General features: G+C 58.0%; 38 protein-coding genes and 1 non-coding gene across 39 annotated transcripts; 15 read left to right on the top strand and 24 right to left on the bottom strand.

Moving 5' to 3' along the window:
* Positions 1 to 4,791: 4,791 nt before the first annotated feature.
* TRAVEDRAFT_19764 (uncharacterized protein) lies at positions 4,792 to 5,501 on the bottom strand (the record flags this gene model as incomplete). The annotated part of the gene is made up of 3 exons (XM_008038965.1): positions 4,792 to 4,833; positions 4,904 to 5,167; positions 5,229 to 5,501. 3 exons carry the CDS (start codon positions 5,499 to 5,501, stop codon positions 4,792 to 4,794), a joined length of 579 nt encoding a protein of 192 aa, XP_008037156.1.
* A 735-nt stretch (positions 5,502 to 6,236) lies between these two features.
* TRAVEDRAFT_58197 (uncharacterized protein) lies at positions 6,237 to 8,335 on the top strand. Its single transcript, XM_008039357.1, has 4 exons — positions 6,237 to 6,573; positions 6,651 to 7,198; positions 7,260 to 7,976; positions 8,032 to 8,335. The coding sequence occupies exons 2-3, from the start codon at positions 6,745 to 6,747 to the stop codon at positions 7,937 to 7,939; spliced, it is 1,134 nt and encodes a 377-aa protein (XP_008037548.1). The 5' UTR covers positions 6,237 to 6,573; positions 6,651 to 6,744; the 3' UTR covers positions 7,940 to 7,976; positions 8,032 to 8,335.
* A 962-nt stretch (positions 8,336 to 9,297) lies between these two features.
* TRAVEDRAFT_58196 (uncharacterized protein) lies at positions 9,298 to 12,133 on the top strand (the record flags this gene model as incomplete). The annotated part of the gene is made up of 5 exons (XM_008039356.1): positions 9,298 to 9,427; positions 9,905 to 10,422; positions 10,491 to 10,607; positions 10,648 to 11,200; positions 11,261 to 12,133. 5 exons carry the CDS (start codon positions 9,298 to 9,300, stop codon positions 11,767 to 11,769), a joined length of 1,827 nt encoding a protein of 608 aa, XP_008037547.1. The 3' UTR covers positions 11,770 to 12,133.
* Positions 12,134 to 16,936: 4,803 nt separating this feature from the next.
* TRAVEDRAFT_58195 (uncharacterized protein) lies at positions 16,937 to 19,988 on the bottom strand. The gene is made up of 3 exons (XM_008039355.1): positions 19,631 to 19,988; positions 18,897 to 19,563; positions 16,937 to 18,842 (listed from the first exon to the last, which is right to left on the bottom strand). The coding sequence occupies exons 1-3, from the start codon at positions 19,886 to 19,888 to the stop codon at positions 17,182 to 17,184; spliced, it is 2,586 nt and encodes an 861-aa protein (XP_008037546.1). The 5' UTR covers positions 19,889 to 19,988; the 3' UTR covers positions 16,937 to 17,181.
* Positions 19,989 to 22,058: 2,070 nt separating this feature from the next.
* Positions 22,059 to 24,380, bottom strand: TRAVEDRAFT_166615 (phosphatidylserine synthase 2; the record flags this gene model as incomplete). The annotated part of the gene is made up of 15 exons (XM_008039519.1): positions 22,059 to 22,274; positions 22,340 to 22,511; positions 22,604 to 22,716; positions 22,778 to 22,969; positions 23,018 to 23,049; positions 23,104 to 23,149; positions 23,201 to 23,215; positions 23,268 to 23,333; positions 23,389 to 23,472; positions 23,526 to 23,704; positions 23,765 to 23,847; positions 23,910 to 24,020; positions 24,071 to 24,135; positions 24,185 to 24,192; positions 24,243 to 24,380. Coding segments are annotated over 15 exons (1,373 nt in total), but the record flags the coding sequence as incomplete, so codon positions are not given.
* A 4,435-nt stretch (positions 24,381 to 28,815) lies between these two features.
* On the top strand, positions 28,816 to 30,274 carry TRAVEDRAFT_36738 (uncharacterized protein; the record flags this gene model as incomplete). Its single annotated transcript, XM_008039089.1, has 7 exons — positions 28,816 to 28,859; positions 28,918 to 28,972; positions 29,030 to 29,074; positions 29,139 to 29,179; positions 29,230 to 29,309; positions 29,368 to 29,971; positions 30,034 to 30,274. 7 exons carry the CDS (start codon positions 28,816 to 28,818, stop codon positions 30,272 to 30,274), a joined length of 1,110 nt encoding a protein of 369 aa, XP_008037280.1.
* Positions 30,275 to 30,545: 271 nt separating this feature from the next.
* TRAVEDRAFT_122139 (DUF833-domain-containing protein) lies at positions 30,546 to 31,668 on the bottom strand (the record flags this gene model as incomplete). The annotated part of the gene is made up of 4 exons (XM_008039518.1): positions 30,546 to 30,825; positions 30,886 to 31,326; positions 31,383 to 31,559; positions 31,625 to 31,668. The coding sequence occupies 4 exons, from the start codon at positions 31,666 to 31,668 to the stop codon at positions 30,546 to 30,548; spliced, it is 942 nt and encodes a 313-aa protein (XP_008037709.1).
* Positions 31,669 to 32,970: 1,302 nt separating this feature from the next.
* Positions 32,971 to 34,915, top strand: TRAVEDRAFT_36736 (actin-like protein Arp6; the record flags this gene model as incomplete). The annotated part of the gene is made up of 10 exons (XM_008039088.1): positions 32,971 to 33,056; positions 33,110 to 33,224; positions 33,284 to 33,349; positions 33,406 to 33,529; positions 33,597 to 33,741; positions 33,796 to 33,951; positions 34,007 to 34,182; positions 34,257 to 34,392; positions 34,485 to 34,547; positions 34,618 to 34,915. The coding sequence occupies 10 exons, from the start codon at positions 32,971 to 32,973 to the stop codon at positions 34,913 to 34,915; spliced, it is 1,365 nt and encodes a 454-aa protein (XP_008037279.1).
* A 203-nt stretch (positions 34,916 to 35,118) lies between these two features.
* TRAVEDRAFT_46596 (uncharacterized protein) lies at positions 35,119 to 36,330 on the bottom strand (the record flags this gene model as incomplete). The annotated part of the gene is made up of 2 exons (XM_008039176.1): positions 35,119 to 35,308; positions 35,393 to 36,330. 2 exons carry the CDS (start codon positions 36,328 to 36,330, stop codon positions 35,119 to 35,121), a joined length of 1,128 nt encoding a protein of 375 aa, XP_008037367.1.
* Positions 36,331 to 36,489: 159 nt separating this feature from the next.
* Positions 36,490 to 37,680, bottom strand: TRAVEDRAFT_166609 (uncharacterized protein). Its single transcript, XM_008039517.1, has 3 exons — positions 37,590 to 37,680; positions 37,092 to 37,531; positions 36,490 to 37,033 (listed from the first exon to the last, which is right to left on the bottom strand). The coding sequence occupies exons 1-3, from the start codon at positions 37,603 to 37,605 to the stop codon at positions 36,581 to 36,583; spliced, it is 909 nt and encodes a 302-aa protein (XP_008037708.1). The 5' UTR covers positions 37,606 to 37,680; the 3' UTR covers positions 36,490 to 36,580.
* Positions 37,681 to 37,940: 260 nt separating this feature from the next.
* Positions 37,941 to 40,386, top strand: TRAVEDRAFT_64413 (uncharacterized protein). The gene is made up of 3 exons (XM_008039516.1): positions 37,941 to 38,109; positions 38,163 to 38,270; positions 38,320 to 40,386. Exons 1-3 carry the CDS (start codon positions 37,957 to 37,959, stop codon positions 40,228 to 40,230), a joined length of 2,172 nt encoding a protein of 723 aa, XP_008037707.1. The 5' UTR covers positions 37,941 to 37,956; the 3' UTR covers positions 40,231 to 40,386.
* Positions 40,387 to 40,658: 272 nt separating this feature from the next.
* TRAVEDRAFT_58189 (uncharacterized protein) lies at positions 40,659 to 41,817 on the top strand (the record flags this gene model as incomplete). The annotated part of the gene is made up of 5 exons (XM_008039354.1): positions 40,659 to 40,853; positions 40,904 to 41,149; positions 41,205 to 41,349; positions 41,414 to 41,633; positions 41,690 to 41,817. The coding sequence occupies 5 exons, from the start codon at positions 40,659 to 40,661 to the stop codon at positions 41,772 to 41,774; spliced, it is 891 nt and encodes a 296-aa protein (XP_008037545.1). The 3' UTR covers positions 41,775 to 41,817.
* Positions 41,818 to 42,409: 592 nt separating this feature from the next.
* TRAVEDRAFT_147211 (ARM repeat-containing protein) lies at positions 42,410 to 46,691 on the top strand (the record flags this gene model as incomplete). Its single annotated transcript, XM_008039515.1, has 17 exons — positions 42,410 to 42,499; positions 42,555 to 42,619; positions 42,675 to 43,001; positions 43,065 to 43,601; positions 43,667 to 43,812; positions 43,872 to 43,995; positions 44,050 to 44,209; positions 44,266 to 44,322; positions 44,378 to 44,489; positions 44,541 to 44,582; positions 44,642 to 44,760; positions 44,826 to 45,195; positions 45,253 to 45,446; positions 45,502 to 45,862; positions 45,916 to 46,008; positions 46,065 to 46,265; positions 46,320 to 46,691. 17 exons carry the CDS (start codon positions 42,410 to 42,412, stop codon positions 46,445 to 46,447), a joined length of 3,126 nt encoding a protein of 1,041 aa, XP_008037706.1. The 3' UTR covers positions 46,448 to 46,691.
* Positions 46,692 to 46,714: 23 nt separating this feature from the next.
* On the bottom strand, positions 46,715 to 48,960 carry TRAVEDRAFT_122207 (sulfite oxidase mitochondrial precursor; the record flags this gene model as incomplete). Its single annotated transcript, XM_008039514.1, has 13 exons — positions 46,715 to 46,922; positions 46,980 to 47,107; positions 47,158 to 47,203; positions 47,263 to 47,385; positions 47,443 to 47,501; positions 47,561 to 47,807; positions 47,871 to 47,984; positions 48,041 to 48,060; positions 48,114 to 48,210; positions 48,271 to 48,393; positions 48,454 to 48,676; positions 48,749 to 48,831; positions 48,896 to 48,960. 13 exons carry the CDS (start codon positions 48,958 to 48,960, stop codon positions 46,715 to 46,717), a joined length of 1,536 nt encoding a protein of 511 aa, XP_008037705.1.
* Positions 48,961 to 49,493: 533 nt separating this feature from the next.
* On the bottom strand, positions 49,494 to 51,251 carry TRAVEDRAFT_71405 (transcription initiation factor TFIID complex subunit; the record flags this gene model as incomplete). Its single annotated transcript, XM_008039513.1, has 5 exons — positions 51,080 to 51,251; positions 50,936 to 51,031; positions 50,137 to 50,886; positions 49,740 to 50,081; positions 49,494 to 49,694 (listed from the first exon to the last, which is right to left on the bottom strand). The coding sequence occupies exons 1-5, from the start codon at positions 51,152 to 51,154 to the stop codon at positions 49,494 to 49,496; spliced, it is 1,464 nt and encodes a 487-aa protein (XP_008037704.1). The 5' UTR covers positions 51,155 to 51,251.
* A 298-nt stretch (positions 51,252 to 51,549) lies between these two features.
* Positions 51,550 to 53,042, top strand: TRAVEDRAFT_121446 (uncharacterized protein; the record flags this gene model as incomplete). The annotated part of the gene is made up of 5 exons (XM_008039512.1): positions 51,550 to 52,393; positions 52,447 to 52,463; positions 52,527 to 52,745; positions 52,806 to 52,837; positions 52,904 to 53,042. The coding sequence occupies 5 exons, from the start codon at positions 51,550 to 51,552 to the stop codon at positions 53,040 to 53,042; spliced, it is 1,251 nt and encodes a 416-aa protein (XP_008037703.1).
* Positions 53,043 to 53,854: 812 nt separating this feature from the next.
* TRAVEDRAFT_46589 (uncharacterized protein) lies at positions 53,855 to 54,846 on the bottom strand (the record flags this gene model as incomplete). Its single annotated transcript, XM_008039175.1, has 2 exons — positions 53,855 to 54,638; positions 54,689 to 54,846. The coding sequence occupies 2 exons, from the start codon at positions 54,844 to 54,846 to the stop codon at positions 53,855 to 53,857; spliced, it is 942 nt and encodes a 313-aa protein (XP_008037366.1).
* A 528-nt stretch (positions 54,847 to 55,374) lies between these two features.
* On the bottom strand, positions 55,375 to 60,458 carry TRAVEDRAFT_71403 (uncharacterized protein; the record flags this gene model as incomplete). The annotated part of the gene is made up of 6 exons (XM_008039511.1): positions 55,375 to 55,523; positions 55,588 to 57,404; positions 57,469 to 58,557; positions 58,629 to 59,549; positions 59,607 to 59,663; positions 59,717 to 60,458. 6 exons carry the CDS (start codon positions 60,456 to 60,458, stop codon positions 55,500 to 55,502), a joined length of 4,650 nt encoding a protein of 1,549 aa, XP_008037702.1. The 3' UTR covers positions 55,375 to 55,499.
* Positions 60,459 to 60,827: 369 nt separating this feature from the next.
* Positions 60,828 to 61,449, bottom strand: TRAVEDRAFT_46587 (uncharacterized protein; the record flags this gene model as incomplete). Its single annotated transcript, XM_008039174.1, has 6 exons — positions 60,828 to 60,877; positions 60,930 to 60,961; positions 61,016 to 61,045; positions 61,113 to 61,149; positions 61,214 to 61,366; positions 61,431 to 61,449. 6 exons carry the CDS (start codon positions 61,447 to 61,449, stop codon positions 60,828 to 60,830), a joined length of 321 nt encoding a protein of 106 aa, XP_008037365.1.
* An 806-nt stretch (positions 61,450 to 62,255) lies between these two features.
* Positions 62,256 to 63,950, top strand: TRAVEDRAFT_166585 (eukaryotic rRNA processing). Its single transcript, XM_008039510.1, has 4 exons — positions 62,256 to 62,797; positions 62,848 to 62,978; positions 63,031 to 63,320; positions 63,376 to 63,950. The coding sequence occupies exons 1-4, from the start codon at positions 62,504 to 62,506 to the stop codon at positions 63,777 to 63,779; spliced, it is 1,119 nt and encodes a 372-aa protein (XP_008037701.1). The 5' UTR covers positions 62,256 to 62,503; the 3' UTR covers positions 63,780 to 63,950.
* A 14-nt stretch (positions 63,951 to 63,964) lies between these two features.
* Positions 63,965 to 66,149, bottom strand: TRAVEDRAFT_46585 (uncharacterized protein; the record flags this gene model as incomplete). The annotated part of the gene is made up of 21 exons (XM_008039173.1): positions 63,965 to 64,009; positions 64,072 to 64,137; positions 64,194 to 64,308; positions 64,365 to 64,389; positions 64,454 to 64,511; positions 64,563 to 64,590; positions 64,651 to 64,710; positions 64,770 to 64,873; positions 64,941 to 64,986; positions 65,048 to 65,063; positions 65,123 to 65,134; positions 65,192 to 65,216; positions 65,287 to 65,321; positions 65,373 to 65,398; positions 65,448 to 65,473; positions 65,537 to 65,554; positions 65,608 to 65,617; positions 65,677 to 65,775; positions 65,833 to 65,846; positions 65,904 to 65,982; positions 66,052 to 66,149. 21 exons carry the CDS (start codon positions 66,147 to 66,149, stop codon positions 63,965 to 63,967), a joined length of 1,005 nt encoding a protein of 334 aa, XP_008037364.1.
* A 500-nt stretch (positions 66,150 to 66,649) lies between these two features.
* Positions 66,650 to 68,915, bottom strand: TRAVEDRAFT_46584 (uncharacterized protein; the record flags this gene model as incomplete). The annotated part of the gene is made up of 21 exons (XM_008039172.1): positions 66,650 to 66,694; positions 66,760 to 66,912; positions 66,981 to 67,110; positions 67,168 to 67,192; positions 67,265 to 67,325; positions 67,380 to 67,407; positions 67,460 to 67,519; positions 67,583 to 67,686; positions 67,739 to 67,784; positions 67,843 to 67,858; positions 67,921 to 67,932; positions 67,993 to 68,017; positions 68,067 to 68,101; positions 68,157 to 68,182; positions 68,236 to 68,261; positions 68,323 to 68,340; positions 68,391 to 68,400; positions 68,456 to 68,554; positions 68,608 to 68,621; positions 68,676 to 68,754; positions 68,818 to 68,915. The coding sequence occupies 21 exons, from the start codon at positions 68,913 to 68,915 to the stop codon at positions 66,650 to 66,652; spliced, it is 1,110 nt and encodes a 369-aa protein (XP_008037363.1).
* A 1,089-nt stretch (positions 68,916 to 70,004) lies between these two features.
* Positions 70,005 to 70,792, top strand: TRAVEDRAFT_58184 (uncharacterized protein; the record flags this gene model as incomplete). The annotated part of the gene is made up of 6 exons (XM_008039353.1): positions 70,005 to 70,169; positions 70,228 to 70,268; positions 70,326 to 70,350; positions 70,412 to 70,505; positions 70,561 to 70,669; positions 70,744 to 70,792. 5 exons carry the CDS (start codon positions 70,005 to 70,007, stop codon positions 70,641 to 70,643), a joined length of 408 nt encoding a protein of 135 aa, XP_008037544.1. The 3' UTR covers positions 70,644 to 70,669; positions 70,744 to 70,792.
* Positions 70,793 to 70,885: 93 nt separating this feature from the next.
* Positions 70,886 to 74,291, bottom strand: TRAVEDRAFT_36726 (uncharacterized protein; the record flags this gene model as incomplete). The annotated part of the gene is made up of 7 exons (XM_008039087.1): positions 70,886 to 71,031; positions 71,197 to 72,898; positions 72,956 to 73,234; positions 73,300 to 73,428; positions 73,485 to 73,719; positions 73,771 to 73,871; positions 73,932 to 74,291. 7 exons carry the CDS (start codon positions 74,289 to 74,291, stop codon positions 70,886 to 70,888), a joined length of 2,952 nt encoding a protein of 983 aa, XP_008037278.1.
* Positions 74,292 to 75,343: 1,052 nt separating this feature from the next.
* On the bottom strand, positions 75,344 to 75,742 carry TRAVEDRAFT_122552 (uncharacterized protein; the record flags this gene model as incomplete). Its single annotated transcript, XM_008039509.1, has 2 exons — positions 75,344 to 75,507; positions 75,565 to 75,742. 2 exons carry the CDS (start codon positions 75,740 to 75,742, stop codon positions 75,344 to 75,346), a joined length of 342 nt encoding a protein of 113 aa, XP_008037700.1.
* A 1,114-nt stretch (positions 75,743 to 76,856) lies between these two features.
* TRAVEDRAFT_46580 (uncharacterized protein) lies at positions 76,857 to 77,829 on the bottom strand (the record flags this gene model as incomplete). The annotated part of the gene is made up of 3 exons (XM_008039171.1): positions 76,857 to 77,326; positions 77,385 to 77,481; positions 77,557 to 77,829. The coding sequence occupies 3 exons, from the start codon at positions 77,827 to 77,829 to the stop codon at positions 76,857 to 76,859; spliced, it is 840 nt and encodes a 279-aa protein (XP_008037362.1).
* Positions 77,830 to 88,883: 11,054 nt separating this feature from the next.
* TRAVEDRAFT_46578 (uncharacterized protein) lies at positions 88,884 to 89,812 on the bottom strand (the record flags this gene model as incomplete). Its single annotated transcript, XM_008039170.1, has 2 exons — positions 88,884 to 89,568; positions 89,625 to 89,812. The coding sequence occupies 2 exons, from the start codon at positions 89,810 to 89,812 to the stop codon at positions 88,884 to 88,886; spliced, it is 873 nt and encodes a 290-aa protein (XP_008037361.1).
* Positions 89,813 to 92,202: 2,390 nt separating this feature from the next.
* TRAVEDRAFT_46577 (uncharacterized protein) lies at positions 92,203 to 97,990 on the top strand (the record flags this gene model as incomplete). Its single annotated transcript, XM_008039169.1, has 9 exons — positions 92,203 to 92,260; positions 92,311 to 92,882; positions 92,936 to 94,373; positions 94,428 to 96,665; positions 96,721 to 97,172; positions 97,225 to 97,350; positions 97,400 to 97,610; positions 97,667 to 97,794; positions 97,847 to 97,990. 9 exons carry the CDS (start codon positions 92,203 to 92,205, stop codon positions 97,988 to 97,990), a joined length of 5,367 nt encoding a protein of 1,788 aa, XP_008037360.1.
* Positions 97,991 to 98,133: 143 nt separating this feature from the next.
* Positions 98,134 to 100,474, bottom strand: TRAVEDRAFT_36725 (MFS general substrate transporter; the record flags this gene model as incomplete). The annotated part of the gene is made up of 11 exons (XM_008039086.1): positions 98,134 to 98,265; positions 98,338 to 98,537; positions 98,606 to 98,708; positions 98,772 to 98,853; positions 98,915 to 98,939; positions 98,997 to 99,465; positions 99,521 to 99,600; positions 99,666 to 99,814; positions 99,874 to 100,010; positions 100,247 to 100,352; positions 100,410 to 100,474. The coding sequence occupies 11 exons, from the start codon at positions 100,472 to 100,474 to the stop codon at positions 98,134 to 98,136; spliced, it is 1,548 nt and encodes a 515-aa protein (XP_008037277.1).
* Positions 100,475 to 101,213: 739 nt separating this feature from the next.
* Positions 101,214 to 103,341, bottom strand: TRAVEDRAFT_19741 (uncharacterized protein; the record flags this gene model as incomplete). Its single annotated transcript, XM_008038964.1, has 2 exons — positions 101,214 to 102,995; positions 103,051 to 103,341. The coding sequence occupies 2 exons, from the start codon at positions 103,339 to 103,341 to the stop codon at positions 101,214 to 101,216; spliced, it is 2,073 nt and encodes a 690-aa protein (XP_008037155.1).
* Positions 103,342 to 103,596: 255 nt separating this feature from the next.
* Positions 103,597 to 105,547, top strand: TRAVEDRAFT_46575 (uncharacterized protein; the record flags this gene model as incomplete). The annotated part of the gene is made up of 2 exons (XM_008039168.1): positions 103,597 to 103,893; positions 103,958 to 105,547. 2 exons carry the CDS (start codon positions 103,597 to 103,599, stop codon positions 105,545 to 105,547), a joined length of 1,887 nt encoding a protein of 628 aa, XP_008037359.1.
* Positions 105,548 to 105,886: 339 nt separating this feature from the next.
* On the bottom strand, positions 105,887 to 107,308 carry TRAVEDRAFT_46574 (uncharacterized protein; the record flags this gene model as incomplete). Its single annotated transcript, XM_008039167.1, has 1 exon — positions 105,887 to 107,308. The coding sequence occupies one exon, from the start codon at positions 107,306 to 107,308 to the stop codon at positions 105,887 to 105,889; it is 1,422 nt and encodes a 473-aa protein (XP_008037358.1).
* Positions 107,309 to 108,292: 984 nt separating this feature from the next.
* TRAVEDRAFT_86288 (transposase) lies at positions 108,293 to 109,222 on the bottom strand (the record flags this gene model as incomplete). Its single annotated transcript, XM_008039508.2, has 1 exon — positions 108,293 to 109,222. A coding segment is annotated over one exon (930 nt), but the record flags the coding sequence as incomplete, so codon positions are not given.
* An 893-nt stretch (positions 109,223 to 110,115) lies between these two features.
* On the bottom strand, positions 110,116 to 112,313 carry TRAVEDRAFT_46572 (uncharacterized protein; the record flags this gene model as incomplete). The annotated part of the gene is made up of 3 exons (XM_008039166.1): positions 110,116 to 111,069; positions 111,120 to 111,980; positions 112,047 to 112,313. 3 exons carry the CDS (start codon positions 112,311 to 112,313, stop codon positions 110,116 to 110,118), a joined length of 2,082 nt encoding a protein of 693 aa, XP_008037357.1.
* A 475-nt stretch (positions 112,314 to 112,788) lies between these two features.
* On the bottom strand, positions 112,789 to 115,503 carry TRAVEDRAFT_46571 (MFS general substrate transporter; the record flags this gene model as incomplete). The annotated part of the gene is made up of 13 exons (XM_008039165.1): positions 112,789 to 112,951; positions 113,014 to 113,056; positions 113,116 to 113,167; positions 113,223 to 113,375; positions 113,433 to 113,575; positions 113,636 to 114,395; positions 114,457 to 114,681; positions 114,732 to 114,868; positions 114,922 to 114,999; positions 115,050 to 115,104; positions 115,153 to 115,169; positions 115,219 to 115,275; positions 115,320 to 115,503. The coding sequence occupies 13 exons, from the start codon at positions 115,501 to 115,503 to the stop codon at positions 112,789 to 112,791; spliced, it is 2,067 nt and encodes a 688-aa protein (XP_008037356.1).
* A 580-nt stretch (positions 115,504 to 116,083) lies between these two features.
* Positions 116,084 to 117,949, top strand: TRAVEDRAFT_71397 (uncharacterized protein; the record flags this gene model as incomplete). Its single annotated transcript, XM_008039507.1, has 2 exons — positions 116,084 to 116,362; positions 116,413 to 117,949. The coding sequence occupies 2 exons, from the start codon at positions 116,084 to 116,086 to the stop codon at positions 117,904 to 117,906; spliced, it is 1,773 nt and encodes a 590-aa protein (XP_008037698.1). The 3' UTR covers positions 117,907 to 117,949.
* Positions 117,950 to 118,153: 204 nt separating this feature from the next.
* Positions 118,154 to 119,959, top strand: TRAVEDRAFT_46569 (uncharacterized protein; the record flags this gene model as incomplete). The annotated part of the gene is made up of 2 exons (XM_008039164.1): positions 118,154 to 118,390; positions 118,442 to 119,959. The coding sequence occupies 2 exons, from the start codon at positions 118,154 to 118,156 to the stop codon at positions 119,957 to 119,959; spliced, it is 1,755 nt and encodes a 584-aa protein (XP_008037355.1).
* Positions 119,960 to 120,405: 446 nt separating this feature from the next.
* On the bottom strand, positions 120,406 to 120,495 carry TRAVEDRAFT_t66. Its single transcript has one exon. It is a non-coding gene; the product is annotated as a tRNA-Leu (tRNA).
* A 213-nt stretch (positions 120,496 to 120,708) lies between these two features.
* Positions 120,709 to 121,476, top strand: TRAVEDRAFT_166569 (uncharacterized protein; the record flags this gene model as incomplete). Its single annotated transcript, XM_008039506.1, has 6 exons — positions 120,709 to 120,803; positions 120,862 to 120,962; positions 121,018 to 121,057; positions 121,114 to 121,124; positions 121,178 to 121,208; positions 121,266 to 121,476. Coding segments are annotated over 6 exons (348 nt in total), but the record flags the coding sequence as incomplete, so codon positions are not given.
* Between the last annotated feature and the right edge of the window lie 2,108 nt (positions 121,477 to 123,584).

Raw genomic sequence — 123,584 nt, 5'->3', positions numbered from 1 at the left:
CCTCGCTTATTCGCACACCCCGCCTCGCGTACCCGCCTTCTCGCGTACCCGCCTTCTCGCGTCCCGCCCTTTCGCGTACCCGCCCACTGCCCGGCCGCCCGCTCTCGTGCTCCCCCTCGCCCTCGCTCGCTCTTCGCGCCCTCGCCTGCCCGCTCTTCGCGCCCTCGCCTGCCCGCGCCCGCGCGCCCTTCGCGCCCTTCGCGCCCTTCGCGCCCTTCGCTCCCTCGCCCGCCCGCCACTCTCGTCACCCTCGCCCGTTCGCTGCTCTCCATGCCCGCCCGCTCTCCGCGCCCCCGCCCCCGCCCACTCCCTTCGCCCTCGCCTGCCCGCCCACTCCCCTCGCTCGCTCTGCTCTCGCTGCCTGATGTGGAACTTATGCGCACGCATCTTCCCGTCTGCGTCGCCGCCCCTCAGCCCGTTGCCTCTATGCACGTAGTTCTTGTCAGTGAAGCGGCTCTCTGCAGCGGCCGCCCCTTCGTGAGCTGCCGCCTATCTGCCGCCCTTGGTATGTGCACCAACATGCCGCTTTTCACCCGTACTCATCCCCGCCATATGTAGCCTTTCTAGGATGTGTTTTTCTCCTTCCCACCTCAACATGCAGCCTGTTGCGATTCATCCCAAGGTGCGTCAACCACGAACTAGCTATTACGATGTCCTTATGGCTAATCAGGGACTTTTACAGGATATTTCATCGTCTATGATACCTATCATATCCGTCGCTGTGATCAGCTCTCCCAGGGTACTTTGCCCTTGACGGTAAGTAAGTGTTGATATACTATGGCTCGGATGGCTAACACTTGTGCACGTCACTGTCAGGTCTAGGAGGAGGCCGCAAAGGTGATGCCGGCATGTTATGTTAAAGGTAATGAATGCGGTACAAGTAGATACTATGTGTAGCATTCGGCGGGCGGTTGGTATGCAGCACACCAGCGCTCTCAGTACGTTTATATAGTTAGTCCCGGTGCATGTATGTACGTTAGACATGTCCCGACATTCTACTCAATATATCTCTACAAATGCTCATCTGACTTCCGGCACCACACACGAAGTTATGCTCGGAGCTCAGCTTGAGACGATGCGAGCCGTCTAGTATATACTGCCCGTCTAGATTATATTATTATAAGTTGTGTTCCCGCTCGTTGTATACTAGCCTGTGCAACACGCCACTCACTGGCATGGCAGCAGTGTCTCGTAGCAATAGTATACTCAATGCTGTTCGTTCAAAGTTGCGCTCGGCCGAACGCACTCGTTAGGCCACGCTCGCAGGTGCTCCAGTGAGTCTGTATCAAACACTTCGCCGCTGATATTAAGTATTACTAGTATATGCATTCTCGTCCGGTGCAGGACGCTCGTTCCGAATCGCTACTACAGCTACCCGCTTGCACTAGGCCGGCATATATTTGATGTACGCTGAATAAGTGGGTATGGTCGGTCGCTGAAGCAGCAACTTATACACGCCGGAATAAACGCAGCCACAGCATGTATATATGAGCGCGACTTAATCTCAGTGAGACTCGGATGTGGGTTACGTGGGACTGCCAGTGAGGTGGGCGGGCGCGCGATAAGTACTAGGGCGACGAACAAATGAATAACGAATCGAGTAAGTACGATGCGAGCGGACACGGGTGGGGAACGTGGTATGGAATGATAACGTAGGGAGACCATTTGCCAGTAACCTACTACTTATACCAGGTCCGCAACGCGAGGGGGGCGAGAGGCGGACACGTGCTCGCACCAGGTATTACCGCGCTGAGGGCGCAGCGGGCAGGTTGAACGCTCACAGTAGTACAGACAGTCGCATACTACTCACTTCATCTGCGTACGTATGGGAACAGGTACCACTGGTGCGGATGATGTCTGACTGCTAGTACGGAGTCAGTAGTGACTAAGGCTGGCTTATGATCTCACTACCGCGTAAGCATTGCTCATAAAATATATCAATACCTTGCGCAGTGTGTGCAGGGTACTCGTAGACCCGAGCGATGAGCGCGTTATCTACTGTTATCTAGGCCTCACACGAGGGCCGGGGTGCATGCGTGCCCGCCTTGAGCCCAACTCGCATCATCCTCAGATGCGTGATAGTACCAGTGGGACCGTCCGACAATTGCAACCTCCTGACCTGTAGGTTAGGCTTCCGTGGCTCAACGGCCTCAATCTGCGTTCGTTACATCGTACTTGAAGCTTGAGGCTTGTCCCGTTTAACACTGCGGCGGTTTGTTTTAAGTCGTGTCTCCCCGTACTATAGTACACAAACCTCCGCATCCACTCGCCAACCTCAGTCCTGTGAACTAGTAGTACGTATTGAACTAAAATGTATGCCCATATCATCGGTGGCGAGCGCGGAGTCAGATATCGCACATTTGTGTTATTTTAGGATGTGCAGGTGTTCTGACTCCGTATTGTTATACTTATTGGACGTCACAACCACACCTATCAGTTATTTACTAAATTTCAAAGCATACATAAGTGATCATCGAGCCGATGCTCGTGTCGTAATATATTGACGCACTTGTAATGTCTATACAGAACTACACTACCTCTGAATACAGACCGTGATTGAATGTTGAATGTACAACATTCAATATGGTCAGTCAAATCACATGAGACGAGCGGCACTGGATGAGGTCCGCTTTCTGCACCTTTTGCATCGTACTACGTGCCTTATGAACACATATAACAGCCGATCATTGACTCACCTTATTTGGACGCCAACAGCCCTGGTGGCGAGCTTTGAGCCACTTCTTGGTCATTAGTACTCTGATCTAGGGTAGAAATGCAATAACTCACCAATCGCACTTCCCGTATTCCATCGCATAGGCAGCAGCTATGCATGGCGGTGGCGCACAACCTGGCGGATAATTGTACAATGAGCATACAAACACTAGGAAAGCGGCTGAGACCTACATTTGTACAGGAGTATGGGAGATGCACTTGAGAGAGATCTCTGAAAAGTTATAACAAATGATCAGCATGGTGATTATTTATGGCGACGGATTGCTCACCGCGGTAAGCACACAGGGCAGAGCCGGAGCGTAGTGGGGACGGGCGAAGAGGTAGGTAGCTCACACAGGACCATGCGCGCGCGAGGACGTGTTAAGCAGACACAGGGTAGGGTGTAGACGTACAGGGTTAGGGAGGCGGCGCGGGTTGGACGCGGCGCGGGTTGGACGCGGGGCCGCGGACAGAAAGACGAGATGGTGGTGGTCGCAGCGCAAAGTCTCTGTGGTGTCCAGAGTCTGCCGCTGCGGCGCGCCCGCCCAGGGCGCAGGCAACGACCGGGGGATAACCGTTCTTGGAATCCTTTGGGTTAAACTGCCCCAGAACGGATTGGATTTCGCCGCCTAATACTCTGTGAGGCGATTCAACCCAACGTTCCAAATCGGGCAAACTTGAAGCGCCTAAAGACATCCCAATCGGGCAAACCCCGGCGCCTGCCCTCTGATATATACTCCCACCTCCTCTCCCTTTCCCCCTCGTCGACGCCCCCCTCCCCGGGCGTTGCGCTGCTCAGCGGTATCCCCGCTGAGCACGCGTTCGGCATCTTTGGTGCAGGGGCGGCCTCCTCCCGCCCATTCCCGCCTTCTCGCTTATTCGCACACCCCGCCCCCTCGCTTATTCGCACACCCCGCCTCGCGTACCCGCCTTCTCGCGTACCCGCCTTCTCGCGTCCCGCCCTTTCGCGTACCCGCCCACTGCCCGGCCGCCCGCTCTCGTGCTCCCCCTCGCCCTCGCTCGCTCTTCGCGCCCTCGCCTGCCCGCTCTTCGCGCCCTCGCCTGCCCGCGCCCGCGCGCCCTTCGCGCCCTTCGCTCCCTCGCCCGCCCGCCACTCTCGTCACCCTCACCCCATCTACTCGCCTGCAGTAGCTTCGTGCTCGCCAGGCCCACCAGCTAGCTGCGATATTGCACGCGCCACCGTCTTCGCCGCATCCACCGTCGCAACTTTCCGTCACTAGTCTCCACCTCTCTGGCTAAACACATAGGGGCTTTTTGCGTTCTGCGGTTGCATCTATCTTCTGCGTCGGTCCATCTTCGTCACAAGCGCGATGGTTGCGACTGTCTCCACACGCGAACCACCTGTTCCTGCCAACCCTGTTCATAGATATATTTGAACTCAACCATATCTCTTGGAGCTCGAACCTAAGCTGCGCCGTGCCCGGCTATCGCGTATGTGCATTACACATAACCCTGGGGCTGCTGCCGGACACTGTATTGTGCCATGGGTCAGCAGCACCCCCGCAACTCCGAGAAGGTGCGTGCAGCGTCCGATCGATCCCACTGTCCTTCTGGCTCTATCTGCCCGGCATCCCGGAGGGCAAGGTTTTGAAATGTCGGTGCATGCCGCACGCATGGCCAGGCATGACCACCCCCAATCCCCCAGGTGCGTACCGATGCCAGCTCTGTTGCGCATGATGAAGAGAATCAAGCACATCTCCGGTCTTTCAACCAATCGCATCCTCCCTTATCCTCTCGTCGCTGAGGATCGCCCGCTCACGCTGCTATCGTTGACGCTCTCCGTCCCCACGGGCTCCGCTGCTCTCTTCCCGTGCTGCCCTCTGGCTCTGCTGCTGAGCCCAGCCCTCCGTTCCCGACTTGCCTCTTGCGAGATGGGGCCTCCGGCCAACGCGTATCGTGCAATCGTGCTGTATTCCTCCATCAGAACCCACGTTTCCGCCCCACTGCTCATGTGCTCGACGGTGGCTGCTGCTTCCCCTACACGCCCCCCGTGCGAACGCCTAGCTGACCCGGCCTGCGGCTCGACATCGTGCGCAACTCGCCGCCTTCTCCCGTCGATCAACCGTCCAGTCGCACTGCAGCGAGCGAATCCGCGAGTGCCTGGCGTGGGCAGACACACAAGGCACGAATCAGTCCAGGCAGACGCGCTGGGTGTGTGCTGCGTACGCACCGTGGTCTGGTCCGCGCAGGGCCCCGTGCGCTGTATTAGGTTCGCGACCGCGGTGGCGTTTTCCTGGAAGACCACCGCCTTGCCCGCGGGAAGCGTCGTCCAGTCCGGGGCGTCCCAGTCTGCAGGGTCGCCTGTGTACTGTCCGAGCACGACGCGTCTCTCGGACTCGAGTGCACCTTCTTGGAAGCTGCGCGGCGCGCTCCTGACCGTCAGGTGCAGGACGAACGTGTCGGGATCAACGAAGTATTCGTCCGGCTCCGGGTTCTGCTCCGCGACAGTGTTCGTAAGCGTACGGCAGACGTGCTCGCTTCCGCACAAAACATACCGGGATGCGGCAGACGTGCACCGAACACTGCACCTCATCGGGGGTCACAGGGGACTCGATGTCGTCAGCGATGCCCTGTGCGAGCTTTGTGGCGAGCCAGAGGTCGACGGGGCCCGATATGCCTTTTTTCTCCCGATACTGCCTCCGAGCCTCCGCCCGAGCGTATTCGTGCTCCTGTTTCTTGTGCCGTGGGCGTCGGGCCTGGAGCTTGGCTCGGGTGCGTCTCTGGAGAGCCTGTTCGCGTGCTGGCGTCCACGCCAGACTCTTGTACATGGCGGTGCAATGGGGATGTTGGCCCCCATCCAGCGTGGGCCAGCGCATCCTATGTAGTAAGTGGGCAATGCTAGTTCGACTTCTATCGCTGTTCATCGCTCACAGCCCATCGTTATCAGCTTGATCCTAGGACACCATTGCGCTCTAGAAATGAAATGTGGGTGCTCAGGAAGCGGGGCAGGGCGGAAAGAAGGATTCCTCACCCAATTAGGAACGTAATGCGCTGCTTCTTCCCCGTGCCCATGCCTTCTCCGAGCCGCCCGCTCCTGCCTATCTCGGAATGATGAGCTTTGCACCCTAGGACTGTGGGCCTCTAGACTACGGAACTGCCTCCGCACTAGCCTGGGACGTGTCCGAGCCGCAGCACGCAAGGCACGGGGTGCCCAGAAGGCAGCGGAACGGGCCTCGTACGTATTCTCTCCGTTCGGTAGAACGCACGCTGACACGCGACTGCGCGGCTCCCCTCCAGGTCCGCACCCCGGAACGGAAGACGGACGCTCGGACGTGGCTTCGCATGCGCTCTGCCCCGAGCTGCGCGTGCCACTGGGATGCACTCAGGCTTTGATCGCGCCCCAACTGTGCGGCGGCGAAGTCGCCACAAGGTCCCACGGTGCGCCCGGGCGGTAGCACGCAGTCCCGTCTATGCGCGGGCGCAAATGCGCGTGGAGGGTGGGCGATAAGTCTATCTGCATGCGCAGCGCCCCGCGCAGGTCGTATGTTGCGTGGCTGGGCGCAGGATCGTCGAGCAATGTGGCGTGGACCTACACCGATCAACAGAGATCAACAGGCGGGAGGATCAGGTGATTTGTGGCGAGGCGCCGGGCGAGCACGCGGGCCGGTTATGGAAGGGGCGTGGAGAGCAGGATGCCTCGTGGCGGAGGCGAGGCGAGACTATATTGCGCCCCCGCAGATGAGCTCGCCGTTCCCTTCTCCTCGTTCGCCTCCTCCCTGGCAAGCGCTTCTCTGCGAGGGGCCCCTCCGGTCCATAAGTGCTCGGAGCGAGGTGCGTCGGGGTCCTCGTCCTCTTCCGTTCCCGCCACGGACGCCCAGTGTCTGGCCACAACCTTGTACAGTGCGTATCGCCCCGCACTCCCCTTTCCCATATCTACCCCACGCCTCGCCCATCGGACTTACACGATCCCCCCGCAGCGATCTCTTTACGACCCTCCACGACTGGTCTCCCCTCTACCTCGGCTCGACCAGTGACCCTCTAGCTGCCTCTGCCACGTCTAGTACTGTCACTATGGGTCTGCTTAAGAAGATGATGGCCTCATTGAGCCCTCCCAGCGCACCGAAGCACCTGCCCGTGCCGCTCCCCGAGCTCTCGGTGGACTCCCCGCCGGGTCAGAGTTGGTCCTCATCGGGAAGCTCAAGCTGCAGCTCCCCATCTCCGACCACGCCCTCGCCACGCTCGAGCCCTATCGCATACCGCGCGCCATCGAAGCTCTCTGGGAAGAGGTCGGGGACGCCACAGGACGCCTACGCCGACATCTCGCGCTACTCGTCACCGGACCCCGCGTTAGAGAAGAAGTCCCGCTCGCGTCGGACGTCCTCGCCTTCGGTGGACATCGTGAAGCCCACCCCGCGCCGTGCGTACGTCCCCATAACACCGTCGACGACGGTCATGAACGCTGTCCTGCCCCCGACGCCGGACATGCTCAAGCCCCCGATCAAGGGCATCCTGAAGCCTCCACGTCGTACGTCTCCGTCCCCTTCGTGCGCGCGTACGCTGGCGCTCATTATGTCACGTGGATATAGCCGCCACCGCCGCCCCATCCGAGGCCTCCAGCTGGACGCCACCACCGATTCACTCGCCTCGATCAGCATCGTCCGCGTCTAATCGTCCTACCCAGGACGTGCCGCTCTCCCTACATTGGCAGCTGCTGCCACCAGTTGAGCGGCCATGGAACCCAGCTAATCGATACCCCCGCCAACGGCTTTACTTCGACATCACGAAGCCGCCATCCACTATCAAGATTCGCGACTACTCGGAGATGCCGCCCAAAGTTACGAGGGGGAGCAAGATCAAGGACGCGCTGGCTAAGCCAGCCAGCAACGGCAACCTGTCGAGTATGACCATCAAGTACGACAAGATACCAGGCGCGGTGATCCATATCGCCGCGAAAGACGGGTCGACCGTGCGATGTGGCGAGGTCTTCGACGCGATCTATGAGTTCTTCGACAGGGTCTTGACGCCGGACGAGCGGTCGGACTTGATCCCCACGGTAGCGCAGCTGAAACGCGTCGAGACGGCATTCGTGCGCAGATGCCAGGACAGCCATCGCGCGGTGCCATTGGCGGAGCAGTATGAGGGGATCCGCTTCGTCGATCTGCTCGAGGGGAACACTGTGTTCCACGGGTTGATGCGGCCACTCAACGAGAGGCGCAGCCCCGAGAAGTACTGGGTCATCGAGTTCGGCCCTTGCGAGACGCACTGAAATTATGATTGTACTCTCTGTATTATACCATCATATGGTGAGTAGTCTTGCTGCCTGGCATTCGCCACCGAACTGACCTTGCTCGTCATCAGGCCAAGCTAATCGTATTGCTCGACATTGCTCGACCGCCACAACACCTCCACCACTCGTTCATGGTTGCAGCCCTCTCCCGGTCTCCCTTAACGTATGATAACCCCCGCTCAGGCTCGGGTGTCATGCCCATGTGACACACGCCTTCCCCACACATCATTCACTCATGGATCTCCCTCATCGCCCTCCCTTCATTCAATCGCTTCGCTCGGATATCCCACATGCATCCCACCCCACGTCTTCCGCATTCGCAAACCATCATCATTCCTGCATAGCCCGCTTTCCCGCATCTCGCGCACATCCCCCAGTCGAGCCGTCGCGTCGTTGTCGTTGTCACTTATGCTTCTCGAGGACGCTGTCTTTGTACCCCTTACGTACCCAGCATTCGCATGCCTGCTCGCCCGGCCTGGCGCCCGCGCGGGCGTCGTGTAGCCGGATCACTTCACACATGCAATGGATGGCAGCGCCTCCTGTTCTACACGTCACTGGTGACCGTTTGCGAGCCTGCATGTGTCGCGTGTGCGGTCATCCCAACCACATCGCACCCACGCTGTGCGGGAGCCTCCGATGGTGTTCGGAGAATTTGTACTCACTGAGTCCCTGCTGCGCTATCCCGATCTGCAATTGGACCTACGCCATTTGAATGCACAGGACAAGGGATGCTGTAAGTGTTACCTTCGGCGAAACTCGCCTTCAGCCCGTTCCCCGCGACCCTTGACTTGTGTGGTTTGACCTCTGTTGAACGCGCGTCGCACACTGCCCTCCTGTGAATAGGAGGAGACGCGCGCACCGTATCCGGCTGTCATGTGAGGCGAGCGAGGGCACGCGCCCGGCGCAATCAAGGCGTGGCGACCTTCGTGCGCATTCTTGGGCATTCCAGGAGATACCGACGGGCAGCCATGGCCAGCCAGCGAGGTCGACGATCGCGCGGGGCCCATCAGACCGCGAATATCCCGTGCTACTACGTACAAGGCCAGACCGTCCCCAGAGCTGCAGTGCAGTGCGTCCGCGAGAGGAAGGGCACGAGGCGGCGCCTTTGAATGGGCTCAGGTCCGGGAGGTGCGGCGGAAGCGTCTTCGAGGTGTCGAGGCCCGGGAGAGCTGGCCCGATAGAGCACAGCAGGATCTTCGACATTCGACGTTGTGTTCCTTGGAGACTTTCCGATCGGCGTCGTGGGCAGCGGGACTGGATATGAACGGTTAACTGGCGGGCCCCACCCACCTCGCGTTCGGGCAGCTCTGCGTGCATATCAGGAGTGCGTGAGACGCATGGCGATCAGCACACTCGTTCAAGGCGGAAGTGGTGGCTCGTGGGCGGTTCAACTTGTATGCACCAAGTCCCATGGGCGGTCTTCCCAAGTTCGCCAGGACGTGGATCGCAACTTCCCCTGGGGTCTAGGTGTTACAGTGTGATATTTAAGGGCACAGAAGGTTCGTGACGTACCCGAGTCTCCAGCTCAACCAACTCTCTTTCCAATTCGGAGGCGGCGATCCGGTTGCCTGCAGATGCACGCGTGCAGACGCGGCGCTCGGTGCTGCACACGTATAACACGCCCCAAAGAAGTTGCGCACACTATTGCAAACTGTGCTTCTGCTGTCCAGACCATGGCCTGTGGATGACGCGTGTTTAGTGGGAGAAGAGGACGGCGGAGGTCGTCGTGGGCGGAAGACAAGCGCGTCCGCAGGTTCGTCGGTGTCACGCTCACGTCTCCTCACATGGGTCACCAGTGTCACATCGGCCGAGCGGCTTCAGGCTCACTCTGACCGCGACCGCGACCACATCAGGCCCTTGCGCTGCTTCGGACAAAAGTAAATACCGGTAGCACTGCGTTTGCTCTTCTTGTATCCAGCTGATACCGCTCTTTTTCCTCTGTAGTGTCGCTTTCACTCGCTGTCGAAACCGACCTTGACCCAACTTTCCTCGCAGCCTGCATCATGATCGACGCCTCCGACGCAGCCTTACCTGATGTTTCATCTTCGTCTCCCGACGACACGGTCGCCTCCTTCGTCAGCGAGGAGGAACATATGGCTCACCTACTCGCTACGTACCCGGCTGCTATCACTGACTTCTACGGATCTGGCACGCCCTGCGTATACAAAACCGGGCCTGCGTGGCCCGTTGCCCAAGGTCCTCAGTCTCAAAAGATCAGGCGCGCCGCCCGTCCCATCTACGAACACGGCATTGCGCCGGTCTGGCTCGACACTGCGTGGCGCATCGTCGCCGAGCTCGAGACGCTCCACGTGGACTGGAATGCGGTTGATCCTCTCGCCTACGCGAATGCAGGTCAGGCGGACTTGATCTGCGATTTTGTTATCACTATCAGCGTGAAGCCACTCTCCCTTGCCTATGAAGCTGCTGTGGCTGCTGCTCAAGTCGTCGAGGGGATCCTTGAGGTAAGTAAACAATAACGAATAATCGGTGACTTCCTTCCTTGTCTTTTATTTTTTCTTTCGTATTCTAGACAGTCGGCTTCCCCGAGATCCAAGTCGCATTCGTAGAATCCGTCTACCGCCGCCAGGGGCAGCTCATGGGGTTCGATCCGACGTACGAATTGCAGGGTATTCCCGGCCTTCGAGCCGTTCACCCCTACCCTCGGTCTTGCTATCGCTCCTTCCAAGTCACCTTACTTCGAGGGTACCGGTGGCTTGTTCCTCCGCCTCAGCGCCGACCAGTCTGACAAGCGCACCGTACTCCTGACCTGCGCGCACGTCGCCCACCCGCCCCCACTCTTTCACAACAAGGAGTATACGCGCAAGTCTGACAGCCAGTCGCGCGAGGACATCATCCTTCTCGGCAGCGGATCATTCGATGACTCTGTCGAGGCCTTCATGAAGTTTATCGGCAACCAGGCGAAGGCTATCGCCAGCTGGGAGACGTCCCTCGGTAGGATCCCAAAGCCGGCAGAGAACGAGGCTATTGGTGTCACGGCGAAGCGAAAGGAGCTGACTGACTTGATCGCCGCGGCGAAGGACAAGATCAGAGCAGCGAACGAACTCCACTCCCATGTCACCAAGTTCTACACCACGATGGTGTCTCGCATTTGCGGATTCGTTCTCCACTGTGCTAAGATCGAGGTCGGCAGCGACGGGTTTATGTACGACTGGGCCTTGGTCCAGATTGACGACGAACAGGTGGAGATAAAGGACTTTAAAGGCAACCAGATCTTTGTTGGTTCGTCGGTTCTCTCTTCTTTTGACACTTTTTACCGACGGTTATACCACCCCTCTGCAGGCGGCAACAAGACTGCTGTTGATTGGGAAAACTACATGTTCGCTCAAGACCACGACCGGCGTGACTTCCATGTTCCCGATGAATTGCTTCTTCGAGTGGAGGACTACGTGCGTGAGTCCGAATTCCGCGACCCGCAGAACTACGACCTCTACAACGTCAAGACGCTGCTGGCGGTCAAGAATGGGTGTAGCACCGGCACCACCTTCGGCCGCGTGAACGGGCTCGAGTCAATTACCCGCCATTATCCCGAGCGCGGCATCGAGGCGAAGGCGGTCGAGATAATCGTCTGCGCATATGACACCAAGACGGGCGAGAACGACGAGTTCTCCCGCGAAGGGGACTCTGGCTCGATGGTGGTCGGCAGGGACGGTCGTATCATTGGTCTGCTGACGGGCGGAGGAGGGCCAGCTACCAAGACAGTGAAGACCTACATCACTCCCTTCTACGCTCTCAAGGGGGAGATCGAGAAGAAGTACCCCGAGTTCTCCATCCTCCCCGCTGATGCCTGAGTTATCGTCGGCAACCTCGACCTGCGCTTGAGCCGATGCACGCCCCTCCGCTTGCTCGAGAGCCATGGCTATTTGCCGGAGCCCATCCCATTACCTCCGCCCCTAGTCCAGGTGTACCCGTGCCCTACGCAACCCGAGGCGACTCTCGACGCCGCGGCGCTCACGCGAGGAGGTGCGTTCCCAGCACTAGCAGAGCGTACACAGCAAGGCAGGACAGGTGCAAGTGGGTCTGCGCGTGCAGCAGAGCGCGACGCGTCTCAGGCCGTGCGTGTGGAGGTCGCGCCAGAACGCGCGTGTCCTATGGCGGGGGAAGTGGTGCGGCGCGGAGGGTATGGCGAGCGCGTGCGTGCACGAGAGGCGCGAGAAAGCGCGAACGTAATCGCAAGGCGAGCGAATTTCGCCCGCGTGCAAGATGCAAGACGAGGAGCGCAAGGGAGGTCGGGAGTGCGTGCCGCGGCCGACGCACACACGCGCGGCGGAGGACGAGGACTATGGCATGTCCGACACGAACGAACTGTACGTACTACATAGAGGATTACCAGCGAGTTAGGAGATGTTCAGACGTTGGGCCGATTTTGCAAAAGAGCCGGTACGACGGACGCGTCTTCGAGGTGTCGAGGCCCGGAGGAGCTGGCCCGATAGAGCACGGCAGGATCTTCTACATTCGAGGTTGTATTCCCTGGAGACTTTCCGCTCGGCGTCATGGGCAGTGGGACTGGATACACATAGCGATCAGCACACCGTCCAAGGCGGGACTTTGGTGACTCGTGAGCGGTTCAAGCTATATACACCAAGTCCCATGGGCTGACTTCCCAAGTTCGCCAGGACGTGGACCTAAGCTTCCCCTGAGGTCTAGACGTTACAGTGTGGTATTTAAAGGCACAGAAGGTTCGTGACGTACCCGAGTCTCCAGCTCAACCAACTCTCTTTCCAATTCGGAGGCGGCGATCCGGTGTTGCCTGCAGACGCACGCGTGCAAACGCGGCGCTCGGTGCTGCACACGTATAACACGCCCCAAAGAAGTCGCGTACGCTATTCAAAACTGTCCTTCTTCTATCCAGACCCATGGCCTGCGGATATCGTGTGTTTAGTGGGAGGTCGTCTTGGGCGAACTCAGACAAGCGCGTCCCGCAGGTTCGTCGGATGTTACACCGGACGCTGTCGGACCGTGAGCCGGCCCGTGCTGCTCCGAGTGGATGAGCTCAGAGTCGGAACGCGGTCGGGACCACTCTGACCGCGACCACGACCTGGCTCCGTAACAAGACCAATTGTTTCTCTCAAATGTGCCTATAATACTCACAAGTCAGATAAGCTGTCCTCTTGCCCGACCATTTGGCACGCATGCTTCACTCTGACTCGTCATCAATGGGTGGAAATGAACACCACTAGCACGGGTAACCTGAAAAAGAATTGGTTTTGCTACGAGAGGCTTCGCCAGTCCCACACTTGCGGGATCCTGGGATACGGTGCTACGAAACGCACGGATGCTTTCTGTGAGTTTCTGCCATGTGCAACGGGTGTGGCGGCTAATGCATATGGCAGAGATGATGCTATGTTACCCGCTACTTTCATAGCATTCCGCAGGCTGGACCCCACACTGTCAGACAGTGCTTACAGGGTCCAGTATTGGATACTTCTACGGTGATAACTCCTTCATCTTGGTCCAAACTCACCCACAATTCGCTTATGAGCGATCCAGCTTTAGTAACGCAAAAGCCGGCGGTCAGAACCACGGACTCAGGGTCGATGAACGAAGGGTGCCGTCATTCATCCGCCTCGTGTTATCCGAAGCCCTGCCACCGTGGATGATATGCGGTCCCGGTTTACATTGTAAAGGCACCATAGGTCAGAGACAGCATGCAAGTGGAGTGATCATGACATGCTACGGTATTGACCCGACAGTGCAGACGAGCGCAACCGAGCAGTGGCCTGAGGGTCCACATCTCCAGACAGAGGACACAATGCTACCTAGCGCAATGTGTGACGGTAGAAAGTTCGCGCCTTCGCACCACTTCCTGTCGGCGGCCGGAAGAACTATTCGGACGGTCGCCGTGTCACTTCCGACGCGCGCAGATGTCCATCTATCGACCGTAATGGGGTCGGTCTTGCATCTATGGCGTGAGTCTCTTCGTCGCTCTCTTGGACGGATGCGAGACCAGCTAACTTCAGCTAAGACCGTCCAGAAATCTATCATCATGGCATGCTGCGCTTCCATGTCGAAATCTTGACGACACCCGTTCGCCGATGTTCCCGGCAGATATCCGGGTGACTGATTCTATCCTAGGTGTCCAATACCCCGCTGCAATATTAAAGAAGCTGAATATCTCGTAATGCGTAAACATGGTTTCGAAACTAAGATGAGTCAGATCCTGAACGCTTTCAATGGAAGGCCGTAATTAATTAGTTCATCTGTCGTACCTCCAGGGCTACGCAATGTGTGAACACGCGAGGCAGCACGTACGGCGATGTGCCTCGTCGGGTGTGCGCCCTCTTTTCTTCGAATTCTCTTCGGGCGTTGACAGAGTTTGGATGGCCAGCGTTCATGACTTCAGAACGTACGTACACAGCGCCAAACAGCTCGAAGCCGTGCCTCTGCCGCACGCCCGAAAGTCCTGGCATGTCACGTCAGGCTTCAACTCCGAGCGATTTACAACCCAATCCTAAGCGACGTACCCGGGTGTGACAGGTGAGCTGTGAAAGAACGTTCACAGCGGGCGACAATACGCAACCATCAATACTTCCGTTGCGACTTCGTGCGGCAGTCGCAGCCGTTCGATAGACAGGGTACCGAGACCAGGCACGACCAAGGTGCCGGCACTGAACCATCCATGTATGTCGAAATTCGTCCTGCGTATTGGTTTAACATGGACCTCGTTCATCCGCGCGCGTGCCGTTGTCTGTCAGACCTTCCTGGACCCTGCAGCCCCCATATCAAGCCGCCGGCCCACCCGACCTGGCCTATCAGCGCGCAAGCGGGGAAGAGAGCGTGTCACTCAGACGCCACATACATTGATGCAGAAGTCGTTAAGCTCACAGCCGTGCGTCTATTCCTTGCTCCTTTCGCCCCGACCGGTGGTACACGGAGTGCCGGATAGGTTTGTTCTGTTGGCGGGCTCACCCCCGCAAGCTGTCGATGGCAGCCTCCCGCCTTGCCAGGCCATGGTGTTCCCTGATGGTGGGTGACATCGGCGCGTCAACGCTGCGGGCCCAGCCGTGCGCACTGAATAATGCGCTACCTCAGACAGGCATCATTCGCGTCCGTGTCGTCCACAAGGGGATGCGTATACAAGGTTTGTGGACGGATGCTGAGCAGAAGACCTTCCCACTGACGCTGTCGTCGTCTCCACAGGATCATAACCAGGGTGAGTGATTGTGGAGGCAGTCGATGATGGATAATGCGTCGAACCTACCGACTTTGCGGTCTCCTAGTTTCCGTATTGTGTACGCCGAGCTCTACCAAGGGCACCGAACAGGAGCGCAAACGCTTCCACAGACACCCAGAAACCCCCGTCCTGGGGATGAAGATAGCTCCCGGGCGCACCGCCTGCAGCAGAGATACACAGTGCTGCCAAGCTAGAAGACCTTCGTCGGCCCCTGAACAGGCACGTCGACAGTCGGCGGCGGTGGCAAAGCACTCGCCGTCGGGCCCTCGGTGGTTCTGTTCAACTGGCCAGGGTGCAGTTCATGTCTGTATGTCGGGCGGGAGACGGGAATGACCTAGTTCGGGGAACCCGCGTCAAGTGCCCACCCACGCTCCTGCTTCTGCTGCGCCGAGCCCATTTCCGGAGCGAAGCCACCTCCCCTTCTTCCTCTCCTGGCGCCGGCGTCAGCGATTGGGCACGCCGCGCTCAAGAGGGGCGGGGACGGACGTTCGGTTCGGAAGGTTATCGCGCGGATGCTATCTTGCCCGTAAGTTGTCATCTCTACAGGAGAACGCACAGAACGCGAAGACCCCGCAGACGCGGCCTGACGATTCGCGCAGCAAGTCCTGTTGCGGCGGCGGCGACGCCGCCCGAAGTCTCACCCTCGCCGCAATTATCGCAATCATCGCAATTACGTTCGAACGCGGGCAAGCCGCCCCGGGGGACGGCGTCGCACCTTGCAGCCTGGACCCTTTACCGGCAGCCAGGCGCTGCAGCGTCTCCCGCGCCCCACCCCGCGTCCCGAACTGCCAGTGCACCACCGACATCCTTGGACTCCGAGGGAGCCCTACGAGGAAGTTCGTCGGCGCGTGCGCACGGGCCTGCGAACCCAATAGGCCCCGGCCTCCACCCCACATCTGCATCTGCATCATCATACATATAGCCTAAAGCGCGAGCCCCGTCCATTCAATACCACTCGTATTGCAGCCCACAATCAGAAAGTGGCGCAGAAATGAGCACCCTGCGGAACGGCACCTACCCCGTCGTTCGAACGCGTGCGTGAGTCTCGATGCAAGAGGGCGAGCCGGAGGGGGTTGCGCCATTTCCGGGGAGGGGAAGAGAGCCTGCAGAGGACGGCCGTGACAGCGCTGCGCGCATCACCGCGCGGAATGCCCGTCTTCCAGGCCGGCCGGCTGCGGTCGAGCAATCCACCCCCGTTGCAGCAACTCTGGCCAGCCGCAGCGGAGAGCCCGTCGCTCGCTGAGTTCGCTCGCTGTTCTGTGTTCAGCCAGAGCGTTCACGCAGAATCCGTGGGCCTCGGAGGGGCGCCACGGGCTCGCCAGAAATGTCAGGAGCGGCGCGTGCGCGCGGGCAGGGTGTCGGCACAGAAACGTCTGTGGAAGGCCACGGGGCTCTCGCCCGCAATAGCCTGGGGGAGGGCTGCCCAGCGTGTTCGCCGGGCGCGCATGGGTACGGCGCAGCCGGGTGACCGCCGGACGCTCGTGAAGGTGCAGGACGAGCTATCGATAGAGCCCGCTGCTCGTTGCGGCTTTTCCGCGTCCGGCGCGGATGCGACATGCGAAGGCGGCCTGGCCGTGTGCATCGCTGCTTCGCGGATTCTGAGTTTTGCGCCGGACAGGTCTGAACTCTTCCAAGGACAAGGTACTGCTCGATATAGGTGGCAGTACCCAGGGTCGCCGCGGGGGGAGTGCTGAGGCTGAGAACATGGTGTCGCTGGGCCCCAAAGCTGGCCGACCGTCGACGCGGTCCAGCCCCTGGAGTCGCTGGTCAGGCGCGAAGGGGTACGATGATTCAACGATGATTTAAGTGGTGACTACATTGTTACACATTCTATCACTATTGCAGCCAATTTACCGTAAGTGGTGTCTGTTATACATGCGGGTGCGAGAGCCAACGTACATACAAAGCGACGATCGGGGCACGGAAGCAGGGCGGGCGCCTAGTCAATCAACGGCGCAGACGTGGGTACCCCAAGCCTCATCCTGGACGAGGCGAGGTAATCGGACTGGTGGGGATCGGCAGCGGAGGCTCACGCCAACGCGCACGCACCCTCATCCCAGTCGGTGCGGGAGATGACGCCCACGGCTCGGCAGACCGGGCACGACACTTCGACGTCTTCGCCCTCGTCGTTCTCCCGCTCCTCCTTCTTGTCTTCGCCGCCCCAGCCTGCGACGCGCTCCGCGCTCACCAAACAGGACGGGTGGAATGAGTGCTCGCACACGGCCTGCTTGCCCGACCCGTCGTCCTTGAGCGGACGGATGGAGACCCGACGGAGAGCCGCGGTGTCGAACGTCGTGATCGGGTCTTCATCGGAGGGGCCGAGTCCACAGCTGACGTCCGAGCAGCGAAGGCCCATCGCGCGTTCGTTGCGCTCCACGAGTTGGCGAAGAGTGGGGCCCGGGGCAGACGGAAGCGTCCACTTGCGCTTCGGCGCGGGGCGCTGGGCACCAGCGACATCCTCGTAGGCCGGCGGCGGCATAGGCGGGAAGCCAGGGAGCGGACCAGCGAAAGTGAACCAGTCGAGTGGAGGATCGCGAGGCGGTGCATCCGCGTTGTTTGCAGGGGCTGCGCCGCCGGCAGGAGCCTGTTGCGGTTGCGGTTGTGGTTCAGCTGGTGGAGGCCGCCCGAAGACGCGCTCGAACGTATTTCGCACAGCGGCCGCCAACACCGGATCGTCGAGTCTGAATCCGTTGCGATCTGTGCGTGGGCGTGGCCGAGGCGTAGCACCCTGGGGATTGGCCTCAGCGGCGTTGTTGGTGGCTTGCCCGTCAGGCGCGGGTGCGGCGGCGGCACCAGCAGGACGTCCAGGGAAGATAGGGATGATCATACTGATGTCAAAGGTGATGAAAGGCGGCAATGGGGCGTGTTGCTGCCCTGGCTGCCCTTCAGGGCCGCCGCCCTGTGTTTGAACGCCGGCATCGGCACCGGGGGCGACATTGGGGATGTGCGGCGCGCCCTGTGCCTCAGCGTGGGGAACAGGGGCGGGATGAGGTCCAAGTTGAACCGGAACAAACTGAGGGGGAGGGGCAAAGGCCGGTGGCTCCTGCGGTGCCGCATCGGCGCCCGCTGGAGGCGCTGGAGGAGCGTGACGAGCCCGAAGCGGTCGTGGCTTGTAAGTCAATGAGTCGGGGTCAATGTCGAACCTGCACGACGGACACGTCGTGCGGCCCGGCTTGGAGAACCACGGAAGAAGGCAGGACGCATGGAAGACGTGCGAGCAGGGAAGAACCACAATCTTCGGATACTTCTCCTCACCGGGGGCTGTCGACGGGGTTGTGGACGCGGAAGCCTCAGACGTTGACGACGAGGACGCCCCTTGGGAAGCGGACGTCGGGGTGTCCAAATTTATCGATGTCTCGCGCTCCCCCTGCTGAGAAGCGGCGTCCTCACGCGCAGCCTGGTCCGCCTCAGCCCTGGCAAGCTCGGCGTTACCTTCGAAGCCTCCGCCTTCTGGGTCCAGGAGACTTTCCCAGCAGACTGCACAGGTGGGCGCCTCGCCTTGGGCACTTCCAGGACCGCCTACGCGCTCCATACGCTTCACGAGGCCGATGGGGACTTCCTCGACACCATCGACCAGCCGCTGCGCGCGTTCTGGGTCGTCGCGCTCCTCCAGCATGTCCACCCCAATTGGGCCGAATGGGAACGGGAATGGCGGGAACACGAACCCATTTCCGGGAACGTTCCCTCCATCTACGAAAATGGGATAAAGGTACGGACGGAAGACGTAACGTGGAGGGGCATTACCAGTAGGGTTTGCCGCGGCAGGATCCGTTGGTGCGCCGTCAGCGGGACGAGGTTGACCCGCAGTAAGATTGAAGACGAAGTTCAGTGCTTCACGAGCGTTGGTGAATTGAGGGAGGTCGACGCCATGGTGCGCGCCCTCTGCGGTTTGCTCGTGTGCGTGATTGGCGTGATCGTGGTGAGCACCGGGAGCGGGAGCATGCAAGAAGTCAAACCTCCAGATCGTCCTCTGCAATGGGCTGATGTTATCGGCAGGTGGATTGTGACGCGCATCTGCTCCAGGTTGTGGTGCAGGGTTGGCGGCTGGAGCGGCTTGCGGGACTGCGTGCGCCTCTGGGATTGGCATGAAGTGGTGTGTCGCGTCATCATGAGATGTTGGCGCGTGCATTCGCTGGCGGTTGGATTCTCGCGCGTCATCTTCGTCTTCCTCCTCGTCTACCCTCGCGCGACGGCTGTTACCGGAGGAGAGCTGGGGTCTCGAGGTAGATGCTTCGCCAGACGAGCCCGCAGGGTGATCCTCCACGGGCGAGGACATCTCGACATCATGGATATCGCCAACGCTAGCTCCCAAGGGTGGCGCTTCTTGCGGTGCATGGTACGGAGTGCTTGGAGCGGCTGCTGCGGCAACGTAGTCAGCCATGGATTGTGAGGTGCTCGAGGACTGGGGCATCTACGCGATTCAGTCGCCGTGCAATTCAGTAACTTTTCGATAGACACAACATGTATTGCGTGCTTACATGTGCCTCAGAGCCTCCTGGCCCGGAAACCAACTCCGTCTCTACGGCCTGCTGCTGAATAGGAGCTGCTGATTCGAGATGCGGCATATCGGTGGCCTCTATCGTTTGTGTCGATGAAGACGATGCGGCCTCTCCAGCTTCCGCGTTGTGACCGTGTTGTGGTAGGAATGAGCGAACGAGCCCGTGAATGACCTGACCGAGATGAGGATCCAGAATGTGGCTAAAGACACCGTTATTTGACTGGTTGTTGCCGTCCATTGGAGGCTGTGTCGACTGAGCGACGAGCTGCGAGTCTAACAAGCAAGTTGTGGTGGTGGTAGCAGAACAAGAGGAGTGTGCGGGTGAATGCGGGTGGAGGGTATATGAGAGTGCGGTTGCGCTGAGCAATGACGCTGTTGCCGATCGACGCCTGCGCAGGCGCCCGTAACTGCTAGAATGTTCCCGTACCATTCCTGTTATGGCAATCATATCGTGCTCTGAACAACACCATCGCTCAGCACAGCTCCTTCGTTCTTTCATCCCTACGGCACGAGCTGCGATCCATTTCTGCGCCGTATTGTACGGTGGGTTTCATCATGGAGAGACTCGGAGCATCTAATAATACATGTCATCATTCCAGCAGCCTGCTTACGCTACAATAGCTCATGAGAGCCCCAATCCGAGCCTGAGGATAATGACTCTGAGTCACATACCACCATGACTCCGACCGTTCTGAATAGTCAAGAGGAAGTTCATTGAGAGCATATCCCACAGTCTATTCATTGGAGACATCTCCCAGCCCCTGTCTCCTGTTTCACGTCGTGCTTCCATGGCTACTACAATCCACTACTAGGCACGAACTCGCTTGACTGGACAGCTATTCACCACCGGGACCAAGCCTAGGCAACAGCTCTGCATACTCGGCTCTTTCCTAGTACCACGCCGCTTCCCCGCATGGGTCCTGTTGCCAAGCCGCGAACGGTTGCACAGGCTTGTACGCCTTCTCCTCTGCCCCATGCACGACGGACGCCATCCTGGTCATAGTCGCCGCTGGCGCACCATCGCGAGATGTATCTGGCCGACCCTGAGTCCCGACCTGCGAGGTTCGCAGGCAGCGAAGCAGCGCGCGCCAGTGCACCCATCGCGGAGCAAGTCACGATGCCGCGAGGTCCCTGCGGCGCGACGCGACGCCCGCCCCGCGGCTCGCTTCCGGTTGCAGTGGGTGTCCCTCCCCCTTTGCGCATTCACTCGCTGTCCGCCGCACCGACCAGGAGGCCCGTCAGTGATCGCGGGATCACTCCCGTCCGTACGACTGCTTCCGGCGGCTTCGGTGCCCGCCAGCAGACACGATATGACGCCGCCGCAAGACGACGTGAGAGCGGGCCTATTTGGAGGCGTTCGCCTGCAGCTCCGGCGTCGGACGTGCTCGCCGTCTATCAATGGTATCCCTTGTCCGCGCCAGGACAGGCAGTCCTGTCCGCCCGGCACGGTGGGGTTCGCGTCTTCTAGCTGCATGCGCCTTCCTCCGCCGCGTTCTCCAAAGGTTATGCGCATGCTCCTTCGGCGAGGCCCCCGCGCTTCGACGGGTGCTTCACCCGTGCGCGCGCCTGGCCAGGGTCCTTCGCGGTGTGCGTCTATCGCTCCGTTTAAGCTGTTCGGCACCATCGCCATCGAGCAGTCCGCCTGCACCCCCCGCGCGCGATAACCAATTCCCGGCGCTGCACCCCGGCGGCCGCTGTCAGCAGTGTTCGCGAGCTGCGTGTCTGGCGCGGCTTCTGCTGGCTGCGCCGCTGCACTTATCACCATTCAACGGGCCGGCGCGGGCCTCCTTGCCAGGGCCATCCGCCGCGACTGACGCATTGCATCGCGCTCCCGCCGCGCTGTGTGGCAGTTGTAGATGGTGCGCACATAAGACGGTGCGGGATCGCCATGACATCACGCCGCGGGCGTGCGCGGATGTCGACGCGCACGTTGCGAGCTTCCCGGGAGGCGCGGCGGGTAGCGCGCGAAGGGAGATGCTAATACTGCTGATTGATCACCGCGGTGTCGACGAGGGGGGACGGTCTATCTCCCACCTATCTCCCGCCGCCTCCGCGCCCGCGTCTGGGGGCGGCAGGGGGGCTGGCCGGGCGGGCGATCCGCCGTGCCGCGGGGTGAGCAGGAGGGGCGCCCGAAGGCAAATGGCGAGCTTCTTTGCGCGATCGTGTTGGGAGGCGGAGAACCTGGGCGCGCGCCTGGATCATATCGATCGCGCACAGAGCTGTGCCTTTCTCTTCCAGATACACAATCGAGATTGCTCCTCCGATGCGGCACGCGGGCTCGCGTCCCATGCGGTCCGCCTGCTTCGGCCTGCTTCCCAACGCGTTTGTCGCCGATGCGCACCCGCCCGGCGGGCTACTGGTCCCGCGCGCGGCCAGCTTATACGGTGAACTTAGCTCCTGGGAACCCCGCCTCGTGCCTGGCATTAGAATAGACGGTAAGTTAATACAACCGAACCTCTTGGTACACCAGCGCACAAGCCCTTCTCCTGCGCATTACAATTGCCTCCACGCCCGGGCAGCTGCTGCAGCGCAGCCCATCATCACCCTCGGTGGCGTCACGCTGCTTTCGCTTTCGCATTACGTTGGTGGTGGCGTAGATATCGCCTCGCCGCCGGGACACCGAACTGTAGCGTCCGCGCGACGCGCGAGTCAGTTGACCCTCCAGTTAGAAGCCTCGCAAGCCACGCACCCGAACAGTGGGATACAGAACCAGCAGGAAAGCGCCAATCGACCAGGCCCAGCGCACGCGTGTAGGCAGCGGCTCAGGGAACTGTCCTTGGCTCCACTTCGCAATCACCAGCAGCTCCGTGCCAATCGTGGCCAGCAGCAGCCAGACGTGCTGTCCCATTCGCACGGCCCTCCTGTTTGAGCAGCCGCACGGGATACCGTGAATGAATGGGAGCGATCGTCTGTCAGCCGTCTTCGTACACAGTGGGGAAGAGAAGCTGCGCACCTCGGGTCGTTCACGTACTGGAACAGCTCTCGCACGGCAGGGAGGGCGCAGAGGAAGACTCCCACTAAACGCGCAATTACAAACGGATGGTCGGGTTCCATCCATAGCAGCGCCTGCGGTGACAATGCATCATCGCATCACGGAGACATAACAGCACCAGCGAAGCGCACTAACCTTGAGGTAGAAAGGGTTCAATTCAGCCGCTAGGAACACCGCCAAAAGCAGTACGACCGTGAAGTAATGGCCGAACGACGCAGTTCCCTCCCACTTGAACGTCGTCCAATCGTGCGGTGAGAATTGACTGATGACGCGCTTGGTCTTCGAGCGGATGCCTCGCGTCTGGCGGAACCCCCGCCAGATGTAGTGCTATTCGGGGTTAACGTGTGTTGCACCGCGGAGGAAGCGTTCACAAACCTTGACTTCGAAGTACTGGCACGTTTTCATCCCTGACCGCGATATGTTTAGCGGGAGTGAGACGCTGAAACTTTACAGTAGCGTACCGAGATACGTCCCGAGCCAGTTGCAGACCAGGACGTCGAGTATCCACTGCGTGTGCAGTCAGCAGGGCGACATTCCGCCGATATGAGTTCCACGCACATGATCCCACCAGCACTGTAACGGTGATCTTTAGAGCGGTGCCTAGAGATGACAGAGCATGACGTACCTCCGCAAAATTGGCCAGCTGGTGTTGAAGGCTGTACTCCGCGAATTCGAAAGCAATACTAAGAATCTGACATACGGGGATATCAGAGCGCAGCATATTGACCCGAGTGCGCAGAACATACCCAGCAGAACCAGTAGTCACGGAGGATCAAGGCCTTGCCAAACCACCCGAGCGCATGCGCCAAGCAGAAAATATCTATCGCATTCTACTGCCTCATGTCAGCGGCTCCGCGGACGCCGGGAAACGCGACGTACTCACCCATACATTCTGGACGGTGAGGTCACAGTTCTCGGCGTAGCTCTTCTCCGGCAGGGGCTTGCCCAGCGACGGATCGAGGAATTTCATCATGGACCGCGCGGAGTCGACATCTTGGAAGAGCAGGAAGACCATCGCGCCCTCGTACAAGAGGTTGATGCCCAGCACAACTCTCCAGAACGCTGGGATGGCCGCCGGTTGGAGGGCGCTCTGGCGGACATACGGAAGCGGCAGGCACTCACCTGGGTGGGGTCTAACGAACGGACCGTCGCGGAACTGTATCATCGAGAAGAGGATGAATGACGCGATTGACGCGTAGATACCGCTGGCGTGCGTTAGCTACGGAGCTCGGCGCCGCGCGTGGGCATAGAGACAGAAATGACATACATCCGTTTCTTCTCCTCGCCCTCCTTCAGTACATCCTGCGTCATCGCGACATATGCCAGGACGGCCAGGGCTATTCCGAGCGCGGTCAAAGTGATTGGCTTGTAGAAAAACCTGCGAGGGGTATTGGTCACGGCATTGAGGGGATTACGCTGGGTACGCACTCGACGCTGGTGTCATTCTGCTCCTGGAAGGGGGTGATGTGGGTATATGGCTCCTTGCGGTCCGCCTGCGACTCAATCAGCCCCCGAGCCCTCGTCTGACGCGTACACACTCACATCAAACCCTACGCATGCGGATAAGAGAGATGCACGGACGCAGACAGGGACGACTCACATCGCACAGGCGTCCCATCCAGCCCCGGGAGCGGTTCTTCAGCATCGAGGGGGTGCGACAGCGGGTTGTCGGACTCGTCGACGGGTGATGTCAAGGGGGACGATGACGAGAGCGCGGGGTCCTCCGCCTGCGACATCGCGAAGACGGTGATGGTCGTGGTAGCAAGCAGCTGGGCGGCCGGAACGCCGTGCAGGCGAGGCAGGGCGTCCGGCGGCGACGTATGACGCGCTCCGCGCCACCACGGCCGCGCTTAGCGAACTAGCGCAGGCACGTTTGTCACGCGTCGCGGGACTCGAGCCTGCGCCGCGTCGACGTCGTCCATCACGCTCTGTCCGCCGTTGACGACGTCGCGACGAGCAGCCCGCGATGCGCGCCTCGGTCGGCGCTGCGTGCGTTGGCGGGGCTCGCACAAATAGCTCACCGCTCGCTCGGCAACTGAATAGGTTCCCCGCTTCGAGACGGATTTATTATTAAGTGTGTGTCACATTATCTGCGCTCCTCGATCGAGACGGTGGGGGCGCTCGCTTGGGCACTTCGGGTGAGAGGAAAGGCGGGACGCCCCGCTCGTTGGCTGTCTACTACTCGATTCTGGTATATTGCATGCGCGAGCCCTGATACATGACGCCGGGGCCGTAAGATCTGCATCAGCCCTGCACACATCCCGGAGCAACGCCGATGCGCCAGGCTGCGCCGAGTGCGGGTGACATCGAACCTGGACCTGGACGTCAAGCTGGAGCAGCCAGTGAGCTCACAGCGGCGAACAAGGGTCGTGCTTATGGCAGAAGGGTGGGGGACCCGTTCGCTAGTACATCCGAGCACGATGGGTGTGCACGTCGCCGGGTGCGGCGGGTTTTTAGGTTCCGAAACGGTAATGAAAAGATGCCATGGGAGGACATGTGGTGGAAGGCGGGGGAGCCACGGCAAAAGAGGATGGCGAACTCGAGATACGCATGGCCCAGCGTCACGTATGTAACAAGACCGCACCAAGAGGGTGCCCGTAGGTCACCCGACGCTGTGGTTGTGATCCTCACAGCACCTGTCAATGTGATGCCGTTGTGTTAGCATCGCGTAAAAGACAACATGGCCACGATTGTTTGGCCTTACGGAAGAGGGAGATCTTCTTTGTCTTGGGACCGGGGTCTCTCGGGCCCTGGGCCCAGTGGGTCAGCCGAGAGCACCCCCGAACGTAGGGATGGGAACGCAGGAAGACGCGTGCAAGCCGTGAAGGAGTGGGGAGAGCCTTCTGGCGAGGTTCGCGAATCCGAGGGGTCCATGGCGGGGCACTAGCGTGTGGAAAAACTCTATCAATACCGACAGGGACACACACGAGCGCCGTATCCACTAACCTCAAGGACGCCGTTGGCGATCGTCCACACAACGATACATAGAATTCCACCGATGTCGGGGGTGTCAGACAGACTCACGCAGGTGGACATGCGAATAATAAGCCGACGACAATTGGACATACGGCAGGCGAGGTGTTGTAAGTTGAAGGCTGTTCATCGCCGTGAGCCACTTCGGGACGGCCACGAGCTCGACCGTCGAAGACCGTCTCTGGGGCCGCGGCGACCGTGCTCCTCGAGTGGAGGTCCAGCCTCCGGCCCGCGAAGGCGTGTATGGTCAGAACCCGCGAGAAGATTGACTCGAGCACTTGGCCGCCCAGGAGAATATTCGGCCACGCAGTTTTCGGTATATTTACGGTGTGCGAGCCTGGCAGAAAGAGGTAAGCAGTATCAAATTCCATATGTCCATATACGAAGCGATGATACACCAGACCTCCGCGAATCTCGCACAAGGTGGACTCGGGAAGCAGATTGCGGTATCATGTCGACGTGAACCTTCCACAAAGAAACCCCGGGTTGCGTGCGGGTTGTGAGGAGCGCACGGCTCGTGGAGTGGCCTTGCCGCCGCTAACGGCGTTCCACTGGCAAGACATCTGTCTGAGCAGCCTGGCGTGCTGGTGTGGGAATTGCGCGTGAAGCTGTGGGCATCGTCTGTGAATCGCAAGTCTGATGCAATGCGACAGGACTCACATGAGCGCACGCCTGCAGATGTGTGAGGCGGGCGGGCATCCCGAGCGCGACATTGCACTTCGCAACTTCGCTAACAGTCAGTGGCGTTGGCTCTTGGCGGCTGTATTGATCGCGGACGCCACACACCAAATAGACGCAAGCACACAGCCGGAGTGGCTCTTCGCCCGTTTTGGCGGACCAGGAACGAAGACGCGTACGCCTCCCCGCAGCTCACGCTCAACTGCTACAGTATCTCTGCCCAATCCAGTCGTTCATCTCGGGATGCTTGACTCCTGCTTCGTCGCATTTGGTCTCTTATCTCGTCGGGCGCGTCTCTCGCGTCGGAGTCTTTGTCGCTGCGGGGAACTCTCGACCACTTGTGCGCGGGATTCCATGCTAAATATTATCGCCAACGACAGCCCAGGCTTCGTCGGCTCATGAATGTCTTTGCATTTACCTGCTATCGTCTTCAGTGCTACTCCGACATCGAATGAACTGGACTCCGCGACCAGTGACAACGCTTCGCCTACGTCCTGGAACCCCTCCGCGCGAGAGTTCCGCTCAGGAACGTCATGCCGGATGACTGAGAAATGACAGCGCCACTGAACTCTGCACCGGGGTTTGGAGAATGTATTGACTTTGGATGGGCTGTCGTCAGGCGGACCGGAAGATCATCAGCTGGCATCGGGGACCGGTGAGTATTCCCATCCAAATTCTAAACTGAATCTTACTCTCCGTCGGCCGACCCCCCGCAGAGTGCCGCTGTGACAGGGCGCGGAACCAAACTCATCTAGTCCCTTCAGAACCGGGCGATGGCGTGTGCGTTCCCGCACGACATGCAGAAGCCAGCGCCCCTTGTCCAGACAGGTCCGCGGGGTGTGATGAGCCTCCTGCGTGATCGGACAGATTCGCTCATTCGCGGGACCGCGTCTGGGGGCCAGATATCTCCGTCTCGATCACTGAGCCTCCTGCATCTGGGACATGCTGCTGGGACGGCCCGAGCGGCGAGCGGCGTGTGCAAGGGCTGGGAAACTTGCCCACAACCTGGCGCCCCCGTGTCACAGGCCCGGAATCGACTGCGAGATAGCCTAAAGAGATGCGTGCCAGCAGCCTGGCTTCCCGTCCGCGTTCGCCAACTGACCCGGGCTGGACGGAGCAGAGACGGCTGAGCAGCGTCGTGCGTTCCCACGGAGGGGCCCTCCGAGCCGTCGAGCAGGGTCGGGCGCAAGCTATGCTCCGGCGGGGGCGTTGCAGGATCTGGCGCGAGCGGGACTGGAGGACAGTTTCCCTCGCGCATTCACGTAAGTTATAGAACCTCATTGCGCCGGACAGCCAAACTCAAACGCCACATTTCTGATGTATGTTCTGCACGTCATTTGTCACTGTCTGTGCTTGCCACGCGTGCGCTGGAGATCTGCGGACCCCGCGCCTCTGCCTGCGCGTACTTCGTCCGGTGTTCTCGCCAGCCCCCCGCAGGCGCCCAGCGCCGACCCGGACCATCAGAAGCTCGCCTTCCCCCGACCACGCCGTCGGCATACGACACGTTGGGGGGAGCAGATGCACGATCATTCAGCGGCCCGTTCCGCTCCTCCCGAGACCGTCTCGGTCGTTTTGCACGCCCCGTCCTCGCTCATTCGTCCTGCTTTGTCGCCAGCTGACTCGCCCCCGGCATCTCAGCCCCGACGCTCCAGAATGTAATTATGACCAGCTCGTTGCCGCCGCCGAGGTACGTGCTTGATTGTGCCGGAACTACCCACTAGGCCCCTCCGATGCTACTTATGTGATGGCCTATGTACATATGCATCCAGCCCCCTTCCCCGCTCCAGTGATGCGTGGCCTGCGGGGCTCGGGGTTGCCCGCATGTCTGATTGGTCGGCAGGGCCCTGTTCCTGGATATATCATGAGTACGGAACATGTCAAGCCCATCTCTTAGCCCGTCGCTTGGTAGCCGCATGCTTTCAGAGAACGCGAACCACCGCGTCCGCGGCCGGGCACAGTGAAGTCCGCCGCACACGCTTCATTTCGCCCCGGCGGAGCCCAGCATCGAAGGTCTGGTTCGTGCCGGACGCCTTGAAGAGTCATCTCCCCGTTTTGCAGGGTCTGATTCCAACTTTGATATCTAAAGAACTCAGATATGATCATTCCCTGCATAACGGCATCCGACGTCTCCCATTCAGCAGATAAGATTCTGCTTCCGTCACCTGTATCCACCCTGGGTATTTCCTGAAGTCGCACGGTGTGTCACGCCCTATGTGAAACGGCGTGCGTCCTGGGCAGCCCAGAAGCGCGGCCAGGGGCGTGGATTCCGTTGGCTAGCCGGTCCAATTCGGTGCTGTTTGTCCTTCGATGGTGTTACGGTGAATCGGTATCCGTGTCTAGATCTGCTGAATCTGGTCTGCAGCGTTTCCTACCATGGCGCTTGCACTGGGGACGTACAAAAGGGTCCCCGTCCCGTCAACCTTCGGGATCCCCATCACCCTACCCTAGCCATGACCATGTCGCCAGGTGCCATTATCCCCTCGGATTCTCTCCCGCAGCCCCTCCAGTTCAAGGGCGAAATCATGGATTTCGAACTGGCTGGCATGGAGGTCGACCACCGCAAACGGTGAGCTCCCCCTCATCGTCATCTCCCCCTTCGCGCACCACTCAACTCTTTACCGCAGGCGACGCAACCGGACTACGCAGTCATGCTTGAACTGCCACACGTCGAAGAGGAAGGTGCGCGCTCGATGACGCGCTCGCGTCCGCCACCGTCGGTGCTGACCTCCACGCTAGTGCGACAGGAAGCGGCCCTGCCAGCGCTGCATACAACTCGGCCTGGTGAGTGTACCTTATTTTGGCGTCATCGCTTCTGTGTATTAATCAACGCGCGATGTCCGTCTAGACCGGACTGTGTGTCTACGAGGTCGACGACCCTGCACTCAGGTATGTCGCCGCCACCGTCAGGGCTGGGCGTCACGCTCATAGCCGCGCAGGGACGACCCGAACGTAGACGAAAACACGCGTCTGCGGAACAGGATCGCCGAGCTCGAGAGCCTCGTCCGCGAACTTCGAGGTGTGTGCCCTCCCTACCCTCCTCGCCCCCCTCGCCCTCATAGCCTGCGCGCGCCCAGGCAAGCCCCATCCGAAGTGGGCGGAGCCGAACTTCTGCGACGGGGACGTCACGGAGAAGTGGCATTCGCGCTCGTCGCGCCGACTACAGTATCAGAAGCTGCCGCGCGACCGCCACGACGACGGCGCGGGCCTCCAGGGGAGCAATGGGCGAATGCCACCGGCCATCAAGACGGAGACGGACCCCCCTCAGCACCAACTCTACCGCTTCACACCCTCCCCTCCCACCTCCGCCGTCGACAACGCCACGGGCCAACCATATAACCTCTATCGAGGTCAAGACGCCCAACAGCACGGACACACTGTCTATTCTCCCACCGACGACTCGTCGTGCTACTCGTCCCCATCATCGGCATCTGTCATGACCTACAGCGAGGCGCGGCACGGGGTGTCATCCATGGGCCACGGCGGGGACCAGTATTACCAGGAGCAATACGTCCAGCACGCGTGCTCCTGCGTCACCAATCCCGCGGCGGGGAACGCTCTGATCGGGCTCACTAACCAGCTGCAAAACACGCTCGCGTTGCTTAGACAGCTGCCGGAGCACAATTCCCGACATACCTGCGTCATCCTGAGACGAGTCGCGGAGCTGAATGATATCATGCAGTCAGTCGTGTCCGCCTCTTTCTTCCACGAGGTCGCGCGGGCTGATGTATTTCCTCCGACAGTGGGAGCAACGCGACGAATATGCCCGCGGCGCCGTCGTACGACGGGCTCTCGACGACGCCTGAGACGGAGCTCAGCATGTCGCCGATCTCGACGTCCAGCCAGTCGAGCGTGAGCGCGGCGTCGCTCCACGAGCAGTGGTCCAACACGATGCCGCAGTCCGCCGGGTACGACACCTACTTCCCCGTCGCCACCACACAAGAGCATGCTGTGTTCCATAAAACGTATCACATCGGCAATTAGCGCGCTTCCCTCGATATTTTCTCGGGACATCATGGACCTCGCCTCGGCTTGTGATCGATAAACACCTCTTTTTCATATATACCACCCGCGCGCCCTGTCGCTGTATTGATCCGGCTATGCGTGTAGGACGGGGCCCGCTTCTGGTCGTCATGTACATTATACGGCGTCGGTGTAGCATAGTAGCGTATTACAGGCAGTATAATGCATTCCGTACATCTTGGGTACTCCTCCCGCGTTCTCACTCCACCCGCCTCCGCTGCAGCGTGTGTTCTCAGGCGTCGAGCCCGTCCCGTTCGATCTGGAAGCGGAAGACGCGGTCGCGTCCCGGATCTCCTCGCGCTACGCGGCCGTCGTCGCTGCGAGTCCAGACGTCCCGCTCGATGAATAACGCGGTTCCGTCCCGCCGGATCAGGATTACCGTGGACAATCGCGTGCCGTAATAATTAGGAGGCGGCGTGTCTGGTGACTCGCGTGCGCCGATGGGCAGGGGATCTACCATAATCGTGTTCCGCAGCTCGGAGCGGTCGACGGGGGCGTGCTCGCTTTTCCAGCTAACGGTGCCAAGCGCGTCAGCGTGGGGGGAACAGCCTGGGTGGGAGCGCGGGACGCACGTCAAAAGCGCGAACAATCGCTCCACGATCTCGGCCTCTGTAGCGTCTTGTGGCAATGAATTGAGAACCGCCGCCAACGTCTGGATGCCGTGCTTGACCTTGGGCCACTCGCTCGCGCCGTGATGGTCGACGCCGTTCGACATCCCGCCGCACTCGCGTTCCTCCTTTGAGAGCATGCGGGCTGTGATCGGGCCACCACCGCCCGAGTTCGTTGCTAGTGCGCCGTCGAGCGCGAGCGCACTTGGGCCGGAATCGCCGCGCGCAGGCGCGGGGCTCAGGAGGAGCAGATTGAACCCCGCATAGGCGCGATCGCGGTTCTCGAGCAGAAATTCGTCGATCTCGGCCTCGAGCGTCGCCTTCGGGTCCTTTGGAAGCAAGAACGAGGAAGTGAGGTCTCCGCGGGTTGAGGCATACTTCCGTGGTGCTTCCGTAATGTTCGTGCTGAAGAGAGGTGAGCATCGCTACAACGTACGGACCGGGGATCGTGGGCTACACACAGCAGAGCAAGTCGGCCACTGCGATTGAGCCCTGCCCATGTCCCACCGGCGAGGAGGTCTCGACCTGAGAGGACGGGCCCTTCGGTGTTATCGACGGCGCTGATTGGCCCGAACGCGTGCCAATGGGCAGGCGAGGTGGGCCGAGACAGGAATTCATCCCGATTACTGCATAGGATGCTGTACGGACGCTCAGTGCCAAGCTGCGTAGGGCGCAAATCGCGATGCATGAATCAACAACGCACAGTGCGTACTCGGGATGCTCGAGGGACCAGAAGCCGACGCACATTGGGTGTCCCGATCGACTGTAAACTAAGGTACAATGAGCATCGAAGTGGACGGGTGCAGACATATTCCAAACTCAGCAGAGAGCAAGAGGACTGAGCGGACAAAAGATGCCAGAAACGCTTACCTGAAGGGGAGCAGGAGGACACCGCCAGTAGTCGGATCTGTTAGCAGATGACCGATGAACGTCGGACAGGTGGTCGGCGTGGGTGAAGGGCGGATGCTGGACGTGTTTGTTACTACTTGAACGTTAGATGAAGAAGGTTGGGATCGAAAGGCACGGTGATACGGTTATAGTGGCTTGAGATGTGTTCCCGACGGTGTCTCGAGGGGACTCGGACAAGGCGAATGGTCTCTGGACCGCCGGTGTTAGCGCAGACAGTTGGACCGCACCTAGAACGCGTAAGGCCGGTGAATGCGATCGACAAGGGTCAGCGTCGGCCGTACCTGGCTAAGCGGAATTGAACGCGATTGGCAGAGAGACTCGCTTGGAGAACGTCCTCTGTTCTGTTCGAGTCTCGAACGCGCGCGCAGCAAGAAAGGAGAAGGAGCGCGGTGGGACGCCCGAGAGCCTCGCAGCGAATAGGATCACGCGTCACACGCGCCTTGTACCGCGTCCGCCGCTGCCCGACACGGCCGTGACTGCCTGTTCGTGCCAGCGCCGCGGGCCGAGCATCTTCTGTACGTTTGGCGGAGTTGGAGGAGGACGCAGCCTGGGCTTATGAGCTTCTAGTCATTGCAGAGCGCATCCTGGTTGGCCGTAGCCTTGTTCTTTCCCATCTCTCGACCACCTCCGTCACCTGGAATCGTCTTTCTCCGCTTTCGCAAATAACTCGTGAAACCGCGTAAACACGCCAAAGCCCGCTACCGTAGATGTAAAACACTTCTGAGGCTGTACTAGTGTTCCAGGAATATGATATCGGCTCTGTCGGTGTTCAGCAGTAAATTACCACGAGGTGGTGCTGGGAAAAGGAGTTACTTCAAATTCTGTGGAACGTTAGATATCTCTTGACCGGCAGAGCTCTAGAAAATACCAATAGGAGCGAGAGAGCGCGTTTGACCGAGTGCAGATGCGTGCGTACAACGTTGGAGGTCGCGCAGGCAGTCCTAGGCAGTTGGTAGTGAAGCACAACAAGCCGTATACGAGAGTAATGCTAGCTAGCAGATATTAGCGACTAACGGAGAATTACTTACATTTGATCAGCTTCGCGACTTGCGGAGTTTGTAACTATGCAAGCGCTTATCCAGTCGACCGAATTGTTCTTCCTTTCCTCGCCCCACTGTGACTGTCAAGAAGGTAGCGGCGATGAACTCCTCCAATACCGTCTTGCTCGATAACGGGGCCTCGACCATCAAGGCGGGCATACTCGGCGTTCACAATGACCAACCACTGTGCGGCCGGACATGTGTAGGGTAGACACGCAGCCTAACCGCCGTGTGTCTAGGATCATTCCGAACGCGGTCGTGCGATCCAAGGGAGACAATTCGACGTACATCGGCCACGAGCTTGTGAAATGTCGAGATTTCACCTCACTTAGGTTCCGACTGCCGTTCGAAAAGGTAGGTTCTCACCATGATCATCTGTCCGGTGCGGAAGATGAAGACGTCGCAGCTGTCAGGGTTTCCTGGTCGACTGGGATGCGCAGAAAGCCGTCTGGGACGGGCTCTTCAGCGACGTCCTACGGGTTAGTGCCTTGACATAGCCCAGGGATGTTCCAACTGAAACAGTTGCCATATGAAGATTAACACGTCGGAGGCGTCGTTGTTGATCACGGAGCCGTATTTCAACCTTCCCAACATACAAGACGTATATGACCAATTTATCTTCGAAGAGTACGAATTCAAGGCGTACCACAAATGTACCCGTGAGTTGCATCTCTTCCGATGAGGTAGCGCGATCGTAGTAATCTCCTCGGGGTTTTCCATTTTTAGCAGCGTCACTCGTTCCGCACGGTCGCCTACTGGCCCAGCCAAGTCTACCATCCCCGGAGTGTTTACTCGTGATAGACTCGGGATTCAGTTTTACCCATGTTATACCGGTACTCAAAGGTGCCGTGGTATGGGACGCGGTGAAAAGGTCTCACTGTGTTTACGTGTGGTGACTGTTTGTGCTGACCCAAATGGTGCACAGAATCGACGTCGGTGGGAAGCTACTAACCAATCATCTCAAAGAGATCGTGTCCTTCCGCCAGTGGAACATGATGGACGAAACTCACATAATAAACGAGGTCAAAGAGGCGTGCTGCTTCGTCTCCGAGGACTTTAAGCGCGACCTCGAGGCCTGTCGGTATGTGGAACCCCCTGACGCCACAGTGCGTGACCGAAGCTTACCACGTCGCCAGGGTCCAATTCACTAAGAACCGCATCACGCAAGAGTATATATTCCCGGACTACGCCGCGAACAGGCCGGGGCGCATACGCCGACCAGGCGAGCCGCTCGACGAGGCCGAGCAGACCCTGACCATGAATAACGAGCGCTTTGCGGTTCCCGAGATACTGTTCCATCCGACGGACATCGGCGAGTATCAATCTCTGCGTATTCGCCGCTCTCGGATTCACGCTGACAGCCTGACACGCCGCGCACCGCTCTAGGGCTCGACCAGGCCGGGATCAGTGCGACGGTGGCGGCGAGCATATCGCTCCTCCCGCAGGATCTGCAGGGCCTCTTTTGGGCCAACATCGCTCTGATTGGTGGCACAACCGCACTGCCAGGCCTGCGCGCGCGACTGTAAGCACCCAAGCACGCGCACGTACCCCCGCCGCAGCGCTGCATCTCCGCCCCATGTCGTAATACTCGCTGACGCCGTGCGCCGCTGACAGCACGTCCGAGCTGCGGTCTCTCGCGCCCATCGATTGTGAGGTGGCGGTCTACGCGTCCGAACGGTGCGTCGGCTCCCTGCGTGCATATGCGGAAGTGGAAGCTGAGAGAGTGCGTGGGTGCGTGCGCTACTAGACCCGAGTTGGAGGCGTACCGTGCCGCCGCCGCGTTTGCCGCGCGCCCGGAGTTTTCCCAGTGCGTGGTGACGCGGGAGGAATATCAGGAAATGGGAAGCAGCGCGTGCAGGCGCAAGTTCCGTGACTGGAAGCCCTCCGAGAAGGAGCCCGCGGCGCGGGGCCGCGAAACGGCGAAGGGCAGGGGCCAAAAGGGCAGGGTGCAGCAGGAGGACGAGGAGGATGCAAGCCCACCGCCGACGAAGAAGCCCACGCGTGGGAGGGGAAGAGGAAGGGGTTCTGCGCGGCGGCAAGCTTGAGTCTGCTTGAGCGTCCTTCCGGACGTGCGTTGTGTGTACGATTTGTATTGCGTGCCCGTTCTCGTCATCAATGCCGTCGCGACCGTCTGCGCGAGCCGCACCGCGCTCTACGGGGCGGCGGGAGGCACGGAAAAGAAGCCGCGCCGGGCGTCCGAGATGAACATTGTATTATGGAATACACTGCGGCGTACATGTAAACGAAGCTAGCCATACACGAGGGAGGCCCAGTCAGCGGACGGTTCGCCATTATTATCACACCCGATAGAATACACGGAACCCGAACCCGAATGGTTCTTGGCGACGTCTGGCGCGGGCTGCACGGTCAGTTGCTCATCATCCATCATGGTCTCTTCCTGCTCGACCACTGGCTGCTCGGGGGACTGGTGTATCACACTGTGGAACAAAGGACGAAGCGCAGTCAGGAACGGGGACATGTGGAAGCGAAGAGAAGCGGTGGCTTCTGGGACGTGCACTCACTCGACCAAATCGTAGAGCTCTTTGACGAACTCGCGGGGGTCTTTGCTGTAATCAACGCCCTTCGTCGGCCTGATGTCGCACCATACCGTCGCAAGCAACGGCTGGTCCGTCGCCTCGAGCATCTCAATCTCTGCCCGCACGAACGGGTCGCATTCGTTCTTGAGCTGGTCCCTGATGCCCCCGTCGAAACTGAAGCGTCGCAAGAACCGTTCCAATTCATCCTCGTCAAGGCCGAACTCAAATTGCGACGTATGAAGCTCCTGGATCTGGAGACGGGCCCCAAAGACCGTACACTGCGAAAGGCCAGCCCAAGGAAAGATAGTCTTCGTCTGGATCGCACGGCCACAGCCCGCCGCGGCTCCAGCCTTGAGCGGCGCGATGGGCATGTACCACGACTCCGTGCCGGGCAGTTCCGGTAGTTCTTCGAGGTCCACGACGTACAGAACGTGCAGTTCCTCCAACCAACGCGACTTATCGTCGGACTTCTGCATTTGTGATCCCACTACGAGCCCGATATAGCGCTTGACGGGAAAGTTGAGGATTTCGTTCCACTCTTTGGAGCCTTCTGCGAATACCGTGTTCTCCGCGACGGCCGCCGTGTCGAGTTGGAAGGCAACATATCTGCCATGCTGGATGCGCCACGCATCTGCAGGGATAATATCCGGAGCGTTGCTGATAGAGAAAGACGGGCGACGCGATTCGGAGGTCCGGGGTCGACCGGGCAGGGAAGCCCAAGCCGTCGGTGACGCCATGTCGACGTCTCGGGCGGAGATGCAACCCCCGGGACTGATAGACCGAGTGGCGGGGATGTCCAACATCATGGCGGGGGGGATTTCTCGGACTCCCATTGTGTCTAGAGAGGCGATGTGGAAGCGGGTTACGAGGTGATGGAAGGAGTAGAGAAGGTAGCGGGGAAGGTTGCGACGGTCCGCAAACATTGCGATCTTTATACGTCCTATCGCCTGCATTGGACTATTGTCCCGGGTCATCAAAGCGACGTTGGCCATAGCCAGAACGTAGCCACGTATTGACAATAGCGCTCGTCATGGCTCAGCGCCACAGGAGTCGCGCTTTGACTACTGAATCTGCTAGAATGGGCCAGCGATAGGAATACATTGTCATAATGAGAGAAGAATAGAGATACACGTATCGTAGAGAGCCATCCGTGTCCAAAAAAGCAAGCCCGCCCTATGCAGCTACGTCGCGTTCCATACGCCGTCGTTTCCTCTCCTGGTCCTCCGACATGAGGCGCTCAGCTGCGGTCATGGGCGCTTCCCTCTTCTTGCCGTTGCTCTTCTCTGGCTGTGTCGAGTGTGGCGAGGAAGAGGGCGCTGCGGCAGCCTGCTTGAATACATTAGGGCGTTTGAGCGGGTTCGCTTTGAGAGGGTTCGCTGCAGGCTTCAGAGCGTTGAGCTTGATGCCCGAAGAGGCCGCGGCCGAAGTCTTTGGTGTGAGAGATAAGACGACCTTCTCGGTGGTCTCGTCGCGCTTCAACCCGAGCTCCTCTGCTGGGGGAGACTCTTCAGGCTTGGATCCGGATGCTCCAGCCTCAGCAGCGGCGCGTTCGATCTGCTCCTCAATGAGGGTCCGCTCCCGCTGCTCATCGGAGACATTCATTCGCTCTTTCTTCATGGATGCCTCCTACGGAACAAGGCACGTTAGCGGATCATGGCACGCAACGTCCGGAAACGACGCCTACCTGTTTAGCGAGTGCCTTGGGGCTGTTATCAATCCAAGCGATGAACCAGCCCTTCTCCGTCTCATCCACCCGTGCCACTCCCGTCCGGCCGAGATGTTTGACGAATTCGGTCAATGTGACCCATCGGGTGGAGTTCATGTGAAGATGGGAGCGGTCCTGGATGACCTCCTGGTAAACCGTGTTCGCTTTGACACGCTTCGTTCCGAACCGGCGCGAGAGGAGTTGGACGAAGTCGTGCTGGAACTGAGAGGAGTAGTCTGCGATGTGCTTCCCTGCACTCTCCCCGACGACGAGCATTTGGCGGAGATGGGACTCAGACTGGGCGTGACATTTGAAACCGTTCTCGTCCCTGCATTGCTTCTCGCAGACTTGGCAGTACCACCGCAGACGCTGCAGGCCCTTGGCCTTCATCTTGTTGGCGAGGTACTTCGGGGTTCCGACTGGATATGCCGAGTTAGCACTATCCGCGCGATTCGTACAAAGTAACAAAGCTCTTACCTTCTGCGCGCGGCATGATGGGCTGGATACTGTGTGATTAAATCCTAGAGAGGTAGAGTTGGGCCTAGCAGCGGCGGAGAGACGGTGGTCGAGATCGAAGGTGGTGGACTGCTGCTACCACGATTCCGAAGAGCTGCGCTGACAAAGCTTCACAAGTTTCGATCTCCGAATGATGGCTCTTACCTTTGACTTTGTAAATTTGGTACAGACTTCCGGCTATCAGGTGATTTTGATACCATAGTTCATACTCCGATAGCCCTGGTATTTGGCCAGATCTAATCTGCATGTCGCGAACGCGATCTTGGCGAACGCGTCGCGTCTCACTCTCCTCCCTCACCGCGTTCCGCTATACGCACTCAGCGCGGACATGGCTCCGGAACTCAAGCCTATTGACCCCAAGCCACCACGATGGGAGCCTACGTCGGATCCCAACCACATTACTGTCCCTGGTCTCGATACCACCGCGCCGGTTTACGACCAGATTGAGCAGATTGAGCAGCTCATTACGATCAAGTTGCAGGTCCTTTTGCCCACACATATATCGCATATGGAGGTACTGACGCGTGTATCCAGAATATAGACGCGAATTTCTCCAAGATACAACATGTCATGGCGGGCAGGATATTACCTGCGGTGAAACGGTACGGGGTTGGTTCTCAGCCTGTAAGGGAGGCTGCGCAGGTATGTCGTGCGCATAGACAGACTTTTCATCATTTGACGCGGTATGTAGTTTTGGACGACATTCTACGAACAAGCTGCACAGATTCGGATTCCTACCTACGACGACTACAACGCCACCCCGGACCAGGAAGAGGAGTCCGAACAGACGGAAGCCGAGACGGCTTCTGCTGAGCCCTCAACTCACTCAGATACCGAGTCAGAAGCATCCACACCCCAAGCCAATCGTACGTTCAATCCCGACGGCACGTCCTCGGAGGTGTCGTTCGCGCCACAAGCCGCGATTTCGTCCACTCCGGCGACATCCCGTACTCGTTCGCGATCGCGGAATGCCCATGACAGTTACACAAGCCAGGGGTCTGATCCTACCCCATCCTGGACGGCCTCTCTCGAGTCGCCTCTCATGCAACTCAACCGCGACATCCGGAGCCTCTCTGAGGATGCTTCCTTTGGGGTGCCATCTACGAACCACCGCTCTAATGCTTATGATGAATCCGAAGATGTTACGCAGTGCCCGATCCTCCCGGAGGCCGAGTCCCATGAACCGCAGACCGCACGGCCTCGGGAGAAAGGCAAAGGCCGTGAACCTCAACAGCTGTTACAGAACGTGCTACGCAGGAACGCAAACACATCAACAGCCTCGGGATCCAGCGCTGGTAGCCGCCTGACCTCTCCGCTGAAGTTCAAACCTAAGACTCCAGTGCTCAAGACGCTGAATCCGTACCTCCCCCCAGATACAGACCCTTCTGACTGGAAGGGTGTTATCAATCTCTCGGACCCTGCCTCAGCGACGCCTAGACGAACCACAGGCCTGCCCGCCTCTTCTGTCAAGCTGTCGGGGTTCAAACCTTCCGCGACAACCCATACCATCGGACTTGCGCGGGGCAGGACAAAGACGCCGCCCCCATCGGGGGAGGACTCGTTCGACGAGAACTTCGGGATGTCACCGCCCGTGATGACGGACTATGCCAGACTTCCGCAGCTGGGACGCACGCCCAGGAAAGAGGCCGCCGAGAGGATCATGAAGGACCTTCTAGACGTCGAACGACGAGGGGTATTCGCGCCGCCTGGGACAGGTGCCAGACGTAATGTCGGTCCAGGGCAGGCGAGAGGTGGCACGGAAAGTAGTATGAGCACCATTCCGACGCCGCCATCAATGACTCGGTACTCGCGCTCCCCGTACGTACCAGCAGGCTCATCCGAGACTAGCAGCAGCGTGGTGGACCCGAGCCTGGACAGCCTCATGCGCCGCGTGGGCCTCAACGTCCCGGGTTATGGCAACACACTTCCGCCAACCACCTACAGGGCTCCCGCGCCTGAACCCTCACGCGCCCCCGTGTTCAGTAGCCTTTCTTCTGCGTCGTCCCTGCCCTCATTCCACGGCGCCGCCTCCTCCATACGTGCGCCACAGTCCGCCGCGCCCCCACTGGATCCTGTGCAGACGCCGGAACAGCCCCGATACGACGACTTTTACGACGATGAGGTTATCGGACAGGCTGGCGAGATGGACCCGGATTCCTCGAACGATTCCCTCGACTACGACGAGGAAGCGCACAACACCGCGAACCCATCGGCGGCGTTCCTGCTTGCGGCGCAGCGCCCGTCCTTTGAGGACGACGAAGATGACTCGTTCGACTCTTCCATGGGGGACGATGACCCGGGTGACGAGGAAAGCGGTATGGCGCCCATTCATCCGTTCCTGGCAGGCGCCCAGCCATCCGAGGAGGACTCGTTCGACGATGACTCGTTTGACGACGTCGGATACGGACCGGGTGGAGAGGAGGAGACGGTGTTCGGCGTCGCCCCCGCGCAGAGGCTGCAGCAGCAAGCACAACAGGCAGCGCAGTTCAGGATGCTTGGGGAGGACCTCCTGCAGGACACGATCGGGATAGGGTCGCAGATGGCGATGGCGGGGCGAGTGGATGAGAGTCCGACGCCGTGGATCCCCGGCGGCCGCGACTGAGCTGTACTCGCTGGGAACTGTCGACGTCGTGCAGGTTAGCTGACATGTTGTATATACCCCTTGCTTCGCTCTTCGATGTATTCTCTCACTCTGACGGTCTCCGCCCCGCTGGTGCGTTCCCATGGAGGCGTAATCTCATGCGAATATATACGAGTCGATTCGTCATCTCAGGCCTTTTTCCACCCGGCCTTGGGAGCTGGACCAGTACTACTACTCGAGCTCGGAGTCGTCGGGGACCGGGGTCATCTAACGCGTATTGTGTTTGTCACGTGCGTATATTGCTTGGCGCCGCCGGCGCGAATATTCCGATTCGGGGCAGGATGCGCGCCTTGCCGCGTAACGTTGTTCCTCCTGCCTCTACCTTCTCCTCCAACTATCCAACTACATTCTGTGTACTCACGACGTATAACACTGCGGCAGCCATTACTATGTCCACAACTTTAAGCGAGAAAGCCAAGGGCAAACAGCGCGCTGCACCACCACTTGTGCCGGAACAGCTTGTTACAGAACAGCCGCCTGACAGCCCGCCTTCCAAAGACTTGACGATCCGTTTCACGGAGGGTATACCCGACTTGATAGTACAGGTCGCCGAGAAAGACACAGTGAAGGATGTGAAGGACAAGGTATGTCGTGTCGCAATGCTGCACAGTCATGAGCTCACCACTTCGTACAGATTCGCCTTGTCAGGCCAGAGCTCACGGATAGACGCCTCAGGTTTATCCATGCAGGACAGCTACTAGCAGAGAGCACTCCTATCTATGCCCGAATAGCTTCTCTCGAACAACGAAGGCGCGTTTCGGAGAAACGGGGTGATGAGGACGACGATTCGGCGGAGCCGGCGTCAAGCGTGGGCACGACATGGATACATTGCTCTGTCGGACCTCAGTTATCAGAGGGAGAGGACGAAAGCAATTTGCAGGTACGCAACCACTGGGAATATTTTGAGGGAGACCGAAGCTAACGTTTATACCCAGACTGCGCAATTGAAGCCGCTGCGGGGGTTCGACAGGCTGGCGGCTGCGGGGTTCTCGGAAGAGGACATTGCGAACATACGATTGCAATTTCATACCCACTCCGCAAGGGACTATCTGGACCAGGACTTCGACGATCAGGAAGACTGTACGCCGTACCTTGCAATGTCAGGGCCCGGCGATCAGGTACTAACTCTGACATGTCACTATAGACGACGAGCACGCGCGAGTGCTGGAAGAACAGTGGATAGACTCACTCGACGGTGGCAGTAGCAATTCGCAGTCGCAAACGGCAGTGTCATCGCTCCACAACGGAATCGTGCTTGGGTTCTTCTTCCCACTGATACCCTTCTTTTTCTTCCGGAGCAATAAGCCTGCGGTGTTCTGGGACGACGACAGTGAACACCAGACTTTGAGTGCACCAGTGTTCTCGTGAGTTGGTTCCTGCTGAATACCCAAAGTATTTGGTCGCTGACTTAGCTGTGCAGGCGGAAGATGCAGATGGGCATCGTAGTTGGGCTCCTACTGAACGTGTTGTTCGGCCTATGGACGTACCTTCTAGCCTCGTCGTAGTCGAATAAAGCGGCCTGTCTCCACGCGAAAGGTCGGGTATTTGTATGGATCCCGAGCACATCAAGCGCGAGTGCTGGGCCGAAGGTGTGTGCGAAGCTGTACAGTATGACCTGTACACGGCCCCGCTACGCGCGTCTTCAGGCACAACGTCGCGCCGTGTCTCTGGTGAGAGTGCTGCCGTGATGGCGTGGTATTTGTGGGCCCCAACGCGTGCATGGCGGCGCTGTTAGTACGGGGCAGATCGCGGTCCCGCCGTACGGCAGAGCGGGGTGGGCATGCGAATATTACTGTGCTGGTGTTGTCTGATTACCTACTGGGCTTAAGCGGTGACGTCTGTATTATTCATTGTCCCTCGCGCGTGCATAAACGTGCATAGACGACGTCCATGTCGTGGATGAGATTGATGGGCGAAAGCGGAAAGGGCTGATTGTATTTGGGCGCCTAATATGCGATAAAGAGACGCGATCGTATTTGGGCCAACACGCGTTTTGCCACACGCGTCCACCTCCCAAAAATTTTGGAACACGCTTCCTCTCACACTCTCTGTACATATACCCCGCCCTCATACCCTCTCTAAGGTATGCATGTCTCTGGTGTTGTGTGTCGGCTGCGCTGACCCCAAGATTGCTGTGTAGATGGACCCCCAGACTTTAACGAACCTCTTCTCATGCACGTTTAGCCCGGATCCAAATGTCCAGAAGAGGGCTGAACTCGAGATCCGCAAGGTGCGTAGTCGCGTCTTTTCATGCTTGTACTGGTGCTGAAATACATGCGGTATAGCTCGGCGGGGAGGAGGGAATGGTCACGACCGTTCTCCAAATCATCGGGAACGATAACGTCGATCTGTACGTGCCCGACGCGTTCTATGTTTCAGGCATATTGGACTGAACAGAATCATAGCCCCACCCGCCAGGCCGCTGCGGTCTACCTCAAAAATCGCGTGTACTCGTCCTACTTTGTCGATACGGTCGCGCGTCCCGACCAAGCCCCCATCTCCCCCACCGACCGCAACAACCTCAAGATGTCGATCCTACCCCTCATTGCCGCGTCGGCGTCGCGTGCGATTACCGTGCAGCTTGCGGGTGCGCTGAAGAATGTAGTGGCGCGCGATTTCCCGGAGCAGTGGCCGAACCTAGTAGACGATGTCAAGAAGCTCCTCGCGAGTGGCAACGTGAACGAGGTTCACGCGGGATGCGTGACTATCCTCGAGATGGTGAGGGCCTTCAGGTACGTTTTGCACGCGATGTTTCTGCGGTAAGGTGCGCATAAATAACACTTTCATACGTCCAGGTTCCGCCAAAACAACGATGTCTTGCCCAAGCTGGTCGAGGAGTTCTTCCCCACTCTCGTCGACATCGCCTCCCGCGCACTTTCTAACGCTCCCGTCAGCACTAGCCAGGAGGCCCCCACTATTATTCACCTCATCCTGAAGACTTACTCCACGAGCATCATCCTCCACCTAAGTGCCCACCAACAGAGCTCAGACAGCCTTGTGCCCTGGGGTCGTTTCCTCTTCCAGGTTGTGAACTTGCCGATCCCGAAGGAGGCCGTACCCGAAGATGAGGAGGAGCGGGAGCGCAGTGAGTGGTGGAAGGCGAAGAAGTGGGCGTACAAGATCCTCGGCCGCCTCTTCCACCGCTTCGGAAACCCGTCGCAGCTGCCGAGCAGCCTGCAGAAGGACTACGGCCCTTTCGCGCAGCACTTTGTGACCAACTACGCCCCGGAGATCTTCAAGATTTACCTGCAGCAGATCGAGCTGTTCGTGTCCGGCTCCGCGTGGCTGTCGAAGAAGTGCCAGTACAGGATCTTCGCGTACTTCACGGAATGGTATGGGGCTCCGATCACGATCACATGATGGCGTCTGCACTGCTAATGTACCCGTGGATCTACAGCGTAAAGCCGAAGTCTACTTGGGGCCTACTCAAGCCGCATTTCGAGAACTTGGTTTCCTCGTACGTGTTCCCTCAGCTCTCCTTCAACGCCACCAAGCAGGAGCAGTGGACCACGGATCCTATCGAGTTCGTCCGCACGACCGTCGGTGAGCTTAGGACGATCCATATCGAGCCTTTTCAACAGTGCGCTTATGACATGTTCCAGACGAGTTTGAGGCGTTCGACAGCCCTGTTTCCGCCGCTACCTCGTTCCTGTTCTCCCTCGCCAGCAACAGGACGAAGACCACCTTCCTCCCCATCCTCGGTTTCATTAACCGTGTCCTCCAGTCGTGCGTACCCTGTCGTTTTTTCAGGCCTTGTACCATATTCTCAACTACATACAGCAAGCCCGCTGCTCCCCAGCGGTACGGTGCTCTCAACATGACGGCCGCCCTCGGACCGTTCATCATGCGCCACCCCGAAGTTAAGGGTAACATGGAGCAGTTCATGATCCAGAACGTCCTCCCGGAATTCACCGCCACCGAGCCGTACATGCGCGCTGTGGTATGCACACAGCACCATGCGTTCGTTTGTGAGCAAGGCTGATATGCTTCTCACAGGCGAGCGAGGTCTTGGGTACCGTCATCAAGGCTGGCTTCAAGTTCTCGAACGAGCAGGTGCAGACGCTTCATTAATGCATCACAGGATAGGTGCTGATTAAATCCCCTGTAGCACTTGCATCAGCACTTCACCGCTGTCGCTGCTGCGATCGACAACCCGGAGCTGCCCGTCCGCGTACACGCCTGCTTGGCTCTCACTGAGATGGTCACTGACTCGCCGACTGGTAAGTTTACGTCGATGGCATGCTGATGGGAGTTTACTAACTCTACATCAGTCAAGACCGCTGTCGCTCCTCAGGTCGGCAAGGTCATTCAGAGTGAGTTGCAATATTTGTCTATCCACGGATGAACTGCTAACCTTTCATCATGAATCCAGCCCTTCTCAAGCTGTCGGAAGAGACCGACCTCGACATTCTCAACCACTGCATGGAGAGCATGGTCGACACCTACCAGACCGAGCTACTCCCCGTCGCCGCTGAGCTCACTGCCCGTCTGGTGAGTGCTTGCGTTCCTTCACTCCAGTGCTTTATATCTGACCTAGTTTTTTTTTTTTTTTACAGTGCGAGACCTACGCACGCCTTGCGAAGGAGAGTCAGACCGCCGACGAGACTGAGGGCATCGACCTTGACTCCATCATGGAGGGCGACGCGAACGAGGACAAGACGTTCGCCGCCATGGGTGTTGCGAAGACGATCAGCACGGTCGTGAACGCCGTTGACTCCTCCCCCGAGATCCTTGCGCAGATCCAGGAGATCATCATCCCCATCGTCGTGCTGACGCTCGAGAACAAGCTGCTCGACCTGCTCGACAACATGTACGACCTCGTGGACGCGCTCACGTACAAGCTCCGCAGCATCTCGCCCAACATGTGGCCGGTGTTCGAGCTCACGTACAAGCTCTTCAAGGCTGACGCTGTCGATTTCCTCGATGGTGAGTGGTTGCGCGTGTATTCCTGTAAGACGTGTAATCAATGCGTGATTCCTGCAGAGATGCTGCCCTCGCTCGACAACTTCGTGTCGTTCGGCACGGAGATGTTCAAGGCTCGCGCCGACTACAGGCAGATGGTGCTCGACATCTACCAGACCTCCATCACTAGCGACCACCTCGGCGAGAACGACGCCGTCAACGGCTGCAAGCTCGCCGAATCGATCCTGCTCAACCTCCGTGGCTGCGCTGACGACGTAAGTTGCCCTCACGCCAATCCAAGCGCTCCCACTAACGTACCCGGAACTTCAGGCTCTTCAACCGATTGTGGCCACCGCCTACTCCATCGTGAACAAGACGAACACGAAGGCGCTCCAGGTCGCGAACAACAACGTCCTCGTCAACGCGATCCTGTACAACCCCGCCGCGACGCTGCAGTTCCTCGAGCAGGTCGGGCCCGGCTCCGCGCGCACGTTCTTCGATGAGTGGTTCGCGGCTATTGCTGCGCCGTCGCGCCTTCCGCGCGTGCACGACAAGAAGCTGAGCATCATGGCTCTCTGCGCGCTCATGGAGATGGACCCCGCGGGCGTGCCCGCGTCGATCCAGGACGGGTTCCACAACATTGTTGCGGGCGCGTTGCAGCTCTTCCAGGAATACCCCAAGGCCGTGCAAGGTTAGTCCATTTAGCTTCGAGGGCTGCGCAAGGCACTGACGGCTGCTTTGCAGCACGCAAGGAGCTCGAGGAGGCGTTCCAGAACGACTCCGATGATGAAGGCGAGGAGGACGACTCCAAGTACCTCAACATGAACGAGGAGGATGGTGAGTCCCGCTGTCCAGCCACAACCCGTTTCCGTATACTGATCGGTTTCGCTCAGATGACGTCTGGGATGAGGACTCCGCGTACGTCGAGATGCTCGCGAACGAGGGCCAGCGCCTCCGCGAGAAGTCAGCCAAGGCTGAGACTGGAGAGGACTTCTCTGACGACGAGGAAGAGGACGATATCGACGAGGAGCTCGGCTACATCAGCCCTCTCGATAACGCTGACCCCTACGTCTCCTTCAAGCAGGCGTTGACCAGTACGTGTCCGCGCCGAAATTTGCTAGGACAGCCGTTAACCTCGATCGTTGTAGGCTTCCAGATGAAGAACTCCCAGGGCTACCAGCTGGCGACGACCTCGCTCTCTCCCGACCTGCAGACGTTCCTCATGGAGGTGATGCGCCTCGCTGAGGAGCACGCCGCGCAACCCGCCGCGTCGTAGACGTAGACGTGCCCCATCTCTCCCTCCTCTGCTCGCATTGACGCTGATCTCATCGCTCTCGCTCTCGATATCATACATCTTACCAGAGTGTTTCTAATCTCTCGCACGCATGGGGCCGCACGGAATGACAGAACGAACCACATGAATATCGCATTGCTATACTTCAGAGTAGTAGCAGTAGTTGTACAGGCGAGTGCTACAGAATGACGATGATGACCGCTACGACGTGTACCATACAAAGGCCGGCCACGTGCTCCACCGGGCAGTCTAGTTGAGGGGCTCGCGAGGGTGCTTCCGCATATTCTTGAGGTAGTCTTCCTCGCTCTCGAGGCTCCACTCGAGCGGCATGGTGAGTGGGTTGAAGCTGACGCCCTTGGCCTCGATCTCGGCCAGACGGGCGGCGGTGGCGGGTTTCGACTTGTTGACACTGTAGATCTTGATGCGGTGGCAAGATGAGGTGACGTGCAAATCCCAGCTGTAGACGGCAGTCAGAAAAGCTTCGCGGGAGCATGGAAAGTGAGTGGGTCCATACTTCCACGCCGAGCGGACAAACGTAGGCTCAGTGTTGTTGGAGGAATCCCACGACCGGACGCAAAACTCGAGCCAACCCTCGGCGTCGACCGGCAGCTCGATCTTCCAGAGTCGCCAGGCGTGGTAGTGCTGCAACGAGACGTCAGAGCATGTTACGGGCAGGAGACCTTATCGTTTACCTTCTCCGTCATGTTGTCCTGGTCGACAGCGTACCAGACATGGCCGCTACGACGGAGAGCTTATTGAGCCACCCACCGCCGGCGAGGCGCAATGGTCAAACCTACCCATCGTTGGAAACTTCCACCCTCTCGACCCAGTTGCCGCCGCCGCTATAGGACCAGCCTTGAAGCGCGATCTTGCCCTCATGGATCACGACTTGCTTGTCTGTGGGGAATATGATGGCGCTCCTGCAAAGCCGCAAGTTTGAGCACCCGCGAGCGAGTAGAGTAGGGGGAGTCACATACGAGACAGGCATGTTCTGGATAGAGAACCCATTGGAGTACTTGGCGTTCTGCTTGCCGATCTAGCCACAGCAGCTCTTTCAATTGCATCCTGAACGCTGAACCTCTCGAACGGACGTACCTGCTGGGTGAAGTACAAGTACTCCTGGGCCTGGACTGGGGCCATGCTCGGTTCGGCAATTGCGTTGATCTTGTACAGCCATTTCGTGCTCCTGGCGCCGATGTAGCCAGTGACCACGGCGCGCAGTGGGAAACCATGGATCTTGGGAAGTGGCTTGCCGTTCATCTCCCAGGCGAGGAGCACCTCCTCGTTTGCCCGGACCTTGCGGTACGGGACAGAGACGGCATAGTTGAACACATGGCCCTTCCTATACACAGCGAGGCGGCAATCTAGGCCAATCGTGGAAAGAAGAGTGATAGAAAGCACGCACTTGAAGTACGTGTCTGCGCCGACGAACTCGAGGTGCTTGCATTCGGGGAGAACGCCGCCACACGCGCGCTTGAGCACTTTCTTGAGGGGCACGCCTCGGTAGACAGCCGTGCCACTAGTGATATCTACGTCAGCTCTACTCGTATGCCGAGAATGGCGGTTACACCGTACATTGCACCTTCTCCCCAAGGCTGGATGTATCATGTTAACATGACTCTACGTGCTGACATACGGAGCCACTCACAGCGTTGATCAGCTCGTCTCCTTCACCGGGGTATTCCTGGATCTGCTCGATACGGCGCGTGCCGCTGCACTGGATAGTCACAGTGACCTCTTCTTGCCTGAGGATCGCGGCATGCGGTTAAATGTCAATACGGGTAGGCAATGTGTTCGACACCTACGGGAACTTCGATGGGTCCTTCAGGTCCTTCATGCTGATTTTGACCGGCGTGTTGACGAGACCGCCGATCTCGAGCTCAAACGCATCTTCTTCGATATCCGGGACGCCGCCGTGATTGCGTACACTGGGTTTGTACGATGAGCAGTGAGCCCCCAAAGCATCTCGCGCCTCACCCGATACTCACAAATGCCACTTGTTGTCGGTGATCTTGCCGCTGACGAGTTCTGGGCGGGGTGTTTCGCCATTGTAAGGAAAGTCGAGCAGGTGGATCATGCCCGGCTTCTCCTTCTGCACAGTCTCCCAGCTAAAGTCGACGATACTCTTCAGCCCGAGCGCCTCATGGTACTCCTTCCAGCGATGCCCGACCAGGATTGGGTTCGTCTTCGGGAGGGGCACAAATTGGAACTCTGTCGACGGCGCGGGGGCCAAGTCAGCGTCATGACTCGGACTTCGGGATGCACACGATGTGCGCCGCATACCTGGGATCGGGGTGAACTTCTTCGTCTTCAGAATCTCGGATGCGATTTGCTTGCGCTCCGGCTTGTCCTCCCACTCGACATATCTGTAGCAAAGGCACCGGTGTTGAGCACTGTGTACGACCTCGTGATGCCTCTATGCGACCATACCCGCGCCATCCTAGTTTCTCCTGAGGGAAAAGCTCGCTGAGGGGGACCCCGTTGTAAGTCTCCATAGTAAACTCGGTCATCGCGGCGGACGTGTTGTGTTTAGCAAGTGTAGTAGAGAGAGGAGGTTATGTGGGATGGCCGCAAGCAATGCTTATATCTATCGCATCGATGACCGCATGTGCATGCGAAACGGACGACGTGAGGGCAAGACGATTGCTGGGGCCTCACCGTAAAAAGGTTCGCATTCTACCCGCAAATGACCGTCGACATCGAAGCCCTCCCCGTGGCGTCTTCGGAGGACAGCGACCAATCGCGTACTGATCGTGACCAGCGATAGGAAGTCGCGCAGGTCACCCGGACCCGTTCACGATGAACCTACCAGGCAAATGTACCCAGGCTGTCGCATCGCAAAGGTTGCCTGCCAGAGCTTCCACCCAATCAGTTCGCAAGAGAGTATACAGATACGCACCTTCAATCAGGCCGCATAACCTACACGCTGGTTTTTCCGATGACCAAGAGCAGATAGAAGTACACAATATTGTCCCCGGAGCGTGACGCAAAAATACAAATAAAACAAACCGTACTCTGCCGAGCGCGCTCACGCCGAAGGAGCATCGTCGGAGAGGATCCCTCGCGCCCACGCCGCGTCGCCGATAACGCGCTCTGCGAAAAAGGCACCGAGATGGCTGCGCAGGTCCTCTATCACCGACGCGTCCGCGCCCGAGTCCGCGTTCAGCGGCACGGGCTGCCTCGACGGTGAGTGTATCAACCTAAAGCCCTCCTGTTTGACCCGGTCCGTCTACAGTAAGTGCTTGTTCCGAATGGGTGTATGCGGGGCACGTACCATCACGAGCTCGACGAGCGAACTGGACTCCCCAGGCATGCAGTCGTCCCCTATTATCTTCGCGCCGTGGTGCTTGACCAGGCCCTGCCTGACGGCTTCTTTGCCAATTCCCATGAGACCGCGAATGGCACCCTCACGTGTCGACCTGCTCTTCCCCTCACCGATGAGACCGACAATCAGGGTTTTGACTATACGTGATGACAGCCCTGGGTATGTCGTCGAGTAGTGGGTGAGAAGGTGGGAGAGGATTTGCGCGGCCGTGTTACGCAGGTGGGCGGCATGTGACGGAGGAAGAGCGGAGTGCAAGAGGATGGAAAATATAGACGGCAGGAGTTGATGGAGCTGCAATGTCGCGTCAATACCGTGGTCGCTGTCCATTTAGACTGGTCCCGCTCACATATGGCTCAACACCGAGGGTCTGGTTGTCTAACAGAGCGCCTATGACGTCCAGCAATACGTCGAGAACTTTGCCGTCGGTCTCGTTCTGTGATCCGCTTCGAAGCGCATCTACGACGCCTTGTCCTACCCATCGGACCAGATACGGCAGAAGGGGGGAAAGACCTGCATCATGTCGCAAACTCGCTAGTGCAGCCGCGCGTTTTGCAAAGTCGGAAGAGGGTGGTAACAACGATGACGTGAGGCGCGTGTAATATAGCTGGAGCTCGCGCGAGAGCACCTGCTTGACTGCGATGTGTTGCTGTGGTTGCTGTTTCGAGGCCTGTATTGGCGACGGGCGGTCTGAAGAGGGTGGCGTTGGAGGGAATATGGAGCCAGATGCGCTTGTGGACAGCCCTTGCTTCGCGGCTGCGCTCTCGGGGTCGATATCTCTTGGGACTGCTGGCGGATTCTCTGGTATGAGCGGCTGCACGCCTTCCACGGCTAGCCAGTGCGCGGTCCATGTTACGCCCTTCGGCAGGGTGACCTTTTCCTCCCGAAGAGCACGGTCGAACTCAATCTCCTCGTCCTCAATGAAGTAGACAGGACCTGCTGACGGCATTTGTGGAAAGGGGAGGGCACGACGGAAAGTTGGAGGGTTATACGGGAAGTGGCCGTATAGCGGTTCGATGTTAAGCACCCGTAGTGCTTGGTCGACGTCTGCGGTGGTCAGTGTTGTGCGTTTCGCGTGTCGCATAAAACGAGCAGCTTCCTGTACGCCGGCTGAGAGAGGGCCGCGCAGAGAGGTGGTTCACGCGTACCTCGACCACCTGGGATATCCGGTACTCCACATCACTGGCCAAAGCAGAGGCTACCACGTCCGGCAAGTTGGTAATGTTCAGAGATTCCGCCACATCCTGAATTCTGTCAGGTAACGCGTCGAGGAGTTAAATGCTGCCTCTTACCCGCACGGAGTCCGTCTTGTAGATCCCGGGTACCTTTGTAGGCGCGGACCTGCTTTTGGGTGCTTGCTTGCTCATTTCTGCGCTGAATCTCCGTAAAGTGGTGTGCAACTTATCCAGCAAGGAGATGATGGAAGGCAACTGGGGATGTGGAGAAGAGGGCGGCGGTATGTACGGAGGAGGCTGAGGGAGGAAACAAGCCACGCTCCGAGTCCGAGTACACGAACCAAGACAAGCGCCCATTTCGATCGGGCGTTCATTCCGGCCCGGGCAGACCGCAAGACCGTCGGACTGCGCGAATCCCGCGGGCAACTCTTCCCGAACGCTCTACCACCAAGCACCCTTTCCCGGATTCGGAGGTCTCTGGTACATCCATTCTGCGTTGGTGGAGGTGAGTGTGCCATATAATCGCACAATAGCACCTTTCACACAAGTCAGAAACATTCAGAAGTCTATTCAAGCCCGCACTCGGAATGGCGAAGCTCGGAGACCTTCCCATCGAAGTTCTCGAGCAAATCCTCCTCGTCCTTGATCCCATAGACGTCGCACAGTTCGTACAAACATGCTCAGCGTACCGCTTCTTGCTCTACGGTGGCCCCGATAACCAGCACTTGTGGCGCGAGCTATATCTGAGGCAACCCTTCGACGACTTAAGGCAATGCTACACGCCGCTGGGAAGACCTCTACAGGAGATAGACTGGAGGTCACAGCTGCAGCGTGTTATGCGGGCACGAGCCGTCCTTACGAAGGATTCCACATGTCGCCCCGAGGAGCGCTGCGACGTTCTCCAGACTCTGATCGACATGGTCACCCACATCCCCCCAGTGACGCATCCAGAGGGGATCGAGCCCTCCATGAACCATGTCTGGGCGACCGCTATGCTCCGTGGCAGCACGCTCATCGAACACGAGGAGCGGGAGCTCTCCCCGGAGGAACAGCAGCTCCGCGCACGCCTACACACGTACTTCGGGCTCAACGCGCATGATTTTGAACCGAAGAAGCATACGGCGTCCCGCGCGTTCGTGTATGCGATGCGGAACTACAGGTACGACAACGACTTTGGGCCGTTTATGATGGACGGCAGCGGGCGCGTTAACTGGGTGCACCTCCGCGCGGTCCACCATGTGATGTCGATGCACATCGTCCCCGATATGGAGGAAGCGGCGACGGCGGTGTTCAACATATACCCCATGAGCATGCCGTGCACGCAGAGCATCATTCCGAACGGCATCAATCTGGACGAGGAACAGGATTGGGCAGGAGTGGAGGGCAAATGGCAATGTTCGTTCTGTTTCGTGGATCATAGGGAATTGCTGAGTACGTGCTATCTCCTGTTCCCCCAAGTTCACATGGCTGACCGGCCGATTCAGTTTACAACAACTTCAACGTGCGTGCGGTTCGGTTAATTGGGGCATACTTTCGTATGCTGAGTGCGCCACCTATGCTATAGGCATCTGAATCCGAGCCCCTACAGACGGATATTTTCGAGGACCCAGACTTCGTCGAAGTTTTCCGCTCAATCTATGTCGAGCTGCGCATCCTGGGAACGGAACCAGACCCAGACCACCCTGGTCGACCTCGTATCAACTTTGGCGGCTCGCTGGACGGACACGCGATATTCGTCGGCAGTGTCAAGGTCACGCCCGATGACCAGATTCGTTGGCGTTTCGTAAGTATAATTACATTCCCGCAGCGAACGGGACCGTTACTAACAGGCGCTACTATGCAGACCTCCGGAGAGCAGGGTAACGCTATCTGGAGGTCAGTTGCACCAACTTCGTATCTGTTTGGCGGCATGATTTGCTGAACTACCCGCTGTGCCGCCAGCTCCGAGGGTGTACAGGTCGGCAATGTGAGGTCAAAGTTTGGTATTCTGGGTTCCTGGACGACCGTTTTACACGATAGACACGATCCAGTTGGTACGTCGTGGCTCAGCCGACATACTTGTCCGTGCATTGCGAGCTGATCGAATGCGTCCGCAGGGCCGTTTTGGTTGTGGAAGGTCGGGGAAATCACTAACGACACTCCTGTATAAACACGAGGAAGGGTCGAAGTTTGTTTTGTTCAACGTCATCAAATTCACGAATGCGTGCTTAATATAACATCTCTCAGGCTTAGCGTGCAGCTGTGATATCTAGTGCCATATCTATTCTATATATCGGCACGAACGATATACCCATTATCCGGCATCTGGTAAGTAGCGTACAGTCGCTACGCCGATTTTCGCGACGCTTCACCGCTCTTCACCTCGTAACTCATGCCCCAGCACGAAGCCGAACCAAGGCGTATTCTTTTGTTGCGTCTCATTCAAGGTCTTCTGCTGTTCGGAAGGACGCCCTGCTTTCTTGTCGCTCGTATCGCCCATCTCGTGCATCGTTCTGCTCCTTACTGGTTTCGACACCCGCCTCGTATGCTCGGCCGATGACGGTTAAACTATGGAGAGCCGCGTTCTGTGAGGTGCCGCCCGCGCGTATGACTGCTAGCTACCGCCCGCGAGGTCGCTACCATTTCTTTTACTTTGTTCAGCAGGGTATATCCGCGCGGTCCAAGCCAAGCGATGCAAAGAGCTGATAACACAGTGGATAGATACTAGCGATACAAAACAAGGTGCGTACACTAGTGCAACTACGAGCGAGAAATTCAAACTTATGCCATAAACCAGAGCGAAGGAAAGCCCGGGGAGGGAGTATCCTATCAGTACACACAACAGTAAGGTCCGAGAACGAAGCTAGAAAGCTGTCCATATGTGGTCCCGACGAACAAGGGGCTCGAGCATCCTCAAGCTCGCTGCTTCGAACGCTTCGAGGATACCCGAGGCTTCGAGGTCTTCCGGAGCTTCGTGGACGGCGAGGCCTTGTTCGACATCTTGTGGCCATGACCGACGCATACGTGGCTATTCTGGAGATGGCGCAACAGCGCGTCGCGGCGAGCAAAGATCTTCCCGCATCCTCCGACCATCCGCACGCCGCCTACATCCATGCCCGGGGCGTCCGGCGCGACGCCATAGTCGAAGGCCTGGGCGAACGTAACGCCGACGCACCGCCTGCGTACGGAGTCGCCCGTCGCCGCCCGACAGTGGGTCTCGAGATGCCGGTCCCAATCTGTTGGGAGAGTCGGGCGCGGCGTGTTGCACCAGGGACATTGCTGGCGCCACCCGAATGTCGGCTGCTCTGCCCGCCATTCTTCCACCGACACTTGCGCATTGCGCGGTTTGTGGGAAGAAGCACAAGAAGTCGCGCTCGACGCGTCGGACGTGAGCGAGGAGGCGCGGGGAGGATCGAAGGTTGCCCGGGGAGTCACTTCGCGCGTAGCGGGCGTCTGAAGTGGTGGTAGCGCAAGCGCAGCGGGCGCAATGCACGAGACTTGCGAGTGATGGCTAGGGAGATGTCCTGTGGAGGTGTCCAGGGGCGAAGACATGGCACCTTCATCTAGCGCAGCGGCCGTGTGCGCCCCGAAGGTATAGGTCCTGAGAAAGCGTTCAGGGCCTGGCCCAGCGCTGGGGAGTTCGGGGGTGTGAGGGCCCGTCAGGCCCAAGTCGAAGTAGGAAGGCGATCCCGAGCCACTATGATGCAGGTGTCAGATATGGGGTCGTGCTCGGCAATGTAAACATACCTTGGACCGTCGTACGTGCCCAACTGAATGAATTGGTCATACCAATGGTACTCATAGTCAAGAAAAAGACCCTTCGACTTGGTGGGGGTGTTTCTCTTAGCTAGACAAGGCGAGTATGGGGGGAGCGAAAGAGGCTCGAAGCTGCAATCGGTAGACATCTCGGAGGGCGCTGAATGACAACGATGAGGTCTGCCTAGCCCGCGCCTGTGCTCCTCTTATACGGGAGAGGCGGGGACCACGTCCTTTGTCACTGCCAGGACAGCGGAGGCGGCGGAGGGTCCTGTGTCGACCGACATCCTCAGCGGTGAGCACAACGGAAGAGTCGCTTAGGAATTCGGGAGAATCCTGGTCACTCATAGCGGTTCGACTGGTGAGACTTGAGACAGTTTGGACAATGGAAGCTGCGTGGAAGGCTCATCTGTAATCCAGACATCAAACTTGACAAACGATCTAGTTTGCAGGGAGAAAGCGAGAGAGACCGTGAGCCTCCATATGCCCACGTTGCACCCACGCGCCGCCGGTTTGATCACGCCACCCGGTACGGAGGGGCCTGCAGCGAACTCCCGGACAGCAATCGTATCATCGACTGCGAGAGGTCCCAGGCATCATTAGCAATCAGAAGGGCGCACTGCACCAACCTCTTCCGAAGCATGAATCTGGTATCCTCTGCAAGAAGAGGAGATTGGATGGAACAGATCATGAAATTGCTTTAACCTATGGTACACTGGGCCGTCAATTCGAATGGAGTAGTTTAGATGGGAACGATACTGCTGGGCTAGTCCTCCGTGATTCCTTTGTGTTCGCTGTCCGTTCAAGCCTCCAAAACTCTGAATATCTAGACACGAGGCTCCTGTCAGTGCACTGCCCGGGGGCAGAAATGACATCAGCGATTTGCTCACCTTAACCGATCCGCTCTTCAAGTCCTCCAGCCGATAGCTCGCAGACTCGACGCTCTGCTGCCCAACGTGCTGATTCGCCTGGAACACCCTGACCTTCGATTTCTTCGTCTCAAAGTCCCCAATGACCGCGACCAGGGGCTGTCCGACGCCCACATTCTGGTGATAGCTCTGCAGACCTTTATGTCCTTTGAACTTCGCCTCGTGTGCCACCAGAATATCTCCGGGCATGATGTCGCTCACACGCCGTTGCACTGCGGCGGCCGTCTGGTGGTACACAAGGTAACCAAAGGACTCGAACGGCGGGGTCGGCTGAGCCGCGTTGGGAACCTGACCGAGGGCCGCAGTGACGAACCCGATGTAAGAGCCGTCGCCTACGACTCCTTTCTTTGACCTCTCGAACAAAGCAGCGGCGATCTCGTGGATCTGGACGCCCACGCGACCCCAGTGACCCATTAGGTCCTCCGGCGACAGGTGCTGCTCGGCGGGCGGCTGAGTCGCGGGTGCGCTGCTCGTCTGTTGTTGAAGAGGCGCAGGTGGAGCCGCCGCCGAGGGCCTGCCGGGTGGCACAGGGGGGTAGTTTGTCGAGTCCTCGGACCACTGGGCAGACAAAGAAAGATCGGTCTCGCCGCCGAAGTCCACGTCGGGGATGACAGGCTCCTCCCACTGAGCGTCGGACGTTTGCGGCGCGGGAGGTGGAGGGGGGACTGGCGCACCGCGAGGGGGAGGCCTGGCGGCCCGAGACGGGTGTGGCGGCGCGGACTCTTCTGCACTCTGGCCTTGATCGACGATGACGAAGTCGCCATGGGACTCGCGAGTGGTAGGCGTAGGTCTTGAAGGTGGAGGGGGAGGATAGGTGAACGCAGGGGGAGGCGGGGGGCGCGACCTGGGCACAGGTGGTGGTGAAGCAAGAGAAGGAGGAGAAAGCGGGCGCGCTTGCGGGACGGGAGGGGGACCAGTAGATACGCGACGTGCCCCGCGGTCGGGTACGGCAGGCGGGGGCGCCTCCTCCTCCGCGTCGGTATATGTTACCTCTTCGAGCTCGCTTTCTTCGTGGGCGACGCGCTCACTGTCCGACACGTGCTGGTAGTCCGACTCCTCCTCGTGCTCATCGTTGCGCGCTGGGGGTGGTGGGGGCGGGGGGACGGGCGCAAAACGCTTCGGAGGCGGGGACTTCACCTGCGAGGCTTCGTCTTCTGACTCCCTGCGCACAGGCGCGCGAGCAGGAGGGCCCATGCCAGGTATCATCCCAAACCTCTGACCGCCCATGCCAGCGATCCGAGCGGCAATGCGCTGCTTGCGAGCGAACTCGTCCTCTTCTTCAACCGGGGCAACCTCTCCCTCTTCCTCCTCAGCGGGCTTATCGGATTCCTCTCGTTCGTCGCCTTCACCCCCTTCCTCATGTTCGGACTCCGGGGGATGCGGGGGACGGCGAGCAGCCGGCACAGGGGGCGGGGCACCAAACCTAATACCGCCCAGCTTCGCCATCCTCTCCGCAATGGTGCGACGGCGAGCGAGCTCAGGGTTCTCACCATCTTCTTGGTCTGCAGCCTCCGAGTGTTCTGGCTGTGATGCGGGGCTTGTAACTTCGGGAGGGGATACGACCCTAGCTGGGGGAGGAGGCGGTGAGACCACCCATTGAAATGGTGGGGGTGGCGGGGGAGACAGAACCCGCTGAGGCGGCGGGGAGACCACTCGAGCGGGTGGCGGAGGAGGCGGGGAGACCACGCGAGCAGAAGGTGACTGTAAGGTGGAGGGGAACCCTGCCCTAGGATCTAACCCCGGAGACTTGGGGCTGTAGAACTCGGGATCGATGGGGTCTTATATACGCACCGTCATCAGCCACTCATTTTCTACAAATGAACGAACAATGCATGCACTCACCAACGTCGGAATCGTTCAGGACCTCACCCTCTTCATCAGCTTCAGGCGAGGGTGCCCTGATTGGGGGTGGGACAGGTCTGTTCAACGCTGCGGCGGAGACAGGGGGAGAGGTAGGTATCGCATGACGAGGGGGAGGGGGAGGAGGTGCAGGCTCCTCATCCTCCTGTTCCGGCTCTTCATATTCCGACACGTCTTCCTCTTTATCCTCGCCATGTGGCAGCGCGTGGGTTGGTGGGGGAGGTACCTGGATCGACGCGCGACGAGGGGGAGGCGGCGGAGGCGGAGCCTCGAAGTCGTCCTCGTCTTCCTCCTGCTCATCATTGTCGGCCTGGGCCGGGAGCGGCGGTGCGGGCACCGCTGCACGTCGTGGAGGCGGCGGCGGTGCCCTTTCGACTTCAGGCTCTTCCTCTTCCTTTGTCGAGTGCTCATCATATCCACCGTGCTCGTGCTCATCTTGGTAGTACTCATCCTCGTGCAGCTGGTCTTCGTGTTCATCCTCGTCATGCTCAAGCCCAATTTCACGTGCGTGTCTCGCATATTCCTCATCCCCGAAGTCAGGTGAGGCTACGCGCTCATCTTCGTCGACGTCCTCCTCGGACGGTGCCGCGGGGGGCGCCGTGATGACCCTCGGCGGCGGGGGCGGAAGGGACACTCTCTTTGGCGGTGGGGGTATGACCTGCCTCGCCGGAGGAGGTGGGGAAGCAACAGGCGGCGGAGGGGCAGCCTCTTCCTCCGCGGACTCCCGCGCCTGTGTGGGAGGCAGCGTCGGGAGTGGTCTGGGAACGCGAGGCGGGGGTGGAGGCACCTCGCGCTCTCCGTACCCCTCAGCAGCGTGCTCGGGCACCTCTTGCCTTTCACGCGCGATCCGATAATCGTCCGCGCCGTCGTGAGCCTCGCCATACTCCTCCTCATTTGCGAGGGAGTGCACGGCCTCATGCTCGGCACGTGGCACTGCTTCTTCGTCTTCAGGTGCTTCGCCGAGGACGTCTTCATATGCGGGGGCACTCCGCTCCAGGGACCGCCCCCGCACCTCCTCTTCCTCGTCCTCCTCGGCGATAGCGTCACCGTCATCGCTCACAGCACGCTGATCTATAGAAGCACTTGATCAATACTCTACTCATACACGCACGCACGCCGCCCATGGCGGGAGATTTAGTTACCATCCAGAGAGGCCTCCTTCAACGGGGACCCCAGCCCAGTTTCAGCACGCACCGATCCAACACTGTCCTTCCGCGCCGGCGGCTTCGGGGACGTCGGGAGAAGCGGGGGAGATTGCAGCGACGCTGTGTCTTGCTGGCTGTCACGGCGGACGGGTTGCGACGGCGGAGACGCGATGGGCGAGCGAACGGAGCCCGTACTGTCCTTGCGGACGGGTGGAGGCATGCCTCCGCTAAATGGATTGAAGCCGCCGGACTTTGCGATCCGGTCAGCAATCCGTTTGCGACGCGCCGCCTCGTCTTCCTCCTCTTCGGGCTCTTCGACGGGCTTCTCGGCAGAAGTAGCGACTTCAGACGGACTGTCCTCATGCTTGAGCTCTTCGACAGCGGGAGTTTCCTCGTGCTCGGGTTCCTCGACAATAGACGTTTCCTCCTGTTCCTCGGTAACATCCTCCTTTGGGTCGTGGACAACCGGTTCTGCGGCAGATTCGGTAGCATGTTCCTCCTCAGCAGCTTCGTGCGCGGAAGGTGTCTCCGTATCGGCTGCAGCCTCGACGGCCTCGTGCTCGTGAGTAGGTTCGGCCACAGGAACGTTCTCTTCCAACTTCTCAGCCTGTACTTCGGTCAGCTCGGGCTCGCGATCGCCGTGGGGGCCCTCTGTAGCGCTGGGCTCTTCGTCCTTCTCGGCGGGCGCTGCAGATTCGTCGGTAGACGGGAGCGCCGCCGGGCTCTCGTGTAGCTCCTGACTAATGACCGGCGCGGCGGGCGAAGGCGACTTGCCTGCCCGTTTGCGCGGAGGGGCAGCGCGTCTGGGCACTTGGGGGACTGGCATTGCAGGAGAACGAACAGGCGGCGAGGTGACCGCGGAGTCGGGGGAGAGCGTATCGGATGTCGCAGAATCCTTCTTAGCAGCATCGAAGTAGTCTGTCGACGGCCATCTATGTCAATTAAGCCTCACAACGTTGATTTCATGATACATACCGGTGGGGCCTGCACTTCCGCCCTCCGCGGTGGACGCGGGCTCAACCACCGCAGGCACTACGCGACCAATTAGTGGATGTTCCATGCGTATCCTATCCTGCCATGCTCACCATCGGAACCCTCGGCAGTGGGTGACGCTTCGGCTGGCTTCTCCTTGAGTTGTTCCTCCTTAGGCTGCTCCTCTTCCTTGTGTACTTTCTTGGGCGGAACATCTGGTTTCTTGCCAAAGATCGGCGGGCCCATGCCAACCCTCGCGCCCCCAAGACGCGCCATCCTCGCCGCCAATGCTGCCCTGCGTTGCCTCTCCTCTTCCTGGGGGTCCGGCTCTCCCTCATCCTTCGTTTCTTGCTCATTGTCCTTCGTCTCGCTTGCCTCTTCCGGCGACTTGGGCTCATCTGTATCCTCGCGTTCGGCCTTGACCTCCGCCGGCTTATCCTCCTCATCGTCGCCGCCGATTGGCTCGACCCTTTGCACTACAGGGGGCGGCTTCCACTTCGGCTTCTCGCCCGACGGACGTGGGGGCGGGGCTGCAGCAGCGCCGCCGGGTCCGCTAAAGCCGCCCGAGCCCTGGAGCGCAGCCATGCGTTCCTTGAGGGAGAGCTTCCCGATAGACTCCTTCGCGTCCGTAGCGGACATCCCGGCAGCCTTGCGGGCCTCTGCGCTGTCATCGTGGCCGCTGCTGCTGGCCTTGGGCGACGTGGGCGGGGAGAGGGGCTTGGGCGTCCAGTTGATGTGTACGGGCTTGGGGCGCGGTGCGGGTGCGGGTGCTGGTGCGGGCGCGGAGCCCTTGTTCTCGAAGGCGGCGATGCGGTCGCGCAGCGAGCCGACCTTCTTCGGCGGTGGGTCTGACATGGTGGTGGATGAGAAAGGTGCGCTCAGCGCCGCTGCTGCGAAGAGGTCGTAACGATGCTCGCAGCTCGGGCGCCAAGACGCGTCTCCCGGATATAGACGCCCATAGGTATAAGATTGTACTAGCAACAGGCGCAGCTCGTTCTGACATAAATAAATAAAGCTTGGGACATCTTTGAGGACCGCCACCCAGCGAGGAGGCATTGTAGTACGATGTGAGAGAAAAGCACCGTTCAGTATACCGGTACATATGCACGATTATGGGGCTACGGGTACCGTATACGTAATACGCGACGATTTCGAAGTGCGCATGCACTTTGCTCCGTCGACGAGCAAAGGACGTCTCCTCCCGATACAGATGCGAAATTACGGTCAGAGCTTGCCCTTAGGGGCCGTGCCGTCCATCTGAAATGCGATCATTTCTGACATGCAAATCAACGCCGAAAACCAAGATAGAACCAGGATACAACTGACCTCGCAAAGCAGGGCCATATCTCTTTAACATCCTGGCGGAGCAGTGAACCCGGGGAAACATGTAGCGTAGTTTCGGCTCAACGTACTTGATATGTGTCGGGTGCTTCAGGTAGGCTCTGAACGTTCAACCGATGCTGATGAGTATCCATTTGTCCATGGCCTAGGTTCGTTCAGGTTACACACCTGAAGTCGTCAAAGCTGTCGAACTTGATAGACAGCACTGCAAAGTAAACAGATACCTGTAAGTGACTACATGTAGTGTCCAGGCTGAAAAGACGTCTCACTGATGGTATATCCTCCTGTACTGGTGAGATCGATTGGGGGCCCGACCCGGACCTCTTGCTTGGGGATAGGAATGTCCGCCATCATCCCGTGGATTTGTTGGTAGGCTTCTTCCCTGGTCCCCTGCAGGCGGGATTCGTCGAGCTTCGCCAGTGCTGAGCTCGTCGGACAACTCCTATGAGAACCGGTCGACAGTGCCGAGGCGGGGCCTCAACATACTAACATGCAGAATTGTCATATTGTGAGTTGACAAGATCAGCGTCCGGACAACGTTTATAGGGCAGTTTCTTGGTAAAAGAGTCGGGGGACTGTCGCGGCGGTGCGTGTACCGTAGTACTTAGTAGTTGAGATACGTGAGTGCTTGGGGGAGAAGAGGATGGGATACTAGCTCGTTCCAATGACGGGCCTTTTAGTACGACATATCTTGTTTGATGCCCATCGTGGGGACATCATCGGCTTGCGGTGGACCCGTTCGTTTTCCAGTAATCACTGTGTACACATGCTGAGCGCTGAGCGCTGATGATGGAGTCTGTCATACTCACGGGCGGGATAGAGCATCCGTGCCAAATCCATGCTATGGCTATAGCCGTTAGAAGCTCGCGGGATATAGTAGCAGCCGGGTCTTGTACTTTTGTCGTCGTTCGGTTAGGCCTAGGCTTCTATGGTGGTAAGGACTGAGTACTGGATGGTTACACCCGGGGGAGCGCCGCCCGTCCCACCGTTGTGGCATTAAACCTCGCAGCGCTATACGTTTTCGCATGTTTTGCTCCTGGATCTCTGTCACAAGCATGTTGAGTAAGTTGACATATGTCTCATTTCTCACCTCATTACGGTACCGTTCTATACTTCGATGGTGGCAGGAAAGCTGTTCCCACCCAGCCCTCTGAAGGGCATGGCGGTCCGGTCCCGGGCAGTTCTGCGAGCGCACTCTCAAGGCACGTGGTCTTGAATTTCTCGAGCGCTTGTCCGCCTGGTACGCCGATCGCTCTTCCGCGAGCGTATTGACTTTTCCCTTCATTCCTTCTCTCACTCTCGCCAGTATGCCGTCTAAGCTCAAAGAGCGCAAGCAAACAGAAAAGCCGAAGTCTGCAAAGACTCAGAGCAAGGCTCCCGCGAAGCCCAGCAAGTTGCAGCAGCGAGCGGCAAAGTCCTCAGACGAATCCGAGGAGGTCGACGAGCTAGAGGGCGCAGAGGAGGTAGAAGGACAAGAAGATGGAAGTGAAGACGATGAGGAATTCAGCGGCGAGTCGGACGACGAAGATGACTCCGAGGAGGACGTGGACGAGGAGGGCATGGAGAAGCTCATGAACGCCTTGGGCGACGACGGCCTGGACGAGTTCGACGTGGAGCAGCTCCGCGCGCTCACCGGAGACGAGGATGAGGAGAGCGGGGAAGGAGAGGGGAGTGAGGACGAGGGTTCCGAAGAGGAAGGCTCGGATGTGGAAGAGCAAGAAGGCTCGGACGCGGAAGAAGACGATGAGGCGCAGTCTGAGAATGAGGATGCCATTCCTGTCGACGAGCTTTCCGACGAAGAAGAGCTGGACGAAGACGCGGAGACTCGCCAGAAGGTGGAAATTGATAACGGGGTACGGCCGCACGCTCGTTCATCTTTTCACGCATATTGACATTCGCTTAGATTGCCATGGAGCGCATCCGGAGTACCATTGCGCTCAGTCCTTCATTACCCTGGACGGAGACCCTCACAGTCACATACCCCGAGTCTATCAGCGTCGACGTTGACGACGATCTAAATCGCGAGCTCGCATTGTACGTCCGTTTCCTCGCGTCTTCACAAATTCTACTCACGCGTCTTCCTCAGCTACAAGCAAGCACTGCACGGCGCACAGACGGCGCGCACTCTTGCACAAAAACATAGCTTCCCCTTCACCCGCCCAACAGACTACTTCGCGGAAATGGTCAAGAACGACGCGCACATGGAGCGCATCCGGCAACGGCTGCTCGACGAGGGCGCGGGCATCAAGCGCTCCGAGGAGAAGCGCAAAGAGCGCGAGGGGAAGAAGTTCGGCAAGCAAGTCCAGATGGACAAGATCAAGGAGCGCCAGCAGAGCAAGAAGGAGATGGAGGAGCGTCTCAAGGGCCTCAAGCGGAGTAAGCTCCCCGCATCGCCCTCTCTGGGACATGATCTAACGAATTATTCGTGCAGAACGAAAAGGGGCGCTGGACGGCGCCAAGGAGGGCGACGGCGAAGACTTCGACGTCGCGGTCGAGGACGCGCTTGCCGACCGGCCGTCAAAACGCGCAAAGGGCGCGAACGACAAGCCCAGGCTCCCGCGCCAGGCGCGCGACCAAAAGTTCGGCTTCGGAGGCTCAGGCAAGCGGTCGAAGCAAAATACGAAGGAGTCCACGGACAGCTTCGTCGAGCGCGGTGGTTCGGGCGGCCGTGGTGGGAGGGGCGGCGCTAGGGGCGGTCGCGGGGGTCGTGGTGGCGGCCGTGGCGGTGGAGGTGGACGGGGCGGTAGGGGAGGCGGTGCGAGCGGCCGGGGCGCGAAGGGTCCTTCGAAGCGACCGGGCAAGGGTAGACGGGAAACCCAGCGGAGCAAGTCATAGTGATGGCTACCGTCTTCGCCTCTACTTCTGGGCTGCTTGCGACCTTACCCTTCTCGCATATTTGCGGTCCCCACAGGAAGAGTAGCCATCTCAAGCGTGGGCTGACATCATTACTGAGAACGATTACTATTGTATAGCTTCCCATGTTTTTGACATGCAAGATTCCGACTGCCGACTGAATCATCTCATCCCTTGAACGACGTGTCATTCCCTCCGCCGGTACTTGAGCCCTAGAAAGGAGCCAGTTAAGCACTTCTTCGCCTCGCTAATGCATGTGATCGTAGCGACATACCACTTTCGATGACCCCATGCTGCCCTGTTCGTACACGGATGACCATGCGTGCGCGAATTGTAGTGTCTGACAACGCGCCATCGTCAGTCTCTGCCATTGGCGAGGCCAGAATAGAGACATACTGCGTTCTGATGGTCACCGCTCCGTTTATTCTGACTGACGGTAGGCAAGCTGAGCTCCGTGCCATCGGCGTCGCTCTTCATCATCATGTCCCGCAGATGAGTGCGACTGTTAAGCCTGTTATCACGCGGTTAAGCTGAACCATACAGTGCAGAGTTCAGGGATGCACCTACGTTGCAAGCATCGAATTGCTATATACTGTACAGGGTTGAGTATGAGATTCGCCGTATAACGGCATTATTCGAATACAAATGAGGCGTACCTTTGCTCAACGCATTGTGGAACGCGAGCCAAACGAGAGTGTGTGGCCAAATGAATTTCTGCAAGTTCGCTCAGCGACATCTTCTCCCCACTCTGCGCTGGGTACTCACGGTGAGGAGAGTCAACACCTGCAATGCGCTACGACGATCACAATCGGCTCCTTTAGCACGCCGTGTGGTTTGATGTTGAACTACCTACGCTGCAATGGCGCCCCTGTGAACGCTGAAGAGAATGATTCTGTTGAGCATGCGATGGGTCCTGCGCATCGCGAAGACGTTAGCATAGTCCCTTCGGGGTGCGCTCCAAGGCAGACGCACCGACGCCGGATATATGTCTTCTCGCTTGCGAGGTACCAACACAAGACGGCTGTGATCGATATGTCGACCACCATACCGAAGACCCAGTTGGCGATACGGGCATTCTGCGATGTTGTTTCGTCAGCTCGCTCACCCATACAGGCGTGGAGACAAGGAATATGGCACACGCACGAGGACTTGTGGGGTCTGGACGTCATTCCAGGCAGTGTGCTTGAATCTGCGTCGTAGCGGGGTGAGATAGATACGGTAGGACTGCTGATGGGTCTTTCAAAACATACTCTCGAGCGACGATTGCTAGTCCGAGAGTAACTGCATCAGTCATCTGCACGCTATTCTGAAACGCGAGTGCTTACCAACTATAAGACCTGCAAGTATACAAGACGTCTATATCGCTAGCCGTGCCTTGAGAGAAGGCCACTCACCAAAAGATACGAAGGCAAGGATACCCTAGTATACTCCAAACATTTAGCTTTCCCACTCAACTGCCGTACTGGTGCATACTACCAGGCTGACGTACCATTAGCAGGGGAATATACCATGCTTTGGGGCGAACTGGATGCACGCTCGTCAGGGACATGAGGCGGCGCATGCGTACGTACTCACGTTGGTATATCCGCATTACGAAGAAGCTATTGAGAATCAGCAAGTCGGCTTAGACGCATGTACCGGGCTACCCACATCTGCACCATCAACACGACTATGTACTACGAGGATACCGTGTAAGCACCTTATACTAGGAACTCATAGAAGGTAGAACTGAAGCTCACGGTGAAGAGAAGTTCGACCTGCCCGAAGTTCAGAATATTAATTAGAAGCGACCCAGAGTCTCCCGACATACCTGTCCGCTCCTGACAACATTTCAAGTTGTCAGTATTCATTGATGTCCGATGAACGGGGGCAGACGTACCAGACTTGCGACAACAGCGCAGTAGGGTTATTGTAGTTGTCGATCAGGTAGTAATAGACCATATGTGCGTCCAGCACTATCGTAACGGTGTCTAGAACCCTACGCGAGAATAAATATAGGTCGCTGAGAGAACGTATGGATGGCGGTTGCCCGCACCATATGATAGCGACCTATGGAGAGCGCATTTCAACAAATTGCCTAAGAGTAATGGAGAATGCTATACAAACCGCTGTTTTCAGTCTCCACGGGTCCTTCGGGAACCTCTCATAGTAGTAGAGCGTTTGCAGCACAGTGATGCCATATAACCTAGCGAGAATGCCATAGTCCCTTAGTAGTGATTCACAATTGGAAAGATAAAGAGGACAACAAACGTACGCTGAAACTATGATAGTCGAGAGGAGCAGTACACCGAAGGAGTCCGGAAGGGCCATGCCAGTGGGAGGGGCTCCAGCGAACGAGACCGGGTCTGCCATAGTGCAAGTCAGTGCGGCAAAGGGAGCCAGCTTACTCGGGCGGCTTCAGGTATATCTACTAGTATTCCGGCTTCCGAACCATCATTCGAAGTTTGACGGAGCTGACTCGCAACCCTGAGAAACATTGAGCAAGCCGGGAGTTAACGCAACGCGGTCGTTTGCGCAGCTTCGTGAGAGAGTGCTTGCCCACTCTCCGACATATAGTACCATGTACTGGTGGTACACCGTAAACGATGTTATTCAAGGCACGACCTTTGAGTGGGTCGAGTTTCGTATGATGACTTCATGTCCGTTGGCCTTGCAGTCAAAGAGGCAAGTATATGCGGGGTGCGAAGTCCGCTACTGCGCACCAGATCTGGCGCGCCTCGAACATCTACATCAGTCAGAGCCGAGATATACTTATCACGACAGTGATAGTCGAACATATGAGCATGGGGTACGCCCCTCTGGCCTCTTCCGAGTCGTCACTGTACACATACGTCGATCGGCAGAAAGAGTGCTTATACTTCAGCAAATACATCGGGTCGCGCGTCGTGGACCACACCCTGATGATAAAAAGAGAAAGTGAGTTGAGTCCGCATCTCCGTATCGCCCGAACGTCGCAACGCACCAGCTTCTCCCCTGGCTCGAACGTCGGGCTGTCCGGGTCACCCGCGGCTTCCTTCATCGCGTAGCGATATCTCTCAGCGTCCGCAGTCTCTGTGCTGTCACTGGCAGTGTTCCACTCCAGCGTGGACGTCTGTGCGCGCGCAAACTCCAGCGTCTGGGGGCAACGTGCCATCCGCATAATCAGCACCTGTCATGAACGCGAACTGAGGTCGGAGGACGTACTGCGACCTGAGCATCATGTGGGCCCCCAGGCTTGCCACCCGGGGCATTGCGCCTGATCGTTGGAAGTGTCAATTCGGTACCGCCTGCATCACTGTCCATCATGCCGCGGAGAGCGGTGCGGCTGTTGAGCCTGTAGGTTATGCGGATCAGTGGCGGCGCAACTTCGAAGAAGGGAGGAAGTGCGCACGTTGCGAGCATCGAATTTGCGTACACTGTGCCGCAATTGACGAAACGCATGATCAGTGCCTTGGGCGATGAGAGATCATGAGTAATGAAACGCGCACCTTTGGAGAGCACATTGTGGAAAGCCAGCCAGACTAAGTTTTCCGGGGAATAGATGAACTTCTGCAGCGACGCTGAGCGACGTCCCGCGTGCATGTGACGGTGAAGTCTACTTACGGTCAAGAGCGTCATAATCTGTACCACGCTGGAAGAAGCGGCTCAGCATAAGTTGCGCGATATGGAAGCCGACGACCTACGCTGCGATGGCACCCCTGTTCACGCTGAAGACAATGATCTTGTTGATCAGGCGGTGTGTCCTTGATCCCAAAAACGCGCGTCAGTCTCTCTCTCCCGGCTCTGGAGGTGTGCCTTGAACGTACTTGCGCCGTACGTAGACCTTCTCGCTGGAGAGGTACCAGCACAGAACGGTGGTGATGGCTATGTCGACGATCATACCGAGGACCCAGTTGGCTACGAGCGGATCCTATGCATGTGGCTTGCACCCGCTTAATCTGAAAGACAAGGAAAACACGTACGTTGACTTGCGAGGTCTGCAGATTACCCCAGTTGGCCTTCTGGAACCTACAGGAAGAGCGGTTGGGGTCAGATGCAATCCGAATGATCTCCGTGACTGGCTTACACTGCGACCACGATCGCTGTGAGACGAGCGATGGCGTGTCAGGGCTTCAATATACTGCGAGAAGACTATGCCGCATACCTATGACCAAGGCTAGAACGTGCGATGCGTTAATTTCATGCACTTTGTAATAGAGCACGATGAGAAACTGACCATAGGATGCGAGCGCGAGGACGCCCTGTTCTCGAGGTTTAGCTATAGAAGACATTACGAATGGCCTCACTTACCATCGGCAAGGGAATGTACCAGGCATATGGTCGAACTGGCGATGCTCTACGTCAAGGACGCTTACCTTATAGACGGGTACGGATACTTACGTTGGTAGATGCGTACGATGAAGAAACTGTCCATGTCGGTAATCAATAACAGACGGAGAGAAAGATGTCAAGAACTCACGCCTGAACCATCACTACTACTGTGTACTGTCAAACACATGACAGCGTGAGTGATCGATGTGTGCCACTATGCCACTGAAGCACTCACGGTAACGATCACTTCCACCTATCCCAGCTTCAGAATGATGCCAGGGTTACGATAGTATTGCAACATACCTGTGCACTCCTGAACTCGATGGTGAGAAATTACTTCTCTTTATATTACGAAGGGAGCGACGCACCATACTTGAACTGCCAGAGCAGGAGGGTTGTTGTAGTTGGCGATAAGGTAGAAATACACGGCGTGAGTGTCGAGGACTATCGTGACGGTGTCTAGCACCCTGCGCGATAGATGAGCGACGTCCGAATACGGTCCGAGTACGTCCTGGCGTACCATATGATAGCAACCTAGGTGTGCAAAAATTGAGTAGCCGCTACTGAACGGTGAAAAAACAGACGAACCGCAGATTTCAGCAACCAGTGGTCCTTAGGAAACCTGTCGTAGTAGTACAATGTCTGGAGTACAGTAACGCCATATAACCTAGATGGAGGACGGGTGTTAGTATCGCAAGCGAGGAAAGGGCCGCAAGCGTAAATCGCTTACGCGGAGACTATGATGGTCGAGATGAGCATCACACCGTACGAGTCGCCGAGCTGCAGGGCGGCCTGGGGAGCATCAGCGAACGGGGGAGGACCTGCCATGGTTCCGGTGAGTGCAGCAGTAAGCAGGAACTCGAGGAGGAGGCGGACATAAGTACGATTGAAACGTGTGCTTCTATAATCAAGAATCCGACCGCGCTTAAGGGGAAACCGGTCCACGTTACTTGGGAAGGACGCCGAGTTGCGGAGATCTGCACATTGCAACCGTCTGCGCACTAGGTTATGTCACAGGTTGACGGATGCTTTTGGAGAGCACCATTTACGGACAAGATCTCCCACCGTGTAGACCTGTGGGGATAAGGCTTCCGGTGTATTCTTACCTTGTAGCTAGCCTGCAGAGCCCGCAGCTGAACCCTGGTATCGCTGCCTCAAAGGACAGGACTGTCTCCAATTCGACACGAAACCTGTGGCTGACTGTTCACTGAGATCTGTCAACGCTGGGCGTGTCTAAGCGGGCTCGGAGCGCTCTGATAGGTTTTCAGGCGGATTCCAACCAGAGTAGCGGATGGTTCAACGCGTTCGCGAGCCGCACTGCCAAATGTGCCTAGCAAGGCGAATCACATCAGTACATGCTTGTCAGAAAGTTGATGAATAGATGGAACTGGAGGACGCGACGACCAGCCCACCAGTAGCCAAGTGCTGCCATGCGAACGATGTGTGCACGTTCTCAGGAGAGCGATATTTGCATGATTGCATGCCGTGATTCTACCCATCAAGGACTCCTGGATGCCGTGTCCTATATGCTGCTCAGCCACGGATTGGCTCGACATAGCATCCGTAGCATCGCCGCATCCGGTCGCTTAAGATCATCCAAGCTAGAACTCAAAATTGAAGAAGATGCCGCAGACCCGGAGCGCCAGAGAATAGCATGAGAATGTGGTGGTGCAGAAGAAAGAGACAAATATTGATATTCTGGACTTCAAAGCTTCACCAGTGACCACCTTCCCAAAAGCGTCCACATGTCAAGCGGATATTCCCACGCGCTCCCGCCTTCGGCGACGTTCTGGCTCGCTTGCTCGTCGTTGCATTTTGTCCACTGATCACAACCTCGGCAGTCTCTGACGTCCACACCTGCGCCTCTGTCGTCTTCAATAGCCCACAACGCCGTTCACATCGTCCCCCTTGCTCGTCATGTCTGCTGTCCCGACACCATCGTCATCTAGCGGGTACGCTTCTCCCGCACCTTCGTCCAACAGCCCTGCCCCGCCGAAACCTAACGCGCCTCCCAAACCCAAACCGCTCAATGTGTTCTCTAACGACGGTTCATTCCTAGAGCGCTTTCAGCGTTTGAAGAAGGTACGGACGACTCGAGAGGGATGCTAACAGTCGTTGAATATTACGGCCCATCTTGTAGGAGGAGGATGAGAAGAAGAAGCAGGAAGATACTCTGCGACAGTGCGTCACGATCAAATCTACTCACCGTATTGTGCTCACAGAGACGGTTCCCTCAAGGAAACGGGAGTTTGACAGTCGTTTCGTGAGTCCCGTCCTCTGGTTAGTAGTCTCGCACCACCTGGGCTCACGTACATTTATCGCAGAAAAAGCGGGGCAAGCGTCCTTCTCCTGACGCGTCGAGCTCAAATGATACCACAGAGAATCCCGCCAAGAAGGCTAAAGTTGACGAGCCACTCAGTAAGTGCTACGCGTTCATACAACCTCTGGATTTGCGGTGCTAAATCTTCAGCAGACCAGTACCAGAAAGAACTTCAGAACTACGCAGACAAGAGTCTGAAGGAGCATGGTACTGGTGTGAGGCCGCTCGTCAAATGAATAGCTCTCTTGTGTCTTGACCCACTGTATGTGCGTGATTTCTGTTCGTACCTCTCTGCCTTGCTAGCGAACACTGGTGCTAACGTCTCAGACACTCAGTTTTATCGTTACTTTGTCATACTCGTCTTTGATGTTATCTCGCTACCGCTACAACACGTCCGGATCCACAATACATAGTGCTAAGTAATACAGTAAGGGGTATACCGTCTCAATCGCCCACACTCACACCCGTTTGATGAAGGCTACGCTACCGCCTCCTCCTCTTGACTATCGAGGCATCGCAAGCGAGGGATGACGAGACCCGGACGCAGCCCGCGTGCGAGGCCTTGCTTAAACTCCTCCACTTGACGCTGCACCCGCGCCAAGTGCTCGTCACCCATGACTTCATCTTGCGAAGGCAGTCGCGACGGCGCAGTCCACGCCCGTTCCTGCCTCTTCGGCCTCGGCTTGCTCACATGTACGCCAACATCGCTCATACTCGCCGCTGCGCTGCTGCTGTCGACGTTCTCCAGCCCATCCTTCGCGCTCGCACGCTGTGCCCGTTGTTGGTCGCGCTTGAGCTTCTCCCAGAAGGCCGGGTCGACGCGGTGCGGCACAGCCTGGGCGAGCTTCTCGGCGATGCGCAGGCGCTCCGCGCGCAGTTCCTCTTTGCTCTTCCGCGTCGCCCCACCCCCGACCGTAGTTGTTGCAGACACCTCCTTCTTGACCACTGGACGAGCGGGTGCAGAGGCGGCCGCCGAGGCCGCGTCGAAGTCACTCGCGTGCGCGGGGGTGGGGAAAGCCCCCAGCCTCCGACGACGATCGGATCGAGGAGACGTCGCTAGTGTGGGACGCTCGAAGCTCAGAACTCTCTCGGCCTGCATCGGTGCTGCGACGGACACAGCAGCCGTAGCGCCGTCTTCCGTTCGCCGCCTTTTGGGGACGGGGGCCGCTTCTTGGTCGTCGCGCGCCCGCGGACTGCGCCTCTTGCTGCTGCTGTGGAGGTTCCGGAGGTCGATGAGGGGCACCGCAGCGTCGTCCGTGCTACCGTCACGTCTTCGGCGTGCCTGGTCTATTTTATGACGCGGGGTCGCTGCGAATGCGGGTGCGAGTTGGGGCGCGGGGGGGCTTCGCGGGCGTTGCGCACGGTCTGCGACGGTGGGGGAGCTGTCGACATGGCGCCGCCTCCGGGTTTCGGGGGTGGGCATCTGCGGCATCTTGTCCTTCCGTCGAATCGTCATCGGCTCGAGCGGCGACCGGAGCAGCCTTGCGTTTTGGGGCGTGCTCGACGAGCTGTCCTCCTCGCATGGTTCCTCGTGGGCTGTGATGTTGCGGTGTTTAGGGGTGGATGGGTCGTACGAGATAGACAGTGGCGATGAAGACTGTAGCCAGTGCGAGAGGTCCTGTGACCCGCGACTCGACTTTGGCGTGAGTGGCATGTGGCTAGGAAGGCGAACAGGTTGCTCGTCGGGTCGACGCGACGGCCCCGCGATTGGTTCCTCCATAGTCTCGGGAAGCGGGGACGAACTTCTGTCGGGATTGACATGAGCTGGGATGTCTGCGTCTCCTCCCCAGAGCAAGTGCGCCGTAAGCGCGTGAGCGTCTTCATCCCCGTCGTCATCTGTGTCAGAGTCCAGGACAGGCGATTGCAGCCGCTTTGGAACCACGAAGCGTGCCATCGCCGCCTTCGTCTCGGCGGCGCTCGCACGGCCCTGGAAGGTGGGCACTGATGGCGCCGGGATGGGTACAATGTCGGAAAAGGTAGGTGCAGGTTGAAGAGCTTCGCGGCGGAACGTCGTGGGGCGGATCTCCCTGGCCGTACGAGAGGCTGGACGGCGGTACGTCCCGTCGAGAATTTGGTCAACGACCCGCCGGTAGTGCGGCGGCAGGAACTCCTGCATGACGAGGAGTTTCTTGCGCATGCGGCCGCTGTCGGCCCATTTCTCTGCGAGCTCACGGGCACCTTCGCCTTCCAGGTTCTTGAATGCGACGTCCTCATTGGCATCGGCCTCCTGTATTAGGGAAGACTCGATCTCGTCTAGGGCCACCGTCGGGCGATCGACCGCATGCGACGTACAAAACGCATCGAGGGAACGCCCACTGGTAGGTGAGCTCGTCTCTTCAGCTAGACAACCTGCGAACATCGCCTTCAAGCACGCCGCGTCGAGGCCCTTCAGAGCGGGATCTAGGGTGTTAGGCTCGACGCGGCGCGGCTTGAAGAGCGAGACGAACGCTCGCAATTCAGGGAGAGGAGAATGGCGCGCGATGGGGACCAACTATATGCGCTTCGGTCAGCCTTCACGGACCACCCGGTACAGATATGCAGCACGTACCAGGACGTTCACCCGTTCGCCCCTCGCTAGCTGTGATCTGGTCTGCTTGTGATACTGGTCCCACCCGGCCGTGCTCATGTTGACGGGGTTGACGTAGACAACATGGTGTCCGCTCGGCGTGTGGGACTCTCGGCCGTTCACCCGTACGTGTTCGCAGCGGTCGAATCGCTCGCATGCGTGAAAGCGCGTCGACGACCCGTCCTTGGTGATGATGGACGTCAGGAACGGATCGCCGGTCGTATGCGAGTATAAACCATGCTTGTAGCGGTCAACGTGAATCTGCACCGAGTAGGGATTACTGTCATTAAGCGAAACATTGCTTGAGAGGAAGATGTGGCTCGTACCTGGGCACCGAACGCGCGCGCGACCGCTTTGTATATATCCTCGTACCCCAGCGTCCACGCGTTAATGAAAAACCGTGTTGTCTCGGGGTATAGTGCCATGAGTTCGGTTAGACCACCCGCTGCGTCTGCCTATATGCGCGAGAGGTGAGAAGGGGGATGACTACACGATCCGGGACACGGCGTACCTTGTTTGGTACATCGTATGTATTCAGTAGGCATGCGGTGTCGAGGTAGATAGCCTCTAGCTTCGGCAGTACTGTTGAGCGGGATGAATTCCTGTGATTCGATAATGGCGAGGCGCTTGAGGTGTCCAGATATCGTTGGATGTATGGATTGTGGCGAAGAGAATTCAGGAACCAGGGTTCCGCCCTCAGGTCGCCTGTATGTAACACTGCACCCTTGTCGCCTTCTACGAGGAACCTGGCACATAGCATGAGCCTACGCCTTCGCTCTCTGCATAGGGGGACGTACATGACCGCTCCTAGACAGTGGTTGGCATCTAACAGCGTGATTGTAACTGCTTGACCATCGTTGAGACGAAACTCCTCTGGGGCGTGTAGTGGAGTGGCACGCTATATGAACGGACGGTGAGTTCGCCTTGGCCATATTTTCAGTTGCGGACAGGGACTCACCAGTAGGTCTCGCGAACCCGCACGATTCAGGCTTCCGTCCTCCATCCGCTGGGGGTCTATTTTCAAGTGAGCATAAGACCTCACATTCTGCGCCCGAAGGTCCATGTCGCGCAGAGCGCGCTCGGCGTAGACCTCGTGCCGAAGCAACATTTCTTTGGCGTCGTGCGAGCATACCACCGTCTGCCCGAACGAGCGCGCTGCTAGCCCGTTTAGATGATCCGTGTGGGTGTGCGTAAGGAGGTACAAGCCGACAGCAGGGGTTTGGCTCTCATTCGTGGAGGAGGAGGATGGTGTAGAAAAGTCGTCGACGCGGATAGGATACGGGGGGATGAAGGCGTTATATGGTGTCCCTGTGGGCATGACGGAGGTGGCGCAGCTCTGAAAAGCGTTTGTACGGTGAGTGTCGGCGAGGTCAAAGGTTGAATGTTGAAGATGGGGAGCGGTTGCGCAGGGGGATTGTGTAGGCGGAGAAAATGGTCTTGCACAAGGTGGTGAAGTGGTGAAGTTGAGGCACGCTCTCAGATCGCTGCATATATGCGTCGCAGGTTAGCCACACAAGTCGAGGCGCTATTCATGCAGTCTGGCGAGGATGGTGGGGGGAGGGACAATGGTTGCAGGTCTCTCGCTGGGCTTGCTACTGGCTTGAAGCTTGGTCCCGGAAGAACGGTATGTCCCGCTGTGTCTTGAATGTGGCGTCACCGGGATATTGATGCCCTCTTGAGTCTTCCAGCTTCACGGCCGCAAACAACTCATCAATTAAAACAGGGATGGGCTACACGCTTGGAAACGCCCTCTAGCTGGCGGGAATGCGCTGCGGGGAGATGGTGGGAGGTGGGAAGAGAGCGGAGGCGATGGTCCCAGCCACAAGGCACCCGCGCCGGCGCCGGCGCCTGTGAGCGTGAGATGACGGCAGCACGCCAGCGTCACACATCAGGTGGTAGCCGACCAATCAGAAGACGCGCTGTGACTCGTCGTGTTCAATCGGGCAAACAGGATCAAGGCCCGGGCGAGTTGTTCCTTCGTCGCGCGCTCTCAAGCTTCTCAGACCTCCCTCGCTGAGCAGGTACCGTTTGTAGGTACATAATATTCGGCAAAATACCGCATGAACACTTGTCGAGCAGTAGCCAAGGATCAAATATTGAAGAGTTATATAGAGCATAGGATTAGGCATTGTACCCTCGCGGGAGCGTGCTAGTGATGACCGGTGACCAGTCTGCGTGCCACCGGCGGCGTAAAGCCTCGGGTCATCAGGGAGCCGCACTGCACTGCGCGAACTCCTTCAACGAGGCTGATGGGACACTGATTTTATATCGGCATCAGTAGGTGAAGACGGCGGCGTTTAGGAAGTTTGAACCATACGAACTGACTGAGACACGGCAGAACTTCCTCGAGGTGCACCGGACTGCCCTAGCTCAAGCACGGTAGTTGAGCGTGACGTGGCAGCTCGAGCAGCCGGCGTTGTTGGTCCCGTAGCTCCCGCAGGTGTTGCTGCAGTGGCCCAGGATCGTGTTCGCAGTGTCGATAATGACCTGTCCGGACACGGGCTGCTGCCCCGCGCCGTTAGTCGCGTAGATCACTAACGCACACATAGTATCAGCGGCGTGCTCGGAAGGGGGCAGTCGGGTCAACGTACTGTAGCAGCTACCGGTGGAGAACTGAGCCTGGTCGGTGTACGTGGCGCCGGCGTTGACGGTCGCGATCGCCTTCTGACAGTCGCCGCGGATGTTGACGTCGCCGCAGAGCCCGCTGCCCTTGCAGTTGTTACCGTAGAGAGCGGCGCGATCGAAGTTGGTGGAGTTCGAAGAAGGCATAGCGAGGGCGGGGGCGGCCGCGGCGACGAAAGCGGTGAGGACAGCGAAGAAGTGCATGTTTACTGAGTAGACTGGGCGTGAATATGCAAGGGGGGTAGCTGATGAACTGACCTTTTGCGGCGTCGACCTCCAGCTTTTATACATGGCTTGGACGCCTTTTCTGAAGAGAGGTTTGCCAAACGCGAGCTTCCTCGGTTCGAGGATGACCTGCTGAGACTGCTGCCAGCTTGTGACCGAGTGGGACCGTCGTCGCTTCACCGACCAGTGCAAGACGCCTAATGTGGATCAGCTATTGCATATTCGGAGCTCTGAGCTGTGTTCAGCGAGGGCGCGAGCGAACAGGGTGGTGGTCAGGTTGGGTTGAAGTTCAAAGTACTGTCGTCGATATGGTCAGCATTGGTAAATTCAGCATATGGAACTACACTCACGCATAGGGTCCATTGTGTTTGCACTCGCCTCTCCATAGAATCTGATGTAGGAGACGTCCTCGCTTCACCTGAAAAGTATCAGCGAGAAGAACATGCTCGTAATGCCCGCCGGCCTCGTCGCGTAAATGGCGCACGCATGCGGCGGATCATCGTGAAGAAGCTCCGACTCCACACGGAAGTAGATCTACTAGTCGCCAATCCTGAAATATGCGTCAACTTTCCCCGCGAGAGAACAGGTGGCACGGACGCCAGGCCACTCGGGGTATGTTACCGAATTAGTCGACGAAGTCGATGGGCGCATCAACCGAGTATGGAGCATCTCCGGAGAGAGATACATACTCCAATGCTAGGAAGGCAATGCCGCCTCTCGTATGAGCGAAGCGAGCTGGAGAAGCCATTATTTCAAAGGTCGTACGTCCACGCTTGCGCCGCACGGGGTCGCCGATGATCAGCTGCGCCTATGCGTGACCGGACAGGAAGCTAAACTGACCCAACTGACCCCAACGGTGTGGTTCTTGGCGTAAAATGTGGTGCTCCGCGCAGCATTGGGATATGGAGGTACCAAGCTCGTGAGCGCAAGCGTTACGCACAACAAGCAGAGTCTCCTAAGAAGCTCCAGGTTGAATGAGGGTTTGAAGTGCGGTGAGTAGGAACTCACAATTATTATATACATTCTTGAAGCGGCGTCATGACGAGGGCATCATCTGTATATGACCGTCAAGCACTCCGAAAGGCACTCCCCGATCGTCTTTGAAGCGCAACACGTCCACCATGCTCGGTATCGCATTAGCGATGTGCTCGAAGCACTCGTCTCCGGGCCCGTCACGTAACAGCTCCACCTCCATCCGCTCTAGCTTGGGATAGAGCGAACGCGGCTCAGGCAGGTCCGCGCGTTCCTCCTCGCCGAAAAGGGCTTTGCAGCCCCAGTGGGCAAGGTCTCCGTCCCAGGCATATGTGATGCGGAACGTGAGCCTGCGGAGGGTGGCGGTCGGATACGGCACCTGGCGATGTCGGGTGGCAAGCGCAAGGAAATACGGTGGATTCGGGAGGGTGCGGCCAGTGCGCCGCATATACGCATGCCACGTCGTGTTCAGGATGACGATAGTCACATCTTGTAGCGCGGGAAAGCAGTACCATAGGAAGCTAGGGGTAGAGTCTACATATCGACAAAAGCATCAGTCATGACAGATGAATACGAGAATCCTGTCGCTTACATGCGTCTGCAAGCTCGCGGCATGCAATTTGCAGCGTTGTCACCGTTGATCCAAACAGTCGCCCTGGGATGAACCGCCTTGTGGAAAGAGGATATCCCTGTTGGACGTACGATCAGGTTCGTAACACTGCTCGCAAGAGGTACGAGAACTATTCAACGTATACACCACTCACGTAGAGACGTAGATGGGTGAGTTTTGTGAATATTTCCGCCTTATGCTCGCGAGCGAAGGCATGCATCTGCCTGATAGATGGCACGTCGACGGGGCCGGTCTGTACGTCGCAATCTTGCACGATCAGACGGGAAAGCTCCGGGCATGACCATACGAGATCGAAGAAGTCGCAAACGGAGTCAAAGGTGCAACGATCAAGGGAGAGCTCCGTGAGGGCGGCGAAGAACGGTGTCCGCATGCGGTGGAAGATCGGCGGATACGCGGAGAACTGCATAGATCTGGCAGTGAACAAGCGCAGGTCTGGGAATGGTGTGTTGAACAGATCGTGGATTCCCACTGGGAGTTCTGTGTAGAGCAGATGTACCGACGAGAGACTGGTTGAGAATCGCGAGGAGGTGTCTGAGAGTATGGTTGCGACGAACGCTGCAAACGAATCGTCGTTTGCCAGAATAGCATGCTGCCATAACAGGAACTCGGCGCGTTTTCTCCATGTTCGACACGTCAGCGCGCATGCGCGGAGAGTACGCTGGCGAAGTCGAAACTGATAGTAGAACGAAGGTCGTGCTAGAGGGGCGCTGTGGGCGAAATTCGGAGGGTCTGACTCGCACAGAGCGTCAAGTACAGCCTCCCAGATTTCTGTAGGAACTGGAGGAGTTGGCGGCATATATGTTTCTCCCAACCCGCGCAAACTCAGGGTCGGTCACAATGCTTGTTATACACTGTACTAAAAATCAGACGGTCAGCAAACATATGTTTCGTTAAAGCTTCATCTCGCGAAAATACGGGTGTGTATTACTGACCTTGCCAAAGTATACTCACCTGTTCGCCAAGGTTTGCAAGATCTAGATCAATTGGGACAACTCGGATTGCGCGCCTGAGATGTCAACTGGGAATTGTGACTATCCCGTCGGGAGTCGTCGTACAGTGAGAGGAGGTAGGGTTAGTGGACGGGTGGCGTTGCCCCGAACTTGCTGTGATCAAGCTACACTCCCACGGGCCACGAGGCACACACCTGGGGTCACGGTGTGCGAGCGCCCGTGAAGCTTGAACTTGAAGTTCTTGCAAGACCCCTTCAGCTCCAAACGGTTGTCCTCATACAACGTCGGCGTCGCCATACACCAACTCACAAAGTGCAATCAAGATTAATTACTCTTGCGCGGTCTGGTAGATACAATATATGCTAGCATATGTTTCCTCCGAGACTCATAGCACTTACATGTATGAGCTCGTCGATCTCATCAGCCACCAAGACGGCACTCGGAGCGAAGGCACAACGTACAGGTCATGGAACTTCAGGAAACAAAGCTATATAAGTACTCAGAAATGAAAATAAGGATGTACATAAATTTACGAGTACTCCAAGTTGTATGTGGTCTCGATGAGAAAGCGACTCGAGCCTCCTTGAACTCTCCGTCTCGAATCGAGCTCTCTTCGAGAATGGCGGCGGGGCCTCGTCCAACATCTTGTGCTTATGGCTGGCCCACGAAGTTGACGTCCCGGTCGGCACGGATCTCTTGCAGGTTCTCCGGAATCACTTCAGAGATCTCCTGTGGAAAGTCGTCGACCGGGCGGCCGGTGCAGAAGTACGTCTTTTTGTTTGAGGGAGAGGCGAAGTGGGCGTTCACATGGCGTCGCATGTCGACCGTCCAATCCGCCATCGGCTGTACGAAGTTGCAGTGGTGCTTCCCCACAGGAGATACAAGGACGAGCTCGCTGACGGCGTTGAGGGCGGCCTGGGAGGTTGGCGAGTGCGGGATGATGCCCGTGAGATGGTCTTCTCGGCGGGGTTGTTCTCTTTTGCCGTAGACCTGCGAGTGTTACGGATGGGGCCAGAAGCACTCAGTGCGTAGTGGGTGTCGTAGACGATAATCCGGGCAGCGCAGTGGGTGCAATGCACGAGGCCACAGGAAGAAAGCTCAGACCAGAGCAGTAGTGGGCGCCGGATAAAGTCGGTATATTGTGTAGGAAGTCGAGGGAAATTTAAAGAGATGGACGGGAGAGGGCTAGGACTTAAAGGAGTAGATGAGCGTGGAAGAATGTGCGGCAAAGAGCAGGGATGGGCCGTATGGAGAGACGCCCTCGAGGCCATGTATTGTGATGATGTTTTCGAAGAGAGAGCGGGGCCGAATTCAGGGCCACGCCGCGAGGCTGGGATGACGGCGAAACGATGGGGAGCGCTTTCTGGGCCAGGCTGTTCGTGGGGAGAGGGGGTGCCTGCAGAGAGTCCCCGAGTGGCACGGCTTCGGTGTGCGCGATTGAGTGTATTTGGTGTAATAAACCGGGCGGCAAATCGAGGTCTACGTTGTCGGGAAACGTGGATATTGGCTCCGGGTGGCTGAATGGGCATTAGACATGAACTATGCAAGTGGAAGCGTACATACCTAGGCTCTGTATCCAGCACCACCATCCCCATATGACGGTCATTTCAATCCGGTCGAGCCAATCGCGGAAATGGGCCCTGACGTGCCTGACAAATTTCTGGCTGCGACCGCTGTGCGAGTAAGGCGCAGTTCTCGCAGTCCATCGAGCCTGTTGTGGGATCTATGGTTGGGGCTTGGTGGAACCGGTCGTGTATCTGGACGAGCGGACCTTGAGAGAAGTCGCTGCGGAGAGAATCATCCGGTTGCGACGCTGGGAGTGGTGCGCGCAAGTGGGAAAAGATGGGCTCGGCCGGGTTGAGCCCCCAAGACGTCGACAGTGAGGTAGGAAGGACAGTTGGAGGAGGGGGGTCGAAGGTCGCCACCGCAGGACTCGAGTGCCGCCATAGATGAGATGCGTCCTCTACATCGTCCAAGGAGGAGAGAGTGGGGGGCGAGAACGTAGACGGCGCAGAAAACAGAACCATGCCCTAAGGGATGGGCACGGAGAGTCAAAGGCGCAGAGCGCATCCTCCAAAAACCTCCGCATCGTCGGTCAGGAAGGGGTCCAGCCCGGGTAGCACTTCCAGCTCTGGGAGAGGCGCGGGGGTCGCGGGGACGATAGCGTGAGCCCGACCGTGAGCGCAGCAGAAACGAAGACGGGGCTGAAGACGCCAAATCGTCAGCATTACTTGGTTGATAGCAAATGTACAACAAGAGAACGTACATGCTAGCGCTGCATATGGGGCCGGCAATCTGATAGAGTAGGATTATGTGGCGGAGATGAGCAGGCGGCGGCGGGCGCGGCCAATCCATGTTCTTGGGCTAGGATAAGTCGATGCTCGGGATGTGAGACGACAGAGAGTGTGTTGCTCGGGAGATGGGAAGAGGGTTCACGGTGTGGGGATGGGGGAATTTCTGAGGCCGTTCTGAGGGGGGTTATATACCTTTCGCGACAATGACGGTCCCCGCGCGTGCCAGGGAAAACAAGTCTGCTAGCACACGGAACTACGTTTCAGGGGCTCTATTGTGGAGGAAAAATACGATGCATGAGCGTCGTTTGCCATTTGCCGGACGCGTCATGGCGTGATACATAACTGCTTGCTCAAAGCAGAGCCCATCTAAGGTCTGAATGATGGACAATGATGCGGGCGTGGCCTCGCCGAGATAGAAGTCCCAACGATCGGCGACCAAAGGCTAGTCAAGCCATCAATGCAACGAGAGGCTCATACCAAGCTCACGCATTGGTGGCGCAATTTGTGTGCACAAGCATTTCCCTAGGGGGGAACGGGGCTCAGGGGTAATACATTAATATCCCGAGTCAAGCGCAGCGATGTAGTCTATAAGAGGAGTGTCGTGGTGAGCGAGGGTGAAGTTGTGTACAGAGGCATACACACGGGATACATCGAGGGCAAATGCAGTTCCGCACGAGCGACCTAACTCTGTTCCGGTCTGTGACATTGGCATTACTCGACGGACGTGCTCCGAGATGCCACATGGAGGATGAGTGGAGGTGGTGAGAGTAAATTGCTGGCGAAGCGTGGAGATCGCGACAGTTCCAGCGCTTATAAGGTCCTCCGAGATCTTCGGAGAGGCCACCGTGCCCATCGGACTACAGTGCAGGAACTTGAACACTGCTTACTCCGTCGTTACCGTGCTGCCGCCTGCTACAGTGCAACACGACCGAAACGTGGACGAGTCTCTCGCCAAATTGCAAGAGCATGGCTGCGACGTTGTTTGGCAACAGTCCCCAAAAGACCAGAAATCAATATCATTCGTAAGGTGCACTAGATATTTATAATTAGTACTTGACCAATATTGAACCCAGTTGCTATCGGACGAAGTGTTTCGGAGCTTTCAGGCAACTTGGAACCTGTGGCTGGTACATGATATATACAACACATAAAGTCCCCAAGTAAGATACCATGATAGAAAGCCCGTTGCAGAGTCTCGTCCGCTCACCGGTCCCCTATGACGATACCTTCCAACCATGGGACATTCGCATCGCCAAACCCAAAGCACGAATCATCCCCCGGGCGCGAGAGAGAATGTAGGTGCCTCGCCAGTGCGTCCCGGCGTGCAAACAGGCGGCCGCAGCCGCCCACCATGTCCATCCCGTGATACCGCCGCGCTGTCTTGCCTAGCTCGTTGTCGGGCTCTTCGAGCAGGGCCCGTACTGTATCCGCCTGGTGTCCCGGGATTGCGAGATGCTCTATAGGTACACCGAGGCACACCCATCCGGGCCTGGCTCTTGGGTGGAAGTGGGATGCGAGGTGCTTCCTGAAGTCCGTGTAGCGACCGATACGCACTCGGTGGCCGCAGTACTCGCATTCCATGTCACTAGCGCCTTCCACTGCAGGAAGTCGGTAAGGCCGGGTGGATATTTGTACGAATCGAGAGATATCCCGGCCACAGGAAGAAAGCTCAGACCGAAGCAGTAGTGGGCGCTGGATAAAGACGGTAAATTGTGTAGGAAGTCGAGTGAAATTTGAGGAGATGGACGGGAGAGGGATCGGACGTAAAGGAGTAGATGAGGCCGTGGAAGAATGTGCGGCAAAGAGCAGGGATGAACCGTATGGAGGGAAGCTCTCCGCGGAGGATCCGCGCTCGTCCTCGAGGCCATATACCGTGATGATGTTTTCGAAGAGCGGGGTCGAATTCAGGGCCACACCGCGAGATTGGGATGACAGCGGGACGATGGGGAGCGCATCCTGGGTTAGGCCGTTCCTAGGGAGAGGGCGTGCCTGCAGAGAGTCCCCGAGTGGCACCGGCGCCGCTTCAATGTGCGTGGACGAGTGAGGGTGAGAGAGACGAGGAGGTGAATCAAGGTATACGTTCTTGGGAAATGTGGATGTTGGCTGCTGGTGGCTGGATGGGCATTAGACATGAAATATGCGAGTAGAAGCGTACATACCTAAGCTCTGTATCCGGCACCGAGATCCCCATGTCGGGACTCGCACCTTGATAGAATGGAGGCACATCCGACGCCCACTGCAATATATCTTCCGACGGCATGATAACTTGCTCTGCAGGCCGGCCAAGACCCACGGTGGGATGGTCGTCAGCATTCGCCGAGGAGGCCACAGGTGCATCCGGTGCGCTCAAATCTGGGTCGAACGGAGTGGACATCTGCATATGATGGACTGAAGCTTGAGCTGAGTCGGCGCGCGAGAACAAAGGGGTGCGATGGAGGGCGTGCGCAGTGGATGGTGGAAACATCTTCGCGCTCACCGCCAGTTTTTGTATCGTCGCTGACTACCGAGCGCATCCTGCGGCTCTTTGCTGAGTGCCACCGGTCCCGTCCACGCTGATCGCCACAGCGCGGAGTTCCCTCCGCATGTCAGCCTCAAGGCAACCATGATGCGCCGTGGGTTCGACAGAAGCCGCCCGATGGGATCCCAGATATGTGCGGCCGTGCGGCCATGCTTACCGGGACCCACACAAGTTACACGCTCCTTTGCACATAAGCAGTCGTTCGGGACCAGGCAGAGCCTCAGAGGAGCCCCCGTGGAAACTTGATACGACAGTGTACATCATGTCGGTGCCACCGTCTATCTCGGGCTTGCTTTGTCGGATCCGGGCGCGAGCACTTCGGGGGCTCGTGAGTAATCGCCTGAAGAAGATTTTTGTGAGATTCCATCTTGTGTAGTGCCGCAGCTGACGCGTACACATCACTAGCAAGACAAGACATCCAAGGGTAGCCGTAGGACAATGGAACGAAGCAGAGACTTTGCAGAATGAGGCATAAAACACCGCGCCGACTGGTCTGGACTCAGTGACTGGTCAGAGGAGAAAGTGCTTGGCAAAAGCATCGCGGAAGGTTCGGGCGCCGTGGCAGGCCCTGCTGCCACTCCGCTTTTCCCGGAGTGAGCGTGCTGACCGGAGTCCGGACCGCGAAAGGACTTACTGCCTGTCGACGTCATTGCAGCAAAGCTCATGGCGGCGAACAATGCCAGAACGGGCCGCCGAGGTCTGCGCTCTGCAGTCCAAATTTGCAGCGAGATACGGTAGGAAGCCTGATATTGAGGCAGTCACAAAACCATGGTCGACAAATACAGTCATGCTAACAAGTAGGGTAGAGACGCAACAGCAACGGTGTCGCCAGGATAAGTAGTAACTAGTAAGTACCGATTCCAACCGGTTACCCGTCCGACGCGTTGACATGTTCGAATCCGACGAAGACCCAATGCAGAAAGCGTGTACGTTAAGAGCCAAAATAGCCATCATCATCGGGCCACAGTCCGCCGAATTGCGTGCAGGATAGATCCGACACACAGCGACGCTCCTGGAGATGTTTCCTGAGAGAGTCCGCCCGGCCGAACTCCTTCCCGCACCCGCCCACGTAGTTCTCGCCTCCAACAGTTCGTATGACGTCTAGACCCTTCGGAAGCGCAGCGAATACTTCTTGCGGAAAGCGGTGGGCGGCACATCCGACACAGCGATACACCGACCTCCCCGGGGCCGCCGGGAAGTGAGCGTCCAGGTGCCGGGTCATGTCGACTCGCCGATGCCAGTTCGCCTGTACGAAGTCACAGATGTGATCTGGCAGAGGACACGCGAGGACGACTTTACCGTCCGCGTTGGGACGGGGCCTGGGCATTGCGGGTCGTGGAACGACCCCCGTGAGCTTCACGATATGCCCTCGACGCCTAAACCGGCTTGCGGGGTGGGTAGAGAACACAGACGCGGAAGAGGGAGGGGAGAAGGGAGGAGGATGCGCGGGTGCGATGTGACTCGCAGGAAGGGAGCTGGCGGCCGAGGACGTCGTCGTAGACGTCCCGCTTGAGGGCCACCTGGCAAACAACTCCAGTTGTGCGTGACGAGATCGGGATGGGCTGCGTGCCATGATGACGGGCACGCCAAGACTAAAAAAGACGGGTCAGAACTTGTACGATGCTGAGCTGTATGGCCAGGATGTACGCACAAATCGTCGGCAAGGCCGTGTCCAGGCGACGGTCCTCTGCCTGCGAGTCTGGGAGTAGCACTGCTGCCATACCCATCCTCGGCGGTCAGTCGAGACCTGAGGCGAAGCAAATCTTCGGCCATGCATATGTCTTGATCAGCGGGGGGATACGCGAGCTCTTTGGATGCCATGGATGCGATGGCAGAGAGTTGTTCAGGGGGCACGCGTGTGGTAGATGGATGGGCGGAGCAGGAGCTGGGAGGACGCGGTCTTCGGGATATGCGATGACTGGGAGAGAAATGAGATGTAAGGGGAAGATGAATAGGACGATGAGGGCATATCTCCTTTTTATACTCTCCCAGACCGCGAGTGTGCGTCGGTAGCATTGGTCGCAGTGTGGCCCAGTAGCCGCAGTAAGAAGGGGAGGGCGCCAAAGAGTCCTTTGTTCGCTGCCAATATCAAATTCCGGGCCGTCGGATAGAAGGAACGTTGACAAAGAGGAGTGGCGGTCGTATCTTGGGCTTCGAGAGCCTCGTGTTCGTCACTTCGTGTCGTGATGGCAGGTTTTGATCCCAGCTTCGGCCACACTGGCAACTGTTCTGTGTCACCGTGCACGAACTGTACCACACAACAGCAGAAACGACGCAGTGCAGAGCGCAGTTTCTCCTATGGTAAATGACTCTATCATAGCCCACGGTATTGCATGAAGTCGACGATGTGGGCGGTTTCAGAGTGATGGTACCGGTTGTTGCGTGCATCGGTACTCACCTATTCCAATTAAGGTTTGGTTAGACGCCGGATCAACCGGTAGCCTCGTGTACTCAGAGTGACAAAGGAAACTCAATATGTTTGCGAGTGGCACACCTCTTGCGACCCGGGGGTTTCACGTGTCACGAATTGCACAAGCCACGCGCCGTTTCAGCGCGGCTCTAGGAGCTTGCCACGCGCTATACAGACGTACTTCGGTGGAAATAAACGCCAGGTCAATTCGGAACTTGAACGTTACGGCCTCGACTTATGTTCGTTGTATACAGAAGTACTTATTGCCAGCGGCGAATCAGACAGCTCATTTAATCGGACTCGACACGAGGGGTGATGTGTGTAGTGTAGAATGAATTGTAAGATTTACACTAGCGTGGCCCGGCTTCGACTACTACCCCGTAATTACCGCCCCATCCTGAACTAGAAGTCAATAACAAAATGAAGTCTATTAGAAGAACGAAGTGAAAATCATATAATTCCAAGCCTTCAGGCCTTCAGGCAGAAGCACCGCCGAAATCACTGTCTACACGGGCACAGTAATCCATGGACAAGCAGTCGCCCCTATTGAGATGCCTCCACAAAGCGTCCCTCCTTGAAAACACCTTCCCGCACCCACCCACGTGATCGACACCGTCACCCACGTATCTACCGGACCACCGGGACGGCAGTGCCAGCAAGCCTGCGATAGAGAACATGTGGACGGGACGACCAACGCAACGGAACGGGCATGAGTCGGGGAAGTGTGCGCGCAAATGCCGTTCCATCTCGACTCGCGGCCTCGCGTCCGTCGACACAAAGCCGCAGTTCTGGACAGGGCACACGGGTACGACCTCGCCCGCCGCGTCCAGGCCAGGCTTGAGGAGTGGCGAGTGGGGAATCGGCCCGGTGCCCGTGAGGATGCGGATACGCCTTCTAGTAGCCCGTTGGAGGTGGGGCAGAGAGGGAGGGTCTGGGGGAGTACCCGCATGCGGGGACGGGGCTCGAGGAGCAGGAGGGTGGGGGGATAGTCGCAAAGCCCCGATCTCATTGGCGAGACTGCAAGGAGCCAGTCAGATATGGTTTCCTGCAGAGCATCATCAGAATGTACGCACCGCTCATCCACAGCTTGGTCGTGCTCTGGTGTAGACATGATGGGCAGGGTGGAGTGCGGGACCCTGATGGGGTACGAGGGCGGCAGAGTGGACGGGTCGTGGGGGAGATGTGAGCACGCAACGTTATCATATATTGAGGCTGAAGCGGCCGTCCATCGAGTGGCACAAGTCGTGATCACGGCCGCTAATGGATAGGTAGACCGAGAGAATCCTTTGTGGGTTGCCAGGAACAGAGCCTAGATGAGTGGAGAGCTCGAACGTTCCGGCTACCAGCCTTAGACGTACTGCAGCTGCTCGACGGCCCGGGTGGCACAAAGCAATGTCCTAGTCGTCCGGCTGTAGGTGGAGCTGTGCCTAAAGTATGGGTCTGGATCAGCGACGCAAGGTGTTTGGCGGATGTTCCATATAGAACTACTCACCGCTCGTGTCGGGGAAATGCCTAAACTCGTCATGTTTGTGCGGCCGCGTGCATCCACAAACGAAGCCGAGTTCGTCAGTGCTATGTCCCCACCCGACCAGAACAACTGATCAGATGCATGTCCTCAACGCTTGACGTGCATTGTCGCACTATCTCGTATCGATCGGACTCATTAGCCGAAGGGGGATAAATAGTCGACGTGCGCGGGGGGAAGAGGAGCGCACCTCCCACTCCGGCTGCGCTCGACACGGAGTGGCACATCTCCTACTTTCTGCACCCGAGTGGCACCTCTCGGCCGATCGATGTTTCCCCGGATTTGCGATAATGGAGGGTGAAACCCGCCGTTCAGATGCGCGCAGCGACGTCGTCCAGCTCAGTGCGGGCCGAATACGCAAGTACTATCATTGTCGGCTGACATCGGATGCCGCGCGTCTGTCTGTCAGGCCGTTCTTCTGCATGTAAGACGTATAGATTTGATGGGCCCGGGCTGCTTTCAGGTAGATCTCGATGAGACGTGAGGCCCTGAGGGTGCAGCTAGTGACTTACACGCGTGATGTAGCGTCGAAAGCCCTAGAAGCTGTAGCACCTAGACCCTTTCCAACTTTCTGATGTCCGTTGTAAGTCTGTTAGAAAGAGGGCGAGACTGCCAAACGAAGGCAGCCCGCAAGCCTCAAGGACTTTCGACCGCGATCTCTATCAGTGTTCACGATATTGTTGGCCGGTGGCACTTGGATGACAACAGCAGCCTTCGGCGGCCATCAAATACGACTGCACCCGAGCCGTCCGCATCCCAGGAGGCACGGCTCGTAAATGCGAGTATTGTAGATTCGTGCTCCCTAGACCAGCAGATGAAACGTCGACTTGCAGCGTGCCGCGAGCCCAGAATGTCATTCTGGGGGGGTTTTCAGCCATACGCGACCAGAGGCGAGATCCAAGTCTTATCAGAGATCTGGACACTTCCTGAGATCTGAGAGTTGGCCAGGACTCGCGGTCGGGCGCATGTACAGAGAGTGCCCGGGCAAGCAAACGGGAGAGAAAATATGGCGCGCACGCGTCACGGAGGTCTGTAGTGCTGATTAACACTACGACCGCACATTGTGACTGTGCATGTGGAGGGGAAAGACAGCGAGATTCTGACGTCCGACCTTGAAGAAGAACTGTCGGAAGATTGAACTTACTAGGTGGTGTATTTGGGCTGCTAGCGAGACGCTACGCACAAAATCGCAAGAGGAGGCGGAACTGTTTAAGAAACAGAAACATAGCGTTGTTAAAAGCAAGAAAGCGTGGTGGTACGAAGAAGAGGAGGATCGAGTACGAATTCGACGCGCCGTCGAGCGCGCGATACTAGTGCGATACTGAACGCCTCGGAAAGCGCCGGAAAGCAGGCGCTCGACGGTTGCCCGTTGGCCAATTCGCGACCGCACCCGGTCTCTAACCCAGCTGAATAGCGCGACCGGTCTCAAATGCACCCCAGAGCCGTGGCGTGACCTAATAGCCGATGAATAAATGCGACGATCCGAAGATCATAGAGGTAACGTCAGTGCAACGTAGGGACTCAGGCAAGCTTGATATGCTTAGGTCACCCGGCAGACCCGGCGCAAAAGGGGGAAATATATTGCGTGAAAATAGTAACTATCCTGGCGGAATCTTCCGACTGAAGCCGCTACACTCCCTCGAAGATGTCAATTCATGTCCAGCATTGATATTTTCCTGAACGAAGTGTCCCACAAATAATACACGAGCGCAACGATAATACTACTGATAAAAAGATGCATGGGAACGAACAAGCCTACACGTTCAGATGGTGCCGTCCTCGAGATCCACAAGCGCACAGTACACCTTCGACTCACACGTGCACGACTCATTCAGGTGCCTTTGGAGAGTGTCCAGCCTGGCGAACCCCTTCCCGCATCCACCCACGAGGTCGACGTCCCCCTCGGTGCGAATCTCCCTCAGGTTCTTCGGCAGCGCCTCAAATATCTTCTGGGAAAAATCTTCGACCGGACGGCCGTTGCAGAAGAAGTCCTTTTTGCCCGGAGCAGCGGGGAAGTGGGCGTTCATATGGCGCCGCATGTCGACCAGCCGATCCGCCTTCGCCTGCACGAAGTCGCAGTATTGCTGCCCCACAGGGCACACGAGGACGAGCTCGCCGGCGGCGTTGGGGGTGGCCTGAGGGGTCGGCGGGCGCGGGATGATGCCCGTGAGCTTCGTGGGCTTGGTTACGCGCTTTTGGACGGGCTTCTTGGTGGGCCTGCCCCCTCTTGACCCGGCCCTGCGCGTGGTACGGATGGGCCCTGAAGCGGGCGCGAGCGGCGGCGCCGGCACGGATGAGGCGGGAGGGAGAGGATGGGGGTGGTCCGGTCCGAATGAACCCGCGTAGGGAGGAGCAGAAGCCTCGGACGGAGATTCCATCGCTGATGAAAAGGGATGGGGGAACGAGGGCACGGCGTCACCGGGCAGAGTAGACGTCCCCGGCGCACCGCTGGCTACGGGTTAGACATCATGGAACCCCAGATCTCAGGGCCTAGATATACGCACAATATGTCGAGGCTCGCGTGGCTCGGAAGCGCTCCTCTGCATCTGGCAACGGGCCCATCGCTGTGCGCATAGTCGTGCGTAGCCTGAGAAGCGGGCCGCACAAACGAGCAGTCGGCGGTGACGAACGGGTTGCCAGGCGCCGCCGTGGGTGGGACGTATGGGCGGCCGTAGGACCGCGAAGGGGACATGATCGAGAGAGAGATGTGGGAATCTGAGGGAAGACGATGATGCAGGGTGGATGGGATCCGGGGGGGAAACGTGAGCATGGAGGTTCGTCCTTTTATCGGGCCGAAAGACTTTGTCCGTCGAGTGGCAGTAAGTACGATTTGGGCGGGAGAGTGAGAGGGAGACCGGAAGGGGATTTCTGGACCGCCAAGGCCAGAGCCCGGGGGAGCGGATAAATGCCTCGCGGCTGGAAACTCAGTGGAGGCTGAGCCTCGTGGCGTCCACGGCTTGCGCCCTCGTCCACCAGAGTTGCTGCGTACTCGTCCGGGATCGCTCGGCGGCGGCACATCACCGTAGCCTTGTTTTTTGTCTGCACGTGTTGTCATCATGTCGCTGCGGTATACTCTGGATCAGCGATGAGATACGAATCACGATTATTCATCCGAAACTGCTCACCGACTAAGGCGAAAAGAGGCTTGAGGCTCAATTAGGCAGGCAACTGCCTCGTGTTAGCGGACGAATAACAGCTCGCTGCAGGGTGCTGTGTCCGGATTCGACAAGACCACGGGTCTAGATGCATGTCCCCTATGTGCAGTTGTTGCATTGCCCCGTGTCGATCGTGATTCCTCGCCGAAGGAGGATAGATAGTCAGCATGCGCCAGGGGAAGTGGAGCGCACCCCCGTACGTAGCCCGGGGCACTAAGCATACTCCCTGCGGTCGAGTGGCATGTCTCTCGCGATCGAGGGCCTCTCGTATTGCGACGCCCACGCCTAGTTATGCGTTGTACCTCAATAATGCCTGCCGGATACACACCATCATCCCAGAAAAACATAGCCTGTAGATGTCGTGCCTGGGTTTGCTCAATGTCTAGACAGTCCCCCACCACTCGGTGCAGATTGGATGAGCGTTTGGAGGTTTTTTTCGGGGACATAAATGTACTAGCGACATACACGCGTAGTGTAGGGGCCGATAGCTCATCTGCGGCACTCGCCTGACCGTAGATTATATTCTTTCTGGTGCCCATCGTGAGTTTGATGGGGAAAGGGAGAGCATATCAGATAATTCAGTACCCAAGCGGGTTTCAACCGCGATTCCCGCTCACCGGTGGCACTTGGGTAGCGATCACTGTCTTTCAACCACTGCGCACAGCCTAGCCGTCCCCGGGGTGAATCAGGGTCAGGCTGAAGGTGGCACGGCTCGGCGCGTGAATTATAAATCCGTAGGTTCCAAACTTGCGGTTAACAGCGTGTCAAAAGCGCAGTATGATAGTTCAGAGAGTTTCATAGTTAGAGGCGTCGACAGATTCGCCGGGGTGAGTGTATCATGCTGGAATGGGGAGGACTTGAGAGAAGAAATTTCGGGCGCTTGCAAACACCGCGCGCCAGGCCAATAAACGCGAGTGTGACAAATTCACGTGCACAGGTCACACGCGTGGCTTACCGCAGGCACGCGCCATGGCAGCTCCGCCCATTTCCTCCTCATACTCTACTACGCGCCTCGCCTCTTCCTTCTTCGCCCTTTCGACTGCCCCGAGTCCTCCGAATCTCTGTCAAGAATATACACTGTGTGTGTGCATGAAGAGGACATATGGATGCGGAAGACAGCGTGGTTCAAACATCCGACCAAGAAGAACTCGAGGAGCTTGCTGCAACAAATCTCGACTACTGGCGTAATGCTACGCGTGAAATTGCACGAAGACGCGGGGATGTCTCTATCACAGCTGAAAAGCGCGACGCTTCTCTCATCGCATCCTCGCCACGTCGGGTGCAACCGTCTGGCTCTCACTCACCCAGTCGCGATGGGCCGCCGGCGAAGCGTAGGAAGGTGCGAGGAATGACTGGTTATATGGGATGGTGTGTATTGAAAATTTGCAGCTTGAAGGAGGTTTACAGGATCCACCTCACCCTGCATCATCCCCCCTTCTACCGTCCACGAACCTGCCGCGTCTAAAGTCGGCTTCCATATCCTCTTCGCCCACTCGCCCAGTCCATACATTCCCACAAAGTCAGGCAAGCCCTTCGGTATCCGTAGTGATGCAATCATCATCACCACTCCGTCCCCAATCACTCCCTCCATTTCCGCATCTTGCGCGAAATCCAAGTGAAGCCGATGAACTCACCCAGTTCGGATCGCACCCCATTCCCGACATTCCTCTTGTGGCAGACGCAGAGGATGGCTTGTCCTCATTCCACATACGAGACGAAGATCCCCTACCTCGTCCAGCCCATGCGGATAGAAGTACAGGTTCTCCTACTTCATCGCCCGACCCCCTCTCCCTGTTCACGCCTCCGAGGCAACACCGCTCCTCACCATCTGGTCGACCTACAGCAAGCTCACCCGCATCATCACCACTGACACCAATATCCTCTCCAAGAAATCAACGGCGTAAACCTGGCAGTCAAGCCTCCGCCCATGCGTCTAGCCCTGCCGCGGCGAGTGGGCCGGAGCAAGCAGGCCCATCCCGTTCAGGGTCACCCCCACAACCCCGCCCCGCTCCACCCGTCCCTCAGCTAGTAGCAGAACCCGTTGACCATGGGGACGGCCGCTACTCGCTTCGCACGCGTCAGGCGCGACAACTCAATCCGTACGAGTACGACAAGCGGCTGTACAAGCAACAGATGCGCGCGAACCCAGAGGCTATTGTCAAAGTCGTGAGCCCACCCCGGCCGCGACGGCACCACCGCTCTACCAGTGCGGGCGCAAACGACGCGGATGGCTCGTCTGGCGCCGAGGATGAGTACCACGGCGGGGCAGAAGACGATGCCAGCTTGGTTCAGGACGAGCGATGGGAGCGGAGGCTGCTGAAGGGTAAGGGACGCGCTGGTGATTCGATGCCGGAAGAGCGAAGGGGTCGCGCGGAGAAACCGGCGTGGCTGCCGGACATTCTGAAGGACCTGTCGAGCGGAAGCAGCAGTGAAGAGGACAATGCCGCCCTTGATGCGCTCGCCAGACAGTATGAGAGGGAGCGGCGCAAGAAAGAGAAAGAGGAACGGCAGAAGGAGAAGGAGGAGCGGCGGAAGAAACACAAACCTCACCGGTTTCCGCTCAGTAAGAAGGATATGCAGTCGTCCGTGTCTCCAGCGCGAATGCAGGTTTGGGTACTCATACCAAGTAGAGTGAACGATGAGCTAACTTTCTTCGACAGCACCAGAAAGAGGCCTCGCGAGAGCCATCACCGCCCCACCCCCGTACTCAACCAAGGCCACGCCCCCGTCCACGCCAACGCGTCGCGTCCTCCCCCATCCAAGCAGACGAACCCGCGCCAGAACAAGCCCACGAACCAGAAGCCGGTCCTTCCACCACCTGGAACAGACACCGCAGCGTCACCTTCACATCCCCCGTCCGCAGCCCGCCTCACGACGCCTTCTCCGGGTGGGACGAAGACCTCCCCACCTTCGACGACGGCCTCGCGCGCCCTGACAGCCCCGTGCCCCTGCCCCCAACGCCCGCCGCGGGCACAGACGACGGTACGAGCTCAGAGGGCCACATGCCGCCCCCGGTATCGTCCACCCCGCCCGACGTCATTGAGGTCACCTCCGACGAAGACGAGGAGCTCAACCTGACACTACGTCGCCGGCCACGCGCTTTACCCATCGGCCTCGAGTCCGGACAGTCCGAATCCGAGTCCCCCTCCGGGTCAGGATCGGGCTCTGGCTCCCGCTCGGGTGAGGAGTCGATGGCCGAGGAGGACCGCCGGCGCATGAAGGCCCTCGAGCGCATGATGCCCAAGGCGCTCATCAACCGCCTCATGCAGAAGCAGAAGGACTCCGCGGCGCGGCGCGCGCACCGCTCCGCCTCGCGCTCCGAGAACCACTCCCAGGAGGAGGAAGAGGAGGAAAGGCCGCTGCGCCCGGGACAGTCCCGCAGGCGTATTCGCAGCCACACGCTGTCGAGCCGGAGCATCGAGATCAGGGGGGACTCGGAGAGCTCGGACGTCGACATGGCGGATGCTGACGTGGGGGCACCGTCGCCCGAGCGTGGTACTCCCGAGCCGCTTCATCTCAGAGAGAACGCGCGGATGTCTGACGCTGAGGCGGACGAGATCAGGCCTGTTGGGCACCAGCCGCGGCCCCGCGCGCGGTCGTATGGGGGTCCCCGGTCCCCCATCTCGGTTTCGGACACCTCAGAGCTGGGGAGGCAGTCTGATGTGAGCGACATTAGTAGCAGCAGCAGCGAGGGCGAGGATGCGGGACCTGCGCGAAGGCGGTCGAGGTATGATGGCGAGGCGCGAGAGGGCGACTTGATTGACCGGATGTTGTCGCGCACGAACTTATCGTCAAGAACGCGTACGAAGCGGAAGCGGAGGAGGCATACGGGAGCTGGAGGTGGTGGCGGCGGCGGCGGAAGTAGGGGTCATGGAGGAGGGAGCAATGGAGGTCACCGCGCCCATGGAGGTGGCAGTGGAAGCCATCGTGCACGTGTAGGAGGTGGAAGCGGCGGAGGTGGGGGTGGTGGGCACGACGGACGCCTGCATATCACTACAGGAGGCGTGAAGCGATATGGTCAAGGCCAGCAGACTTTGCTGCCTTTCAAGCGGCTGCCAACGCCTGACTCGGCCGCAGATGAGCACGTCTACTCTCCTGGTAAGTATCTGCTTCCTGTTCCGACGCACAGTTGTGTGACATTTGCATCTGCAGATCCCCCTTCGCCTCCATCAAACCACGTCGAGTTTGGAGAGGAAGCGCCGCAGAAGTCCAAGGCGAAGAAGCAGAAGGGCAAACAGAAGTCCGTGGCAGGGTTGTACGTTTTCACGTCCGGAGGAGCCCACTTGGTCAGCGGGCGAACGAACTCGGCACACGTTACAGTCGACCAAGAGTCCGCGGCTCGCGGGGGACCTTACATGCGCGGTGCGGAACCCCAGGCGCGACACAAACACAAGTCCAAATCGAAGGGGAAAAGGCCATCATCCAAAGCCGGGCATGCGCCGACACTGGAGCAATACTGGACGCTTGGTGTGGGCGGCGACGGCGGCGAGGAATCAGACGATTCCTTCGTGGTACCAGATGCGCCCGCGGCCCATCCCCAGCTGTCGCAACAAACCCGGGCTATCGAGAGTCTGCACCGAGTCACGGTTCACATGGACATCCATCCGCTTCCAGCAGGTATCGCGTTCCCCAACACGACGTACCTGGGTCGCGGATGGCTGTATGAGCTCGTCAACCTCCTTCCCGGAACGCATGACGTCCCGTCCCCGCCGTCCTGCTCGATGTTTGACTGCGCTCTCCACCCAGAGATGGCCGTGGACGTCTTCAACGCGTGTCTGGACAGCGTCTACGACCAGGTGCGCAACTTGATCCTGGGTGCGTCGAACCCCGCGGACCACGAGACGTGCAGCAAGTGGCAAGGGTTCCTGCACGCACTGGCGCAACACCTCTCCTGGCTGCTCGCGAAGTCGGACGATGGGGCCCATGCCGCAATGCTGACGGACACTCAATCGCTGGTCCAGCGGCTCTCTAGCCTGATGGAGGAGCCTGTGGAGGTTCTACCAGACGACGAGAAGCCAAACCCGCTCGTCGTGCAAATCCAATGGTTCTTGGTAGAGGCAAGCTGCCGACTCGCGTGCGCCCGTCGTCGAAAGATGGAGGTGCCCGACCTGGACATGGTTTCTTCGTGCGTCAAGGCCCTCATGTCGAAGCTCTGGGATTTCAGCTTCGGCGACGCTGCTCTTCCTATCGAGCTCAGCAAGGAGGGGCTTACGACGGTTTCCGAGGGACAGCAGGTTGCGGAGCTATGGACTTGCCTACTGATCCTCGCCAACGACCAGATGTTCGAATCCTCGTATCTGCCCCATGGCGCTTCGTTCTGGACGCTGTACCTGCAAGTTCTCCAAACGAAGGGTCTGCAGACACCTCAAACGGACCTCAAAGCGCGCGAGGCAATGTGGCGGAGTTTCTTCACCTTATGTGCGCTCTCCCAGTTCTCGCTCCACGGCAACTCGTCGATGGCACCTCGTCTCCCCGCATCTTGGCAAGTGGTTGCCTCCGTACTCGAGCGTGCACCACTGGCTGCGGATCCCGTGGTAGACAAGGCCATCCCCCATCGCATCCTGCGCAAGCGGGACGAGTACGTGCGCGTGCTCGTCTCACGGTGTCTCTGGCTCAACTTCAAGTGGCACTGGCGGCTCGACGTCGACGACACATCGCTCGTATTCAACCGACTTCTGGACGTGTTCAAGAGCCGGCGATTCGCGAGCCTCGAGGACGAGCCGAGCGACTACCCTGGCTTCCTCTTGCACAACAACCTCCTACTTCTCCACGAGAGCAACCGCAACGATACCGCGTTCACGTTGTTCCTGAAACTGGTTGTCCGCGCCGCCGACGAGTTGCGCAAGCAGAATCCGGAGCTCGCACGGGCGCCCACTATCCCCGCCCGGCTTAAGAAGATCCTCTCCCTCGCGGTCCCTGTAGGTTCCGTGCCGTTTACGAAAGCAAGTCCGCCCACCATGCGCGAGCTGTCGATGCTGTACAACAGGTTCAGCGCTGTTGCTGTGGCCATCTACTTGGAGCCCACACTCGCCAACCTCAAGTACCGGTTGTCGAACGCGCGACGCTATGTCAACTTCGAGGACACAGACGATGAGACGCGTCGAGCTTGTATCCGGGGCGCTATGCAACTTGGCATCCTCCTGCGCCACCTCGATCTGCCCCTAACGGACATACTGGACTGGATGGCGCAGATGACGAACACGCTCATCGACGAGTATCAGGAGGCGGACCCAGCGAAGGGCAAGGCGACCGCGTCGGCTGTCTCTATGACGTGGGTTGTGGTCTCTATTCAGCTATTGCTTGGGGGTATCCGGCGTATCTTGGAGACTGCATCCATGAATCCTGAAGAGAATCGGCACAAGTATCCGGAACCTGCCCTGCTCAAAGGACGTAAGTTAAGCTTGTTGCTTGACTGCGTGTGACATGCTGACAACGTTGACGATAGCATGGGTCACCCGTGTCTTCTCTACGTCGACGACCCTTTCCTCCATCACGTCCACAGGAGACCAGATCCGCCGCTTTGTGCAGGCATTCCTCGACGCCCGAGCACTCGTCATTCCTAGGCCTCGTCGCCCCCAACCCCGGGTGGTCACGGAAGATAGCCAGGAGAGCCAGTACGACTACGACCAGTTTGATCTCGATCTAGACGACCCTGAGCTGCTGGCTGCCCTCGGCGAAGACGTTGGCACTTCGGAGCACGCGCAGAACAAGGAGAAGGAGAAGGCCGTCTGCGAGGTCATCGACAAAGTGATTTCGCCCGCCATCTACCGCCTCGTGTGCAAGCACTTCAGCGATCCCGCTTACCAGAAACCTGGAGAGCTCCACTTCAACGATGCTGACAACTGGATCGACTGTTGGGTGGGCTGTGCCAGTGTTGTGGTGCAGAACGGGAAGAAGGTGTGTGCATGCGCATGCAGGACTACCTGGCCGGGTCTGACGAGATCTACAGGACTGGAACTTCTACTTGAGCTTTGGGCCGCAGTCTTGGGAGACGATCGCCGACGCAACAAGGCGGCGACGTGTCGGCCTCCGTTTCATGTACATGCTGCTCCAACTCGACTCGCCCGCTTATCTGGTTCGTGGATCACTTATTACCGAAGAGCAATCTCTGACTGTGTTTTCAGACTTATACCGACCGCTTCATCAACGTTCTGTTCGAATGCTTGGCCGCTCGCGTAGTCACGCTGGAACATGACTACGCCTCACTCCTTTTCTCAGTTGATAGATTGCATCATCCGCTCTTGCATGAGCTGCCGGTCGGTGACCCAGGCGAAGACGGCGATTATCACTTCACGAAGCACGAGTTCGCAGAGAAGCGGCTTGCGTTCCTAGAAAGTAAGTGAATCGTTGTCATCGTACAAGGAGTGTGTGCTGATTGTGAGCGCATCCAGGGATGCTCCGCAACCTTTCAGACAACCTCAACGCCGAGGCCGAGGGAGAGAGCAGTCTCACGGCGCACAACAACATCCACATCACCTCGGTCATCGGCTTCATGTCGGCGATGAGGGATATTCTCGATGTATGTACCCTTCGCTGCCCCGCACTTACCCTTTATCTGACCCACGACACAGCACTTGGAGCATGGCACCCTCCAACGCACGACCTACCTCGAGTTCTGCAAATCCGTCTTCGCTCTCCTCTCCGCACTCCCTCGACTCAGCACCCACCCACGACTCACGACTCTCATGACCTGGCTCCGCGACGTCTCGCAGTAATCGGGCGGACGTGTTGTATCTTATGGCGGTCTACTACTTTCGCTTTCAGCTCTCGCGTTGCACATGTGTATCAGTACCTCTCCTGCAGCTGTATAATACATACCACCATCTTCGTTCCCGCGCACGCCACGTCAGTGTTTCTACTAAATCGACGCTTTGCCCCTGGGCTCAAACGGCAAGAGGAACGCAAGAAAGCCAGCGACAATGAACAGCGCCCCAGACAACCAAATCGGCACCGCCGTCGTCAAGTCCGCATACAACGCGATGACCGGGGCCTACACACACACACACACCCCATCAGCGACCCCACGCACGCAGGTTCCTGGACAGGACAAGACAGGACTCACGAAGAGGTTGAAGATGCGGTCGCCCAGCTCGACGACCGAATTACCCGTCCCGCGGTCCTTCGCGGGGAACAGCTCGGGCGTGACGGCGAAGAGCACGCCCCACATGACGTTGTTCGTCAGGCTGTAGCCGCAGTTCCAGCCGAGCAGCGCGTCGGACGTGCGCGCGGTCGTGCTCGCGAGCAGGAACGCGCCCGTCAGGACTGCGCAGTGAGCGATGAGCGTTGACGAATTTGAACGGCATAGGGAGGGAGGGGGAGGGGCGACGTACTGGTCGAGATCGCGAGCGTGCCGTTGCGTCCGAGGTAGGGCAGCTCGACCATCCAGCCCGCGAGGAAGGCGCCCGGGATGCCGACGACGCTCAGGATGACTTGCTAGATGCCAGCGTGAGTGAGTTCCGGGCTGGTAATAGTATAGCGTGATACGAGGGTACGCACGTTGCGATAGGTGATGTAGACCGAGCCGTCCCCGAAGTCCGCTCCGCGCGTCTGCAGGAAGTAGGGAATATAGCTGTTGTATCTGGGATTTGTCGTCAGTTCACGCCGCTTGCAAAAGGCACACTGCATCCGTGCACACTCACAGTGCATACGCGAGCCCAATGAGCGCTGCGACCATGGTCATTCCAGTGAAGTGTGCGGAAAGAAATAAGACGAGAGACGTACCCCACATCAAGATCAGCAGCGTCGTCGACAGCGCGAGCTTCCTGGTCGCGAACAGCGCCTTGACATGCTTGCCACTGAAAACCTGCCGACTCGCCGCAAGCCCCGCCCTCACCGCGCCCACCTCCTTCTCCTTCCCCTTCTCATCCCGCACCTCATCCACATCCGCGCTCTCTCCCATCTTCCGCCGCGCCGCCTCCCCCGCCGCCGCGAGCATCCCGACCGTCAACCGGCACCCCTTCCCGTTGTACGCCGCCACCCTGTGCAGCACGTCGACCGCCTCCGCGTCGCGCCCGCGGCCGACGAGGTACCGCGGGGACTCGTACAGGTGGAACACGAAGAAGCGCAGGACGAAGAGGAGCATGACGAGCCCGCCGACGGTGTAGGTGAAGTAGCGCCAGCCCTGGTTGGACGCGCGCGGGCAGGCTGCAGCGGAGGCGCAGGAGAAGTTCGAGATGAGCGGCCAGGCGATCTGCAGTCTGGGCGTGAGCGATGGGTCTGGATGTATGGGGTGGGGAGATCCTTACGAGACTGCCGACGAGCTGGCCGATCGACCAGAATACGGAGAGGGTGGTGAGCAGGTATTGATGAGATGCCGGGACGAACTCTGCGATTGGGGTGATGAGCTCCATCCCGTAGAGGTTATACTACGTCAACCCAGTGTTGACCTACCGAGGAATACGGCGGAGTCCACAGGCAGATTACCGCCCACGCCGATGCTCCAAACTGTCACAAAAGCGCACAAGGCCACTGCGTTGGAAGAAGCGCCTCCCGCGATGGCGAATAGGGCGGTAATGAAAAGGGTCAAGTTAAAAGACCACCTGGGTGTATGCGTCATTTGTCCAGTGTAGAGCTGCTAGGAATTCAAGCATGGTCATACCTGCGTCCCCATATGTCGCTACCTACGCCGAAGACCACACAGCCGATGAGCATGCCGATGGCCTGGCCAAGCTTGATGAACGGTCCTTGGTACCCAAACTCATTCACAGTGGGCGTAAGGATGAGCCCAGTGACGATCTATGGAGAGCATGAGCTCGTCAGACGCATACTATGCGCATATATGCCAGTTAACCCACGGGCCATAAGTTGTCACTTCAAAGATGCAACGTTTGAGGCTCTAAATAAGAACGAGGAGATGATGGAGTACTAACGAAAACCATCCAAAGCCGGCGACTACGAAGAGGTACCACTGAAGGAAGTTTGTCCGTTAGCGTAATGAATGGCTTCTAACGCAAGACACGAGGAACGCTCACTTGGTATTTGCCCATCCCGATCTCCTGGAATGCATCGTTGATGAGCATGATTTTTGCCCTGTATACGGGGTCCACCGTCGAATCATCGCCGTCGTAGATGTCATGACTGTCGTGAGATGAAACCGAAAGGATTTTGGCCTCGACATCGAAGTCCTTCTTTGACCTCGACGACTCCACCCGTCGAAGGTCGGGCGGTCCGCTTGCCTGAGTATCGGTATGCGCGTCCATCGATATCTAGAGCTGTCCTTCAATACTTGTAGGTCGAACTGGATGCCGGTGGCTGGAAAGCAGGTTTTATATGCACCAGCCCGCGACGGTAAGCATACTGGCCGGTCCAAGGTCGCGTGAACGTACCTGCCAAGGTTGCAAGATTATCCTGGGGAGAGGATGGAGAAGATCTTGCCATCTCTTAAATCCCATGCCTCGCGTGACTCGAGCGATGGACCGGCCGATGTGGAGGGTCAGAGTCCGAGTGCAGCGGGCCATGCGGGCCACCTTCCATCCACTGCTCGGCGTGTTCAGCGTCCCGAGCCGGGACCAAGAAGGTGCATTGCTACAAGAACGTTGGAAGAAATCAACACGCGACGCGAACTTTCGGATTGGGCGAGTGCCGATTGGTTGCGTCTATACCGGCAAGCCAAGCTACGTCATCGAGACAAGTTCGTCGGGGACCGTCTCGACTTGCTTGCGGTCATGCATACAGTAGCCGGAGGAGCGCGTACCATGGAGGCCTATAGATAGCGGCGGCCACCTAAGAAAGAGAAGCGCTGAGCACCGGACGGCGGACGTGCGGCGAACGCCGGAATTCGCATCGACGTCAATCCGCGGGCACCACTTAGTCGCACTTCGAGTGCGCGGCCAGTCCACCGATAACAGCAAGATCCCAAATTATAATGCAGTCAGTAGGGCATATGTACAAAACCCATAGTATAGTAGATGATGAACAAAACCAGCTCACAGACTTGATTCAAGACAGGTCAATCCAGGCGTCTTGCATGTCCTCCGATGGACACACATCCACCGCCCTCCGCTTCCTCATCCGCTCATGCCCGCGCACCTTCGCAAACTGCGGCACCAAGCCCTCCACCCTCGCCCACCGCCTCCTATACAACCTCGCCAACGTCCACCAATCCCGCTCCGGCCCCTCCCCCTCCCCATCCTCATCCTCATCGTCCTCCAACGACTTCCACCGACAGTCCAGCCCCACCAGCCCCGGGAACGCGTCCGACAGCACCGCCGCGACCGCCCACGGGTCCGCAATCGGCGCCAGCCCCACATGCAGCGTTTTCAGCTCCCCCCTAACCACCCCGCGCGCAGGCCGCTGCTCGAGGCGCGCGGGGGGCACCGCGGCGAGCGTCGCGTCGAAGCTGTCGAGCCCGAGCTCGGCGAGGTGCGGGACGCGCGCGGCGAAGGCGAGCACGCCCTGGAGCGTCACGCGCGGGGGCGTCCACGCGCCCATCATCTCGATGTCCGCGAACTCCTCGTCGGTGTCCGAGTCGTCGTCCGGCGGGGCGGCGTCTGTTTCGCCTTCGCCCTCGGATTGGGGCGCGGGTTTGCGGGGAACGAACGGCTGGAACTCGTGCACCTCGCCGACGCGGACGTCTGTGGTGAGCGTGCCCCATGGGGAGGGGGCGCCGAGGTTGAAGAGGCGCAGGTTCGGCCAGGCGAGGCCGAAGGACTCGAGCAGGGCGTCGTCGAGGTCGAGCGGGCAGTGGATGTCCAGCACGACCTCTTCCAGGCTGTGCATCTTCATGAGCGGCTCGAACGTCGCGCGGGTCAGAGGTTCGGGTGCGCGCGCGCGGCGGCGTGACGGTCGATATTGTGGGTCCGAGGTATAGCGAGCTCGAACGCGCGCGGCCTCGACCATGACTGTCTCGTGCAGGACGTCCGGGACGTGCACGTTCAACACTTTGAGGCTGTCCCGGCAGGGCATATCGGCTATGATTCGGATGAGGATGTCGACGGCGCGCCGCACGGTGTCGTCGTCCGTGCCGACGGTGAGCGACTCCAGGCAGGCCGAGCTCACATACTGCAACAGCGCGGCGGGCACTCCGATCATATTCCCCGTGATGCTCAGATTCCGCAAGTCACGGAAGAGCGGGTCTTCGGAGGCGATGTCCAGCAACTCGGCTTCCGTCCAGAACGCGATGTTCGAACTGACTTCGAGCGTATGTAGACGAGAGAGATAGCCCAGGGCGATAAACGCGTCCGCCCTGATTGGGAGACAGTCCTCTTGAATGCGCAGTGTGGTGAGATGTTCAAACCTATCCTCGGCGAGCGCGACCGACGTCGCGAGCGCCATCGTCGCGCCGCTGGGGTACATGTTCAGCTCGAGCGTCTCCAGGCGTGGAACGCGCTTCCCCAGCTCTGCGAGCATGCCCTTGAAGTCCTCCTCCTCTTGCAGCTCCAGTCCGAGCGCCGGGTCGCGCCACAGCCAGGCGTACTCCTTGATTTGTCCTTCGCGACTGTAGATGCTGAGCTTCTTGAGGTTGGGGCCGAACATGATGTGGAAGGAACGGAAGACGGCCGTAGACACCACGGGCTTGCGGTGGAACTCGATGGACTCGATGTTGGGCAGTAGGGGGCGGTCCTGCAGAACCCTAGCGAGTTCGTGATACGCCTCGGGGTTCGCGCACAGGATGCCTAACTGGGGCGGCAGATGAACGCAGCGGTGTGAGATGGCCTTGACGCGGTGGGCATACGCGAAGAACCGCACGAGCCCGGCCTCGACGGGTCTCCCCGCAAACGCCTGGAGGAGACGCGTGGCACTCGTCAGAGCTCGGTACGCCTGGAGACGAGAGCACACTTGCGTATATCTTCTCGTCCATCATGGTCTTGTCCGTCTCGTCCAACAGGAGGCGTTGCACCTGGTACCTGTGCCGCGGCAGCGCAAAAAAGAGGATCGCTATGTCGGGAATGGTGTGCCACAGCACGTTGACGGCGGGTTCGTGTAGGTGACGGCAGGTTCTAGCGAGGCGTGCGACGGTGCGGCACCCGACCATTTTCCCGTCGCTGTCGCAAGGCTCGAGCATGAGCAGACGGAGGATGTGCTCGAAAAGCCCCTGCGGGATGCGGGATATGGCGCTGGTGGCCATGGCTGGTGCAGGAGATGGGGGACGGAGCCAGCGAAGGCGCGTCTGTATAAACGCCTCGGGACGGAAGCGACGCGTGCGAAGCTGTGCTGGGTCACGTGGGCGCGTTGCACCCCTGGATGCTTTGAGCGCTCCGTCGTCTCAGGTTGGTCTTAACGTCCACCTCCGTTCGAGCAACGCAATTTTCTCTCTCTCTCCTCTCTCTCTTCCGCACGCCGACCACCTCTTGTGCCCACCTTCTCTTCGGACGTCAACACGATGTCGAGTGCTTCTGGTACGGACCGGAGCGCCATTTGCCGTTTGCCTCTCCAGGCTCTCGAGGAAATATGTCGTGAACTCCTCGTTCCTCCAGAGCAGTTTCTAGCAAAGCACGTCGGATGCGGCACAGTAGCTGTGCTTGCGTCAACTGCTCGGCTCTTTCATGAGCCCGCCCTCAACGCTCTCTGGCACACAATCCCTGACATAGCTGTCCTCTTTCACACCCTCCCCGAGGACGCCTACAAGAAGAGACATCCAAAAGAGAAAAATCGTTGGCCCAAAGGCTATCTGCAGTTCGTATGTATCTTTAATTTTCTACTAGTAATACGCCATGAACTAACTGCCTGGACCAATGGCTCAGAGCTTCAATGGCATCCCGGAAGCATCCCAATTCGAGCGGTTCCTCTCTTATGCTCGACGTGTCCGGCGCATCGACGGCAGCGGCACCCTCCCGACGCGTGTCGCGAATCACAGTGCTTTACCGTCAGCATACGACACTCTAGCGAAACTACTAGGCTCGCGCGTGCCCCTACCGAGCCTAGAGGAGATTCATTACAACTGCCGACGGACGGCTTCGCCGATGCAGCTCCTCTGTTTTTTGCCTGTTCTCTTCAGCCCGCGGCTACGGGTCCTGCGCATATACGACCATGATCCCTGGACCGTGAATACTCATGTTGTACCCACCCCGACGACCAAAGACCAGAATGGCTTTGCTTTCATGTGGAACAAGTTGAAGAACACCGCCCCGTACCTGCAAAAGCTGTCCATTTGCGGCGAGCCCTTTGGAAGCAGCAGCACAATGACAGCAGCGGTCTCGTCCGCATTATCTGGACTGGAGCACCTCGTATCGCTTATCCTGAGGAACAAGGCGTGTGCGCTCACCCCAGCCGCACTTGCAAGTCTCGGGCGGTTCCCGCATTTGCGCTCCCTGCGCTTCGACGTAGGTGCGTCGTTTCGCACTCTCGAACTCGCTTCGCTCGTGGCCACAGGCGATGCGGCGGTGGCGACCTTTCCCGCCCTCCGCGAGCTGGAAATCACCGCCTCCACGCTTGCGCAGCCCACAGAGCTCCTACGCTTCTTCGAGTCGCCCCACCTCCAAGAGCTGACCGTCACCGCCACCTCGCATGTATCGCGGTGCGACATCCGCCCGCTCTTCTTTGCGATCACCCGCATGCGCGCCCGGGAGCACCTGCGAGAACTCAATGTGTGGGCGGAGAAGATCTGCCCCACTGCGCCGCCGATGAACCATGTCCGGAGACTGCCTTCTGCCATGGACAAGGAGACACTCGCCCCGCTCCTGCTCCTATCTGGATTGGAGAACCTCTCCCTCCAGCTCTCCTGTAGGTTCGACATTGATGACGAGTTCCTCGACCTGCTCGCTGGGAGCTGGCCGAAGCTTGCAACTCTTGTCTTTCGTCCGACCGGCCCGATGAACTGGGGATTGCACGAAACACCCGAGCCCACGTATGGAGTCACATCCGGCGGGCCTACCGCCAAAGAGCCTGCACTGGTCATGCTGGATGGCGATCCCGCCCGGTCGTGGCCCAAGCCCCGCGCGACACTCTTCGGCCTACTCGCATTCGCGCAACACTGCCCCCGCATGCGCGGCCTCACGATAGAAATCGACGCGGATCTCTCGCGCGTCCCGCCATCGCGCCTCGAAGTCTGCTCCAGGCGAGGTGCGCCGCACGGCGCGTTCAATTGGCTATACGTGGGGTTCTCGCCTATCGAGGACCCGTACGCCGTCGCCGCATTCCTGTCGGATTCGTTTCCCGGAATTGAAGACATGGAGGACGAGTGGCGTCAGCCGCCCGTGAGCGAGTACGAGGGCGAGGCACGGAGGTTTCGCGAGGGATGGGAAGCCGTATATGACCTCATACCGAAATTTTCGGCGGTGCGTTTACAGGAACGTAAATGGAAGCAGACTCGGGCGGCCGCTTCGAAAGCTTAGGAGGATGTACCGGAAGTCAATGGTGAAAATGCGTGTAATTGTACTTACTCAAGGCAGAGGTAGAAGTGGTGTCTCAGACCCTCAGTCGCAGACTTGACGAGATGCAAAAGATGTATCATAGTGATAGTGGACATGTCCGAGTTCAAGCGATGAGCGTGTGGCCAATTTACATACTGTATCAATATAGAGCCGGTATAGGTCCGAGTAATGAGTAGCGAAAGGGAAGGAAAGGGACGGGTTACATATGGGATATGGGCTATGATTAACGACGACGCGAGCTGATGCCGTAGTACCAGTGGCATCGTATCGTATTAACGAGTCTGTGGTAAGCATATATATTCAGCTCTGCACCCTCCGTCGACGCTCCTGCTGGCGGATAGCCGCAAATTTTGGGAGCAAGTCGTGGAACCTCTCCCAGCGAGTGCGGTACTTTCGCGCTTGGGACCACCACGCCTGCTCCGGGTCGAGTGACGGCGCCTCGAATGGGTTGTAATCATAGTCTCCTTCCGGCTCCACTTCAAGGAAAGACTCGATCCACACGTAACCCATCTCGCCACAGACATTCGACAAGAAGGCCGCCACGGCGTACGGATCATCGATAGGAGAGAGGCCCAGGTTGAGACCGTCCAACTTGAAGATCTGGCTGTTTTGCCGGCCTGGAGCTGTGTTGGGTCGTTTGGGTGGCTTGTCCGGTGAGAAGGAGGATGCGCCCGCATCGAATTCGACCCCGAGCGTGCGTAGTTGGGGGCACGAAGAAATGAATTCCGCGAGTCCGGAGAGCGTGGCGCGCGGTCTTCGCCATCCCCACGGCATGCCATCCTCGTCTTCATCTTCATCTTCATCTTCATCTTCGTCCTCGTCCTCGTCTTCGTCGTCTTCATCAAGTTCATCGTCCTCGGAATTCTTATCCTCTTCGTCCGTTACATCCTCGTCGTCCCCATCTTCTCCGTCCTCGTTTTCTTCGTCCTCGACATCTTCGCCCACTGGTGGCATGCCATCTTCTTCGTAATCGTCCTCTTCACTGACATCATCGACCTCCTCAGCATCATCCTCGAGTCCGTGTGCTGGTGTTATCTCGGATGCACCGCTATCAGTCTGATAGTCCTCGACAGGAGCGTCCTGAGCATGCATGCCCCAAGGAGATTCAACACCCAAGCAGAGAGACTTGATGCCAGCCCACGTCGCGCCAATCTTGCGCAACAGAGCGTCGTCGACGTCGAAGGGGCAGTGTATATCGAGCACAAGCTCGTCGATCACAGGCATACCCCAGAGCGGCGCGAGCGTCTTCTCCCCGATCGGGAGCGGTGCAACGTTTGTGCGCCTGTCGCTGCGTACCACCCTGTCGACCTCGACCCGGAGGCCATGCAGCGTTTTGCGCGAGGGATGAGCGGCAATGGCAGCGAAGAATGGCCGGATGTCGCGCCGAAGGACCTTTCCAGTTGTCGTGATGTAGATCTCGGTGAGGTGCGGCGATGTGACGAACTGTAAGAGCTGGACCGGCAGGTGGAGTGTGGGTGTCCAGACTGTGAACGTACGCAGTGCGGGGAATGTACGGCCCCGCAGTGTATATGGCAAAGGTCCGAAGTCGCCCTGCTTCCAGAACACGCGGTCGGAGCTGACCCAGAGAGTACGGAGGTCAGGCAGAAGTGCGAGATGGACGAACGCCTGTGGGTTGAGCGGGATGCAGTTCGAGTCGAAGCCTAGATGGACGTCGGTGAGGTGGTTCAAGCCGCATATCATGGACGACACCGCCGTCACCATGACGGGGCCTGATGGCTCCAAGAAAATGTAGATGCTTTTTAGCCCTGGTGCGAGGTGTTTAACCTTAGAAAGCATGCGTGCGGTATCATCCTCCGAGTCGGCATTGTCCAGGAGTTGTGCTTGAGAGCGAGATGGAAGATGTTCCCATGTACGGCCTGTAAGTTGCAGCTCATGTAGCCGTGGACCGAATAGGATGTGTACGGATCGGAGCATCTTGTGCGAGTTGTCGATACCAATGGTAGAGCACTGGACGGACCGCACATTGGGGAGGAGGGGCCGGGACCCCAAGATGTTCGCCAAGAAATCATAGGCAGACGGCCCGGCATAATGCCGCTCCAATTTTCGGGAGACATGCCACAAATGGCTCTTGATGACTCTGACCCGCTGGGCATTGGCAAAGAAGCGGGTAAGATCTGGATGTTGCACGGGTTCTTGGAAGACCTAGGAATGGAGGGGGTGATCAATTGGAGAAGCGGAACGAGAACTATCGAGAGCAGGCTTACATATCGTGTATAGACCCAGGGTGAGTGGTCGTACACTTGCTTTTGGTAACAAGTGTTAGGAAGAGAATAGAAAAGGACGAATATGTCGGGGATAGAATGCCATAAGACATTCAGCGCGGGTTCATGGAACAACCTCTCTACTCTCCCTCTTCCCTGGCCTACCGCTTTTCGAGCTGCAACTCAGAGGAGATGTATCAAACTGCTCTCCAACGCCTACCACTAAGCGTCAAGGAGCACATACAGTGACTTACAAAACTATTTCCAGAAACGGTCACTCGGCGCCTTTTGCTGAATATCTCGGTAACGGCTGCGCGTAATGCTACGATTCAAATTGCATTAGGTAGACATATGTCTTGGCTTTCTATAGGTACTTGTTTCATAAGAATCGGGTGCGAACTTTCAAAGATATGATATGTTCTTTACCCACATCTTCTGGAAATAGTTTTGTAACGCGCATTTTGGAAAGGCAAGATACATGATTCTAGTACTTGGTATAGCCCCCCTTGGCCTTCAAAACGGCTGCAACTCTGTTAGGCATAGTCTCCACCAATTTCTGACACTCCTCTGCTGAAATTGCCTCCCACTCCTTCTGAACCCTTGTCCACAGCTCCTCCATCGATGTAGGCGGGGTTTTGTAGGTGGCGAGCTTGCGTTTGAGGACACCCCAGAGATGCTCGATGGGGTTGAGGTCTGGGGACTGTGCAGGCCACTCCAGGACTTGAATCTTGTTCTCCTTGAAGCATCGTTTGGCCTTTTTGCTGGTGTGCTTGGGGTCATTGTCTTGCTGGAAAATGACATTTTCGACGTTGTAGTCCCAATGGTAGAGGGAATTGCGTAGCTCGTCCTCAATGATCTCCACGTATAGGTCGGAATCCATCTTCCCAATGATCTTGCATGAGTGTCCTGTCCCATCCCATCCAAAACAGCCCCAGAACATCAAACTCCCTCCACCGTGCTTGAGTGTTCCCTCTACCAGGCGGTCACTGAGCCCCTCCCCCCGCTTCTTCCACACCCATTTCCTCCCATCTGACCCTACTCTGTTGATCTTGGTCTCATCTGACCAGACAACCCTCTTCCAGTCCTCCACCGTCCAGTATTTGTGAGCTAAAGCAAAGGCGAACCGCTTTTCCCGATGCCTTTTGGTAAGCTGCGGCCGTTTCTTCTTCGTCACGGCCAGCATCCCAGCCCGCTTCAGCGCCCGACGGATGGTTTGGACAGAGACACGTCTCAGGAAGGTGTCCTTGAGGGTATCATGGACCTGAGTGGCAGTATCGGCCTGGCCGGTCTCAACCAAGCGGGTAGCGTGGCGGATGTCGATGGGGGAAAGGAGTGATGGACGGCCGCCCTTGGACTTGTGGACTCCAGGGCAGTTGGCAGAGCGAATCTTGCTGATCTGGCTCTTACTGACACCAGTTTTAGTGTGTATCATGGAGATGGGAAGCTTCTGGTTACAAAGCTGGATGATGGTGTTGCGAGTGGCTTCAGAGAGTGCGGGGGGCATGGTGGTGGCAGAGGTGGAGGAGTATTCCAGCAGCGCTGATGTGGCATCACCTCAGTAAACATTATATAATATATTCCCACAGTATCATGTGACATTCACAACACGCTTGGCCAAAAACGACCCAGTTGTTCCCTGCCAAAATGCGCGTTACAAAACTATTTCCAGAAGATGTGGGTAAAGAACATATCATATCTTTGAAAGTTCGCACCCGATTCTTATGAAACAAGTACCTATAGAAAGCCAAGACATATGTCTACCTAATGCAATTTGAATCGTAGCATTACGCGCAGCCGTTACCGAGATATTCAGCAAAAGGCGCCGAGTGACCGTTTCTGGAAATAGTTTTGTAAGTCACTGTATGCCGTCAGCTTATCAATGAAGGCGATGGAATCCCATTGGCAACCCAAATGGTACTCGGTGGTGGCAGTGGCAGCACGCTCGCAGCCCTCGCGAGGACGTGCTAGAGACGTCGTGCTAGACTGTCTGTGGACACCCAAGGACGCGACTTATATCGCCCACAGCTGGTAAAGGATCGATAGTCCGTTGTCCTGACCGCTCGCGTTGGAGCTTTTGTCCGCCTAGGGGGCATACAATCTGGGCATAACTATGTATAATCATATGCCAAAGAGTGCATATAGTACGGTAAAGAGCTCACATACATAGTTTTTCAACCAGACGTTTGCGGCAGAAAGCCTTGCACTGTCCATGACGGTCCAAACTCGTCAGCGTCGACGCTCAGAGCGGCACCACCAAAGGCTCGCACTCCGTCGCAGTGATCCCCCCGAGTTCTCAGAGACCTCTGTTCACTCGTCCGGCTCCGCGACCAGCCCGAGCTGCAGATCTGAGATGTGCTGCAGTGCATTGTCATGAGCCGCTCGCCTAGTCCGCAGCCTCCACCGGCGCTCCTGTTTGCGGATGGCCACAAACTTCGGAAATAGTTTTGTAAACTTCTTCCAGCGGGTGCGGTACTTGCGCGCCCGGGACCACCACTCCTCCTCCTCCGAGTCGTCTTCGTCATTTTCGTCCGGTTCGACTGACTTCAGAGGCTCGAAAAATACCGGGACGTTGGAGAACTTGCATAGCGTGTTTGACAGGAAGGCAGCCACGGCGTAGGGGTCGTCGATTGGAGAGAGCCCCGCGCATATGTAAAATGGGCTGTATACGTAGCCCTTTGGCGGTAGCACATCGGACATGGGTGGCGTGGTCCACTCGTTCGGCGGAATGGAGGATGCGTCCGCGTCGAATTCGACTCCTAGGAAGTCGAGGAAAGGGCAGATGGCGATGAATCGAGCCAGTCCGGTGAGTGTTACGCGTGGTCTTCGCCATCCAGGCGGCATCGCATGATCCTCCTCTTCATCCTCTCCGTCGGCCTCTTCGTCGTCGTCTTCGTCATCCTCGTCCTCGTCCTTGTCCTCGTCTTCTTCGTCGCTCTCTTCTTCGTCCTCGTCATCATCGCCCTCTTCTTTGTTGCCTTCTTCTTCGTCCGCGTCCGCGTCCTCGTCTTCTACCTCCATCGCAGCATCTTGTCCTATTATAATAGTGGGCGTCGCAGAAATATTGCGATTGCCCGGAGAGTCCTCGACAGGAGCGTCCCCCTCACGCATGCCCCAGGGGTGTTCAGTCCCCAACATCAGATGCTTAAGCTTGACCCACTTCAAGCCGATCTTCCGTAGCAGCGCGTCGTCCAGATCGAATGGGCAGTGAACGTCGAGCCTAAGCTCACGGATCAAGGGCAAGCCCCAGAGCGGTGCGAGCGTCTTCGCACATATCGGGGAAGGGCGATGTCTATACGCCCGTCGCTGCGAACCACATTGTTGACGTCAATGTAGAGGATTTGTAGGCTGTTGCAAGAGGGGTGCGCGGCGATAGCAGAGAGAAGGGACGGGATTTCACACCGGGAGACATCGACGGTCACCATGACCCAGAGCGAGACGATGTAGGGGGAGGTGATGAACGCCAGGAACCGGACGAGCAGCTCCAGAGTCGGCGTAGTGAACTTCAGGTCCCGCAGCGCGGGAAACGGGAGTGGGGTCGTATGTAGGAGGGGGTTGAAGTCGCTGTCTGGCAGGAACGTGTGGTCGGTACTGAACTCGAGAGTCGTAAGACTGGGTAGAGAAGCGAGGTGGGCAAATGCAGCTGGGGTGAGCGGGAAGCGATCCGAGCGTAGCCGGACACTGGTGAGGTGGTTCAACCCACATATCACGGACGACACTGCCGCCGCAATGACACAGCTCGACGGGTCTATGAACAGGTCTAGATTTCGGAGCCCAGGTGCAAGGCGTTCGACCTTGGAAAGCATGCACGCGATGTCGTCCTCCCAGTCGACTTTGTCCAGGAACCCTGGCCGATCAGGGTTAGGAGAGCAGCGTCCACGCGCGCGGGCTGCGAGATCCAAGGTAAGTAGCCGCGGGCCAAATAGGACGTGGATGGACCGAAGGAGCCTGTGGGAGTAGATCGAATCGAACGTGTGATGCTCGACGACCCGTATATTGGGGAGTAGCGGTCGGGACTGCAAGATGCTCGCCAAAGCCTCGTACACGGATGGTGAGGCTTTGCACCGTACCGTTTTCTCGGGGAGGTGGCACAAAGAATTCTTGATGGCTTGAACGCGCTGAGCATTGGCGAGGAAGCGGGTAAGATCCAACTGCCGCACCGGTTCCCGGAAATGCTAGAAACAACGTAGAGTAGCTCAGCAGGCGCGGCAAGAACGGGGGATGGTCGAGATCAAGCTTACAACTTGTGGACGGTCGTCGTTGATCACTTGTATCTGGTAGCAAGTGCTCGGGAGGGAGTAAAAGAGAACGTATATATCGGGGATGGAATGCCATAGGACATTGAGAGAGGGGTCATGAAACAGCTTACACGTCCTTGCAAGGGCAGCGAGTGTGCCGCAACCGATTCGTAGATCTATATAGTGGATGTTTTTGCCGGGTTCGATAAGCTGGCGGCATATGTCCTCCCTGACGCTCAGGGGCAAGCGCTGGAGAGCAGTTTGAGACATCTTCGAGCCGCAGCTTGACCGACGTCGCGGGGGAGGAAGGCAAGAGAGAAACGTGCCACTGGCAGACGCGGCGTATAATATAAGGCACCTCAGCTGGCAAAGGACAAAGAATCATGTGATCGCGTCCCGTAGGCTAACGCTCCGCGGCGTACGAGAGACGCTATCTGCTCTCATTAATCCACAACGTCGGCGATCTAACCTTTAAAATACGACGTGCCTTGTTTATGCCAAGATGAAGGAATATGTGGTCTCCAACATAAGGCCCCATGGGCGACGACAAAGCAGCTCGAGCAGGTGTGGTGGGACTTGCTGAAATGCGCAGATGAACATTTGGTTGTCGTCGTTGCGCACTCGGGGTACTGATAAGTCGAGTATATCGCACAAGATCTAGCTGCTATCTCTAGCACAGGAATGCTCCGTAAGCCGAAACTGTTCTACATTTTACACGCACACACCGATGAAGCATACACACGTATCAGTGCGCCAATATCCGTTGCCCGCCCCGGGCACCCTCGCGCTCCTTCAACATGATCACGCACAGGCCTCCCAAGATGAAGATGCCGATGCTCGCGTAGACGGGGAAGGAGTGGTCGATCGTGAGCAGCGTCCCGCCGAGCATAGGAGCGATCATTCCACCTCTGGTACGAGGTGGCGCCGTCAGTAAAATTCAACCGGCCAGGCGAGAGGCCGGGCGACTCACATTCGGGAGAGCGCCGAGGCGATCCCACAGGCCGTCCCACGCACTACGCACGTAACATGTTAGAACCTCTGGACGACGGCGACGGCAGACGAGAACACGTACCTTTGGTCCCGAATATCTCGGGAGTCCACCCATACAATACGGCCCACATTGCCTATCAGCTTCGTCAGTACGATAGGTCTGTACGCTCGCCTAGAGGGTATGCTTACCGTTGCGCTCAAGCTGATACCGACAGTGCTCGCGCGCACAGCCCACGGGTGCTCGACCACAATGAACACCCAACAGAAGAACGCAGTCACGAAGGTGCTCCCCGCGAGCGACCACCGCCGACCAAGCCGCGAGTCTATCAACCACGCGCCGAGCTACAAGGACGCCTCAGATCGTGGAGCTCGGACTTGAAACATGAGAAAGTGACTGACAATCGCACCGGGACATCCGCCCAGCGAGTATATGACAACGTCCCACAGGCTGTCTTCCAGCGTTTTCGGCGCACCATCGGTGTCGGTCGAGGTCGAACGTGTCTCGAGCAGCTTCGGGAGGAACACGTTGAACATCGTGTACGCTAGGCCCATCATCAGCACCTGCCATCTCACCGACACCGCGTACAAAGATCCAAACTTACCTAACGACATCGCCCACCACGCCGCCCAGACCAACAGCGTCGTTCGTATCCACTCCGGGGAGAGCACCATCGCGATGCGGTCGATCCACGCCAGCAGCGGGCGCCGCACCCACCGCGGCAGCGCCTTGCATATGCCCCCGGATTTGCTCTCGACGTACGAAGAGGCAGTCGACAAACGCCTGCTCATGCGCCGACTGCCCTGAGTCAAGCTCGAAAGCGGACGAGGGCGCGGCGGGGGGAGTTCGCTGCCCTGTGCGGACAGTTCGGGAGCAGATGGCACGCGCGGGAGGAGCTGCGCCGTGCTAGAGGGCGTGAGGGGAGGTGGACCGGACGAGGATAGGTGGCTCGGGTCGAAGCTCGCCGCGGAGAGTCTGCGAGCAGTGGGAGGCGGCAGGGGAGTGCCGAAGCTGTGCGCGTCGAGCGCGACGTCGGGCTCGGACATCGTGTTGTAGTGTGACGTCGCTGCGGCAGGGTCGCGGAGGGCGTCTTCGCTGCGTTCGACGGTATGGCTGATGAGGGTCGCCGTCGTAGAACTGTCGTCTGATTTTGGCGCGTCGTTAGCAAGTCCTGCGGTAGTCGCGGTGGGAGGCAGCTCGACATCTTCGATATCTTCGAGGCCGAGGTCCAGCTCCTCTCCGTTGAAGCGAGAAATCAGCTGGAGCGATTCCATCGCCTCTTCTGGACGCCCCGCATGCACGAGGAACCGGGGAGATTCGTGTAATCTGAAAAAGACTATGCGGGCGATGAACATCGACAGCGTCTGCGAAAACCTTCTGTAAGCTACGACACGCCTGTTGTGACATATCGCGGTGTATACGCACGATCAGCCCCAAGGCAATTAGGAGGTACTTCCAGCCCATATTTTGAGATTCTACGTCGCATGGTGCGGGAGCCGGAGGACACGAATTCTTCGGGATGACGAGCAGAGCGATGACCGCAGACAGTACGGCGCCGAATGAAAAGAATACAGACAGTGCAGTGACGAGATACTGCTTGCCGTTCGGCATATGCTCGAGCAGGAGCGTGCCGTCGGTTGGCATGGAACCCTGCGCAAGCGGTAAGCCCCGAGAACGACAAAGAAAGCAGAAGTGCATACTCCAACAGAGCTTCCCAGCAAGAACAAGGCGACGCAAAGCCACGCAAACGTGCCTGCAAACGAGGAGAATATACCAAATACCGCCGTCAAAAACAGCGTCGCGTTGAATGCAGTGGTGCGACCCATGAGGTCGGAGCCTGCGTAGACATGCTGTCAGGCTAACGTACAGCGGGTTTTCGGGTGTACTCACATGTTCCCCAGCCTACTGCACCGAACATCATGCCGGCAAACATAGACGAGGACAGCGTGCCAACGTAAGTGTCACGTACTGGACCCGAACGTTAGACGAAATTTCGTTTGCGTGCCGTTTTCACTCACTAGCAAAGTGCTGCTGTACTCTTGGAAGGATGATGGCCATTGCTTGTATCCACATCTGCGTGATAGGTCAAATATACCGTTCTGTGGAGCTTTGCCTACATACATTGTCGGCCATCCACCCTAAAAATAGATAAGCATCGCAGATGATACTGGGAGCATGATCACTCACCGAAGCCGCATAGACATAGGAGCGTCCACTGGTAGCTCCCTGACCGGCGGATGCCCTCTCGTTACAACATGAATATGGGGTCAGAGGCGAGAACGACTCACCCATGCCGATACGGTCAATCGTCCGATCCAGGGGTGTCCTCCCATCGAGATCATCCGCGGACCCAAAGGCCGCCTCGATGTCACCGTCCTCGCTGTCCTCATCGTAGGAGTCGGGGACTGAAACGTAGCTCATGCGGGAAGAGGTAGACCAGAGGCCTGAGACACGAGGATTGACCGACGACATATTGATCCATGGACCGCTGCTGAGTCAATATCGGGCAACGAGCAGAAAAGAAGTCGGTTCTCCGTAAGCAATGTTAGGGCGCCGCGCTGCAGAGGCTCGAAGGGGATGTCACGGCCGGTGTGGCAATGATGCGGGTTGGCTGTTCGTCCGCTTGGCGCAATCGCTCGTCGGTCGTGGGGATGATGACGGTCCAAAGGAGGAGAAAGAGACGTCTTCGAAGGTCGGTCGTGGGTGAAGCGACCTGAAGCGACGGGCTCGCAGCCGTAGATGCTCGCGCAGGCGCTGCAGGTCGGCTTCGCGCCGATCATGTGATCACATGGGCCAGGAGTACCGTAGTGGCGCGACTCGAGTTTCCAGGTTCCTGCAACTCATCTCTTTTCGGGACGAGAGGAGGAAGGATGAAAGATGTGTGCTGTGGATGTAGTGCACAAAATCACCACGAGAAAGAGAGCAAGTCGACCTCGAAGGACCGCCGGAACGGCGGGCGCTAATTCATGCACACCGCGTTGTCGACCGGCCTCCCTCGACATTTCGTGTTTCTGTTTCTGCTTCCACCTTCTCTCTCTGTGTACCTATCAACATGTCTGCTCTGCAGAAACTGCCTCAAGAGGCTCTGATCATAATATGCGACTTCCTGCTACCTCCTGATCGTGCGGAGGACTACGGCTATACATACACAGGCCTGGCGACCCTTCTCGCGCTGGCATCTACGTCTCGCCTCTTTCACGAGCACGCATTCAACACCGTATGGAACACCCTGCCAGGCTACAGCCTGCTCGTCTACACGCTTCCGAGGGATGCATGGACGGCGAAGGTCACACGGCTCGACCGCGCATGGTCGGGCCCCATCACGGAACTGGTACGCCATCTCCTGGATGCATTCAGCACACACCCACAAATCTCCTGCAGTCTATCGTTCGTCCTCTCGTGGAAGCCGACCTCACCCGTCTCAAGCACTATGCCTGGCGTGTGAGGCATATAATGCGGTCGATGGACTGTCCCTACTTCCCAAAACGAGCGCGGAACCACCAAGCTCTTCCTTGCGTCCTCAAAGCCTTGGGCGATGTGTTCAGACAGATGCCGGGGGGTACAATGTTGCTCAATCTGCTCACACTTCGCTTGGAATCACTTGACAAGATCGACACAGCAGAGCAGGAGGTCTTCTACCGCTCCGTCGACGTGCTCTATGGTCCGAAGCTGCGTGACTTCCTGGGTACCACCAATCGCGCACCACGAGACGCTTACGAAGCTTCCCTCGACAAGTTGGCTGAGATATCCCCGGGATTAGTCTCTTTCAACATCTTCACGCCCTGGTACACCCGCCACACACTATCCGCCTGCCGCACAATATGCAGCCTCAACCGTCTAGAAGACGTGCGCACCGGAAGCATGCCCATTAGCCCCGAAGCCTTTCTACACCTCGCCCAGCTGGCCTCATTACAGTCATTGGTCTGCCAGATAGCACTTGAAAACGAGGAACAATTCTTGGCCATATTCGAGAACGCGGAGGAGAAGGGCTACTTTCCGCGCCTGCGCGAGCTATCCCTCTCACACCAGTCCAGCTTCGTACTTCCCACCGTCATGCTTCAGGCCGTGTCCTCTTCCCATCTGAACTCTATTAGCGTCACGGTGCACGAGGGTCGCGTCTCTTCGCAGGCAGTCAAGGATATCTTCACCCATATAGCGAGCCGCAAAGGAAAATCGCGCCTGCGTTCGGTGGAGGTCGAAGTCATCATACATGGGCCCGACGACCCCGTCACGTTCGACACGATAGAGCCGCTCCTCGCCCTCTCCAAGCTGACCTCGGTCATCGTGAAGGGTTTCCACCGCTACGCCATCGACGACCTCGCGCTGCTCGCGATGGCCGCCTCCTGGCCCCGCATACGTCGGCTTGAGCTCGGGCCCGAAACGCTCGCCGACGCCCCCAAGGCGCTCGCGACGCTCACAGGGCTCGTCGCGTTCGCGCAGAACTGCCCGGACCTGCGCTCGCTCGGGCTCGGGCTCAACACGGACACACGACGGATCTCGGAGATCTTCCACACGTTCCGCCCAGGGCTCGGGATGGAGCAGCGCCGGCTAATCATGCTCAAGGTCGGGCGGTCCCCCATCGAGGACCCCGTCGCGGTCGCCGCCTTCCTGTCGGACCTGTTCCCGAAGCTGTGCAACATCGAGAACGACTTCGCGTTCGAGGAGGACGCTTGGGAAGACTTCGAGGGGACCGAGGATGAGCGCGAACGCATACTCGCGGACGCGGTGCACCGGAGCCGCTGGGGGGAGGTGGACTGGGAGTACTTGCCGCGGTTCGTGCAGATACGAAAACAGGAGCGGAAGTGGGCCAAGAAGGTGGGGCTGAAGCCATTGCCTCCGTTGAACATTGTGAAGCCCTTTGTCCGCTCTAGTTAAGCTAATCATAATGACAGCGCACTAACATGTAACACACAGTCCCTATCGCATGCCGCATGAAGGGATCCGGTATGTCCGTCAGCGAGTTTCGGTGGCTCAGAGGTGCCAGCGCTAAAGAACGTGCAGGCCTGCACTGCAAACACGAGACCTTTATTCTGGCTCTCCATCACGGTACCACCACTCGCTGTATCTGCACCTCTTCATCGGAATGTCTGCCTTACACAGACTGCCTCGAGATGCGCTAGAAATGATTTGTGAATTCCTGCTGCAGCATAAACTCGTGTCGGCTCACAAAGGGATCCAAGGGTTCGCCACCCTCCTCGCGCTAGCAACGACATCCCGATTCTTTCACGAGCATGCGCTCAACGCCATATGGCACACTCTACCCGGATACAGCATGCTCCTCTATACACTCCCCAGAGATGCTTGGATTGCAGAAGTTAAATCACTCAAGCAGCCGGATGTAACCCCCATCACAGAACTTGTACGCCACTCACGCCTGTATTCACCACCTACCTAACCCTTTGTGTCGCAGTCAATCATTCGACCACTTGTATCAGCCGACTTCATCCGCCTCAAGCACTATGCCTGGCGCGTTAAACGTCTCATGCGGCCGATGGACATCGACTACATCCCGAAGCGAGCACAAAATCACCAGCCTCGGCCCTCCGTCCTCAAAGCGTTGGCAGACGCGTTCCGGGAAATGCCCGGAGAGATCATGTTGCCTAACCTTTCCACCCTCTGCTTGGAACCCCCCGACAACGGCGATACGGCCGGGCAAGAGATGTTCCTCTGCTCCGCTGACGTCCTCTACGGCCCCAAGCTGTTGGACTTCTTGATCGCTACCGACCGTGCCCCACAAGATGCCTGCGATGTTACTCTGGTGAAATTGGCGGAGGCCTGCCCGGGACTGCTATCCATCAATATTGAACAAACGATCTGGCATTTCCCCCTCGCGGTGTCTGTTTCGCGCATGCTGTGCAGCTTCAATTCCCTCGAGGACGTGCATACCGGAAGCATCCCTATCAGCCCCGAGGCCTTTTTCCACCTCGCCAAGCTTGCCTCCTTACAGGTCCTCGAATGCCGGATGCAGCTCAACAGTGAAGATCAATTCCTAGCCATTTTCGAGCACGCGGAGGACAAGGGCTACTTTCCAACGCTACGCGATATCATTCTTGTGCACCCGTCCAGCCTCGCGCTTCCCACCGTTATGCTCCAGGCAGTCTCCTCTCCCTCCCTGGCCTGCGTCACCGTCGAGGTAGATGAGGGCCTGATCCGCGCGCAAGAAGTCAAGGACATCTTCACTACCATAGCAAGCCGAACAGGGCATTCACACATACGGGAGGTGAAGGTCGGCGTCCCTATGGAGTTTCAAAAGCCAGGCGACGTTTTCACGTTCAACGCGATCGAGCCGCTCCTTGCGCTTCCCGAGCTCACATCGGTGACTGTGGGCGGCTTCGAGCATTATGCTATCGACGATTACGCGCTGCTCGCCATAGCCACCGCCTGGCCGCACCTCCGCCAGCTCTCCCTTGTGCCCCATAAACTCAAAGACCCGCCAAAGCCGCTCTCCACGCTTGCCGGACTCGTCGCGTTCGCGCAGAACTGCCCGAAGCTGTGTTCGCTCGGACTCGCGCTCGACACGAACCCGCACCACCTCCCGACATACTTCACCGACATGCGCCCGGGGCTCGGGATGCGACAGCGGAAGCTGGTCAAGCTCGAGGTCGGGCGGTCGCCCATCGAGGATCCCCTCGCGATCGCGGCGTTCCTGTCGGACCTGTTCCCGAAGCTGCGTGAGATCACGCATGGCTTCTCGCCTCTGGAAGACCTGCTCTACTTTCAGGGACCCGGAGACGAAGACGAACGGCAGCAGATACGAGCCGACGCTGTGCATGCAGATCGCTGGGCGGAGGTGGAATGGGCGTACCTGCCGCGCTTTGTGCAGATACGGAAGCAGGAGCGCAAGTGGGGGAGAAAGGTGGGGCGGAGGCCTAAGCATCCGCTGAAGGTCACGCGTGCCGCCGGTAGGCTTCGAATGGACTACTTGTAACTATTAAATTTTCGTTGCTTGTTTCCGTAATTTCCTCGACCACACCTCCATGTACGATATCGATATGGCCTGCTCTACATCATTCCTGGAATTCTTTGGATGGCAACCAAACCATAGACAAGTGAGCTATTCCTTCCGGCGGATCCACAACAGCTGAATATCACTCCGACTAGAAGTCTCCGTGCGTACGCATCTATACACCGGTGTCTAGGTAGAACAGCATCACGGCGCCCTCTTGTACCGGGCTGGTCTAGTATGTAGTCCAAATGTACGGCGGCCAATCCCATCTTTCCTCTACTGGATCACGTACATATCCACATATATCGGGTTTTAGGTGAGCTCTCCGCTCGTTCCAACTTACCTCAAGCCCGACACTACTACAGCCTTAGACCAGGACATTCCGAGAAATGTGTGTTCCCTAGCGATCCAAAAAGTAGCAAAACGCATGACGACAGTGGGATTCGAACCCACGCCCTTTCGGACTAGATTAGACAATCGCCTGATTCTAGCGCCTTAGACCGCTCGGCCATATCGCCATGTCGTACATCGTTCCAAGCCGTTCACGATCCGAGCGCACGCACACAGGGGAAGATATTAATAGAACTGCGCCTATGACCTCACGGCATGTATTGATTGAAGCTGGCGGGCGCAGACCACGCCCCTTAGCCGCTGTATAAATACCTCCCCATCCCTCCCCATCCCTCCCATCCTCCTCCATCCCGCACCCCTTTACCCCCTCGCCCTCCCCAACACTCCCGTATTTTCCCCCGCGCCTCTCCTCACGAAATGGAAGCCCCCAAGCCCGCGATGACCACCGTGTCCCAGCCCCAGGCCGTCCAGATGAGTGCGTAACAGTTGTTCCTGACGAGGACGACGATTAACCGGGTATCTTGCTCTTGCAGCCGCCATGAACCCCCCCGCTCGCCAGAGCACCCAGCACTCGGAAGAGTGCCAGAACAAGCGCGGCCTCGCCGCCCGCCTGCGTGGTGGAGGAGCTGGGCGGGTAAGCTTTCAATACTCCTGTTGCCGTTGCCGGCTTCTCACCCCGTCGTCGTTAGGACTGCTTCTTGGGCCTGATCGAGTGCTTCCTCTGCTTCGGTACGTCTGCTGCGCTTCGGTCCGAGACAATTCCACTGACGTTCGTATTTCTACAGAGTGCTGCAAAGTGAGTCTACTCGCGGCCCGATGCCTGCCTACCGCCTTAACACCGCCTTCCAGGACTGCTGCGAGTGCTGCGCGGACATCATCTGTACGTCCTTCTCGGTGATAGTCTTGCGATGCGGGATGCTAACATACTGTTGCGCAGGCTGCCCGTGCGAGATGTGCTGCTAGATTATGGCGCACCATCAACATCGCTCCCCACGCACACGCTGTAGAGAATGCTATGACGTACCGGTCGTGCACAAGCTCCGGAGAGCGCGGCTCCTTTGGTTTATGCTCTATATTGTATGGACCACCTCTGGATGGAGTGTGTAGTCCTGGTATTGTACACCTGATGACATCGTTATCCATGCTTCAACACATGATTCGCCTGCAAGTGAAAATGCTTAACTTCTATGAGTGTACGCGCGGTAGGTACGTATTCCGCACCTGATGGTGGCCTCACTAGTGAACCCACGTGCCTGACAGAAGAGCCAGGCAGAGCAGAAATACCGGGGGCGGTGAACCGTAACGTTCGAGGCATATACGCCCGTATCTTCATCAACAGTCTCTCGCTGCGAGCGCATGCGAACGTTCCTCCTGTCCCAACATACAATCAATGATAATATCCAAGGAAGGCCAGGAATATGATATGAACCGATACGAACCTCGATATCCCCACGGCTGTTTCTGCAAACGACTTGGATACGTACGAATACAGCACGACATGCTATCATGATTGTTGGAAGCGCGAGGCGGCAGCCTATGACCATGTCCCGGCGTCGATGGAGGCCCGGGCCCCGATAGCCGCACATATAGCACCGTCAGATGAGGACCGCGCCCCGGTGAATACTACAACTGCGGTTCGATAAGCGGAGCGCCCCCGAAGCTCTGAGTGCGCGCCGAACAAGCTCGTACCTGTACTCGGGGACGCTCAAGACACGGTCCTGTAAAGCACCTCGGCACCTCGCTTTGAGTTCTTCATCGCAGCGGAAGTGAGGCGACTGCGGGATGGAAATAGCGACGGGAATAGCGCTATCCGTGCAATTGCTTGACGTGCGACAGCGACCTGTAGTTTCGCCGCAGAGCGGCGATGACATGCCATATGACGGGATCCCGAGTGCTTCCGGGGAGCTGTATGGAGGGGCCGATGATGTTGCGCAGCGCGCGTGTACTACTCGGGGCTTGCAGTAGCGCAGGCTGCGGGACTTTATAATGTGGCGTCATGGTAGGGAGCCATGACATAACTTCAAAAGGGATGCTTGGGTGAGGTCGTTCGAGTGCATTGGAACGATCGCTCTCTCGAGTGCAGGCTCCAACCAGCCGCTTGCTTCGAGGTAAGGGGCGAATTCAAGTAGCGTAGACATATTTATTCCGACATAACTAGACCAGCGCTTACTACATACAAAAACATCACGTGCACACTCTCCCAACCTTAATTCCCCTTACCTCTCAGCAGCGGCTGGCTTCAAACACGAACAAACAACGGGGCTCGGTGGTCGAGCGCCCGCATTCGACCCCATTTGGAGTGCCATCAACCGGGGGCGCTTCCGAATTCTCGTATTTCTCGTTCTCGCGTGCCATCGCGCATCGTCGCGCGTCGCGCACATCAACCGCGCAGTGGCCTCGCGCGTCGCGCAGCCATTCCGCTTGCATGATGTACTTGTAAAACACCCGCGCGCTGGTTTAAATACGAGTTAAAAGTGTATATGAAGTTCGCGCTAGAGCTGCGCCTCTTCAGACTGTCGAAACAGCCCCTCAGTGCTACGAGGCCTCTTATGCTTCTAACTAAGGATTGAGCTTTTTCGACGGGTTTCACGACCACAAAAATATCAAGAAAGCTATCTGTATGGGTATATAACCCATGGTGGCAAAGTATGGGGTGCGCGAACCGCAAATGTCGTGCGCGCCATCACCGACATCGTCTGTCTCAGTTACTCACGCGAATGCGCACTTGTTAAGGGATTACTTTGAGACTGCGCTTCAACGGCGTCGCACGGGGCCATTTATGTAGCTTATGCCAACTTTCTCAACGGCGACGCGACGGTTTGCAGCTGTCGCGAGATGGCATTTGGTGCACCATACATGCAGGGTGGATGAGTGTCAGCACTATTAATTGGTGCTGTGTGCAAAACCCTGCTCCATACAGGATTTGTCTCCGGCGTACAGTGCATGATAATGCTATCCATATCTTTGGCCAATCCTCTGCCATTCACGAAGTACGAGAATGCGACGCGCGACGATGCGCGATGGCACGCGAGAACGAGAAATACGAGAATTCGGAAGCGCCCCCGGTTGATGGCACTCCAAATGGGGTCGAATGCGGGCGCTCGACCACCGAGCCCCGTTGTTTGTTCGTGTTTGAAGCCAGCCGCTGCTGAGTAGTGCTGGCCAAGAATACGATTATAATGTATTATAATCTGAGAAGTAATCCTGTTACCAATTACTTACACCGTCGGGCGTAAGCATAATCACTTCCCCTATG

The sequence above is a fragment of the Trametes versicolor genome (assembly GCF_000271585.1).
Source record: "Trametes versicolor FP-101664 SS1 unplaced genomic scaffold TRAVEscaffold_5, whole genome shotgun sequence".
NCBI classification, from domain to species: Eukaryota; Fungi; Basidiomycota; class Agaricomycetes; order Polyporales; family Polyporaceae; genus Trametes; species Trametes versicolor.
The sequence above is the reverse complement of the archived record's forward strand: the minus strand, read 5'-3'. Positions and strand labels throughout refer to the sequence as shown.

Bases quoted from the DNA above. Each gene is read 5' to 3' on its own strand.
- TRAVEDRAFT_58195 (XM_008039355.1), bottom strand. From the start codon at position 19,888: ATGGACGGCAACAACCAGTCAAATAACGGTGTCTTTAGCCACATTCTG. The intron at 19,564-19,630 runs GTAAGCACGCAA...TGAATCGCGTAG, and splicing joins CAGGAGGCTCTGAGGCACAT to ATGCCCCAGTCCTCGAGCAC. The intron at 18,843-18,896 runs GTAATGCCCCTC...CCATTTTCGTAG, and splicing joins TGCCGCGGCAAACCCTACTG to ATGGAGGGAACGTTCCCGGA.
- TRAVEDRAFT_166609 (XM_008039517.1), bottom strand. The intron at 37,034-37,091 runs GTAGGCGTCGTT...CTTGTTCCGTAG, and splicing joins CCAAGGCACTCGCTAAACAG to GAGGCATCCATGAAGAAAGA.
- TRAVEDRAFT_64413 (XM_008039516.1), top strand. From the start codon at position 37,957: ATGGCTCCGGAACTCAAGCCTATTGACCCCAAGCCACCACGATGGGAG. The intron at 38,110-38,162 runs GTCCTTTTGCCC...GCGTGTATCCAG, and splicing joins TCATTACGATCAAGTTGCAG to AATATAGACGCGAATTTCTC. The intron at 38,271-38,319 runs GTATGTCGTGCG...CGCGGTATGTAG, and splicing joins CTGTAAGGGAGGCTGCGCAG to TTTTGGACGACATTCTACGA.
- TRAVEDRAFT_58197 (XM_008039357.1), top strand. From the start codon at position 6,745: ATGGGTCTGCTTAAGAAGATGATGGCCTCATTGAGCCCTCCCAGCGCA. The intron at 7,199-7,259 runs GTACGTCTCCGT...ACGTGGATATAG, and splicing joins CATCCTGAAGCCTCCACGTC to CCGCCACCGCCGCCCCATCC.
- TRAVEDRAFT_166585 (XM_008039510.1), top strand. From the start codon at position 62,504: ATGGAGAAGCTCATGAACGCCTTGGGCGACGACGGCCTGGACGAGTTC. The intron at 62,979-63,030 runs GTACGTCCGTTT...CGTCTTCCTCAG, and splicing joins CTAAATCGCGAGCTCGCATT to CTACAAGCAAGCACTGCACG. The intron at 63,321-63,375 runs GTAAGCTCCCCG...TTATTCGTGCAG, and splicing joins TCTCAAGGGCCTCAAGCGGA to AACGAAAAGGGGCGCTGGAC.